The 115908-nt window shown below is 40.8% G+C and overlaps 3 protein-coding genes across 5 annotated transcripts; all 3 read left to right on the plus strand.

Moving 5' to 3' along the window:
• The first annotated feature begins 1262 nt into the window (after positions 1–1262).
• Positions 1263–65719, plus strand: LOC149324090 (disabled homolog 2-like). Of its 3 annotated transcripts, none has more exons than XM_089496254.1 (15): positions 1263–1277; positions 29188–29383; positions 31053–31192; positions 32801–32899; positions 33515–33646; positions 40626–40709; positions 41506–41529; positions 41999–42046; positions 42290–42352; positions 44923–45549; positions 47782–47938; positions 55367–55900; positions 57850–57962; positions 62040–62114; positions 64310–65719. In XM_089496254.1, the coding sequence occupies exons 2-14, from the start codon at positions 29287–29289 to the stop codon at positions 62103–62105; spliced, it is 2184 nt and encodes a 727-aa protein (XP_089352380.1). In that variant the 5' UTR covers positions 1263–1277; positions 29188–29286; the 3' UTR covers positions 62106–62114; positions 64310–65719. The 3 variants fall into 3 exon arrangements, with proteins under 3 accessions (XP_089352380.1, XP_089352370.1, XP_089352377.1); XM_089496244.1 differs by having other exon boundaries at positions 64214–65718; XM_089496251.1 differs by lacking the exon at positions 1263–1277 and adding an exon at positions 26850–26896 and having other exon boundaries at positions 64214–65718.
• LOC149324091 (uncharacterized) lies at positions 34975–36264 on the plus strand. The gene has a single exon (XM_089496231.1). The coding sequence runs from the start codon at positions 35245–35247 to the stop codon at positions 36256–36258; it is 1014 nt and encodes a 337-aa protein (XP_089352357.1). The 5' UTR covers positions 34975–35244; the 3' UTR covers positions 36259–36264.
• Positions 65720–74277: 8558 nt separating the features above from the next.
• LOC149324092 (complement component C9-like) lies at positions 74278–107961 on the plus strand. Its single transcript, XM_089496266.1, has 12 exons — positions 74278–74386; positions 78348–78441; positions 82211–82355; positions 83486–83633; positions 85310–85448; positions 86614–86841; positions 93560–93800; positions 96425–96550; positions 101593–101774; positions 103536–103764; positions 106851–107037; positions 107809–107961. Exons 1-11 carry the CDS (start codon positions 74310–74312, stop codon positions 107015–107017), a joined length of 1776 nt encoding a protein of 591 aa, XP_089352392.1. The 5' UTR covers positions 74278–74309; the 3' UTR covers positions 107018–107037; positions 107809–107961.
• Positions 107962–115908: the final 7947 nt, after the last annotated feature.

Below are 115908 nucleotides of genomic sequence, written 5' to 3' on the forward strand. Positions count from 1 at the left end.
AATGTAGGCCTTCTTCTTCTTCTGTATCATTTTTCACACATTTCCTTGGTGAAGAAAGCAGCAGAAATTCAAATGCTTGCATGATGGGTTTTGTGTATTTTTGGTTGACCCCATAAAAGTGCCACTGCTTTGTGGAGTGGAGATGGTCTTGTCCTGCTGGGTTCTTCTTGTAAGCATCTGGAATGTAAAAACTGAAAATCCCCCTTTCCTCCCAAATTCTGGGCTTTTGGTATCATATTGTGGATGTTCATGTCTCAAGTCCTGATGGCTTCATCTTTGAAGGGGCTGGGATGTAAAAACCCAAAGTCCCCCTTTTCTCCCAAAATCTGAGCCTTGATTCTAACCTTCTCCTGTTGTTCTGAGTATTATACTGTCTCATCTTCCTCCTCTCCCTGTTCCTCCTCTCCTCCTCTTCTTCTTCTCTTCCTCTTCTTCTTCTTTTTCATCCACTTCTTCCTCTTCTTTTATCTTCTCCTTGTTTTCCTGCTCTTCTTTTTCCTCCTCTTCCTCAACATCCTTCTCCTCTTCTTTCTCTTTCTCTTCCTCCTCTCCTCGCCTTCCTCCTCCTTCTCCTCCTCTTTCTCCTCGTCCTATTCTTTCTCTTACTCTTCATCTTCTTTCTCCTCTTCCTCCTTTTCCTGCTCCTCCTCCTTTTCTTCCTCCTCCTTCTATTCCTCCTCTTCTTCCTCCCTTCTTATTCTTGGTTTTCTTCCTCTTCCTCCCCTCCTCCTCCTCCTCTTTTTCCTTCTCTTGTTCTTCGTCTTCTTTTTCCTCCTCTTCCTCCCCCTCCTCTTCCTGCTGCGCTTCCTGCCTTCTTCTTCCTCTTCTTCTTCTTTCTCATCTTCTTCCTCCCTTGTTATTCTTTGTCTTCCCCTTCCTCTCCTCCTCCTCCTCTTCTTCCTCCTTTCTTCTCTTCTTCTTCCTCTCTCTCCATTCTCCTTCTCCTTCCTCCTCCTTTCCCTCCCTTCTTCTTCCTCCTCTTCTTCCCCCTCCCTCCTTCCTCCTCCTGGGGCTGGAAAGGGTTAAGGGAGGGAGGCAGCCCCCTCCGTCCTCCGCCTGGAAGAGAAGGAGGAGGAGGAGGAGGAGGAGGAGGAGGCGGAGGCCAACCAACCGGGAGCGCCCAGGGGCTGGCCTCCGCTGCCTGCCTGCCCGATTAAAACCATCGGCGGGGCTCCGAGGGGCTGACTCCGGCGGAGGACGCAGGAGGGCTGCAGCGGACGCCGCCGCCGCCGCCTGGGGACCCTTGGCTGCCTCCCTCCCTCCCTCCCTCCCTCCGCGTAAGTACCCGGGTCCTGGCTCTTTGCAACGAGGGTCCGAGGCGCAGAGAGAGATTGCAGGAGGAGAAGACCCTCCCTGGAGCTCTTTGCAGAGTGGAAGCCTTGCTCTGGGGGGCTCATAGCTTGGAGGGGATCTGCCTCTTTAAGAGACACACACACACACACACACACTCACATACATATATATATATATACATATATAAACATATACACATACACACATGTAGATACATAAACACACGCACACGTATATATACAGACACAGAGATGTAAATACATATATATACATATACATATATACACACATATACATATGTACACACATCATATATATATATATATACACATATATATGTTTGTGTGTGTGTATATATATATATATATATATATATATATATACACACAAACACACACATATATATGCACACATGTACACACACACACCCATCTCCTATCTACCGGCCCATGGTCCTCCTCCTCCTCCTCCTCCCTCTGTCTCTTGCTCTGATCTATTCTCCAGGCGATGCATTTTTCCAGTTTCCTGCTTTTCTAGTCGAACTCCGCCAAAGGAGAGGGAAGTCCTAACCCTCTTCCCCATGGACTGGTCCCAAGGATCTGGCAAAGGCTGGCTTTCATGCTCAGATCCTGAACAAACCTTCTTGAACAGATTATGCCAGCCTTGAAAGAATTATACCCCCCAGGCCCTCTCCCCTCCCTCCCTGCCTTGCCCCCCTTAAACATGCATTTTTTTAAAAAAAGTATTCTCCTAAACCAGAAAATTGCAGAGAGAGAGAGAGAGAGAGAGAAAGATCTTTTTTTTGGTCTACAGTATTTTAAAGGACTCAAGCCCTCTTGGCAAACTTGGATGGTGAGGGAGGAGGAGGAGGAACAGAGAATGAAAGGGGGCTGAGAGAGAGACTTGAAGATGGTGTTTGCCTGTTTAGTGGCAGCCTAGGAAACTTGGCTTGAGAGTAAATGGCCTGGGGGAAAAATGCATGGAAAGTGCCACCCTAAAAGACCAAGATTTTGACAGTTTGGGGAGGGAGGGCAGCAAGAATATATATACACACACAAATGGAGGCTAGTGAAATAAAACCAAGGTAGCAGAAGGAAAGAGGATCAAGAAGTCCGTCAAGCTAGGGATGTTGTGGTTGTGTGCCTTTAAGTCATTTCCAACTTACGGCAACCCTATCCTGAGGTTTGCTTGGCTAGCTTCTTCAAAGGATGCTTACCAAAACCCTCCTCTGAGGCTGAGAGAGTGTGATTTGCCCAAAGTCACCCAGTGGGTTTGCATGGCCAAGCCACAATTTGAACTGCAGTCTCCAGAGTCCTAGTCCAGTGCTCAAGCCAGTACACCACACTGGCTCTTGTACTCCTGCAGTACTACAAGTTTAAAGCCAGCATGGTGTAGTAGTGGTTTGAGCATAGGACTCTGGAGAGCAAGGTTTGAATTCCTACTTGGACACATAAACCCACTGGATGACCTTGGGCAAGTCACACTCTCTCAGCCTCAGAGGTTGACAATGGCAAACCTCCTCTGAAGGAACACACCAAGAAAACCCCGATAGGATCGCCTTTGGGTTGCCATAAGTTGGAAGTGACTTGAAGACACACACCAGCCAATGACAGCAAGTTTACATCTGGATCTGAGGAAGTAGACCCAAGTCTGCGAAAGCTCAGGCCACAAACTACTAGCTTTCTCTTAGTCTCAGAGGTGCTGCAAGATCCCTTTGCCTAGTGATTTTCCAGACTAACACAGCTATGTCTTTGAAACCTACAGAAAGAGTTACAGCCCCATTAAACCTTATGGCACAACCCTCAAGGTGCCTTGGGGCTCGCTAGGCTGATGAGGCTTAAATCTGGCCCCCTGATAAGCATCAAGGTTTATGGTCCTGTCCTCCCAAACTAATGCCCTGCTGAGGCCAGTTGTTTTGCCTGGAGCAGAGTTTCCTCCTAGGTGTAAAATCATTCCTCTGAACTTCTCTTCCTTGCCCAAGTGAAAACAAACAGTAGCTCACTAAAGAGAGCCAGGAGACAATAGTAAATTGTCCCTCCAATAACACAGGCTGGCTGAAAGAAGTTTCAGTCTAAGAAGTTTATCACACTGGGGCTAATTTCGGCATTAAAGAGAGATTAAAGCACATTTAAAGCATCCCACAAATAAAGCGAAAATGGCAAGTAATTGCACGAATGATTATCACACATAGTTGCGCAAATAAAGTGATATCAGAAATAATTGTCACTGAAATCCTGAAATAAAAATGTGTGTTAATGTTTCTTTGTGACCACTTTAATGGCAGATTTTGTGTGACGTGTGAAATCATTTTGTGTAATTACACGATTTTTCCAGGATATTCCCAGGATAAATTCTAGATCTCCTTCATGTGATAAACTCCTATGATTTGGAACAATTAGCCAGGAAGGCTTGGGAGTTTGCTCCTGGTGATGGGTGGCTTGGGAGGCCTTTTAAAAAGCCCCTGGAGTCCTCCTGAGATTTGTTTTCTTCCTGTTTTGCCTACCCCCACACTAGTCGAGGAAGGGGGGCAAAGTATTTCTTACTGGGGATAAAAATGTCAGATTTAGTACTCATGCATCTGGGAGTGAACATTTTATAGCAATAAATAAATAAATGTACAGCACTCTGATAAGTTGCATTATGGTCTGCTTGAATATCACTAGTTTTGTGGAAGGTAGTGGCCTTAAGAAGTGTCAGCGTGGCACAGTGGTTTGAGCATTTGACTAGGACTCTGGAGACCCAGGTTTGAATTGCAGCTTGGCCATGTAAACCTACTGGGTGACCTTGGGCAAGTCACACTCTCTCAGCCTCAGAATGGCAGTGGCAAACCACCTCTGAAGAAACCTGCCAAGAAAACCCCATGATAGGATCACAATAAGTTGGAAACTACTTCAAGGGATACAACAACAACAAAGTTGTCTTAATTATTATTAATATTATTATTATTATTATTATTAAACTTTATTTCTAAAGCGCTGTAATTATACACAGCGCTGTACAAAGTCAGTAAAATTAAGGAATATATAAAAGCCTGCCCGAGGCATACACTCTAAAAGTAATAACAATTAGATAGAGGAATAGATAAAATTACAATGTAGGAAGAAAAGACAAATTAAAAAACATCAGATATAAAAGCAAATCTTAAGAGGGTGTTTGGGGAATGCAAGATTAATATAGTCAACAAGGACTTGTCTATAGGGTGGAAGAGCATAGTTGTTGGCAAGCTTTGCTCCTGGGCTTGTGGCACAGAGTTTGGAAACCGTAGCCCTATACTAAGAAAATCTTATTACTTGGTGGGGAAATTCTCACCCAACTTGTTGGTTAGCAGGTGGTCGAGGCTCAAAAGCCTGACCTGAACCCCAGAAGCTTAAATCTTAAATTCCTATTGATGGTAGCCACAGTGGAATCCAGCCAGTTAATAGGTTTTGGAAGGTCTTCTGTATGGGTGTGTAATCTCAGAATGCATCTCTTAAATTCTGGTTGCAGCCAGGAAGTAGGAGAGGGAGCCAAACCATGCTGGCCCTAAAATAGAATTGTGTTTCTGCAGCAGTGTGAAAGAGGAGAACTAGGAGAGGAGGGGCAGGTGACCTCTATCTCACAGGTGTAGTAAGGAGAGCTGAAGGTGTTATAAGGATTGCTAACAGCCCAGGAACTAAGCTGTTAACAGAATAAACTGGGACTTAGAAGAAGATAAGGTTTGTGTTTGTTCATGATGTGTTAGGTTTACAGTTTGCTTTTCCTTCATTTAATTTTAGGTAGCATATGTGCCTTTCTTTCTTTTTCACTTTGTATACTATATTCACAATAGCCAGGTACCAAAAGAGAGTCTGGTCCAGTGGAGTTCATAGCTCAGTAGAGAATATAACCTCAATTTTAAAGTCCCAGGGCAACATTCAAACCACCACATCTCTTTCTGTTGGTTGACAAGTCTCTTCCTCTCTGTGTTTCTGGGTGAGCATCTTGTCATTCTCCAGATTTCTTTATTGATTACAACTCCCATCATCCCTACCATTGGCCATGCTGGATAGTACTGATAGGAGTTGTACTCCAACAACTTCTAAAGGACCACACGTTTCTATCCCTGCTTGACTAACTTTATTTGGCTGAACAGTTCTTTGCTTACCGTAAGTTTATTGAATGTTAAAACTTGAGGTGACAAATTGCTATAGCACTGGGAGAATTTAGAGCAAAGCATACCTGTCTTTTTGTGAAATGGGTAGAGTTCTGTTTTGGGACACTGCATGCAAAGGCCTATAAATAGCCTTGAAAGCAGTTACTGGCTACAATTTTTCTCTTTGCAGATGTAATGCCTAACTATGGTTAAGCATTACTTCCTAACAGAGCCATAGAATTTGGGAGCAGGTCTAAGATTTAGTTGACCAACTCAAATATGAAACTTTATGGAGCAACTTTATTAGTTACTTATGAGTAGGTTTATCTACGACAGCATTTTAAGCACAGTTCTTGTAAATCAGTTGGTCCTTCAGAGAAGGAACAAGATCCTGACGTAGTCACAACATGAATCCTCAAGTCATATAAATGCCAGGTCATACTTTTAGTTATACCAAAAAGCTAAAACGGTGAATATGGGCTTAAAATAACTATCTCATCCAGCTCTGTGCTGCCCACATGCACCAAGCACAGAAGAGATTGTGGTAAAGTTACTCTGTCTTGGATGCATTTATGGTTGGAATGTATTAATCACCAGTTGCCTCTTTAAGCACTGAGATGTATGTCTAACAGTACACATGCCACTTGATTCCAATTATAGTGGTATATTCTTCTCATCTGCTGGGATATTGTTCCAAGATGCCCCATGCATACCAAAATCCATGGATGCTCAAGCTCCATCAAATACAGTGGCATAGTAAAATGGTCTTCCTTATATAAAATGACAAAATCAAGGTTTGTCTTAATTTGATTTCTTTTGAATATTTTCAAGCCGTGGATGGTTAGCAATAATAATAGCAAGTACATTTCTATACTGCTTATCAGTACACTTAAACACTCCCTAAGTGGTTTACAAAGTTTTTTGGTGAGTTTTACAGCCTATGTAGCCATGTTCTAGAAGAGTTTATTCCTGACGTTCCACCAGCATCTGTGGCTGGCATCTTCAGATAAAGTGTAAGCTAACTGCCCCCAACAATCTGGGTACTCATTTTAGCGACCTCAGAAGGATGCAGTCCTGAGTAGAGCTTGAGCCCTTTTGCTGGTATTGAACTCATAACCTTATGGTTTTGAGTGAGTGGCTGTAGTACAGGCATTTAACCACTGCTCCACCAGGGCTCTTATGATAGTTGAATCTGTGGCTAAAGAATCCCTGGATACAGAGACCAACTGCATTGTACTATATTCATTTGACACAATTATTATTGTATTCATTTGGAAGTCATCTCCGCTACATCATGCTCATGCATGACGCTCAGAGAGGCTCAACGATGTCATTTTGCTGCCTGAGGTGAAAAACAAGATGGCATGCCCTCTCCGCATAAATATATATTCCAAATAATAATAATAATAATAATAATAATAATAATAATAATACATTTTGTTTGTATTTCCCGCCTCTCCCTGCAGATCGTGGCGGGATTACAGCAAAGAATAAAAACCACAATACAATACAAAATACAATATTATCTAAAAATACAGTTAGTAAAACAACAGCAATATTACTACCAATCGCTAAACAGGCCAAATCATCGTCAATTTTCTGTGCTATCAAGTCAGAGTAGAAAAATTAACTGGAATGCTTTATTTTCCCCCAGCAATGACAATGGGAGAGCATCCCATCCCATACTGGAACACAGCAGGCTAACTTAAAGACTGTGGGGCTCTAGCACCTTGCTGCCACCTCCCAATATCTGCTTCCTGAAGTGACCATTCCACTGCACTAAATGATAGGCCTGGTGATGGCCTTTGCTTGAGGGTTGTTCACCACTTGCAGGCCATTTTACTCCAACAGTGCTACCTCCCAGAATAAGTCACACAGTTCCACAGTATTAAATGTGCAATACAGACATGTGAACTTCAGTGACTTTATTGCAGTGGTAATATTTGGTTGGAGCAGGGGAGGAAGCCAGTCCAGCTTACAACCTTTTTCTGACATCTTTGGTGCTAAGGAAACCTGAACTAACCCACACAGTAGGGCCAGCTGAGGACAATGTATTGGCACTGAACTTTAATTTCCTGCTAGCTCAGCAGTTCAGATTATAATTGAGTAATAAATTGAAAAAGTGGTGAGTATCCTGCCTATTGCAGTGTGCATGCATGTTTAGCTTTATGCTGTAGGATACACCAGCTGATAACCTCAGATGTTCTGAGTTCAGCAGAGGAAGCAGCCAGGGGAAACAACATTGTGTGAGGGAGTGCCAAGTAGATCAGCTCTCTTGTAGATGGCCCCTTGGCCAGTTATTCTCATTGAATACACTGCAAATTCAGTTATGGATTTATATGGATCTCTCCCCAAGTCCCTACAGTAGGCCCTTGGTATCTGCTGGGGTTTGGTTCCAGGACACCCCATGGATACCAAAATCCATGGATGCTCCAATCCCATTAAAGACAGTGCCATAGTAAAATGGTGTCCCTTATTAAAAAATGGTAAAATGAATATTTGCTTTTTGGAATTTATACATTTTTAAAAATATTTTCCAACCGTGGATGCTTGAATCCATGGATAAAAAATCAGTGGATACAAAGGGCTGACTATATGTTTTCTACAGCATTGGGTCAGAGCAAAAGTCTTACCTAGTTCAACTTTCTGTGCCCACAGTAATCATTCTAGATATTTCTGGGAAGCCTACAAGCAGCATATAAGTTAATGGCATGCTTCTATTCATGCTCGCCAACAACTGGTGTCATAAAATATGGGTTAAAGATACAATGCCTCTTTAAATAGAAAAAATACATTGTTACATAGAACCAAGAATTATTACAGCCATAACTAAACATTTACATAAACCACAATATACTTAGCAGACAAAACTTGTATGTATTATTACTATATGTGTGTTGATACCTGGGTTATTCCTAGTATGATGAACACAAGATGGGAAGTTCTTTATAACTGAGTATAGTGCATCAGTTGCTCTAAACTTGTATCACACAACAGAGTATCTCAATTTTGGGAGCCCACAGACTGGAATGGGGGGGGGGGGGGACTTTGCATGACTCATTCAAGGGAAAAGCCAAGAATTTTATGGCATCAGTAGGCCTTGTGACAGATACATAGCAATGTACTGATAAAGGCAACTGCAGATTTTAAACTTAAAGATTGTTTCTTCCCATCCCGATGTAGGAACCTCCAGGGTGTATTCCTTTGCCTTCTATAATTAGGGTAGTTATCTGTCCTACTTTACAGAGAACTGTCTTCTGTTTGAAGTCAACTTCTATTTGAAGAGTTGTCCAGACCAAGTCCAGTTGCAAGGTAAAAGGACCACAAGAGGGAGATAGTATGGGTTTTGAAGTTGCCCACCAATATTTTGTATCTGGAGAGAAGACAGGCAAATGGGTCACTACAGCAAGATGTGTTATGTTTCTACTGGAAATTTGCATCTCTATATAAAAATTATATGGTTTATGCAGACCTGTCCCATTGTTGTGTGTTTGGTGATCTATTGCCTCTCTTTTGCGTTGTTGTTGTGTGCCTTCAAAGCATTTCTGACCTAAGGCAAACCTATCACATGGTGTTCTTGGTAATATTTATCCAGAAAATTCGACCTTGCCTTCCTCTGTGAAGCTGAGAGAGTGTGACTTGCCCATGACTTGCCCTTAGCTGAGCGGGTTTCCATAGCTGAGCAGAGATTCTAACTCTGGTCTCCAGAATCAGAGTGCAATGCTCATCCAGGGATAGGCAACCCTTTTGAGCCGGGGGCCGGGTTGCTGTCCCTCAGACAACTGGGGGGGGGGGGGGGGAAGCCAAAAAATAAATAATTAAATACTTTTTTTACAAATTAAATAAATAAATAAACCAGGACAAATGTAAGACAAAATTTTCAAATGGAGGGCACTTTTTAAATAAAAAATGGAGGACAAGTGAAAAAAATTGCTGATTTTTAAAAAAATGTTAAGATAAATGCATGTTTCTGAGGCTTCTATAGACAATTGACCCACCATGCCCCTCGCACGAGACGCCAAAGGCCCCGGCGGCAATCGGCGGCAGGACCGGGCTGGGGCCAGTCCCAAGGCCTCACCGGGCTGCATCCGGCCCGCGGGCCGCAGGTTGCCTACCCCTGGCTCAAACCATTACACCATGCTGGCCCTCTTTTGCATATCTTCCAGGAAACATGTAGCCAAGCAGTATTCTAATGTGAGTTATTAATGAGGAGAGGCTATAGCAATTTATCCGAGGAGAGGCTGCAGCAATTGCTTTTGCCTAAACTTACTGGGAAGGCTAAGATTCTGCTCCCTCTTCTCCCTACTGAGTGAATTGAGTGCAAACTAATTTTGCCCTTTGAACTCAGTTTGCAACAATTTAAGTAAGGTGAGGACAAAAGAGAACAATAAGCATGACTATAATAAACCATGATTGTTTTGCATGTGTAGACTTGCAGGTGTAAGGACAAGGGTAGTCCTTTTCTACTTGGAAATGCTGTGGATGATATTGTGGTGCTATACTGCATATACAGAACAAAATATATATAACTCAGATAGGGGCTTCCTTTGATGATGGGAAGATAAAATCCTTGATGGCAGTCATGTCACAGTAAGTTCTAAAGTTGAGGTACTCATGGTGACAGTCACTACAGTCTGATTGAACCCACCCCTCCACCCCCCAAATGCTCACCCTGTGCTGATCCATTTCAACAAATAGTTTTTATCTCCACTAGGTGCAGAAATCTGGTAAGGCTAATGGGTCTTAATTGCCACAAAATACTGTGCATAGGCAGTATAGCTCATAATATTGATGGGAAAAACATCATTAGTTACTGTAAAACTTGTAGCTAAATTCAGAGAATAGGGAAACTAGGTTCGTGTCATCATGGTTCTAACTAATCAAAAGCCCAAATGATTCAAGTCTCCAGGCCCTGGCTTGGTTATACTGCTGCTTGAAGGGAAATGAGAGGGGCATAGGAGGTATAACTTTGGGGTTCAATTCTCAAGAAACACACTTTTTGTCCCCTTCCTAAATTAGTCAGTGTTGAACACACAACATTCTTCTTTCCTCTTCTCCCATGCTTCCCAATTCCTCAAAGTGTACTTTATTATTCTCCTCCCCAGAAGATATGAATAGTTGAAACAGAGTAGAATTCTGTATCTTTTATAAAAACACCTATTCAGATATGACTTCTAACAAAGACAATTGCTGGCTTGCTAAATGCTAATAGTTGGATTTGAAAGTCATTGAAGCTATAATTTGTCCAGTTCCCATCCCCCAGAAAAAAAGAAAAAAAATTAAATCCCATTAATCCTGCCCCCCTTCTTCGCACTTCTTCAGCCTGAGGCTGAGAGCATGTGACTTGGCCAAGGTTATCCAATGGGTTTCATGGCCAAGATGGGAATCTAACCCTGGTCTCCAGTCATAGTCCAACACTCAAACTACTACACCATGCTTGCTGTCTAAATTATGTTACCAGTTGTTACTGAGGACTGCATAGTGTTATCTCTGCAATATTCCTTCCACAAGACCTATACTGTTATGGATGGGAAAATGGTAAACAAGATTTGTTTATGTTTGAGAAGATATGGCTGTAATTGTAGATTCTTCGTTGTCTTCGAAGAAAGTTTGAATGGAGTTTACGAGGCTATCGGATTAATAACTATTTTACTCGCTATGTGAAAAACTGGGTAGGAAGCCCAGATGTTTCTCGTGTCCCTAAAAAAGCAGGAAATGGAAGATGACATTAATGGAGTCCATCAGTGTAGCTGGCCAGGTCCTCTTGCTTTTTGTAATAAAGGAAAGGTCTCTTAATGTCAGGACACTTCTGCTGCCAAAACTGCCACAAATGTTCAGCTTTCTCTTGTGAAACAAGATTCCTGTAAAATGAATCAACTTTTTCCCCCACAATGGTATTCATTATTGGTAAAAACTGTCAGCTCTAATTCCAGGAATGTCTGTGTCCTTTAATTCCTCCTTGTCCTTGATGTTCAGGTGCCTATGCAATAGCTGGGGGTGGGGGTGGGGGGGGAGCTAACAGATCCACTGCTTTCAACTGGGGAGATCTTTTAGTCACTTCTAGGTTGGTCGGACAGTGTCTGCTGTGTTTAGCTACCTAGAAGTGGCCATTGGGTCCGTCTTGCACAGGTTTGTTTATCTAATTCATTTTTCAGTATTTAGGCAAACCTCTGTCACCTTGTAAGAAACTAATTTTCTGTCTGTGCCATTGTTGATCATAGACTCATAAAGTGAGAAGAGACCCCAAGGATTGTCCAGTCTAACCCTTTGCCATGCAGAAATACACCATCAAATCACTCCTGATCGATGGTCATCCATCCTCTGTTTGAAAATTTCCAAATGAGGAGACTCCACCACACTGTGAGGCAGAATATTCCCCTGTCAAACAGCTATTACCATTGGGAGGTTCTTCCCAATGTTCAGGTGGAATTGCTTTTCCTGTAATTTGGATCCATTGCTCTCTGTTCTAGTCTCTGGAGCAGCAGCAAACACCCTCCATCCTCCCACGCATATGATAAGCCCATGGGTAATACTATTGCTCCACCCTTAATACTTGCTCCAGTCTCAATATGACATCCTTTCAAATATTTGAACATAATTTCACCTCTTGACCTTCTCTGCCCCAGGCTAAACATAGCCAGCTGCCTAAGCCACTCCTCATAGGTCCTAGTTTCCAGATGAAACAGTGCAGTTGTGATCAATAAAGGATGCAACTACTACTTCCAAGAGACTGATGGGCTGTCCAACCTTTGCTTAAATATTTCTATTAATAATGTTTTACAAGTGACTAAGGGGGAGGGGGAATTAATGTGGCAAAAATGTTAGTAGACTATTCTATGTTGGTTGTCAGAACATGGAATATGGAAACACATAGCACAATGTGCTTCACAGTACATCTGGAGAGAGTTGCTGAATTTGGCCGGACAGTTGGATGAGACGAAATATATTTGCTTTGGTGCATATGAATATAATGGTAGCCACAGTTGTCCATGTTCTGATACATTCCCAATTGGACTATTATAATGTGATTGAAATGGGGCTTTTCTTGAAGACGGGATGGAGGTTGCAGCTAATGCAGAATGCCACTGCATTACACCTGTTCTTAAATCTCTGCGTAATTGACTGCTGTTGATGCCAATTCAGGGTGCTGGTAATGGTGTACAAAGCCCTAAATGGCTCAGGATCCATGTACTTGGTGCACTTTGCCAATCCTACAATAACTACCAGAATTTAAGATTGGCCCAGGAATAAGGACTGTGGTGCTCTGGAATAGTATGACCCATGGGTTTATATGTGGCAGAATCTTCTTGGTGGTGGTACCAGAGATTCATTTCTCCTTCATACTCTTTATCAGCAGGGGTAGGCAACCTGCGGCCCACGGGCCGGATGCAGCCCGGCGAGGCCTTGGGACCGGCCCCAGCCCGGTCCTGCCACCGATTGCCTCCGGGGCCTTTGGGGGGCAATTGTCTATTGAAGTCTCAGAAACATGCATTTATATTAACATTTTTTTAAAAAATCAGCAAATTTTTTCGCGTGTCTTCCATTTTTTTTAAAAAAGTGTCTTCCCTTTGAAAATGTTGTCCTACATTTGTTCTGGTTTATTTATATATTTAATTTTTTAAAATATTTATTTATTTATTTATTTATTTATTGGCTTCGCCCCCCCCCCCCCCAAGTTCTCTGAGGGACAGCAACCCGGCCCCCGGCTCAAAAAGGTTGCCTACCCCTGCTTTATCAGTTTATGGCACATGAAACATGTTTATTTGTATAGGATTTCAGGTGTTTTATATTTCTTGCTGCTTGTTTTAATCTAATGGTAGAGAGCATGGTGTAGTGGTTTGAGTGTTGGGCTAGGACTCTGAGGGCCAACTTGGAATCCCTGTTCAGCCATAGAAACCCTCTCAGAGGAAGGCAAAGGCTAACCGCTTCTGAACAAATCATGCCAAGAAAATCCTGTGACAGGTTCACCTTAGGGTTGCCATGAGCTGGAAATTACTTGAAGGCACACCACTACCATATACTTGTGTGATTCAAATGTTGTGATTTTAAATTGCATAATTTAATGTAGATTGCTAGCTGCCCTGTGCTCCAATGTGGATGATGAGATTCAATAGGTGCATCACTGAGATACAAACTACAGAAAATATAAATCTTTCATCACGACATCTTGAAGAACTTAACTATATCTAACATCTCAAAACAATGTTACATATAAATCTTTCTCTATGGGGAACCCTATGAAGCACAGATCCATTACAAGGGAGGGACTAGGATTCTCTCATTAGCATTTGGTGTTATAATTTGGTGAAGTAATGATGATTCTTTAGAAGTTATAGTAATGAAATTAGATTAATACCAAAGAAACTTATTATTTATGTCCTACTGTTTGACTCACAACATCTTGAAGCACTTAACTGTATTTAATATCTCAAAACACTTTTACAATCTGCAACTCATACACATACAGTGATACAAAGAAGTTAGTTGTGTGCAGGAGCATAACTATTAATCCAAACCAAAAACCTCCTTAGAAAAGCCTCATCTCTACTGGAAAAAGTAGAGCGTTCCTGGGCAAAATTCTGAGTTGCAGAAAAGGAAGACATTTTTAGAAACAGAGTGACAGATGTTTCAACAGTACACAGGATCCACTTAATCTTTAAAATATGTTAAGAAAAATGTATTTATCTTGTATGTTGGCATGGCATGAAATAACCTTAGCGTATGTCTGATCCTCCTGAAGCAGATGTGGAGATGTTGTAGACTACCACTCCCAACATTCTAGGTCACTTGGGAGAAATGCTGGTTGGGGCTTATGAATATTGCTATATAACTGTGTTTGGGGGACTATAGATTTCCCCATCTCTAGTAAAGTGGCTGAGATTCAATTGATAGACATGTGGCTAAAGTGGAGTACAGAAAAACATGGTTTGAATCTTCCCTGTTGACATATGACTAACATATTAGTCTTCAGAAAGTCTCTTACTCCCTCATAATATTGGGCTCTGCCATATAAGGGTAACACTGATGTATGGTACAGCTGCACTGTAGAAATAAAATAATGCAATTTGATACACTGCTGTGGCTTCATCATACAAAATCCTGAGATTTGTAGTTTTAGGAGGCACTGTCAGTCTTCGGCAAAGAAGGCCAACAACCATGCCAAGCTACACATTTCAAGATTCTATAGGAAGGAGCTATAGCACTTAAAGTGTTGTCAAACTGCATTATTTCTTTAGTGTAGCTGCACCCTTGGTAGCATTGTTGTGAGAATTACAGCAGGGCCATACATGTAGTGCTTTCAGTACTGTGGAAAGGACTAAATTCAAATTCAGTCTGAACTAGATTAGAATAATCTGGATTAAAATAACCAGTACTGGTGAGTTACACTTATGCAAATCCCATTGTTTTCAGTGGGTCTACTCTAGCTGAGACTAATATGAATTTAGCATTAGAAATATTGGACATCCAATATAAAAAGGCTAAAATTATCTTGGAACTGAAAGAAGGTTAAACAGGTATTACACACACACCAGTAATGCTGACTCTCTTAATGCTTAAATTTTAGTTTTGTTCATTACTAATATGGGGAAGTACTTTACTCTTCAAAGGAAGTATACTCAGTGACAGCTAAGGTACCAAAATGTGCTGTAGGAGCACATGTGCTAGACTAGAGCTTTTGAGATAGGATGTCCTAGTTCATGAACTTCACAACTTCCCCCTCCCCCCTATGAAGCAGATAATGCTTTGTGAGCAATTATCTTCTTTGACTTGCCCTGGAACCTATATGTGCTACTACACACAATAGATATGCTGGTCTTGCACATTCTTCACATAATTGCTAGTAGTATATTACTATTTCTACTCTAGTGGAATGCAATCAAGTATAATGCTTCATTCATGTGCATGGCTGAGCAAATGAGGGGAAACTGTCCATCTCTTTCCAAGATAAATTTGTTCCTCCCTTGCAATTTCCAGATTCCTACAGGCTGAGCAAAGGTTTCTCTCTTTCATACTGCGGGGAATAAACATACCTATGAATACTGAAGGAAGTCTCATGAAGGCAAATAGAGTCACTCATAGGATGAAATTCTGTTAGGGACATATTAAGTCATGATAGGCATGTGGGGCCAAAAAGTCACTATTCCATAAGAGATACATTCTGCTAATAGCTGCAGAAGTGGAGTTGTATACACATAGGTTTGCCATAAGTCAGGACCTCCAAACCGGGACAAATGTAGGACAAATATAGGGCAACATTTTCAAATATAGGACACATTGTTAAAAAATGGAGGACATGCAAAAAAATTGAGGGTTTTTTAAAAATGTTAATATAAATGCATGTTTTTTAGGCATGATCAAAATGGAGGACATTTTGGCATCATTCCAAGACAGATGGCAGAAATGTACGTGCCCCCTGGTTCAACTGTACTTCTCAGAAGTGTGTACTTGGTCAAGGGACTGTGGTTTTTCTTCACTGCGCATGAGTTTGTAAAAATCACAGCAAGTTACATTGGTCATGCCTCAGAGGCTTGTTGATATCAATATTGCCATCATCATCATAATCACTATAATTGTCCAAGAAAGGCAGACTTGTTAGCATTCCAAGTGTCATAAATACACAGAAAATGCACTTGCATATATTTAATAATAAAAATTAATGTAATAAAATAAAAAAACAAGCAATAATAAAAATAAATGAAATAAAATAAAAAAGCAATAATAAAAATTAATAAAATAAAAAACAAAAAATAAATATTTTATATTTTTAAAAATTAATTTAAAAAAACCCCCAAGGCAGACCTGAAATGGCCACTGACTCACCTTTCCACCTCCTCCTCCTCTTCATCCTCCTCCTCCCTCCCCTCCTCCTCAGCGCAAGGGAAGCCCCGCGTGAGGGCACGCATGTGGAGGATGCGTGCGCACTGCCGCTGGCCCATGCTGCGGCCGGGGCGGCGCGTGCAAGGGAAGAGGAGCCTGTCCCCTTTGGCCAGCTGGCCAATGGCCGGCTGGCCCAAAGGGACGAGCTCCTCCGTCATAGCCCCACGTGCGGGCGGGGGAGCCCCGCCGCGGGTGGCGCAGTGGCAGCGGTGGCGAGGAGGAGGAAGGCGGCACTGCCCAGGAGCAGGAGGACGGTGCTGCCCAAGAAGAGGAGGAGGTGGGTTGGCGGCCAGCCGCATTAGCGGCCATGGCAATGGCTGCATGAGCAGGGCCGGCCCGGAGGCGGGACAAAGGCCGGGGTTGGGGGGGACTGGACTGGGGCAGGCAGGGGGGCCCCAAAAGCGGAATTGTCCCAGGGGGCCACTGGGATATGGCATCCCTATATACACAGCATGTTCACCTGTGCCTTGTCTTTGCAAGTTGTGCATTACCTGTCACGATTGTGCATCCTACACTTTGCAAGTATTGGTTGTGCATCCTATATTTTGTGTTGCGATTATGCATCATGTATTGTGCATTGCACAATGGCACACAGTCATTGACAGTGTTGATACAATGTTGCTGGTCTGTATGGGGGTTGTGTAGTGTTCGTGTAGCGTATTGCCACATGCAGGTATTTACACTATACTAAGGTGATGTTAGAATGAGGCAATTGCTTGATACACAAATTGCTTTAGACTTAAGGGGGAGAGGAGGAATGACCCAAGCAGACTTTCAAATGGGTAGTCCAAGCAGTAGTGTGTCCACTTCTTCATGGACTCCTACACTAGGAATAAGTAACCACTGCCCACTGAATAATATGTAAAATACTTGCCAAATTATACATTGTATCTTATTCAGAGTGGCCATGTGTCCTCCTGCAGAGAAGACAATCATCCATATGAAGTACAGTGGTCCCTCCACATTCTCTGGGTTTAGGTGTGAAGGACCCTTGTAAATGTGGAAAAACTGCAATTAAAAACAACTATTCTTTTTTTACCTAAGAGGAGAACACTCTAGGAATCTCCAGGTCCTCCATCTGCCAGACGTTGAACACAGAATCATGCTGAAGGACCTACAGATGCCTAAGGGAGTGTTTTCTCTAGGAACCTTTAGGTTCTCCAGCACAACTCCATGGTCAATGTCTGGCAGAGTTGTGCTGGAGTACCTAGAGATTCCTAGAGAGAACATATTAAACAAACCCGCAGATAATCAAAAGTCAGCAAAAGTCAAAACTGCAAATGTGCAGGGCCAACTGTATAATAACATATGAAATATGTTTTTAATTGTACTATTCTTTTAAATTCTAAGACGCTCTGAGTCCCAATTTTTTTTTTTGGGGGGGGGAGGGGATGGGATATATATTCTACTACAACAGCAGCATCCAAAATCCAAAACATTAGTATCTTTATTGGGCCAACCAAAGGGCTTAAAATATACGTCACAAGCTTTTGAAGCTCCACTGGCTTCTTCATCAGGCAAAGGTGGTAAAAATAATACAGGAAGAAAAATTGATTATGTTAGTCACATATGAAATGTTACCCATTCCAGTGTTACCCATTCCAGTCCATGTGTAAAAAACTCTTAAGAAGGGAGAAGTTGCCCTCCCTTTCAATTAGCCCCTGGGCAATAAACACAGTGACTACCTAGTCATGGTCTTTCCTATCATAATTGTATACCTACTGAAATTTCAGCAGTTCTTTCTAAATGACAAAGATTTGTTGGTACAACATCACCATAAGTGTGTCCAAATGGGGCATGCATTCCCTGCATATAGGAAAATGCATGTACGGAATGATTTCTTCTCTAAACCCTCTCCAATGGGTTATATCAGGGATGGAAATTATATTGCCCTCCAGATTGTTATTGAATAGCAGTTCCCAACATTATTCATTATTGCCTATGCAGGCTAGGGTTTCTGGGGCTTGCAGTCCAATAATATCTAAAGGGCTGCCTGATTCCCAATCCTATGTTAGTTGTAGCTGTGCTTTGATTTTAACTAATCCTAGAGAAATTATATGGGAATTCCATGTAATCACCAAATTCCAGTAACCAAATAACAAATGTATGCTCCTGCTATCAAGTTGTTCTTGTGTGTCTTCAAGTTGTTCTGACTTATGGCAACCCTAAGGTCGACCTATCATGGGGTTTACATGGCTGAGCCAGGATTCAAACCGTGTTCTCCAGAGTCATTGTTCAACACTCAAACCAGGACAACAAACTGGCTCTCCTATCAAGTACTATCAAATATTTTGTCAATTATTAGTGAGGTCCAAGAGAAGTGTAACTATATTGAAGTTTCTTCTGTTTCTGAAAGCAAGTTGAAAGGTGCCTGCTGGACTATGTCGAGATCACAAGGGAGAAGGACAATCTGCAAAATAAGGAGTTTTACCATCAAGCTGGCTACATATTAATAGAACTCACAGCAGTAAATACCAAGGGCCCAGACTAAATCAGTGGCCAGAGATTCATAGATTGTTCACAAGGCTGTTATCCATTTAAATTGCCAGATAACTGATGATGATGATGAGGAGGAGGAGGAGGAGGAGGAGGAGGAGGAGGAGGAGGAGGATAATTTTTATTTATATGTCCCACCTCTTCCAAGGGTCAAAGCAGGATTACATCATTATTTTATATTCTGTTGGAATCCCGCTTCGATCTTGGGAGAAGCGGGAAATATAAATAAAATGTTTATTATTATTATTATTATTATTATTATTAAAATAATACAATGCAATTGAACAGTCAATAAATACTGAATTATACATCCCTATTAGTTCCTTAAAATCTCCAAACATCCATTCATATACCATCATACTTAGAGAGGGTGGTCTTAATCATCTTCTCTATACCAAATCCAGTGGGAAAGCCCGCTGGAAGAGATCCGTCTTTAGTGTCTTCTTAAAGGTATCTAAGGTAGTGATAAGACGGATCGCCTCCGGCAGACTATTCCATAATTTAGGGGCTGCAGCAGTGAATGCTCTGTGGGAAGTTGTGGTTAATCGAGTATTACAATGTTCCAACAAATTCTTCCCCGATGTTCTGAGTGTGCGGGGCAGATTATGTAGGGAAAGGCGTTCCCACAGGTAACTCGTGCTCAAGTCATGTAGGGCTTTAAAGGTAACGACTGACACCTTGTATTGCGCCTGGAAGCTAATTGGCAGCCAGTATAGAGATATTAACACTGGTGTTATATGGTCAAACCTAGAAGTACACTTTGTATGACTAATACATTCTTTTTGAGATGGTGGGGCATCAGAGGGCTGCTGGTATGGGGTGGCATTGCTGGGAACCTGCTTAAGCCCACCACCTCTAGGGTTCACAGTGGCTGTGTCTCCAGCAGCCTGACCCTGCTGAAACCTGTTGATGTTGGTGCCTTCCCACCATCCACACAAGCAGAAATGAGAGTGAAAAGGCAGAGTAACATCTTGTTTTATGCCAGGGCTAGGGAGCCTTTGCCCTTCTGGATATTAATGAACAACTATCATCATGCCGCCTCCTTGGTCAGTTGGCTACTGCTGACCTAGGCTAGCTGAAATTCAACAGAATCTGGAGGGCCATAGATTTCCCAGCCATACTTTACACTGAATAAATAAAGCCTATATGGAGGACAAGTAAGAGGGAAGGAAGGAGAGAGAGACCTGTTGTGAAGATACATGTGTTGTTATTTTGTGCCTTCAAGTTGTTATTTTGTGACTCATGACTACCCTATCATGGGATTTTCTTGGCAAGATTTGTTCAGGGGAGGTTTGCTATTGCCTTCCCCTGAGGCTGAGAGCATGTGACTTGCCTAAAGTCACACAGTGGGTTTCATGGCCAAGCTCAGAATCAGACCCTGATCTCCAGAGTCATAGTGCAGTATGCATACCATTACACCCATTATACTATTGCCTCCCTCCAAACCTGAAACTAGCACTAGGAGGCACTCAATTCTGAAAGTGAAAAAGGAATTAAGTTTCTAAGAGGTGGTACTGTCCTTCCCTGTAGTATCAGTCAAAAGTGAAGAGCTGCAGCCTCTCCTAGCTTGTTCTTTCTCATCAATAACCTTTCAGCCTTGACAGCACTCTGATGTTGCTTGGCCACCCATGTCCCAGTTACATCTGTGACTTGCTGGAAGGTATGCAGTTATGGCATTTAAAAAGTGGAATCATACTGTTGCCTTCTGTGTAGTGTGAAAGGAACCCAGTTTGAAAATGCTGAATGCTATTAGTGCATTATGAGTTAACTATATCAGTGTAGGTGGTGAAAGCAGGGGGAAAGAAGGAAGCAGTAGAGATATAGACCGTTCAGAGTTTGTCTGCCTTTTTTGCCACCACAGTGAAATCCTACAAAACAGTGCAGCTGCTACCTTAATGAACCCACAGGATTCTGGCTTACCAACAGAAACTGTGCCATACCACACAGCTCATGAGTCTGTATCTACTTTTTGCTTTCCAGTTGCACAAATGACCCATTTGCTATTCAGTCATATGCAACTTTTACCCTCCCCTCCCTTAATGCTTGCACAATGCCCTACAAAGCCTTGGAAAGCATTGCAAGTACAAGACCATATCTCAATGTTGAGCAGGGCTTGTATGAGATTTATGTGCATAAACGTCACAGTAGGTCAAGGCTCACTGGCATACATGAATATGCCATTGTGTTATGCACAAGTAAGGGAGATTAAATGTACAAATGGGCAGCTGTTTAGGCCTTGCTTGGGACAAGGTGGGGTGTTCAGTGTCTGATCTGACGTAGTATAGAGTTCGTCTCATGCAAGCTTAATAGTGTTCTCAGTGGGAGGATGTCTGATTGTGAGATGAGTTTAGAAGCAGTGGAGCTAGCCATCCTTATGGGCTTCACTGGAACCATCAAGATGTTTTTTTAGGATTCATGAGGACTAGTAGGTTCCAGGTATTAGCATACAAATGTAATTTTTCTCATGCTACACCATCACCTAGCAATCAGGCAGGGTGGGCAATGTGTGGCACTCTAGATATTGATGGATTAAAACTCCTAGCACCACCAAACAGCATAGCTAATGGTGATGGATTCTGCAAGTTGCAGTTCAGCGGCATCTGGAGGGCCACACATATCCCCTTCCCTTGCTGAAAAGCTTGTAAGTCTGACAAGTGAGCAACTGAAAAGGGATCAAAGGACTGTGGAAGTGGGTGAGTTCCTCCAGAAAATTCCCTAGAGTGAGGGAAAGATTTATGATGGGGTTGGGACCCTAGTATTATGAATAAATGAATGGAAACAATCTAATAAGCTTTTTCCAAGCCTGCTGCCTTGCAGATGTGCTGGCCTACAAGTCCTTTTAACTTACAATCACTGGATAATAGTGCTTGTAGTCCAAAGCACTTGAACAACACCAGGCTGAGCAAAGGCCCATCTAGATCTGCAAGGCAACACAGAGGAGGTAGAGAAGAGCCTGTGAATTTTCTGAAGGTGTGTGGAAAGAAGAGACTTTAGCCCACCAAGGTGCTAACTTGCTCTGGCAAGGCCCTGCATCAAACTTGGACAGCTTTACACTTGGCAGTTGAGCTGAACACCCAAGGAGTGGGTAGAATATTAACACTGCAGCTAATGTTCCAAATTGTGAGTGTAAAGCTGCTTTCAGAGATCCTAAAAAACAAGTCCTTGCTATTTCAGCGTCCTGCACGTATTCCAGGAATAAGTCCCCTTCCAAGAGTTACATCATGGCTGGGGAAGGTAGAAAAAGAGCTTGACTTGCCAAAGGAACCTTCCCAAAGAGGAGTCTAGCCAGATGCTTCCCAGCAGTCAAATCTATCCCAGCATTGACCGCGTTGGCTGTGTTGCTGGGTGGGTAGCAAAACAGGATAAATATCCATGGGTGGGGTTCTCTTTAAGCATCTTGCTCCAGGGAGCTCCTCTGCTCCAGCAAGACATAGGCTGTCCTGTTCTTCCTTCTCACTGATGACAAGGAGTGTGGAATGGCTTATAATTCAACGTGTTGGTTCTTTGCAAGAATTTCATAGCTATAGATAAAGTTATATTTCCCATAGTACCATACCAAGGGAGAAGTGAGCTTCCAAAGGGGGGGTGGGTGGTGGGAAACAGTCTTGGAAGTCATAGTTTCTTAGGGATGGCTCAACTTGTTCTGTTGTTTGAGGCAAAGGAGAAGATGGTCAATCCCCCATACAAAAGCCAAGACGTCAGGCAGTTGAATCTTAGCCTACTGTTTTGTTGGCAGGACTGAAGTAACTTAGGAGGTACAGGCCAAGACTCATGGTTTTATCTTCAGCACCTCACAGGCTCTTGCTTCTCCCCAGCATCTAATGCCTGAGGCAGCTGCCACTTTTTTTCCAAGATGCTGAGTAGTGAGGGAGAATTAGAATTACCTCCCTGAGGTTCAGCTGTTCAGTTATGTCCATAGACTGAATTATGCATAGTTTGCAGGGGTCATGGAGTCTTTTTGTTCTTGGTAAATAATTTAGAGTCAAAACTTGGCTGTTCTATTTCAGTTGCTTACAGATCAACCAACAGATAACAATCTTCCATCTGCCCACCCCTGGCAGGAGTCCTTCAAGGTTTCAGATGGGAGGTTTTCCCAGCCCTTTCAAAATATGAGAGACTAGTTGTGGCTATTTATTGGGACAGGCCATGGATTCTTCTGTACTAGGATTGGCTGAGTATCTTTCTTTAGTCATATACAGTATATTGAAATATACAGTATATTGAAAGACCCTATATCTGAAGGACGGTCCTTGGTTTGAATGGCTGTCTAATCCAAATCTATTTTAAAGCTAGAGAAGCATTTGAAGGAAGATTTGAAGCCTTGGGAATTCTCTTCAACAGTAAGTGTCTGAACAGAAGATGAGAGCCATACCAGTAATATGCTTCCCTTATTATGCTGCGATGCATTGTAGTTATATTTGAATTATGTCATTTCTAAAACTGCATCTATGCATGTACATTAGCATAAGCAATCTATATCCTCACATATTCTGTGATGCATTCATGCTTACTCTTCCCTTTGTCAAATGTTGAAGTTGTCCTGAAGTTAACCTCAGATGGAAGACAGTAGGCATTGGCAACCTGGTCCCAGTCCTACCAACTATGATGAGAATTGTATTTGTGAACATGTATCTGTACATTGGTAGAGACAAATTTTCTGCAAACCCATGCCCAGGTTTTTATAGCTAAAGGGTCATGAATTTTGTGGGATTTTCTTAGGCAGGAAATACTGAGATGTGGTTTTGCCAGTTCCTTCCTCTGAAATATATCCTACACCTGGTATCTGCAGATGCCTAAGAAGTCTCTCATCCATGCACTAACCAGGGCTGGCCCTGCTTAGCTTCTAAGATCAGGCAGGAGCTGGTGCCTTTAGGGTATTTAGGTCTTACCATGTTGAAATACCCCCCCCCAAAAAAAAAAAAACCCACATAGCATCAGTCTGAAATCATACCTAACTTGCATCATAGAAGCTACAAATATGCACAGGATGTCTAGTAGTGGTAACAGCCATTGTACAGACTTAGGCAACTACATATTTAAGAGGCCCTATAGAGATGTTTTTCTGGAAAAATGTCCCTTACCTGACTGGTATATGCTTAGGAACCTGCCATTCTGGCAAGAGGAGCAAATAGAAATCAGAGAATGGCAGTAATTTTCAAACAGAAAATCTGTGTGGGCATCTTAAGCCATAACTGCCTAGGCCTACGCTGGGACCTAATCAGGGCAAACAGACATCCTCTTTTTCCAGGGCAAAATGTCCTCCATTTTAAGTATGACGAAGAAGCATGAATTTATATTTACATGAGTGTTTTTAGCTTTTATCTTGTAATGTCCTATATTTTTCTTGAATGCTCTGCCTTTTGCGGTGTCTTGTCCTCTTTTGCAGTTACGACATCTGGACATCATGGACCTAAATCCACATTAGGAGCATGTTCTGAGTTTGGCTACCAGAGCTGCTATTTACTGAAAAATAAAAGTAGGCATCTAAAGGGTGCTTGTTTACACCATTGGGGGCAGTTTGGCTCTGACTCAGTAACATGAGAGTCTACCTCTAGGTTGATAACTGAGCTTCATGACTTGTGCTTGATAAGGAATGGAGAGCAACAGGATTGAGAACTTGCTGAGTTACATCTACATTTGGCAGAACTATCAGACAGTTTTTTGTATATCCTGCTCTACACATGCCATGTGTTTCCAGACAGCACAAAGCAGAAAATAACAGCTTTGCAGCTAGATTACAAACACAGGCACTATGCAAAGGGATTTTGTAGCAACTTTGAGAGTAAGGACTTGTCACACAACCCCTGTTCTTTCTGCGATCATGTTAATGAAGGACAATGGATACATAGCAGATAGGGATCAGTCCTTGCCACATATCCCTTCATTAGTATGACCAGACATTTGCTGGTTCCGCATGCTGTCTTCAGCCCCCATCCTTAACTCTGCCTCTGTGCCATACACCCTACCCAATGTACCTTTTGTGTGTGCACTTGCATTTGTTTGTTTTTAAACATAATTTCAAAGTTGTGCCAGTGTGGATTAACCAAAAAGAAAAAACAAAACAAAACAAAAGGTGTCATGCAATAGGTATTACTGAAGGCACTACTATCAAACGTTTTGTGGCATTTTAAGTCCTAATTTTGCAAAAGAAATTGTAGCATAAGCTTTTGTAAGCTTGGTCTACTTCCTACGAAAGCCTATGCCACAACATTTTTCACAGAGTTAGTCTCAAGAGTGCCACAAAATCACTTTGTATATTGATATTCAAGAGTAACACGGCTATTATGTCTTTGAACCATTAAGCAATACTTATGGAGTCCCACAACAGCCTAAAAACCATGTTTTGGATGTTGTAGCATTGGATGAATGCTTGATAAAGATGTCAGAACTTCCTTGAAGAGCTTCAGTTTACAAGGATAAATGAGCAAGCGGAAACCACCTAAATATGAGGGGATGAACCTCATGTTTGAGCCCTCTCTGGTGGTTTTGAAGTTACCCGTGTTTTCAGTGCGCCATCTCAGACCAGCTCCTGTAGTAGTGAATTGGCTCACTGAAATGGAGATGGAGCTACAGTTCATGAAAATGTGTCTCCTGGCCTCCAGGCTTGCTGAAGAAGAGCTTAGAAGGATCAAAGGAATCTAAGTCACTAAAATATTAACTGGCTTACAGTGCAACCTTTGTACCTTGAATGCCCTGATCAGCATTCCAGGAGGTTCAGTTGAATGATAAGATGTAAGTAGAAAGATAAACATGATTTAGTGGTGGTGGTGGGACTCTAGAATGAGGGCTATGGATCCTGCTATCATCCAGATGTTGTTGAACTGCAAGACTCAGCATTATTTATTACAAGCATAGTAGCTAGGGCTTCTGGGAGCTGCAGTTGAACAAAACCTGGAGGCTGCAGAATTCACGTTTAATCTCTAGGAAAACAGATGCAGCCATGTTCCTAGCAAGACTAAAAGTACACTGTGAAGGAAATAATGTGAAGATATCACTAGTGAGACATGCTTGCTATGTACATGTGCTAAACTCCTCTATCTCAGGGTGCATCCTATATGGGAATTTAAAAGTGACAATCACTTAAATCATGGGTGGGCCCAAGGTGAGAACTTTTGGTCTCTCCTAGCTACACTGCCTATTGGACGGGATAGGAAGTACAATTTTGTCACTTTTTAATGTGATTTTGGGCTGTTTCAGGCTTTGTTATATGCCTTCAAATTGGCTCCAGTGTCTGACGAGGGTTTCTTGGCAAGTTTTATTCAGCAGAATTTTGCTATTGCCTTTGTCTGAAGCTAAGAGAAAATGATTTGCCCCAGGGCCACCCAGTGAGTTTCCATGGGTAAGCAGGGATTCAAAGCCTGGTCTTCCAGAGTTCTAGTCCAACGCTCAAACTAGTACACTGGTTCTTTGTTTCAAGTGGAGCACCTAAAATAATGGTTAGATCTAAAACTGTACTCCCAGAGACAATTTGTCACTGATTTTTTTTTCTTTTTGGGGGTAGGGGGTTCATTTTTGTAATGTTTTCTTCGGGTCAGTAGAGGTGTAGGAGAACCGAGTAGTGCACAGATCCTTGCCCCAGGCAACATGTACACTGAGGACCACATCATTCCAATCCCTAGTGTAAATATACTAGTATCACTATAGGGAACATATAGGTGATCTGTTCAGTCTGTTATCCAAGTCATAATTGTTGATAGGCGATTTGTGGATTTTAGCAATCTTTTCTAGCTAGATTTGGACTTAACAGTCCTTCAGACAGATGAGTGTGTTATGTAACGGACACATGGCCATTCTTAGAAAAAAGGAGTGGGCTAGAATTCCCAAACTCCTTGAATTTGAAAGAAATCCTTCTATATCTGTGAGAAGGCTCTGGGTCTGGAAAGATCTACTTTTGTTTATTGAAGATGGAGGCATACCATGGAGCATACCATGACCAAAAGCTGGGTCTCCTTCCCATTCAAGGCCTACAAAAATGATAAATGTATGTTGGTCAGGGAAAACATCTCTTGATATATTCGTGCTCATTGAATTGTGGCATGTATTTGTAGTGAGTTCAGTGCAAGCAAAAAGAAGATGCCAACTGGTTCATCCATTTCAGAAGCCCATATTTCAACCTAAGTGAGTACATTTTACCTGGCCTCATTTCGTTTGGAGAAGACCCATTTAAATCCAATGGAGTAGAGTTTATCCGTGAGGCAGAATGTATGCTTTTTATGCAGAAGGTTCAGATCCTACTAGGTCAGACTTTAAAAGTTGGGGTTAGTATTCCTCAATATATAACCCAGAACATCCACAGCCAGTAATTTAAGCTTTGATTCACTTTGAAAGCTGGTATTCTCAAGGTACTGTTCTGAAGCTGCTTTACATGCAAATAAATAAATACAGGCAAACACTAGATACGTGGAGGGTTAGGTTTCCTCTGCTGATGGAGGGAGTGTGGGTTGGTATGGACATAATCACTAATTTTACAAAATCAAGAGACTGGCAACTGCCGCAGTACATGTGTCAGTTTAATATAAGCAAAGGCTCAGAGACCACTGATACTGAAGCTGAGGTGACCCTTAAGCATCAGGGTCAGTACCAACATAAAAGCTACAGAATACCTATTCCATGTGATGCTTACTACATTGTACAAAAACAACAGCTTGCCTGGGAACACGTATTCCACTCAAGTCTTAAAGGCAGAGGGCTTGATGTAAGGTAGATATGCATCCCAGCAGATGTGAATTACTGAGTTGTACAGAGCCGTGTCTTAATGGTGAATTTCACTGATTGAATGGGATAGCTGAACTGTATTGTAGCTTCAAGACTGTCATGCAAGACTGGTCAAAAGCAAAATCCTCAAATACTGATAAACTATGAAGCCTGTTTTCCCATGTCCTAAATAGGTTGAAATCCAACCTTACCTCAACTAGAATTTCCAGAACAAACTCAGGAAAGGCAACCCTGGTAACAAAATTAGACAATTGCTTTTAAGGAGCTAACACATAAAACAGAAAAGAGGATTACCATGGTTATAGTGTTGCAGAGCTTGTGGTGAGTGCCCTGTCCTTCATGGAAGCAATTGTGTTTCAAACACTTGCAGATGGTCAGTCCCTTTTTGGGACTGTACGATATTGAGTCCAAATTTCTAATGCAGTCTTATAGTGTCATCAAATACACATGGTCTATGGGGGGAGCCTTGGGAGAAGAATGCTGACTCCATAGAGGAATAGTTAATACCTGACCTTTCAAATTTTATTTTTATTTTTATTTTTTTGCGGGTAAAGAGAGTCCATTCCCAGAAGCCCCAGTCAGTAATGGGGCTTAAAGCCCAAAACCAAAGGTCTCCCATCATTTTATTATTTTATATTTTTTGGGTAGATTTAGAAAGATATTTGTAAGGAGAACTAGCAAAACCACCACTGTGTATTCCTTGCTTTAAAAAACCTATGAAATTCATGGGGTAGTCATAAGTCAACAGGCAACTTGAAGGCACATATGTATATACATACATTTAATTGTAGGTTTTGCATTCATAAATCTAATGTATTGATGCGTTTCTCATTTTTTGGCAGTTTTATAAATGGCCATGGTATTGGGAGGAACCATAGCTGAAAACTCTTCCACACTGCAAAAATAAAGCAGTTTGGCACCACTTTAATTGTAATGGCACCGTCTTGTGGGATCTTGGGATTTATAGTTTGGTGGGGGTATTCATCCTGGTCTGTCAGAGAGCTTTGATACCTCACAAAAGTATATTTCCCAGGATTCTGTAGGATAGAGTTATGCCACTTAACGTGGTGTGGGCAGTGAATGGGCAACCCATCAAACTGCTGCTAGCTCAGGAGACCAGCACTTGCTTTGTATTCTTAAGATTATACAATCAATCTTCATTTTCAAAGTTGTAATTACACTGCACCAACTGGTCAGGGACAGCCCTAATTCATCCTACGTCATCCCCCTTTTCCTTATTTTCTCTTTTCCTCTCACACTTTCCATCTTTGTCTTGGCTTACTTCATCTGATTCAGGGTTCAAAGTGCAAAAGTTAACTCTGCAAGGGGGAGAGGAGGGGAGAGGCAGAGTAGAATCTTGCCTTTCCCTGTAAATTCAGGGAAAAGCAAACTGCTGCAGTCTCTCATAGTTCATGTGCTCTTCCTCATTAATAACTTTTAGTATCTTGACAATACTCTCAGGTTGCATGGTCTCATCTGTGCAATGTTTGAGGGTATGTAATATGAGATGCCAAGAAGGATTCCCTTCTGCCTGAGATCCTGGCGAGCTAATGCTGGTTAGATTAAGACAGATGTCTTACCTAATATAAAATAGCTTTCTGTGCTCCTGTTTCTTGAACCTGTGTATTTTTTAATGCTTACACAACATGAATAGAATTGGAAACATTGATTATTCTAATTCTTTTTTTCTCTAGGTCAGAATAGTATGCTTGTCCACTGAGGATCACTAACTGGATTCCAATTGCACTATCACAAACAAGGTTTGCTCCTGGAGCTGAGGCTGGCCTCTCACCATGTCAAGCGACACGGAAGCAACGAGTGTAAATAATCCACCTGCTCAGCAACAGACACCAGTAAAACCACAACCTTCCAAAAAGGAGAAAAAGAAAGGTACATTGAAGGAGGGGGCAGATCACTCCTTACATATCCCGAGGTGTAGGGCCATGCAAGAGCATCTTGATTTGGTTCCCAGTCTAATTCCGATTGGACCCAACTTCAATTTGGACTTTCTTAGTATACCAGATCCAAACAATGATTGACACAATTGAATCTTTAGGGCTTCTAATGACCTGCATTGGAAAACCAACACACACACACACACACACACACACACACACACACACAAAACAAATGCATGCAATTTGAAGAGATGGTACCTCTTTTAGGGCTAATAACTCTTGCCAAATTGCAGACAGGCAGCTCTAAGGTTTTTTGTGCTATAGCCAGATTCAAATTTGCTTTAATAAAACATATTTCAAAGCATGTGCAGTGCTCAGTCCTGCCAGTCCAGTCCATACTGTCATCTGAACCATAGTGTCTATATTGTGTGTGTACTTCTTGAAACTGTGTGTGTAGCTTTCCCACACATGCTCACATGCAAATAAACATACAAGTGTGGTACTGTAGTGAGAGGCAGTGTGGTGGTCAGTTGGGGGTTGTGAGGGAAAGAAGGGTAGGGACCTACTACTGCCTAAATCTAGAAAAAGAGCACAAGCATTCAGGAAAAAAGTGAATGTACACAAATGAGCGACCTCATGCCATTCCCCTCCTCCCATCCCCAACACTGTGACTGCAGAGAGTCTTGTCCCAGATTGGAAACTAGAGCTGTCATAGAGTGAAGTGGTTGTACAGCCCTATGAGGAGTTGTTACACAGTCTTAAAAAGGTTTGATAAAATGAATAGAACAGTATTTCCCAAACTTTGGTCCTTGAGGTGTTTGGGACTTCAACTCCCAGAGACCCTAGCTAGTCTAGCCAACTGTAAGGAATTCTGGGAGCTAAAGTCCAAAACATCGGGAGATCAAAGTTTGGGAAACACTGATCTAGAATATAGGTCCAGTGAGTCATCTGTAGGGGACAGCTTATCCAGACACTACAGAGTTCTTGACCAGAAACCTGTTACTTGGAAGCCTCCCCATTCTTTAGTTCTTTTTTGATGGGATACTAAAGTGAGTCACACAGGGCATGTTGTTGTAGAACTATAACTAACACCAGCCTTAGCCAGCATAATAAATTGTTGAAATATCATGGGAGTTTCAGTCAAGCAACATCTGGAGGGTCACACATACATAAAATAGGACGATGGGCCTAGATAACCATCTGGTGTTCTCAGAATGTAAAAGTGACATAAATTGGAGCCTTGAGCAAAGCAGGTCAACTGAAACTATGTAATAAGATGCCACATTAGGGACTCACCATAGATTTTATGATCATCAGTATATGCCACCAAGCAAATACAGGACAGGGATCTGCAGAGAATCCTGGCTCTGCTGCCCTTTTAAAGTGTGTCCCTAAAACCTCCTTGAGTGAATTTGATTCTTTTATGTTTATCCATACACTACTTAAGTCTTTTCCACTGCCCATACAAACAGAAAACAGGTGCTACTCATTGAATGCTTGTTTACTATATCTGATGAAAAACATGCTTGTGTATATTAAATGTACAGATGTGAAAAGCTTGCTGGCCCTTATAAAATGCATCATTAAGAAAGAACAGACACAGATATTTATGGCTGTAACATAGCACAGATAAATTTGCATGGCTAAAACTGGATTTTCAGGAACAGAGAAGACCGAAGAATTCCTTTTGGCCAGATTTCAAGGTGATGGTGTACGATACAAGGCCAAACTGATTGGTATTGATGATGTTCCAGAAGCAAGGGGAGACAAGATGAGCCAAGATTCAATGATGAAACTAAAGGTGAGTCTCCCATACTTCTTGCTGTTTTAAGGCACTAGATAAGAAATGGCTTTCCTCCAAAGAACTCTAGCTCTATGTGGCTTCTATAAGGTCCTTTCAAAACTATAACTCTCAGATTCCTTGAGGCAGTGAACATTACATTACCTGTAAAATGACATACAGGCCATATTGAGAAAGCTGGAGGCCGCTTACAGTGCTAAGTGAAATTATAGGAAACCACCAAGAAGTTGCATGATGTTTTGTTTTGTTTTTGTTTGTTTGTTTTGTTTTTTAAAATACAGTTAAAAGAGAGGCACTGCTAGAACACACTGGCTAAACATACCTGTACATTTTGAGGTTCAAGTATGTTGCATATAAATTCTATTTATCTTTGTAATGATATTGCCACTTTTCTTGTGCCTGAATACATTACTACACTAGAAGGGTAGAGAAAATATGATTTTAAAAAAGTACTTGCTGATGTAAGGAATTCATTGGTCAATTCCTATCCGTGAGAGCTGACGCTTCTCCAGCATCAAAATTCAACAACTGAGTTTGGTTCCTGGTCACAACATATGACTTCGCAAATTGGGGATGGGAATTAGGAGGCCTATGGGCTACATATGTCCCCCAGAGCTGTTTGGGGACCCTTCTGGATCTCCCAACAGGTTTCCTCTGCTGACTCAAAATTGGCAAAAAAGAGGTAAATGTCACTGTGGCGATTCTCATTCAAATAAGTTGCAGGCCTTCCCTCATCTCTTTAAAAAACTTAGCCCGGTTTTACTAACCCAGAAGTGGACTTCTAACCACTTACAGATGAACTTTTCCTAATGTAGGGGACTTTGTGAGTCCTGTTGTGGTAGTGGTTGTCATTTCCAACTTACGGAAACGGTACAGTGAATCTATCACAGGGTTTTCATGGCAAGAATTGTGCACAGGAGATTTGTCATTTATGTATTTGCTTTTTTATTTAATATGCCACCTTTCTCTTTGAGTGAGATCCAAGGTGACTCACAGAAGGAAATCAAACAAAATCTGCCAGTACGATTTTATAAACAATTAAAATTGTCACAATTAAAACAATATAAAAATACAGATGTTAAAAAAGAACAAAACACACACACCAATAAAAAGTGTCCTCTGAGGCTGAGGGAGTGTGGCTCACCCAAGGTGTAGATTTCTATGACGGAGTAGAGATTCAAACTCCGGTCTTCCAGAATCATAATCCCACACGCAATCCAGTACACCACACTTCATCTCTAAATTCTGAGGCATAATGAGCCCTGGGAGGTAGGAAATCCTCCCCTGGAGCTTGCCCACCTTGGTCTAAATGGCCTTCCAAGTGTAATAAATGTTCTGGATACTTGCCAAAGCTTTCTTGAGTTTCTGCAAGTGTTTGAGCCTCTCTGACTGCCCCTAGGGTGGAATTGCCAATGAACTCTTTTAGAAACAATCAACCTAATTATGCAGTCTATCTTAACTGAGTAATCTGGAAGGCAGCACCTGGCTGTCATTGGGTTTGGAGTATAACTGATTGATGATCCAGAATTGAACAAGCAAAACTAGCTGTAAGTATAGCACATTTCAACTACTGACGCACTTCTATTCATGTTGGCTTTCTGTTCCTAGGGAATGGCAGTAGCAGCCCGTTCTCAAGGACAACACAAGCAGAAAGTATGGGTGAACATCTCCCTTGGTGGGATCAAGATCATAGATGAAAAGACAGGGGTAAGCTTTGCAGTCAAACTGACCTTGCTTAGGAAACTGTTTGCTTTCTGATTATGTGAAGCATCAATCTAAGTTTAAATTGCTGAACTTCTAAAAATGTGATTAACAAAATAGATGTTCTTCTTCTGGAAACATTTTAAAGAAATACAATAATCTTATTAGTCAAGATCAATTGATTATTCATCAAGGTAAAGTAACCTTTAAATGGGGGACAAATGTTTCTCATGGATCATTTCAACCCTATGGAGGAGCACATTAACAATGTCATATAAACAATGAATGAGAATTTAATCTTGACACTCTTCATGTTGCTGAGTCAAAGGCCAAGGAACTGACACACAGCCTTACCATCAAAGTTAGATTTTTGGGTGTGTATATATATTTCCCTTCTCAGCTACCACAAAATTTCCTTGGTGGAAGGCTTCTCATCACTACCTCAGTTCTGATATCAGCATGAGCTACATGTGATCAGTATGAGCTTAAACTTTTATCCTTTCACACCAATGACCCTTGTGTAGTGTGCTGTAGTGTCTCCATTTTCTTGTAACTTAATGAATCAGAGAACACTTTCCAGGAATTAAAAAGTTGGTTCTGTGTCATCCACTCTGATTCTAGGTGATAGAGCATGAGCACCCAGTCAACAAAATCTCCTTTATTGCTCGAGATGTGACTGACAACCGCGCCTTTGGCTACGTTTGTGGAGGAGAAGGGCAGCACCAGTTCTTTGCCATAAAAACATCACAACAGGTAAACTTGATTGCACATTAGACTTCATGGATACAACTGCACTGCAGGGTGAGTTGTTGATGACATGTTCCATTTTGATTTAAGAGGAAAATGTAGGAGAAGATACAAATACAAAATGTACACCTCTGCAGCACATTGGTTTGAACATTAGACTATGACTCTGGGGGCCAGGGTTCAAAACCTGCTTAGCCATGGGCAAGTTACATTCTCAGAGGAAGGCAAAGACAAACTCCTTCTGAACAAATCTTACCAAGAAAACCCTATGATAGGGTTATCATAGGGTTGCCATCCGTCAGAAGCAACTTGATGGCACATAACAACAACAACAACATGTATTATGAAGAAATGTGCAGTGTTGCAACATGATCTCACTTATCTTCACAGTAGCCTATCCAGATGTGAAATAGTTCACAGTTGATATATGCTCTATCCCATATGAATACAGTAGGGTGGATTCAGAGATACCAATGAGTGACCAAAGTCCCATTTGATTTTAGTCAGGCATTAATGCCAGTTAATTTGGTTTGGTCCAACTCACTGTGATGGTGACTAGCAACATCAACTACCCTACTTACTGGCTTTTGGGGGCTACTAGCAACAATACTGAATTTAATGGACTATTACTGAGAATTTTTCTGACGTGACTAACTTTTTTTTCTTTTTGGACAAAACAACTGTGAAGCAACATTGTAGCTGCTTTTATGTACTTTTTTTCTCTCTCTCTACCTTTCTCTCTGCTACATTTACCTACATCTACTGCAACAATAAGAGAGAAAATTTAAGAGGGCTTGGACCTTTTTCACATTGGATATCCCTTTGGCATAACAAACTTACCATAACAAAAAGCCTGGGCTGGCTGTCTCTTTGATTTTCACTGACTGAAAACAAAAGGAATTAATGCTGCTGTTCTGCAGCCCCTCAGCTGTTAGAACTCTAGAAGAGATAATTGCCTTCACTCAAAGCCTAAGCAGCTGAACTCACTGAAGGAGCTGGACTAATTTAACCCTTTATTAACAACTGAGGGATAGTATGCTGACTGTGGGAAGAGAGTTTTGTAATATCCTTCTCCTCTCACTTGCAATTAAGGACTAGAACTCTCAGTTAGCTTTCTGGAAGAAGTATATATTATATAAATTTACTGTATACACAACTGAATGTAATATAGCTCAATTATATATTTACAGTTTGCAATTTGATAACCTGAAAAAAGATCAGAGCTAATAGAAAACTTTAGGTATACACAGAGGTGGCATAGTAATATTATGTTTATGTCTGTCTAAGTGAAACTTAACCAGATTAACTATCTCTGTCTAGGTTACTTAATTACTATATGTAAAGTAAATAACAACATATAAGGCAGTAATTTTGTGTTGAAGAGGTTAAGACTGGCAATCACCTTATAAATTTTGATAGCATTGTTCAATCTGCATATACTGAAGAGTGTGAAGAGATCTAGCTATATGATAATTTAGGGAACTGTGGGATTTGGTTTGAAACATTGATTGCTGATCTTTGCTATATAACTCACATATATACATAGGAATATAAATTGGCATTGTAAATAAGAATATTGTAAACAAAAAGCTTGACCTTAGGTTATGACCTCAGCTAAGAAACCGCAACAGACTAGACCACAAATACCAGTGCAAAACAGAAGAGGTTCTACAGACATGGCTAACAAACAGTCGGATGTAATCCAGATGCTAGTGGATGAAATGCGAAATTTTAAAGCAGAAATAAGACAGGAACTACAGGACAACAGGAAAGAACTGAATGAAAATCTGAACACAGGATTAGAGAAATTTGAGAAAAAATTAGACTCTGTAGTCAATGAGTTTACTGTTTTGAAAGAAGACGTTAATTTACTTAAGACTAAAACAACGACACTGGAGGAGGAAATGAAACATATATCAGAGAAACAGAGAACAGAAGAAAACCTCGCTCTGCTGCAAGAATTAAGATACCGCGAAAGATGCCTAAAACTCCGTGGGGTGCCAGAAGTGGCACAAGAAAACATCTTCAAAATAATAGTTAAACATGTAGCAGATTTCATAGGAGTAACAGAGGCAGAACTAGAATATGACGTCGACAAGATCTTCCGCGTGAACTCAACCCTAGCAAAAGAGAAACATCTTTCTAGAGACATTGTATTATGCTTAACAAGGACAAGAATTCGCGAAGAAATCTTACAAAAAAGCTATACGGAAAAATTGATAATTGATGGTAAACCTATTGGGATTTTTAAAGACATTCCGATGATAATATTGAAAAGGCGTCAGGAATATAGGAATTTGACACAAATGCTTTCTAAATATAACATAAACTATGCTTGGGACAGATTAGAGGGAGTGTCGTTTATGTATAGACAGAGAAGATATAAGATAAATACAAAAGAAAAAGCAGAAGACTTCTGTAAGAAACTGCAAAAGCAAGATCAAGAAAGAAAAGGGAATATAGAAACAAGATCGCAAGCGAGGCAAAAAGAAGCCGGCTTAAGTAAAGAGGAAGAGGACAAATTAAATAGACAAAGGGAAGAAGTCCTGAAAAAGACAGAGTCAGAATTAGAGAATAACCCTGATATAGGGGACAGTACGGGAATAGGACTGAGTTAATACATTATTTTGGGGGGGGACATCTGTTTCTAAAAAACTTTATTTTATTACTGTAGTGTAAAAGGTTGAATTTATTTGATAATGTCTATTAAAATCTGCTCTTGGAATATTAAAGGCGTAAATGCCATTCATAAAAGAAGACGTATATTTCATTATTTGGAGAAAAAACGTTTTGATATATTATGTCTGCAGGAAACCAAAATAAAGCAGAAGGATGTGAAATACCTAAGAAATTGGAAGTTAGGACAATTATTCAGCTCAAATAATGAGAAGAAAAAAGGTGGAATCTCCCTATATGTTCAAAGTAAAATACTGGCCAAAGAGTGCTTTAAAGATCCAAAAGGTCATTATGTTGGGGGTAAAAATCAAAATACAAGAAAAGGAAATCCTGATAGTCGGTGTTTATTCTCCCACAAAAAATCAAACGGCATTTTACAAAAAACTAAAAAAGAAAGTAGAAGATCAACAAATCGCCAATGTCTTGATGGCAGGAGACTGGAACGGTGTAATTAAACCAATTCGAGATAGGAAATCTCACAAAAAAATTAAAAAAAACCAAGGGAAACTTCCGAACTCCTTTTTTAGTTTATATGAACAATTGGATTTGGAAGATGTGTGGACTAAACTATATGATCAAGCACCAGGGTACACATTCTTTTCGGCGCAATACAACTCCGCATCTCGTATTGACATGTTTCTAATCACTAACAATTTAGAGAAAATGCTGGATAACATGAGCATACTTCCGAAAACAGAATTGGATCATAAACCAATACTACTAGAACTAAAAACAAAAAGAAACGAATACAATTGGAGATTAAACGATAACACTTTAACAGATGATACTTTCTTAGAAGAGTTAAAGGCTCAAATAAAATTATTTTTTCAAGACAATTATAATTTGGAGACAAAAAGTAAAGTGATATGGGATACTTCTAAAGCTTTCGTACGGGGGCTTTTAATAAAACATGGAGCTTATCTGAAGAAATTAAGGAACGAAAAACAACTAAAAATAGAGGAGAAAATACAGCAAAAAGAACAAGAACTAATGCAAAATCCAACTTCAAAGAAAATAATGACACAACTGGAAGTTTTACGAAAACAACTAAAAATTGATCTAACTAGAGAAGTGGGGAAAAACATGAAAATAGCTAAACAAAAAAGGTTTGAGAACGCTAACAAAAACGGAAAATGGTTGGCGCAGAAACTGAAGCAAAATCGGAGAAGAAATCAAATAGAAAAGATATGTGTAAATAAGGAAATTATAACAACACAAGAAGATATAAAACAAGAATTCGTACGCTTTTATGCTAATCTATACGGGAAAACCCCAACCTCAGAAGGAAGGGAAAATCTTATAAGAGAAAACATTAGCATACAAAAATGGAAGGAAATACCGAAACAAGTTCAGGATAGACTAAATGAAGAATTTACAGAAGATGAGATAAGAAAAGCAATAAGAAATCTGAAGTTGAATAAATCACCGGGTCCAGATGGGTTTACTGCAATTTATTATAAAAAATTAGTAGATGTATTAATAATACCTTTAAAGGACATGTTGAATAAGATTGAGATGGAGGGCATCCCTGACTCCTGGACAATAAATGATATAATACTTATCCCAAAAGAAGACAAAGACTGTACTTCGGTAGAGAACTACAGACCAATCTCTCTACTTAACATAGATTATAAAATCTATGCGTATATTCTGGCAGAGCGACTGAAGAAAGTGTTAATAAACCAAATAGATCAAGATCAATCCGGTTTTCTGCCCGCAAGACATCTAAAGCAGAACATCAGAACTGTACTAAATCTAGTTGAATTCTTTGAAAAAAAACATTCAAAGGAAGCTCGGAATGTTCTTCATTGATGCATACAAGGCTTTTGACAGCCTAAACTGGGACTACATGCTGAGGACTCTACAAAACCTCGGAGTGGGAGAGAGATATTTAAGTTGGATAAAAAGCATATATACCAGCCAAACTGCGAGACTAATAATTAACGGAGAGCGAACGCAACAATTTAACATTCGAAGGGGAACAAGACAGGGATGTCCGCTGTCTCCTTTATTGTTTATAACTGTAATGGAAGATTTAAACAACAGGATTAGGAAAGACCCAGAAATCCTCGGTGTGAAAATTAAGAAATTTGAGTTCAAACTAAAAACATACGCAGACGACCTAGTGGTATTTTTAGAAAACCCAAACTCGTGCATACATAAAGTAATAGAGGTCATTGAGAATTTCGGATTAGTTTCCGGACTCAAAATAAACGTGCAAAAATCTGTTATAATAACAAAAAATCTATCACCCAAAGAGGAGAGTGAATTACAGATCATTACAAATTGTAAGGTCGTAAAAAAACCTAAATACTTAGGTATCTGGATATCAAACAGAAATATTGATTTATTTGAAAATAATTACAATCATATTTGGAAGAAAATAAGACAGGACCTTCAGAAATGGTCAAAACTAAACCTCTCCTTCTCTGGAAGAATTGCCGCCATCAAAATGACTGTTCTACCCAGGCTTAACTATCTGTTTACCAATATCCCAATAATCTCTAATTTGAAAAAACCTGAAGAGTGGAACAAGGAAATAAGGAAATTCATATGGGCAGGAAAAAAACCTCGGGTTAAATGGAAAACATTAATTGATCTCAACATGAATGGAGGATTTGACCTGCCAGACTTACAAATATATTTCGAAGCAAATTGCCTTACTTGGGCAAGGGAATGGGTAAACTTGACAGATGAAAAACTGCTTGCTTTAGAAGGCTTTAATAACCGCTATGGCTGGCATGCCTATTTATGGTACAACAAACATAAAGTTAACAGGGAGTTTGAACATCATTTTGTGCGAAAAGCAATTCTTAATGTTTGGCTCAAGGTAAAACATCTCTTTTATGTTAAAATACCAGGATGGGTTTCACCCCACGAGGCGTTTTGTAATAGAACTCAGATCTCCAGTTGGCTGAGGTATGAAGATCTACTCTCAAAAGATAACTTGAATAACTTCATGTTTAAGAAACTAGAGAACATTAAGAACATGGATATCCAAAAGCATTGGTTTCTCTATCAACAATTAGCAGAAAGATTTAAAAATGACTCTCTAATGGAAAAATTTGAAATTAAAAATACTGAATTGGATATTGTGCTACGAAAAGAACAAAAGAAATTAACATCTAAATTTTATAAAGTTTTGCTACAAAGGAAAATGGAAGAAAATGTGATAAAGGACTCGATGATACAGTGGGCCAGAGATCTAGGGAAGACAATTGAACTGAAAAGCTGGCACTACGCCAGAGAAAAAACACGAAAGTTCACTGCTTGTCAAAATTTACAAGAAAACTACAAAAAAATGGAGTCAAGATGGTACCTGATGCCTGTCAGACTTGCTAAAATTCATAGGGACAGCAGTAGTCAATGTTGGAAGTGTGCAAATACAAAAGGTCCTGGTTCCATGTATGGTGGGAATGCCCCAAGGTAAAGAAATACTGGAGCCAAATTCATGCATGCATAACTAAAAGTCTTGGGATAAATTTCGATTTGACTCCTGAAATTTATTTGCTTAACATGACTAATAGAATCCCTTGGGAAACAGAGAAAAAACATTGGTGTAAAATCCTATACATGGTCTCAGCAGGGAGGTTATTGCTGGCACAATATTGGAAAAGCAATGAAATACCATCAATAGACGAGTGGCTACTGAAGATATATGACATGATGGAAATGGACAGATTAACTAGAATTATTCAGGGAATAGATGAGGAAGAAGTGGAAAGGGAATGGGAGTCACTAAAAAACTGTTGTGATGACAGATGGAAAGGCATGTAAATCATCGCGTATTTAATTGATATTATTAAGCAACCTCATTTAACACATAGAAAATAGGGTGTTATAATATAAGTAAGCAAATGTATAGACTGGAGTAATAGAAGAAACATGAAGTGCTATAAGGTAACTATTATATGGAGAGTAATAAACACAGAGGCAAATGTTGTACAACAGGAAGTTTATTTGTCATCAAGATTTTTGAAGATACAGGACCATTATATGTAATAGTTCTGAGTTGAGATGCTTCTGATTAATTTATGTTGATCATGTTGAATGTTGTATATCTTCATATTTTATGCAATAAAATTATATTTTAAAAAAAACAATTCTAATAGATTGCTTATATTAGCAGGAATTAAGTCCTTCTCCTGGGAGACTATGTAACATGGTGGACTCCACTCCTTGGAAATGATTGAGACTCTTATTTTCAATTGTAGCAAGCAATTTCAGTTCAGTTCCGTCTAGTGTTTAAAGCATTAGAATCATTCTATTTTTTAAAGCCCCCCCAACATGTCTTCTTCTGTGTCCCCAGGCTGAACCTCTAGTTGTAGATCTCAAGGATCTTTTCCAAGTAATTTATAACATCAAGAGAAAAGAAGAAGATGACAAGAAAAAGGTAATGTGGCATAATGGGTTATTTTAAGTTCCAGATTTTAGGATCATAATACCTTGCCCCCCCCCCCCCCCCAATTTGGGACCCAAGGCAGCCTACAGCTATTAAAAACAAACACAGATAAATTATCAAATGATAATTGTTCATATCAAATTAACGAGAAGATTTTCCCCTGCCTGTTCAAAATAAGGAGGGTGCCAATCTAACCTCTCTAGCAAGAGAGTTCCAGAGCCTAGGAGCAGCAAACAAAGCCCTTTCCCATGTCCCCACCAGATGTGGCTGCAAAAGTTGATGGGACAGAGAGAAGGACCTCCCCAAAGTCTCAACGCACGCCTAAATTTGTATGGGAGAATACAGTCCTTCAAATACTATTTCAGTAGCATTAATAATTAATACAGTGGTACCCCGGGATACGAATGCGCCGCCTTACGAAATTTCCGGGTTACGAAAAAAATCCATTGAAAAAAACATTTCTGGGTTACGAAGGTTATTTCGGGTTACGAAGAAAAATTTGGTGCTTTTCGGCGCGATTTCACACGGAATCGCGGCTTTCGCTATTAGCGCCTATGGGCTTTTCGGCTAGCGAAAGTTTCCGGGTTACGAAAGCGGCGGCGGAACGAATTAATTTCGTAACCCGGGGTACCACTGTACTGCAGTCTATCCCCTACATTTGTGATAGGTTTGCATTAGGGTTACCATGAGTCTACCTAAGACATTGTGGCAGTCAAAGCAGACAATAGCCTAATTTGATATAAATCAACTTCCCATGAGTTCTAAAATTATAACTTCTCTTTTACAGAATGAAGAGGTCAATAAATCTGAGGTAAGAAACAAGTTAACTGTCCTCAGGCATGGAAAACCTGCTAAATGAATAATAATAATAACAGTAATATAAAGCCTATCATCTAATAGACCTTAGTACAAAGGCTACTTCCAAACAATGTTATGAAGGGAAAGTTTTCTTGTTACATGTTTTATATATCAAAGAACATATGTTTGTATGTAGAATACAGCGTTCCAATCACAGCTTGCTCTGATATCATAGATATGATTGTAAAACCGTATAAGAATGCTGTTCTCACCAGTAATGAGAGGACGCGTAACTTGTTGCCAAGCCACACATACTCAATCTTGCAAGATTCAATGAAGTGCCATAAATAATCTTTCTCTCAGCATGTGAATTGGGACCTTTGTATGCTGGGCCTGAGTCCTCACTCTGAACAGCTTGTCTGAAGTTTTAGGTGACAATAGTAACTGAGTGTCAAACGTAACTTCACTTTGCTTTGTTTCAGAATGGTAGCGACGAAACAACTTCTGATCAAACGGGCAAAATTAAGCTGGTACGTAGACGTTTCTGATCTGGCTAGCCAGTTGGCAGATTAACTGTCAGTTAACAAGTGGCAGTTAACCAGAAGAAATTGTATTAGTTGAGCAAATGCAGGCTGAACTAATACAACAAGATAAACTAGAAGAGACAAAAGGCTGCAGATAATCAAGTTTTTCAAGAGCTCATGTTCATGCTGTTGCTTACATGCAAGTGACTTTGTAGGTGTAATCATTTCTTGCACATCTTCCTCTTAAAGGGTGTTGACCAGATGGATCTCTTTGGAGATATGTCTACTCCTCCTGACCTGAACAGTCCCACAGTGAGTAGTAAAAGATGTGGCTTTCAGCCTTCAGATTTGGAGAACACTTTAGGTGACTTGGGCAGCAAGAATCCTTAATGATGTGGTTGTGCCAGATGGATTCAGATAGACAGTTGAACATTTATATGGTTGAATCTCCCATGGTTACATTTTGAAGCCAGTATTATCCCTGTCCTCTTAAGGTGTATGACAGTCAAGACCAGATTTTCCCAGTCAGGAAATAATAGCCATTGTTTAGTGGTTTAGTAGCTTATTTGGCCTAAATCCAACTGCTAGTCCCAACTTGAGTAGATTCAATTAATTAATTGTTGAATTAATCAATGTAAATTCCAATGGGTCTCTAGCTGGGATTAAGTAATTGGATGTAGGACACTATATGCATAGGAGTTGATTCTGAGATCTTAATTGGCCATGTTGAAAAGCTGCAGGAAGAGTATCCAGTATTGATATACTTCAGATCAGGATGAATTCCAAATCCAGAAAAAAATGAGGCTCATTCTGGAGACACTGAAATGGAAGCAGGATTTCTCTGAAGGATAACTATTATCTCCTTGCCAAAAATTCATTTGCAATTTGCGTTTGGAGGGATGTAAACATAAGGCAACATAACTCCATTTCAAAAATTTGATAGATTTTCCCTGAGCTCCCTCTCCCCAGTTAAAGTGAGTACTGGGTTTGAGAAGAGGAAATGGAGTGTAGTTTGTGACTGGCAGCTGTAGCTTTTAATCACAGGGAATGGTTTTAGGCAGGCTGTTGTCCAATGTTCAGTGCTTTTTGTCTGTCTCGCTCAAAGATGTTGCATCTGTCCATGTAGAGTCTGAAAGAACTGGGGGTATGTGACATTAGGCCTTTGCTTAGAAAATGATGATGTCCAAATTGTGCTGCTTCTGCCATTGAATGTTCCACATTTGCCATCCTTCCCTGTCCTGTCACATTTCCTTTAAGCAGAAACATTAAACCATTTTTCATTCATCATTACTCCATGGCCTCTGCACCCATCCTTTTGAAATGTTGCAGGTTTCCTGTAATTTGCATTTAAAATGCCTCCCAAAACACATCTAGGGAAGGTAAATTATCCCTCTCCCAAATGTGAACACTTCCATTTTCATCCAGAGTTTTGGACCCATCCTTCTGAAATTTTACAGGTTGCTTTACTTAGCTCTCCTCCGTTCCACATACCATTTTCACAACAGTTGTTCCCTAAATTTTGGGATAAGCACATTATTTTGGGGGTGGCACTTTTATCTGTCCAGCAGAGTTGAACTGCTGTACTGAGTCCCAGTAGCAGTTTCCCCTGTCTTTCACTATCTGGATACTGTACAGTCTGTCAATTATTTTTTATTTAAAAAATTGTCTTGAAGTAGCCAGAAGTCTACTTCTAATTTCAAAGAAGTAGTATTTTTGAAGCTGAACAGTGCAGGAGTCTCTTGGAACCTGTTAAAAAGGCAGATTGCCACTCCTAGAGGCTTCCAAGAGAAGTGTTTTACTTTTTTCTTTTTGGCCAGAAAAAGTACATTCTGGAGAGTGTAGAAGGCTGAAAGAAGAATGAACAGCCCTTGATGGGGCCATATGCCATCTCAGGGCCACATTTTCCCCACCCATGCTATATAGGCTGCTCTAGTATAAAGTGTGGCACCTGTTCTTCAGAAATTTATTGGGCTTGGTTCCTTCATGGTAACTGCTCCTGTGAATTTAATCCAATTCTGCTAAGATTTTTTTCAGAGTTTTAGGCCACTCCACACCTTTTTCAAATGGATCATAAACTCTCCTCCACCTTATAGCCCCTTTGCCTGCAAACTGGCAGGCATAGTCCTCTCCTAAGATGCTACTATGCAAATTTCATCAAATTTTCACAAGCAAAAAAATAAAATGTTAATAGCTGATGTTGGCTTATGGGAGGCATGAAGATCTGAATTTCTATATCAGGATTTGAATTTGGACCTATTTGAAATTGGGGTGTTTTCCTAACTGGGATGTTAATCAATTCTTGTACTTTTGCGCTCACCCCTAGTATTCAGTGTAGGTTGATCACCAAAGTCTGGGTTGGCATCTTCATACACTTGTGGCTGGATCAAACAGTAATCGAATTGGGAGCATAAGCAAAAGTATAGTGTCCTTTTAGTGAACGTTGTAAGATTAGGATCAGGAAAAAATCTTGGAATAAGAAGCATGAAGAACCCCAGTCAGACTCATAGGAACAATTTGCTTCCATGGTCTGGCTTGCCAGTCAGATGACTCTGAGAAGTTTGCAACTCTTCAAGCAAACATTGTGGCCCACATGGCTCCTTAGATATTGGTAGACTGCATCCCATAGCATTCGTCATCATTGACTATGTTGGCTTATGGGAGTTGCAAACCAGCAAGATCCTGGAGGGCTGCAGTTTGCTCACCCCTACCATAGGGTAACTGTCAAATAGCAAAATGGATTTAGGTCATGGGTAGCCTACTTTTAAAAGCCATGTTTCCTCACAAGTCTGCTTGCTTATCGTGTTTTAATCAATGAGCACATGAAACTACTTGCACATGTCTAAATAACTCTTCTGCCAATCTGTCTTTTCCAAACTTAACAGGAGGAGGATAAAGAGGTCCTCTTAGTGGATTTAAACTCTGAAATTGAGGTCCCTCCAGCTTCTCTCAAAGGGGAGGATCTTTTCTTGAATGACATCACACCTTCCTTACCACTGCCAAAGCCACAGCCACCTTTCTTGCCCGAAAATGCTTTCTCTGCAAACCTCAGCTTCTTTCCTACACCCAATCCTGACCCTTTCAGCGATGATCCTTTCACGCAACCTGACCAATTGGCATGCCCCCCACTTGATTCACCTCTCAAATCTCCCAGTCAGAAGATGGGGAACAGTTATGTAAATGGGGATGTAGATTACTTTGGGAAACAGTTTGACCAGATCTCTAACCGGACTGGGAAGCATGACATTCAGGCCAGCCAGTGGCCTCTTGAGACGAAGCCCACCCAACTAGCAGCAAAGATTCCAAATGGGATACCAGAGAGAGAACAGAATGGTTTCACTGCCAAGTCCCCACTAAATGTCTTCGTGGAGAGCTCTTCCAAAGGATTACCTGTGCAAAATGGATTACGGCTAGACTCTGATAGCACCATCCAAGTGACGGCGCATGACTCTATAACGATTAGCCCACCTCCACAGAGTTCCAAACCAGGAAGAGGAAGGAGGACTGTTAAGGTGAACGTTGATGCACGCACTCAATGGTGACATGCATGCTTTGTTCTTGGACTAGGTGATGGACTTTCCCAGCCCCTTCTCAATTAAATCTTTGCTTGCAGTTGTAAAGCTGGAGGCTATGACTTGCTGTAAACTCTTCTCTGTGGCTTAGCTGTCTGTGTACATCAATTGTCATTCTTTCTAAACCTAACCTTCTCTCTCCTAATGCTGCCATGTTTCTGTTGTTTGGTAAGTAAGATACTCAGCTCATAATGCTTCTAGTTGACTATAGCTTTGCAAGGAAAAACAGTCTTGGCATAACTTATTAGAAGTAATAGAATGAGAAATTATTAACTTGTGCACTTCATATATACCCAGGGGAACAGAACCCCTTAATGGTGAAGCATTTCGCAATGCAATAGATATATGAAGCTCCAAACTAAGATAAAATAGAGGTTTTCAAGCTGTCATAGCATAATAATTTGAATTTTTGTGTAAGCCTGTGCTAATATTCCTAGAAGTAACATCACATCTCAGCCAGCTCTCTACTCAGTTGACAAGAATATAATATTTAGAGATTGGCTCAACAACCATGTTTTGGTACAGTCAAAAGGATTTTTAAAAAATATATTATTCAGGCAAAAATTCATATAATGCTTATGAACCCCTCAGAGTAGCTAAGAACAATTCAGACTAACCACAAACTGCAACATTATTCTAAATTACTGCATAATAACGATTCAACAGAATAAACATAGGTGTCAGATAAAGTTATATTAAAAACAAAATTCTGCCTAAATATTCTTGCTGTACCTCAGAATGCTGTAACATAACACAGATGAGTCTAGGACAAAGTTACACAAGGAGAAAGTTCCTTGTGTCACCAGCTGAGCTTCCACCATAGTTAAGGACTTAGGAAGGCCTCACCAACAGATCTTGGGCATAAGTAGTTTGGAATGAGAAAAGACAGCCCCTTGGCTTATTTTGGACCTCATCCCTTTAAGCCTCCAAAGTTTTTCAATCAACACGTTGAACTATGCACAAAAACAAACTGGTAAGCAGTATAGCTCTTGTAGGACAAGTGTATGCAAATGAATCATAGAGTTGGAAGATACCACAAGGGCCATCCAGCCATGCAGGAAGACACAAAGCACTCCTGACAGATAACCATTTTAAAAATCTCCAGAGAAGGACACTCCACCACACTCCGGGGGATAACTCTTACCATGAAGAGGTTCTTCCTAATGTTCAGGTGGAATCTTTTCCTCTAGCTTGAATCCATTGCTTCATGTTTATGGATCAGCAGAAAACAGGCTTGCTCCATTTTCAATATGACATCCTTTAAAATATTTAAACATGGCTATCATGTCACTTCTTAATGTTCTCTTCTCCATGCTAAACATATACAGCTCCCTAAGCCACTTCTCATAGGGAATGGTTTCCAGACTTATTTACCATTTTGGTCACCCTCCTCTGGACACATTCCAGCTTGTTAATATTCTTCTTGTACTATGGTGCCCAAAATGGACACAGTATTCCAAGTGAGGTCTGACCAAAGCAGAATTGAGTGGTGATACTACTTCCCTTGATACATTGGCTTTTAAAACTGCCACACCACACTACTGACTCATATTCAACTTGTGGTCCACTAAGACCCCTTTCACATGTACTGTTGTCAAACCAAGTGTCACCCATCCTGTATCTGTGCATTTCATTTTTTTCTGCCCAGGTGTAGTACCTTACATTTCTTCCTGCTGAAATTATTGTAAGCAGTCTCACTACTGCATTTTGGGCAAGCTGGAAGCCTGTTCAGAGTTAGGCTTGATATTACTAGCTCTTGTACCACTATGGGCAGGTCTGACTGCCATTGGGAACACAAGTAGTTGTTGTACCCCATAAACTAGACAAAACAATTCTGCCTACAGCTGCCACTTTGAGCATTTAAATACAAATCTGAGTCCAGAAACATTCCTATCCTCAATCCCTGCATAGCTGATTTTTCATGGACAGTACTGCCCCATACAAAATGAGTTAGATTCCTATTCCAGAACTTGTCTCCTGGTCAATAGTATCTTTGTCACTCAATATATTTTTCTTAGATTCCATGTCAAAATGCTAGAGAACTGATTGAGAGTGGTAGTCGCTTAGAAAAGGCATGAAGTAGCTTAGTCTCAGTAAAGTTTAAACTTTCTGTGAAAAAATTGTCATTCTGATATAGTTGTTCTAATCGTCTCCTTTTCTTTGTCTTTCCAGAATGCAGCCAATGACTTGTTTGGCTCTAACATCTTTGCTCCTGGACCATCCACAACAAGCACTCTGACCTCAGCAGCACAGCCTGTGCCTGTACAAACTAATCCTCTAGACCTCTTCAAAACAAGTGCTCCTGCAGCAGCTCCCATGCCTGTACTAGGTTAGTAGAGACTGTCAACAGCTGTGAAATGTTTGCACTGGTTGAGCACCTTTATAAACCTGGATTATTTTGTAAATATGTACAGGTTACAGTCTATTTCTTCCACACATTTTGAGGTGTATGATTGCACCTGCTAGAAGACTGTCCAAGCAATCATTGCTGCTTGTTGTGCCATCCATTCCAGTATCAGTGTAGCATAACTTGTGTATAACTATTTTATTTATTTATTTAGGTATTTATACCCCGCCCTTTAGCCCTAATGGCTCTCAGGGAGGCTTACAATTATTATTATTAATCAGACAGTTCCCTGACCTCAGGCTTACAATCTAAAAGACATGAAACAAAAGGAGAAGGGAATGGTGGTGGGAAAGGGGATGAGGCTCAGTGGTTCTTCTCTCCCTCTGCGGCCTGGACCAAGGCAGATGGATTGGAGGGAGGGCTCTTCCTTCTTCCAGGCTAGTCCTGATGGAGCTGGACCTGCCTGGTGAACTCCCTCTCAGGCCGGCGGATGGCAGTTATGGAGGGCGGAGTCTCCTTGTTCTCAGGCCAGTGGATGGCAGTTATGGAGGGTGGAGTCTGGTATGAATTTATACTATGCAACCACTAAATGGAATCTCTGCCATGGACTGCATATTCCCCTCCTCTCTGGCTTTGGGCTGCCTGTTGTATTGCCCTTTTCATTTCTGTTCCACTGCATTCATTTTCTTCCTTGCCCTTCTAACTGTCTTTTCCTTGGCTTTATTTCTGTGAAGCAACTGCTAGGAAGAGTAGTATAGTGCAGGAGTTACTATCAAGAGGATTCTCTACATCATCTATTGCAACTTCACTGTGGAGCCCAAGACAGCTTTTCTGAGTGGTGATGGAATTGTTGCCATCTGGGAGTAAAGAGTTGATTGTGCCATGCTGTGACAAGTTAGTGAGAAATCAGAAGATAAAATTACTTGCCTCAACCACAACTTAGACTCCACAATTAGTGCAGGTTTAATAGGAGTGGTGTCTAGAACATCTGGTTTAGTTGTGCTGGATGGGTTTCAGTTGCTGACAAAGGAGAACAAGGTGCTTGATCACCTTTAATTGACCTTTCTGGTTTATTTAATCTAATGGAGTTGAAACATTTGGCTGGATCCAAGAGGTTTTAAAGTCTTCTTTACTGGAGGTCTACCTTCCTCCCAAAAAGAGGCAGGGTTTCCCTAAAGAAGCCAAGCTGAAAATTCTATACAAGTTGCCAATGTCCCCTTCTTGGACAAGGTGCTGGAGTCAGTAGCTGCTGATCAACTTGAAGCATTTTAGGTTAAAATTGATTTTCCTGTATAAAATTCAATCCAGCTTCAAGTCTTGCTTTGAAACAAGTTGCCTTGACCAAACCTGAGAGATAATCTTTGCTAGGAGTTGGACAGGGTTTCTCTGTGTGTGTAACTGTGGAATGTCAAACACATTCAAATTACATCCAATTCTACCTCTCATTTGGACTTGAGGCTTTGTGATAACCTGAATCACTGTTTTGATGAGGTAGGTTAGTCCAAACCAGGACAGCTTGATTGTGAAGTGGCTGATTGTATCATACCATGCCAGTACCTTTCCATCTATGCTGACCTCCAGTCCATTTCCAGGCACAGTACTTGTGTATAAGTTAAGAAATTTAGGTCAAAAAATTGACCCAAAAAACCTAGTTCAACTTATACATGGGTCATATATCTATCCTGAGCCTCTTCCCAGCTGGACTGCCCTCCACAAGGACAGCCCAGCTAGGAAGAGGCTGGGAAGTCAATTGATTGCCCTGCAACGTGTCCCCAGCTAACCTTCAACTTATCCACAGGTTATATAAAAATCCACACTTTTGGTCTCAGTTTGACCTATGCATGAGGTTGACTTGTTTCATGTATCGTATATACTTGACTATAAGTATCAGAAAACAAGTGTCACTGTCTCAACCATCCATGAAAAAAGTTTCAGTTTTTGGAGCATTTCAGATTTTTGAATAAGGGAAACTCAATATGTATGAGCATACCTTTACATCACTTATAACACCTATGGTTACTATCTGGGGGAAAAGTGTAATAAAACTTTTTTAAAATGTAGCCTATTCCTGGCAGCCCTTTGTAAATAACTGGAATGGGACATCTGCCCATGGATTGAATAGACCTGGCAGGCTCTTAAAGAGACATTTAAAACTTGGCTTCATCATTTTGGCCTCTGTCTCGGGTGAGGCCGCAGCTGTCAACTTTCTACTCTAGGGGTGGTCAACTTCTGGAAAGATATGGGCCACTTTTCCTCCCTCATGACCCACTGCAGTTTGCACAACCCCCCCATGGGTTTTCTGCATAAAAAATCTGGGGGGGGGGGGGCACATGTAGTGAACCTGCTGCACTTTGCTTTCTTCTAATTGGTATTATTTATGCATGGATTTATGCCCAGAAGACCTCTCTTGCAACACTGCCTTGATTCTTTCACATCACAGCAATACCCAGTTAGTTGTGGAAGGCTCAAGTGATTGTGCCTTAGCATGTAACTGAGCCAGTATGCCTTGTATAGCTTTATCCAGGGTGAGACAGCTAAGCTCTTGACACTGAGGGATAAAGTTCCGTGTCATCAAGTGGCTAGAACAGTAAATAGTGATCAGTGCTGTCCTGAGTCTTGGAAGGCTCTCAGAAAATGCCTCTAGAAAGAAATCTAAGAACTTGAGTACACTGTCTTCAATGGCAAGCATATTACACACAGATGACTCCAGAGATTAGGACAGCTGCTTATAAACCTCTCAGCAATAAATGAATGGGGATGAAGTAGACATTTCCTGGAAGCTATAGGGTTTAGAGAAGTTGTTGCAACTAGGAAATTAAATTTCCTGCTTAGAAAAGATTTGTAAGATACATTCCTGGTATACTAGAAAACAGTAAGAGGACTGAGTTGGCACGATTTGGGCCAAGCTGTTAGATTACCAATTACCAGTTTGAGGGGGTTCAAACAAGATTATAACATAATAACATAATTTAAGGCCAGGAAGGAATAAAAAGATGCTGGAGAAAATACACAGAAGAGCTATATAAAAGAGATGAAAAAATGAAGGACACATGAACCATATGAATATGAGCTCCAAATTCTAAAAAGCGAGGCACAAGGTGAAATAAGAGAAATCAGAAAAATAAATCACCAGGAACAGGTGATATTCCATTTGAACTGCTGCAATCCACACTGACAGAGTCAACTCTACTGCAAACCAAACATATGTCAGATACCAGGGAGTGGGGGAGCAGTAGCCAACAGCTTGGAAATGTTGAGTATACATTCCTATCCATAAAAAAAGAGACACAAACAACTGCAGCAACTATAGGGCCATTGCATTAATCTCCTGTGCAAGCAAAATTATGTTCAAAATTATAGACCCCAACCATACATGGAAAGAAAAATCCCAGAAGTATAAGTGGTATTCAGAAAAGGGAGAGGCACTAGGGACCACACTGCAAACATATGATGGCTAATGGAGTGCACCAAGAAATTCCAAAATAAAACCAGCATTTGTATTATAGACTACAGCAAAGCCTTTGACTGCATAGATCATGAAAACCTATGGAATACTCTTAAAGACATATGAGTGCCACCACATCTCATAGTCCTGATGAGAAATCTGTACTCAGGACAAGAGGCTAGTCAGAACAGAACATGGAGAAACAGAATGGTTCCCAGTTAGCAAAGGAATCAGACAAGGCTGCATCCTTTCATCCTATTGGTTGAACCTATATGCAAAAAATACTGGATAATGAGCAGGCTTGGACACAGAAGAATGAGGAGTGAAAATAGGAGGAAGGAAAATCAACAAATTAACATATGCAGATGACATCATACTACTAGCAGAAAACATCACAGATTTACAGCAGCTACTAAGGAAGGTCAAGGAAGAAAGTGCAAAGGCAGGTTTACTGTCTAACATAAAGAAAGCAAAAATAATGATCATGGAAGATCTACATCTATTCAACCAGACAATGAGGAAATAGAAATAGTAAAAGAATTCATATGCCTGGGATCAAACAGATCAGAATGGGGACTGCAGTCAGGAAATCAGAAGAAGATTAAGAAGGGAGAGAGCAGCTATGAAAGAACTAGAACAGATGCTAAGGAGCAAAAATATACAACTGAACACAAAAGTAAAAATGTGCAAGACGTTGTATTCCCTATTACCATGTACAAATGTGAAAGCTGGATAGTGAGAAAAGCAGATAGGAGGAAAATCAATTCTTTTGAAAAGCAGTGCTGAAGGACACAGTGGACAGCCAAAAAGACAAACGAATGGGTCCTAGAACAGATCAAACTGGAAATCTTCCTGGAAGCCAAGATAATTACACTGAGACTGTTGTACTTTGGCCACGTCATGAGAAGGCATGATTCATTAGAAAGGCTAATAACACTAGGAAAGGTGGAGGGAAGTAGAAAGAGAGGAAAACTGCATGCTAAATGGATGGACTTGATTAAGGAAGTCACATGCATAAATCTGCAGGAACTAAGCAGAGTAGTGGAGGATAAGGGAATCTTGGAGATATCTCACCCACAGATATCCACAGGGTCACAATGAGTTGAGTTCAAATTGAATGCAAGATTAGGGTCCCAGCAGATTCTAATGGAGTACAGTACTTTATTGTCATGATTGTGTCTGGGTTCAGATGGCAGATCCCAGCATGAACCCTACATACAACATAATTTCAAAAGCACTAAATGAAGAAAAGGAAAAGAGGAATGTCCATCTTTGCAAGAGTGCTTAGAAAGTTCTGTTTAAGAAAAATGACTATGATAACATACAGAAGATATCCAGAATTAGAGTATAGGTAGGATGATGCTTTGGGCCCTAGAGCATTAATCTTTTGCAAAGGCATTAAGCATGTCACGTACATTCTTCTTAAAGGTAATTTTGCAAATTCTGATCCTGATTGGAGATTGTTCTAGAAATTGTTGTACTTCTGCTTGATCAAGTCTTCAGAACATTTTTAGGAAATACACAACTTTTGAAACTGTCCTGGTATGAAATCAGTTCAGGAAGTATTTAGATGTACTGTAAATAATAATAATGATGATGATGATGATGATGTCTCACTAGTGGAGATATTTGAGGCTTTTGGCCTGCTTTGTGAAAGTGAATAATCCTGATCTGCACCTCCCAGATGTGGATCAGAACAGTATTATTCTTTATATTCTGTACTTTTTCTGGACTTTGAAAGAGTAGTTCTCTGCCTGAAACATACAACAATGTATATATATTAGAATGAAATAAACTTAAAATTTGTGTTTTGTAAAATGTACATCTGTGAATACAGTGGGCCCTTGGTATCCGCTAGTGTTTGGTTTTGCGACCCCCATGGATACTAAAATCCATGGCTGCTCATGTCCCATTATATGCAGTGGTACAGTAAAATGGTGTCCCTTATATAAAATGGCAATATCAAGGTAAGTCATAGATGTTTGAATCTGTGGGTGCAGGCTCCATGGATACAGAGGGCCAGTTGTATTTAAATGCAGATTTCTACTTTGAAAATGTCCAACTCAGATTAATGTAGAAATGGCATAAGACTGTATAATATAGAAAGTATACAGATGAACATATGCAAAAACTGACCCAGATTGGGAACATGCTGATCTCCACCCATCCTTACCCACTAAATGGCATGAGAGTGCCCTCAGGAGGCTTAACAATATAAAACAGTTTGTTGTTATCCTAAAATCTAACTGGGTCAAAGTTGATAATATGATACATATTTCCAGTAAACCTTTTGGAAAGCTTTGGAGTGAACGCCACAAAGATTGCCCTGCTACTAAGAAAGCAGTATTCTGTGTCTTGTACTAAGGCTAGCAAAAGTGCCTTTTTCCTTAGCAGCTCTTGTGCAAGGTCTCAGGAACAGTTGCAGGTTGGTATCATCATCATCATCATCATCATCATCATTTTATTTTCATCTATCCTGCCTTTCTCTCAACATAGGGACTCAAAATGGCTAACAGCAAATTAAAAACAGTACATTAAAATGTATAAATATAAAATTAAAAAACCCAATTAAACAATTTTAAAAGATAAAACAGTAATGAATTAAAATGTAACATGTTAAAATGCAAATTTTAAGGTTTGCATTTTAACATGTTACATTTTAAATGTGAGCTTGAAACATGTGGGTGGGAGCAAACTTGGACCTGGGGACATAAATTCAGATATAAATTTATTTCACTTTTAAGATACAGAGTCTCCTTTATCCAGAATTCCAAAATATGAAATATTGCAAAAAAATAAAAGAAACCTTTTTCATGAAGGGCTGAGATAGTAGTACCTTTGCTTTCCCATGGTTCAGTGCATACAAACTTTGTTTCATACACAAAATTATTAACAATATTGTATAAAACTACCTTCAGGCTATGTGTATAAAGTGTTCATGAAACATAAACAAATTTTGACTTGGGTTCCTTGTCCGTGATATCTCTTTATGTGTATGATGCAATCATTCTAAAATCATAGGGGGAAATAATCCAAACACTTCCAATTCCAAACAGTGTGGATAGGAGGTACTCAAACTTATTAATGTATATGCAAATATTCTGAAATCCAAGAAAGGTTTTCCAATATCCAAAAAAAAAAAAAAAAAAAAAAAGTCCAAAATTCAAAACAGTCCTAGTCCCAGGCATTTCAGATAACGGAGACTCAGCCTGTATATTACCATTTTCTGCAATGGATATGATGCTCGTTCACAAGTAAATACAAAAAAGTAATTTGCATTTTTTCCAGTAAATATGATGGTGATGTGATTTTAGATTCAATTGCTAAGCTGCAAGTCATCATAGTAGTTTTTTTATTGGGGGTTAGCAAATTGTCAGTTTCCTCTAATATATAATGATGTAGAAATAATTGCACAGTATTCAGTTTTGGGTGGGGGATATGTCAAATGCTTCATAACTAAAATAAAACACATAGCTCTCCCACTACTCGTCGCCACATTGTTAAGTCCAGGGTCTAAAAATACCTGACAAGAACCACAGCAAGAACCAATTTATAATCTGATTTCAGTTGATAATCAGAAGAGGAAGAAGAAGCACTATGTTGGTAAAATGGAAGCATTTTAGTCTTTTTAGTGTTTAGAATAAGAGTAATAATAGAATTGTGGAATAGTGCTTATAATATATGTCTTGTTTTACTGATAAAAGCAAAATGACCTTGCTATCTCTTGAGCATTTAACCAGAATAATTTTTTTTAAAAAAAAAACATTATGTCTCTTGTGTGCAACAATATTGGGCCTGCCCAAAACCTGTGCATTTGTTTAACTAGAGGTCCTGTTTAAAATGCAGGAAGATGGTATACTATGTACAACCCTCTATCAGTTTCCGCAAGGGATTGATTTGCTGAGACTTCAGAGTTCTTTGGTGATACATTTAACACAATACTTAAAGATATTTTTTCTCCTCAGGTGGCTTGCCTACTGTAACTTCCCCTGCACCAGCATGGGGTCCTCAATCTGCAGCTTTCACCCAGCAGCCTCCGGTCTTTCCTGGATCTGTTTTAGGTTCTCAGCCTGCAAGTTTTTCTCCACCAGTTGGTTTTGGTGCTCCTCCACAGGTTCATACCTGGAACCATACAACATCTTTGGGAGGCCCAATCCAGCCTCCAGATTTCTGGGGTCAGTCTACACATGTGTCTCCTCCTAATGTTTGGGTGCAGCCATCCAGCACCGGAAACCCTTTCCAAGCCAATTTGTTCCCTTCCACATTGGCAGCCCAGCCCCCATCACTGTTGTCTTCCATGTCATCTGCTAGTCCTCCTCCTCAGCTGCCTCCCAGAACTGCGCCTCAGAAAGAGCAAGTCAAGAAGGAGAGTGATGCCTTCACTGCTCTGGATCCACTTGGTGATAAAGAAATAAAGGATGTAAAAGAGATGTTCAAAGACTTCCAGCTGACAAAACCACCAGCTGTGCCAGCAAGGAGGGCAGAGCAGCCGCAGCAAGGTCTGTTGGAGACTTCTGGAGCCTTTGCGAGTTAATTCAGTAGTACAGTTGACCATGATGATTTCAGGTCTACTTGGTCATCTGGTAAAACTGGGAGCAAATCGCTGTGTTCCTTGAGTAATTTTGATGTGGTGACCTCTAACATTTTAGTGCATGTATGGCAAGTATCTTTATGTGGTCTTTGGGTGAGAGAATATTCTTTAAATCTTAACCTATAGAAATGTTTGCACTTCATTGGTACAGTAAAATGACAACAATCCCCAGCTGAACTTTAGCTTATTCACAAACCCATTGGATGGATGAGAATATCATCTCATAACCTGCTTCTTCCCCAAAATGTGTGAAATGAAGATAACTTTTTCAGTATTTAGAGTACTGGAAATTGCTGGGAATCATGATAAATCCTAAAATGTTCGAGGTCTTTTCATTTGCTCCCATATTCATATCAGAATGACCTGAATGCCATTGGTTAATCCCAACTGGAGTAGACCCATTGAATCAATTGTTGAATGATAAATCAGTACATAAATCCCAATGGGCTCATTCTAGCTAGGAATAACAAAATTTAGGCAAAGATCTAACTGTGGCCCACATGCATGGTAAAGATAGAAGGGACAGTCTTGAAGGCACATACCTGCCTTCCTGAAGCTTGGTTAAACAAAGTTTTGTTAGGCAAGGTCTTTCATTCCATTGCAGAAATGGGATTCACACAGCCTTTACTGAGTCTGCAGTTTAGCTCTACAGGTAGTACCAATTACTTAGTTACAAGTAAAAGTTAAAATCAAAAGGGATCCTGCCTTTAAGTGTGGCATTGTGTTTAAGGAAATGGCTGCATATTTGAAACAGGTGGGTGTGGAAACACTGTAACAAAATGTGTTTGAAGGAAAGACTAAAATTGCACATTCTTAGGAATTTGCAGTAACAGCAAAGCCAGTTAAAGCCAGGCATGCCTAAATAGGAAACAATGGTGAGGCTTTTGTTCTTTTGATTTAAAAACCAAGTGTGCTGAACTGAATCAACCATAATACACCTGGCCAGTTTGTGTGTAGAGCACACTGTGTCTGTCTGCTTGATCAGCTTTTAAACTCTGGGTATACAAAGAACTGTATTTCTCAAATATAATAAGGATAATATCCATATAAACCAAGGGTGGGCAAAAGGCAGCCTTCTGGGTTTGAGTCCCCCTCAAACCCATGACTTTAAAAGCCCTTCAACTCCTCCAAAGGCTTCAGGAGGACATATTGTCATATTTCTGGCCTCTGAGAATTGGGAAAAGAACGCTATACCTAAAATAGGGGCAACTTGCAAGTTCAGAAAAGATAAGAAAGGATGATGCTAGGTAAGGAGAACCAAACATGAGGAAAGGTCAAAGGAGCTGGCGTGTTCAAAGAATGGGTGTGTGTGACTTAACTTTACTCTTTTACATACTTGAAGAGCCATCAGAGAGAGGAGGAAGCAGACCTGCTTCTGCTGCCTCAAAAGGTAGGATCAGGTGCAGTGGTTTTAAGTTCAGAAGAGGAGATTTTGATTGAACATTAGAAGGAGCTTCTGAACAGTAAGAATTGTTTGGCAATGGAACCAATTTGCTAGAGAGGTGGTGGGGTTTCCTAATATGTATGTCTTCACAAAGAAGCTAGTTGGTTACCTGCTTGAGATGCTTTACTTGAACATACTGCATTAAGCAAGGGGTTGAACTGAGTGGCCCATGAGGTACCTTCCAACTCTGTGATTCTCCCCACACCCCCTAGATCACTGTTACTCAGATTGGTGGTCACTGGACTGCTGATGGACCCTGGCAAGTTTTTACAAAAGAAACAAACACTTTTACCTAGTGGGTACAAATCTAGTTTGTGAAGGGGTTTTGGTTTGCAGTGTAATGTGAAATGAGCTGCTTATAATGTCTTCTTAAAAGGATTGCTTGATAAAAATTGTCTTCTTCTACAATACAGTTCCACCAAATCCTGTTCCCAGGCAAAATGCTGTGTCACCAACCAAGCCTGCTGAAGTCTCATTTGAAAATCCTTTTAAGATGGATCCTTTTGCTGCTCCCGCACAAAATTCAGTAAGTATTTGAGTAAGCAATGTTTTTTATGTCATGCCCAAATTGGTAAGGGCAACCTGTTTAACCTGAGAGCATGTAATGAAAATTTCTCCTTCTGTGGGATTTTTCAAAGCAGGGCTGATACAGATAATTGAGATACCAAATTTGGTTTTAGACACTATGCATGTAGCATTTATTACGACATTAAAACAGTACAAACATTAAGTATCAAGAGAGCTCTCTCTCTCTCTCACACACACACACACACGCACACAAGTGGCCTTTACTGAAGTCAGTGATCAGTTGTCCTCACAAGACCGTGGGAGTCCCTGCAGGAGACACCATGGGTTTGGAAAAGTCTCTCTTTTAAGGCTTCACCATGTCCTCCCCGTCCTTCTGTCTTTACTTTAGGACCCCTTCCTTTGGCGCTGACCAACACCCTTAGATCGAACAGTTCTTTGCATTCTTTTTCTTATCAGTCTTTTCCTAAGCATTCTGTTATCTATCCAGGCTGGACATCTTCTTTGCCGATAAGCAGCTGTATCCAAGGTTTTGGATACGCCATCTGTCACCACATCAATAGTTTTCAAAAATCTTCACCTCGCTTTCCAGGCAACTTCCCCCATCATGCATTGCGTTTCTCCATCTTGTTTCAGCTCATTGCCACTAGAATTGCATCCTCACATATTACTCACATTTGCACACTATGTAATGCTGCCAATAAGCCATATGCTAAAGATTTTTCTCAAGTCGGGGTCTTAGTGCTCCAATGCTGTGAATCAGTTTCCGTGAAAACATATTGCATAAGTTAATCATCTTTGTAGGCACAATGTTTGAATAAATGTAAATTATTATAAGGCTCAAGTCGTCCTTATACAAACGTCACCTCTAAAGAGTATTGATAGTTTGTTCAACACAGCTAAATTGTGGGGATATAAATCAAAGGATGTGGATGCTAACTGTTTTGACTGTTTCAGAGAAGGCTTCAGACCCCCTTTCTCAAGATTTAGTTCTAGAGCTTTGAATAATAGTAACAGTGTAACAGTTCCTGGAAATTTAGCCACCCAGTAATTCTTCATCTCTTTATTCCAGCTCACTGAGCAATCTATGTTTGCTGACATCATCCCTTCAGGGATGATAGCGAAATGTCTCCTTGCTCAGCATTGTCCAATAAGCAGTTTAGGTTATTCAAATGGCATAATTTATGAGAGCCTCATATCTGAGCCTGTGATGCAGTGGTTCTCAACCTTCCTAATACTGTGATCCTTTAATACAGTTGCTCATGTTGTGGTGACATCCAACCACAAAAATTGTGGTGTCTCAGTTCCTATGACCATAGGAAATATGTGTTTTCCCATGGTCTTAGGCAACTCCTGTGAAAGGGTCGTTTGACCCCCAATGGGCTGAGAAATGCTGCTGTGATGTAAAAGAAGTGCATGTCCAAAAAGTGCATTACTGACAATTCATGTAACAACACTGATGCTTATCCAAATGAGTTAGCAGGGGATGCATGCCTGAATAGCAATCACTGATAGGACCAAGCCACCATAGGAGATGATGCCACCTCAGAAGACATTACTCCATATGCATCAGTGAAACAGAATTGTACCTGTTAGTATAATAGCCATTATCACATGTCTTTGCAATCAGATGACTGGGGCTGCTGCCACTGTTTTACTCTTTTCCAGATTCCTTCTTAACCCATCTCCCTGTCTTATGCCCAATCTAGCATGCTGTGGTCTACAGCCCCCCTCCACTCCTGCTGAGCTGGATGGGGCCCCTTGAGACCACATTTTTATCTAAAATAGACCATTCCACCACCACCCAATGAATTATCTTCCCCCACATCAGGACTTTGCTGGGGGGTTTCACATATACTTTCCCTTGCCAACTTGGGAAAGAACCAGCCAAGCCAAGGCATGTGAAAAAGGAATGCAAGGAGGCAGCGTATTTTAAAGAAAAGCCTTATTCTAACTAAAGGAGTTCTAGAGCAAAGAAGATATCACTACATGAAGGACCAACCTGTCCTGCAGACTCAAAAAGAATATGTAAGTCACAGAGTACAGTCATTTAATAATAATAATAACAACAACAAAAACAACAACGATTTATTTATAGCCTGCCCAATCACGAAGAATCAGGGAGGGTTACAACAGTAAAGAAATTTCATAACATTTAACAATAGCAATAATAATAACATAACAAATCACAATAACAATAAATAGAAAAAAATACATGGCAAATAAAAACAACAATACAAAGAACAATGAAAAATATATGGCAATTAACATAGCAAATCAAAAATACAAAATAAATCCCCTTCTCGGCCCCTCCATCCCAATCCTAAAAATAAAACAGTATTCAACAATGCCCAGGAGAAAAAAGAAAAGGGAGGGGACTAGGAGCAGGTGCCAAGATAGCGGTCTCCATGCTAAATACCCCTAAATGATCACTAAAGCCCAGGTGGAAAAGGGGGCAGAAGCTGCCTCTCGGCCTGGCATTCATCAGCAGGTAGTAAAAAAGGGAAGGGGCAGTGGCTTAAGACCTGCCGTCACTCTGCCCTCCATAGTCCAGGGGCTGAAGCAAGGCTGGCACCCAGGTGGAGAAGGGTGCAGAAACGGTCTCTGAGACCGGCCCTTGGTCTTCTAGGGGGGCCTTTGGAGCCAACATTTAAAGGTGCCGCTCTCCAGACATGCCCACCACACACACAGCAGAGTCCTTGGGCTGTTTTTGGTCTTCCAGGGGGCCCTTGGAGCCAGCATTTAAAGGTTCCGCTTTACAAGAGTCAGAGACACCCCCCCCTCCACTGGCCAACAGGTAGGCAGACCCACACAGACTAGTCCCAGCTTCTGCCAACCTAGCAGTTTGAAAAAAATGCAAATGCAAGTAAATAAATAGGCATCACTCTGGTGGGCATGTAAAAAGCATTCTGTGTAGTCATGCTGGCTACATAATCACAGAGTAGTCTCTGACAACACTGACTCTTTGCCTTGGTAATGGAGATGAGCACGGCCCTCTGTGGTCGGACATGACTTGACAACTTTGTCAATGGCGAATACCTTTGCCTTTAATCACAATTTTAAAACCACGTGTAGTAATCTCCAGATATATTCTTCTGCTTCCCTTTTCCCTACAGACCCTTTATCTTGCAGGGAATGTTGGAATACCTATCAAAACTGATCTTAGGAATTTAATCATTAAGCCATTGCTTGCCTCCCTCCTGCCTGTTAAGAGATCAGCATGCTAGATAATACAATTGGTGATGGCAGTTGATACCATACATCTCACACAAGATGTATAAACTGCAGCTACTCTGCTTTAGCTGTCAAAATGTCATGATATAACATATGAATCTTTCAACTCCATCCCTTCCCCCCAAAAAATCTTCTTTTTCCCCACCTCTCAGTCCAAGCCATGTTGTTTCCATACTGATTTTTAAAATAGTTTTATTAAAACATTGGCATTTTTCAAAATGTACACATTGTTTTCAAGCGTTTGTCCACTGAGGGAAGCATGTTTGTATGTATCTTTGAAATGCAGACATTTTCCATGCACAATTTATGAACATGTGGTTTTATTGGTTGTGTTTTTCAAGGATTTTTGAAGGAAAAGCACATCCAATCCAAATCCGCCTATGTGGTGCAGACCACGCAAATCTGCAGGGAAAAAACTGGTATAGATTCCTCATATATACCTACTGGAGGAGTTTGGTTCAGTTCAGATTCTCTAGTCTACAGAATATCTTGTAAACTTGTAGACTAGTCTTGAAGTGTTGATGCATTGCTAATTAGCATCCATTTGTAACATTTGCAACATATCTGCAAAAACATTTCAACACAAATTTGACACTAAGGCTGATATCCTTGATAGGCATTTTTATGGGCATTTCATGGGGGACTTTTAAGGAGAAAGTCTAGAAAGCTGGTACATATATATATATATATATATATATGAGAGAATATGGATAGTGATAGTTGATGCAGTGACCTGCAACATCTGTGGCATGTTTGTTTGTTTTTTTGACAGAGGAAATCTTCCAGTCCCTTCCCAAATATAAGATTTGATGATTCTATGACCTCCTCTCTTCTGCTTTTTTAGATTACAGTTCAGCAGCCATTGTCTTCTGCCCCATTTGGTGACCCTTTTGGAAATCCCTTTGCATAGCCTTGATAGGTAAGTGGCTTTTTATATTGTGGAAGTCCATCATGATTTTATTCATCTTAACCTTGAAAATTCACTGTCATATAGGCTAATCTTAGTACTTGCATTCAGCCAGTGTTAAGAAGACAGTAGTTTAACATTTTTGAGCCTAAATTAAGAATGGATAAAGTTCACCTTGATATCCAGTGTGGCATAGTGGTTTGAGTCTTGGACTACAGCTCTGGAGACCAGGGTTCGATTTCCTGCTTGGTCATGGAAACCCATTGGGTGACCTTAGGTAAGTCACATACTCTCAGCCCCAGAAAACCCTGTGATACATTTGCCTTAGGGTCACCATAAATTGGAAACAACTTGTAGACACAACAACAACAAAGTTCACTCTGCTGACTACATTCAGCTGTAACCCCCTCCCCCCATCTATATGTAATTTTCTTTTTTAAAAAATGACACCCACACCCTAGTATACTAGGAGACAGTGGCTGGCATCTTGTCAGTGGAATGTTGTTCTTACTGTTTTGTGCCTTCAAGTCAGTTCAAACTTAGATTCGCCTAAAGATCACCATGTCACAGGGTCTCCCGGCAAGATTTGTCCAGAGAGGATTTACCATTGTCTTCCTCTAAGGCGGAGAGAATGTGACTTGCCCAAGAGCACCCAGTGGATTTCTATGAGTGAGTGAGGATTATTATTATTATTATTATTATTATTGTTATTATTACATTTATTTATATCCCACTTTCCTCCCAGTACATGGACTCAAGACAGCTTACAAATCTAAAAGAAGTCCAAGTTAAAAACACTATAAAACATGCAAAATACAAGTTTAAAAAACAATTAAACAATTCAAACAATTTAAAACATTACATTATTAAAATTTAAAGTTTAAAATTCTTTAAAACAAAAACAAAACAGCATCCATGTCATGAGAAATCCTGGTGGCATAAAAACATCTTTACTTGTCCAGAGACTGGGACCCGGAGCAATGTATGCAAGCTGCAGGAAAAGAGATTCCACCTCAACATTAGGAGGAACTTCCTGACAGTAAGGGCTGTTCGACAGTGGAACACACTTCCTCAAAGTATAGTGGAGTCTCCCTCCTTGGAGGTCTTCAAACAGAGGCTGGATGGCCATCTATCGGGGATGCTTTGATTTGGATTTCCTGCACGGCAGGGGGTTGGACTGGATGGCCCTTGCTGTCTCTTCCAACTATGATTCTGTGGAAGGACAACAGGGATGGAGCCATCCTGGCCTCCCTAGAGAGGGATTCAAACCCTGCTCTCCCAGAGTCCTAAGCCAATACTCAAACCACTATACCACACTGGCTCTTGAGTCAGTGGGATACATTATGCCTATGTATGTCTTTTTTAGTAGTTGTATTAATATTCTCTTCCTCCCTCCACAACGGCCAACCTACCGTCCTCAGAATCCATTCCATGCCTGATGGAAAGTGGAAGGGGGAATAGGAGAGGCACTTGTTTGTGTCCCCACATCACTTATCTATGTCCCTGAAGTATGCCCGTGGACCTCAGCAGATGTCATCATGAGGCATCTGGCTATAGGGACATAGCCAGATGTTTCTCACTCCCCACCCCAGTCTCTACCAGGCATGGAATGGCTGGGAGGGAGTAGTAAGTTCACGGAGGGATGAATAGCCAGCTGTAGTGTAGTCTCCATGTGGAACTCTTACATTATTCTGAGCTATAAAGGATTCCAGTGACAGAGAGGCAAATCTGTATTTTTGTGTGGGTCCAGACCTGTTTAAGGTTATTTCCCAAAACAAAACTAGCTTCCAGTCACTTCTTAGTAACAAAGAAAATGCCTCTCTTGGACTTGCACATCTGGAGTACGATATGGGCCCTCTTGAAATGGTACAGATGATTAAAGGTTTCAGAATGCGAGTGAAGAATCATATAAATACTTTTTGCAACCTGAAAGTGTTATCTAGCAAAAGAAGCACAAGCTGGTTCTGACATGATACTGCATCAGATTTCCTGTACACAATTCACATCATTTTATACTCTGTCTCAACAGTTTGCACAGTGAATCTGAAGAGAAGTATTGTCTGTCCTAGCCCTGGAGTGCATTGGTAACATTCTCATTTTTTCCCCACCAGAATGGAGTGCAAATTGAATGCTATGGCAAAAAGGATGCAAGGAATAACTGGACACCCCCATTATTGTCTTTGCTTTGTTCTTCATTCTTCCTCCAGATTCATTCTACTGAATCCTTCAATCATAATCATCTAAGGCTAAGGAGAGGATCTTCTAGAGACCAAACTGGAACTGATGGTGAACATCAGCCTGTGTGGATTTATGTAACTGAGCACACTGTGTGTCTCCTAGTGCTTCACTTTCACTTCCGTCAAGGCTCAGAAAGATTTAACTATAAATGAATGTGAATCTGAATATCCTCCTAGGATGGACCCACCCCAGTTTGAATCACCTTCACACAAGGGAGAGAGCCATGATCTGAACTTGTAGCACTCAGTCACTTAAAACATAAAATGATCAAATACTATTGTAGGTTCCTTTTGGTTGTTCAGCAAGACTTTAAAGCTCCCAACACTCCATTTCACATCCACCCAATTGGTAAAGGTGAAAGCATGTCTGCGTTATTATGAAAGAGGCAACTATTGTGTGTGGCTTCCAACTGTTGGGCTTCTACATGTGTAAATTATTGGCTCTAATGCTGATACAGTCCAGTGGAAGTTCAGACACTCCTGCCAATCTCTTGTGGTGATTGAAATGACTTTTCAGTTTGTTTTCTTAACACAGCTAGTGTTACAAAGTTGGCCTCTAGCAAATCTTATTCTATAAGCAAATCAGTGCTGATCAGTGGATGGATAACAAAATAGGCAGGCCTTCTTTTTACAAACTCAATGGACACAATGTTAGCAACCTGAAAGTGACTGTTACTCCATTTAGTCTGTTAAATAAAATTGTAATCTTGGCAATCAAGGTATGGTATGATTGGAATTACCTTCAGAGTGAAAATGAACAAGACAAAGGTGATGCCAGGAGCTGAGTGTCTCTCCATAATGGCACTTATCACAACAAACTTGAAACAGTATCCCTGTTTAAATGTTTAGGTAAATGCAAATTTGGAGATCTGCTTACTAGGCAAACCTTAAATCTCAAGCAATCTGTTATACCAGACAGTTATGCAATCTGTTCTGTACATACTGTGCTGCACTTTCATATAATGCAAAAAAAAAATATATGTAGAAACTTGTGGATTGTGTTACACTGTAAAAAGTAGTTGTCAAGTGTTCTGACGATTAAATGTAACTTCATTTCAAAAGTGATATGTGCCCTTAAAAATGAAAACAGCTTTATTAAACGAGTCTTTATTTGCATATGAAAGCACAGCTTCTATCCTAGATCCAGTTTACTGAGGGAAGAGATAGACCCATGTGACTAGAATGTGATCTTATAATCAAGCCAGGACCACTGAATCATCTGACATGCAGATAGGGCTATGTGGTATTTATGGCCTACTTCTCCTAGTGACTTATTATGTGACGTTAGCATGTGAAGGGTCAAAGCATCAACAATACAAGAAATGACAAAACATATCAATATAATAGCAGAAAACAGCAATAATGGGGTTCTTTCCCTTCCATACAGCCTGCTTCTTGTTGTTGTGTGCCTTCAAGTCATCTTTGACTTATGGCAACCCAAAGGTGAACCTTATTACAGTGTTTTCTTGGCAAGTTTCTTCTCAAGGGGTTTGCTGTCTTCATCCTCTGAGGCTGAGAGCATGTGATTTACCTAAGGTCACCCAATAGGTTTCATGGCTGAGCCAGAATTCAAACCCTGATCTCCAGAATCATAGTCCAATGCTCAAACCACTACACCATGCTGGCTTAGTAGCATCTTAGTAGCATCTCTTCCCCAGTGGTGCAACTGTAGAAGAGCAGGATGGGCAAAATGCAGTTGTCCAGGTGTTGGACTACATCTGGATCTCTGATGTACTCTACACTGAAAATATATATAAGCTAGTTGTAATTTTTTTTTGAAGGAAATTAATGTTGAAATAACGTGGTAGGAAAACACATTAGGTTTGGCCAAAGCCTGAAATACGTTTGGCCTCTCTGAGGTAGGCACTTTATGAAATGAAGGAGGCCGGCATCTGGAACAGTGAGAACCAAATCTGAATTCCACATTAGCAATTCAGACTTCATAACAGGGACGAGAAAGGAGGGGTTCTCCAGATGCTGTTGGGACTGCAAAATCCCAATATAATCCTAGCTAGCTTGCTCAGTGGTGAAGAATGCTAGGAGCTGCAGTCTAACATCTATAAGGCAATATGTTTCCTACTTCTGTCTTAGAGTGTCACTTTTTAAAATCAACAAAAGTCTCTTCATTAAAACCTAGCAAAAACAACAGCCACAAAGATTAAGAAGTCCGTTTTACAGCATCCCAGTTAACTGCCAATGGGTTGCCTGAATAAAAAGGATTTGTGCCTGCTGGCAGAAGGATAACACAGAGAATCGTCCTCTTGGAGCTCCTCTTGGTAGGGAGTTCTAATCTGGGAGTGGTCATCAAGATTACCCTCTTGGATTCATATCCCTGAAAAAGTTGAGTGTACAAGAGTTAAGTAACATTTAGGTCCACCTTCTAATTATACGGCATGTTTTTAAAAGGGTGGGTTCAGTTAATATAGGGCATGTTTTATTAGTTTACACATTTTACCAAATGCAGTATTGTGGGGGACAATGACTATGCAAATGTATATACTTTGGGGAATAGTAAATAAGGTAAAACTTCATCTTTGCACTGTAACATCCCAGAGAGAGGGAGCAAACAAGACCCCCTTCACAAACTTCAGGCATGCAAGGATGGATATTTTTCATGGTTTTCTTTCACAGTTCAGGTATTTGCATTTTGCAAAATTTCTCAGGGAGTTACACTTGGTTTTCTGCAAAAGGCCTTGTGAAAAGAATGAATACCCATGCAAAGTGACAGCTGAATAAGGTATTGTGTTTTCAAACCTCCCCAGGCTAAAGCCTCCTCAAATAATAAGAATAGCAACAAAAACAAAAAGGAGCGATTTCTATCACTACCCTTGTAAGCAAGAAATGTCACTGAATGTGGCAATGAATTTTCACTTCTAATACAGTACTTCTGATCCATTTCTTCCAAGCAAGGCATTCTCCTTTCCCATCCTATTCTTCTTTTCCAAGTGGCACCTAACATTCCTAGCTATCAAGCACAATCACCCTTTATTCTCCTGTTTGTTGAATGCTACATGACCCACTTAGAATTTTTAAAAAAGATTTTATGCATTTCTGAACTGCTCAAGATTCACCTGCCCCAAATATGTTTTATACCTTGTTTCTCTCATAGCTGTTTTCTTTGTGTGTCTTTCGACAGGTGTCTGATGGGAAAGTAACACAGCCCCAATGGCCTTCAGATCTAACTATTTATATTTCCTTTTTTCAAAGTGAGTTTTAAAAATATGCCAGATGAATGCTGAATCTCAGAAGTTAACAGGATGCAGCAATACATCTCTTTCCATCTCCCTGAGGTAGAATTGGAAGACACTATTGTGCTGTATGTGTAAATCCAAGGAACCTGTTTTAGTTGTAAAATCATGATTGATGTCAGTAATGAACTGAATGAGGATGAGTACATTGCAACTCAGTATGGACAAGACAGAGGCTCTCCTGGTCAGTCAGAAGGGATTCAGTCTGAGTGGAAGTGATAATATTATTCAAGAAAACATAGCTTTGGATGACCTATGAGCCCCCAGAGATGGCCATCCTTTCTTCTGAGTCTAGTGGACAGCACCAGAAAAGCTCCTATTCAGATTGGAGCAACTGCAGGAGGAGGTTGGTCAAATCCCAAATGGATTCACTGATCCCTCAGGGGTAGATCTACCAGGCCCTGAGGCTAGATGTCCAGATTTCTGTGATGGCCAGGAATGCATTTGTATATTAGGTTTACCAGATCTCCAATTTTCATAGGTCAGCTCCAGTTTCCATGGAGTAACAAGGCAAGAAACCAGGACTGTATGCAAATCTCTGGTTAGGAAAGTATACTGCCACCCATGTGTCTGTCTATGTGTTTCTTTTTACTGTACTAAATGTTTTTTTAAAAAATAAAATTCTGGCTGGCAATGCAGTTTGGTGCAATTTGAAAATTTTAATTGGCATTTGTAAATGTCAGAGTCTTAATTTCTTGCAATATATATGGTTGCTCAGCAGTTAAGATGCTGACTCAGACGATTGCAAGGTCAGCAGATTGAGACCCAAGCACTGTGTGACTGAGTGAGCTCCCATCACTCATCCCAGCTTCTGCCAACCTGGCAATTTGAAAGCATGCGGAAGTGCAAGCAGATGAATAGGTGGCACTTTGGTGGAAAGGTAACAGCATACAGTCATACTGGCCACATGACCAAAGAGTCATGTTTGACAAAGCTGGTTCCCTCAGCTAAGTAATGGAGATGAGCATCGTCCCTTACTGTCGGAAATGACTTGACAGTCATTTTCAAAGGGGGAACTCTTTATATGTGTTTGCGCACACACACACACACACACACACACACACACATCCTATTTTACTTTTGCTATTAAACTATATGTTCATTATCCAATCTCCCTATGAAGCTTAGAAGGTACTGTAGAATGCCATCATTTGATCTAAGGCTAGCCTGTGTGGCACCATGAGGGCCCACAAGGATACCACCAAAGGACCATCTTTCACTCTCAGGTTTTGTCCCAGAAATCTTAGGGATGTTTCTGAACTGGTAACTAGAAATCCAGAATGCAGTCAAATCAAAGTTTATTCTAACCTCCCCTCCATACTGCATAAAAAGCAAGAGGGCCATATCGACGAGACACTTCTCACCAACCCACTCAGGAACATTTGTTATAATAGAAAGGGAATCATAGAAAGGGCAGAGACAGCCTCTTGGAGACATTGACTGAAAATACATTGCCGCTGTCCCTGAGAGGTGGTGGCATTGCAAAGCAAACCAGAACTATCAAGATGTATGCAATGATGAAAGTCATTACAAAAACGAAAAACAAAAATAGATCCTGTCACATGTGCAGGTTCAAAAATAATAACATGGTAAGAGCTTTGTAAGGCCACTAAAATATAAATTTAAAAAGTGACATTTCAAGTTTGTTTGAACTCTCTATCAAGCTGGGTGTTAAAAGTAACAGATTGTCATCCCCTGTCAGGGGAATGCCACGGTTTTCAGCCACAAGTGCAATACTTATTTGTCATTGGATTTTTTACTGTTTTTCGGTCGCCCTTGTTTTGGATTATGCCTGTTTGCCATTTGGCTTTATGTACAATGTTCTACAGTCTTTTCTTTTACTTTTGATATAGGGCCCCTACAAACAGGCCAAAATAAAGCTGCTTGGGTCACCTTGGAGGTATGCTGTTTAAATGATGCATGAGTCCTAAGAGTCCGGAAGCCGCACCAAAGCCACGCTCCAGCCCCCCAACATTTCACAGAGGAAAACCAGGGCATATGTGCCCATGCAACACCAGAGGGTGGTTAAGAGGAAGAACACAAGCTAGGAGAGTTTTCAGTAGTTTGCTTTTGTTTGAATCTACAGGGAAGATTCTCCTCATTGCTGAGTTAATTTTTATTTTATTTTTTTCATTTTAAACTCAGTTTTCAGCAAGTAAAGTAAGTAGAGGATAAAAGGATGGAAATGGAAGGTGGGAGAACATAGGGCATTTTAAAAGCAGCTGAAAATGTGGGATTAATCCAGACTGTCCCTGCCAAATCAGGACAGTTGGAGGGCATGTAATTACCTCTTCACCTCACATTTGCAGAATTGCATTTATGTTAGTTACACCTTCAGTTTAAGATCCCACTTGAAGACTTTATATTTGTACATATTAATTAAATCGTATTTTCTTTCCTTTTATTACCTTTGGCTCACTCCCTCCTCGGTTCCATCGTGTCCTCCTATGCAAAGCAGAACTTAGTGGTCTGTGGGCTCTTGCACTTACTAAATACTTTGCCATAGTCCTTACTTTAAAAAATGTTAAAATGCATTTAAACATGCATATATTTAGAAATGCACATTCAGAGGCAAAATGGGGTTAGACTCAAAGGTAACCATGTTCAGAGCAGAACCACTGAAATCAATGAGATTTAATCATGAGTTTACTCTAGGCATGACTAAATATGGTTCCAACATAATGCATTTAGCAGTACCATTAAGACAAGGTCTATCCCACTGGTCTAGTACAGTGGTCCCTCCACATTGGCTGGGATTAGGGGTGAAGGGTCTCCGCGAATGTGGAAAAAACGCAAATAAAAAAACACTATTCTTTTTACCTGAGACAACACCTCTCTCAGAATTTCCAGGTCCTCCAGCGCAACTCTACAGTCAACATCTGCCAGAGGTTGATCATAGAATCATGCTGGAGGACCTACAAATGCCTAGAGAAGGGTTTTCTCTAGGAATTTCTACTTTTTGTGGTCAGCTTCTGGCAGAGTTCTGCTGAAAGACCTAACGATTCCCAGAGAGAACATATTAATAAAATAAGTTGCAAATATAATCAAATCTGCAAAGGTCAAAGCCACAAATGTGGAGGACCAACTGTAATTCTATACTTTTCATTTTAAACATGATTCCATAAATATCATGAAAGTCTTTCAGTGAGTGAATTCTCTGTATTCTGTTCTTGTCTATGATGAAATTAATCTGAAGTTGCTTCATCCTGAATTTGCCAAGTAAACATTAAAAATAAACTGCTAGTAAATGTTCAATTTCTTTTATCAGATAGTCCTGCTAAAGAGCAAAACATCCCTTTTGCTGTCTCTCAAAATAAATAACCTGTTCTTTGTTACAAAGTGCTTCATCAAAGTTGGTGTGCAACCAGCTCACATTCAAATCACACAGGCAGAATCTAGACTAGACAGTAGCAGTTGCAAACAAGCTTATCTATAAAGCTGTTTGTAAGCCTGCCTCTCAACAAAGCACTCAAGAATCACCCACTTCAAGAAAGAACTTGGATCTTTCAAGGCTTTGAGCTACTCATAAAATCTAAGCGCTCCTGACCAATTATGATATGAACAACATGCCAGCAAACATTTCACAAATGGAAACTGGAACATGTGTGGCCAAGCAACATCAGAATATGACAAAGATGGCAAAAGTTATGGATGAGGAGAAACATAAGCTAGGAGAAGCTTTTGCTTGAATCTGCAGAGTCTGCAGAGAAGACTCCCCTGCTAACTGAGTGCACACTCCTTATCCACTTTGATCTCAGTTTGCAGCAACTGAAGTAAATGGAAAACAAAGGGGGGGAGTAGGAGAAACTGGGACATTTTAAAACCAGTTGAAAAGGTGGGACAACACAACATATATGGGAACTGTCCCTGACAAATTGGGACATTTGGGAGACATGGAACAAGGCCAGATTAAAGCAGTTAGTATGTAGAACAGTTCCCAAACAGAATCCCTGTGTGTATATGTGTGAGCTATTCAAAGGGTAGTAAAAGAATGCAGACTGCAATAGACAACAGTACAACAATATTCATTTGCTAATCCAGTTTCAGCCCTGCAACATCAAGCAGACAAATAAACTGCCTGCCTGCATTTTTATTCAGTAATTCAAGTATCACACATACAAATATTGAAAACAAAACAAAACAAAAAATTGGAAGGGTCAAAAGGTAACAGGGGGGAGATCTATTGTTGAAATTCTACATAGGCTACCTAGATACATCTGTGTAACTAAGGGGCTGTCTACATGAGCAAAAAGAAGTGGTCTATTTAAACAACACATGTGCCCAAAATGGGAGTAAACTGGAATGACGCCATGTTACAAGGCAAAACATTAAAGCAAAATAATCCCTGGTTTGCTCCAGTTCAAGACATACAGTGTGAAATATTGTAACAGTGTGTGGAATGTGCCAGTGAGGAGGAGCTAAGCATCTGGTGGAAGCAGTCAAGAGCAAGTTTCCTAGGCCAGGGTAGCCATGGATGCCATTGCTGGCCATAATTTTTTGTCACCTGCCTGCAAATCGATTGCCCAAATGCACAGTTGGTCAGCTGCACCATCAACTAATTGCATGCCTCATGAAACAAAATGATGACAATGCAATACCAAAAAATACAATGATTTAATAAAAACATTAGCAAACTGGTCAATCTAATAGGGGGTGTGGGAGAAAGGGGGAGAAATAGGATATGTACAGGGAGGCCTCCATGATGGTGCTGTGCCATGATGGTGCTGGGAGCACAGATGTGCAAACAAACAGCTAATTAATCATGCAGTCGATCGCATGGTATGTCCAATGGGCTGATGGCTGGGTGGGATGAGGGAAGTGATTGGTGGCTACTGGTGGCATGCTCATGCTCTCATGCACACCAGTTTGGGGTGGAACAGAAAAAAATAATTGCACAGTGTGACTTGTAATCATGATTGCTCTATCTTGGTAGATCCATCCATGCAGCAGTGTAGACTGATCTTATGTATTTGGCCTGTTGTAGGAGCCAGGAGTATGGTCAGCAGGTTTTCCCCACAAATCAGGAAACCACTGAGGTAAGCCAGCTTTTGTATTCTATCTGCTGGCCACCTGAGTGACTTCTCCTGGCACAACCTTTTCCCTGCCCACTTAAAAAGCCAGTAGCTGGACTAAGCAAAGGAGGCCTGTTCAGCTTCCAATCAGGGCTTGCTCTTGTTTTGTGCCTTCAAGTTGTGTCTGGCTTATGGCAACCCTAAGGCAGTGGCATCACTAGAGGGGTGTGGGGGTTGCAGACCGTACCAGGTGGCATCTTAAGAAGGGGGGTGACACCACTGCTCCCCAAGCATCTACCTTTGGGCAGAAGTGGGCTGTGATAATTTTAAAAGTTTAATTTTTTTTTAAATTTTAAACATTTTTATTCTTTTTACATTTTCTTTTTTTTAAATCACATTTTAACCAAATCTTCACTATGTATATGTAAATACATTTAGTGTGTGCATATCATATTGTAATTTGAAGGTATAATTTTAATTTTGCTAGTTATTTATGTCACAACTATTAGCATGACATTCAGTGGTATATGGGAATTATGATTGACAAGGGACATTATTGAAAAAAAGCATTACTAAGGATTCTGTATGGTGTGAAATGGGAGGAGGAGGTCAATGGGGGGGGGGATAACACCATGAGTTACCACACTGGCTGACACCACCCCTAGTGACTCCAGAGTACATTTGCCATTGCCTTCACTTGAGGCTGGGAACATGTAACTTACCCAAGGTCACCCAGTGGGTGAATGGGAAATCGAACTCTAGTCTCCAGAATCACTGTCCAACACTCAAACCACTACACCACACTGGCTCTCTTCCAACAGGGCATAAGGAGGATGTGACAATCAGAAGCAGGACCCACACCTCAAATCTTGTCACAGCTTCACTCACTGGTGGGAGGGCACAGAAACATTATCTCCCTTGTATCCAAACAGGGCACATGGAGGATAATGTTCCTACACCCTTCCACCTATGAGTAAGGCTGTGGTAAAACTTGAAGTGGGTGCCCTGCTTCTGATTGTCACAGCATCATTCACTGGTGGAAGGGGCTGGAGGCATCATTCAGTATTGCAGTTACAGATCTGTAACCTAGAGTTAAGGATCCAGAAACTACCCTGTATTCACTAAGACTACAAAATGCAAAGAGGCAGATGTTTTTACATTCTATGTACCAAAGAGCCTATGGTTTCCTAGGAACACAGTTTGAAACCATTTGCCAGACATACTCCTAAAGGTGAATACTAATGCTGATGCAGTACTGGTGTTTGGAAAAAGTGATTGTGGATATGCGGTCTAGCTTGCTTTTGGGTGTGCCACCCACATTCCTGTCTTCATATTTTTTTAAGTAAAAGTTCCTGTTGCTGGGCCTTATTTGTTTGGTTTTTCTGTTTTTCACAGTGAAACACAAAATGACTATTGTTCGTTCCTTGGCTGCTCATTATTTGCAGAAGTTTCAAAAGCTTGGCTTTCCCTCCTTCCGTTTATCTCGGTTTGGGGGATGCCCCAGTAAATGGACTTCCCAAATTCAACGTAAGTCAACAAACTTCAGAGCACTTCCCGAAACTTAGGACAGCTGGCTTGGTCTACCTCTGGCATTTTTTCTTTATTTATTGTTCTAGTAATAAATAACAAAAGGAAGGGAGTAAAAGCCTTCAGTTTCAGTATCCCTGCCGTCTCTACTCTGACACAGACATTATTAACAAGAACAGTGCCATGTCTACTTTCTTGCCTCTCATAGGGGCACTCTTCATTTTAGGAATAAATAGCTTTACCTCAGCAGAGAAGATAAGGTAAGTTAATTTAAAAAATAAAATTTAAGTCAGCCATCCTTTGTATGAAAACTTTTTTGCATTTTTCAGCCTTCTGTTTACTTGATATTAGAATCTAAGGGAGGAATGCAAGGCTCCAGGATTTGTGCCATTGAATCTGGTCAGATTTGCTGAACAAACCTCGGTTGGATAGGCTAGCCACTGGTTGTCCTCTCTGCCTTCAAGAAACCAAGAAAGCCATGGTGATGATGAAGACAACCCAAAACCCTGCTTTTCAGCACCATTTTGGCTATAGAGAAGACAACAGTTGACCAGGGTTTGATTCTGAGTGGGTGCTGACTTTGCCTGTATTATGTCAACTTGCTCGAGAAAAATGAGGCAATTTCCCTTGCCCACCACAATCTGTTAGGTTATCCTACAGTGTAGCTGCCTAGGTCTGGGGTTCAAGGAAGCAGAGTGACTTCTTATTTGTTATTATGTTACTTCAAACTGATTGCAACTTATGGCAACTCTTTGATAGGATTTTCTTGACAGGATTAATTCAGAGGAGGTTTGCCATTGCCTTCCTCTTACGCTGGGACAGTGTGACTTTCCCAGACCACACCACTGCACCACAATAGTTCTCACAAGTGAAGAGTGGCCACAGTCCATAAAAGTGGCTGCAATCTATAAAACCTCTCTCTCACTAATCAGGTGATCCATCCAATAGTCTGCTATTTATGTTGCTGTTGTTGGTTAGAATCATAGAATCAACCCCATTCTACCATGCAGGAAATCTAAATCATAGCATCCCCGACAGATGGCCATCCAACCTCTGTTTAAAGATATCTAAGGAAGAAGACTCCACTACACTCCGAGGGAGTTTGTTCCACTGTCGAACAGCCCTTACTGTCAGGAAGTTCCTCCTAATGTTGAGGTGGAATCTCTTTTCCTGGAGCTTGCATCCATTGCTCCAGGTCCTAGTCTCCGGAGCAGCAGAAAACAAATTTGCTCTTTCCTCAATATGACATCCCTTCAAGTATTTAAACAGGGCTATCATATTATCCCTTAACCTTCTCTTCTCCAGGATTCCATAAGATGGTGCCATGGCAGTTAAAGCAGTATCGAATGGCATTATTTCTATAGTGCATATTCAGCCATAGTAACCAGAGTCCCTGCACTCACAACATAATGACCAGGGCAGTCTATATGGGAAAAGATGATGTCTCAGATATCATGAACTATATAATGCCTTACAAGTAAAAAAAAAAAAAAAGTAACACCTTAAATATGTGGCTTCATAACTAAATGGCAACCAGTATCTTATCTATCTTTCAAGAGAGCCACATTGGTATAACCGTTTGAATGTTGGACTATAACAAGCCACTACCTATGCAATATTTATCCTTCTCTAGAGTTTTTTTCTGCTTTGCCCAGTCTTTTAAAACCAGGAATTTTGAAATTAAAATATTAGTGTACATATTTTTACATAACAGATTTGCTAAAGCAAAATATTGGAGCTGGTCTACATAATTTTCCCCCACCAGTACAACAACCATATGAGACAAATAATGCTATATTTCCCTCCCCATTTCTCTACACTATTTTATGGGACACAAATCTGGTAGGCCCAGTGGTCCAATGCACTACCTCTTTGGCACTGGATGGTAAGAAGGATTTTTAGAAAGGCAATCTGTGGTTGTCCTCCATTTACTCACCTTCACTGGGGATAATGGGTTGACAATTCTTCCTCTTCTTCTTCCTCTTTTTCATCATCCTTATCATCATCAGGCTAATGATCAATGCATCAGCTACATACCTGCACAGTGGTGAATAAACACACAATCTATTTTAAAATGGGTGGGAAACCTTGTTGGAGCGTGAAGTGGGTAGTGGCAGAGACTACCCATACCCCTGCAAACATTAAATTCTCCAGCTGAAGCACTGGGTGTTCCTTAGAATTTTAAAATGTTTTATTTTACATAGCAGTTCCAAGAGGGCTACAATCCCATCAGTCTCCCCTCTCAGAACTACTGTTTATGTCAACAAGAGTACTGACGTAGGTTCCAATGTGGGCATACATGCTTAAAAACTAAACCAAATTCTGACACAGGTACTGGGGTGCCATCTTAATCTCCTTCAGTCCCTATGGCAACTATTTAAAGGAAAAAGAAAATGCAAATTGCATCCATGCATGGAATACAGGGCAGCCTTTTGCCACATAGCGCTCTCCAAATGTCTTGTAATATAAGTCCCATAATGCTACCAACTAGAGATATTGCAGATTATGGAGTTTGTAGTTCAGCAGTGGGAAACTATGTCAAGTCTATAAAATATATTACACGTTATTAAATACTAGAAATGATCAGATGTCCACTTCTGGCGTAGAAAAAGATATATATCTTTTTCAAGGAACCTTCTTTACATAGATAGATAGACAGACAAACAGACAAACAGACAGATAGATAGATAGATAGATAGATAGATAGATAGATAGATAGATAGATAGATATCTGTGAAGAAGGTTTCTGCAGCCAGTCTAAAGGGTGAATTGCCTCATGACAATTTCCACGAGGGACAGCTTTCAGGGGGAGGGGCAGGAAAAAAGGAATGTTAGGGGAATCTGGATGGGTTAAGAGCTATAAAACCACCCTTGATGAGGCAAGCTCAAGGCTGCATTTCCTTTACCCCAACAAATATCAATATTTGTTGTTATTCCAACAAATCTAGACTCAGGGGTTTATCACAAATCATTTAAAGTGACTTACCCCATTTGCATTTAATTTTGAAGCCAGTTCTTATCGCACACACCAGGGAGTTGGATGAGTGCAACCCTGCTGCATCCAGGACCCCAGCCGCGCTTATCTGGCCTCTTTTCAAAAACAGCAGACTCCCAGTTTTGAAAAGATGCTGGATAAGTGTGGCTGAGACCCGAGCTGCAGCCGGGTTGCACTTGCCTGGCCCCCAGCACTTGGGATAAGATCCTGCTTCAAAATTAAATGCAAATGGGGTACATCACTTTAACCGGCATGCGATAAACTCCTAAGTTAGGTGGTCTGGGATTGTATCCATTTATTTTCCATCCACTAGTGAAAGCTGTTTAGTCAGCTTTGATCAGAAGAAGAGGAAATGGGGTAATTTTCAGTGATTTCCCTCTAGTAAGAATGAAAAAAAAAAATTGAAAATATTTTTTTAAAATTTCAACAACAAGAAAGTGTTCCCAAATGTAAGAATTCTCTGCTGGGGAGAATCCTAGCTGGGTGAGAATATTCACAGGAGGGGACTTATTCTGAGTGGAAAAATGCATGTGGGTTTTTTTTTTTGGGGGGGGGGGGGTTGCACAAAAAATATTTTCTGCAGAGAAGGTGACATTTTGTTTCTATGGAGAAAATATTGTGTTGTGCATTCTTTGCATGGAATAAATCCTAAACTGCAAATAGTCTTTTAAAAAACTGTGCAGTTTTCAACAACTTTCTTGTGGTGATGAAAATGATGGTACTATTATTTATTATTGCCTGTGTGAACAAAATTTGTGAAGGTGTACATCCCTGTCCCAGCCCCCTATGCCACCCCACCCCCCAAAAAAAGAATCCCTCACATGCCTAGAACAGATCTAGGATGACATGGAGGTTACAAGGATAGGAGAATTCCCCCAAAATGATCTCTATCATTTCATTGATGAAATGCACAAAAAGAAGCCAGAAACATTTACTGATATACCTTACCATGATTCATCGACATAATTCCCATTTCCTCATCCCTTGTTAGCAGCAATGGCTCCCTGCCCAGAGGAAGAGGCATGGAGATAGTTTTCCCCATATGATTAGCCTCACATATAGGATAATTCTGTTTAACACATGCACTACTGAAACCACACTGAACAGTATCCTGTCTTTTTCCATGTGTGCATGCACCAAAGAACAGCTGTGCCCAAAGATTTCTCTTGATTTCAATTTTCTAATGTAATGCTCTATAAGACTATTTTGTGTTTATCCAACACAAGGTTGCCAAGAGAACCCAATGAGCCACCACCCATTGATTGCTTGCTGAGTGACTGGAGTGAGTGGGGGCCATGCCATCCCTGTGCAAACGAAAGAGTAAGTGATAAATAGGTAGCATAACCTCTAGCTGATATCTGTACTTTACAGAAACTGATACAATTTGTGATGGATAGGCTTGGCCTTATGATAAGCCATAAGAAATTTTACATGGTTCAAGCTATAATTGACTAGAGCTGTCAGGTTGGATAGGGAATGGTAGAGCAGGAAATGGTGCCATAAAGTGCCATCCATAGGACAATGTTACCTGTTCTCCTTTACCTTCCATAACCCAACTTTCAGGTTCAGGCATCCCCTCCCAACTCAGTTGTTTCTTCATGGTGGAGGTGGGGTGATGGAATGAAGCACCAGTCATAAGAATATTGCTGAGTATTCCTCTGTGCTCCTTCCTCCTGCTCTCTACCAGAAAGACAACAACAGTTTTGGGAGGGGGTTGGTGAAGCTGAAAGTTGGAATTTGGAAGGTATAGGAGGACAACTACCTTTGCTCCCCTTGACGGACTTTTCTAATATTTCTGCCTGCTCTACTATTCATTTGGGATTAAAGGTACAAGAACTTCTCCCTGTATCCAACCTGGCAGCTCTAAGTGGAAATTATGAGCTTTCTTGGCAAATGTTCAGGAGGGGGAAAGTCAGTAATATCTGAGGGTCTGTGACTCCATCAGCAAATTATGAACTTTGGTGGCCTTAGTGATCTAAGGGTTTGTAAGGAGAAAAGTACATTATGATTGTTGGGTGCTTAGAAAATTGACTTGTGCTGGACATCCAGTAGGCATGCACATCTTCAAGCCCTACATCAGGAACCCACCTAATGTGTGCACTGTATTTGGTCAATGGAAGCAGAAAGAGTGACACCTGCTAGTAAAGTGTAGTGTAGTTTCAAGAAGGTTTCTACAATAGTGGCTGCATTCACACTGCAGAATTAATCCGTTTTGACACTGCTTTAACTGACACAGGCTCAATGCTATAGAATTCTGGGAACTGTAGGTTGTTGTGGCACCAGAGCTGCTCTCTGGTGCAACAACAAACCACCATTCCCCGAATTCCGTAGCATTGAGCCCATGGCAGTTCAAGCAGTATCAAACCAGATTAATTCTGTAGTGCTGATGCAGCCAGTATTTCCAAACCTGGTGCCCTTTATTGTCCATGCTGCTTGTGGTTGATGGGAGATGTAGGCCAATGTATCCAAAGGGCACCAGGTTGGGAGACATTGATATACAGCATCTACAAATGGTTTAATGAGAGGTAGATTTAAAACAAAAACAAAACCTGCCTTTTGCTCTTTCTAATATTAAAATAATATATGTGGCAGGGTCAACCTGAAGAGCATGAGAATTGTAAGATATGTCTTTTATTGCTTATTAGAAATCTGAAAGACAGACTAACAACACATGATATAAGAGCCTTATCAGATCATTAAAGCCTAAAACAAAGACATATATCCAGAGACAATCTTATTTTTTTAATTTTCTGGATGTTCTTTGGATCAGAATTTCTTTTCTCTTTTGAAGATGTAGGCCTCATATAGTGAGCTTCATATTCAGTTATGGATATGAACAACTATAGGGCATTCTCTTTGTTGCCATTCTTGAGCAAGGTAATCGAGAGGGCAGTTACTGTTCAACTCCAAGCTCTCTTGGATGAAACCGATTATCTTGACCCATTTCAAACTGGCTTCAGGACAGGGTTTGGGGTTGAGACTGCCATGGTTGCCTTGACCGACGATCTGCGTCTGAGCATCGACAGGGGCAGTGTGACCCTGTTGGTGCTTTTAGACCTCTCAGCAGCTTTTGACACAATAGATCATGGCATCCTCTTGGATCGCCTGAGGGGATTGGGAATTGGAGGCACTGCATTGCAGTGGTTCCATTCCTTCCTCTTGGGCAGATCCCAGAGGGTAATGCTCAGGGACAGTGGCTCCAGTAAAAGGGAACTCACCTGTGGAGTCCCACAGGGTGCTATCCTGTCCCCAATGTTGTTCAACATCTATAGGAAGCCACTGGGTGAGATCATTCGGAGTCATGGAGCTGGGTGTTATCAGTAAGCTGATGACACCCAAATCTATTTCTCTATGTCGCGTTCGTTGGCCTCGAATTCTGATGGCATCTCCTCTCTCAATGAATGTCTTCGGGCAGTAATGGGCTGGATGAGGAAAAACAGATTGAGACTGAATCCAGAAAAACCCCAGGTGCTCACGGTAGCAACCCCGAAACCAGGAATCGGGTTGCAACCTCCAGTCCTGGATGGGGTCACACTCTCCGTCAAGGACTGCGTTCGCAGTCTGGGGGTGCTCCTTGATTCGTCGCTCCTGATATCGAATCAGGTAAATGCGACAGTCAAGAGCGCTTGTTATCAGCTTCGGCCGATATGCCAGCCGTGCCTTTTCCTGGAAGTAAGGAATCTTGTCCACGTGCTGGTAACCTGACGTCTAGATTTCTGTAATGCGCTCTACATGGGGCTACCCTCGTACTTGATCTGGAAACTGCAACTAGTACAGAATATGGCAGCCAGAGTAATTTCCGGAACATCTAGGAGAGACCGTATTACCCCGGTTCTAAAGTCCCTCCACTGGATGTTTATTAGTTTCTGGGCCCAGTACAAGGTGTTGGTTATTACCTTTAAAGCCCTAAATGGCTTGGGTCCAAACTATCTTCGGGACCGCCTTCTCCCCTATAATCCTCCCCGCGCACTCCGGTCCTCTGGGAGAGGCCTACTTCAGCCACAAACATCTAGGCTTTCAGCTATCTCCCAGAGGGCATTTTCCATTGTCACCCCCAGACTGTGGAACAGCCTGCCAGATGAGATCCATCTGTTTACATCCTTAGCCAGCTTTAAAAAGGCTTTTAAGACGAATCTCTTTCGGCAGGCATTTCCAGAATAGAGAACCCGGCCTCAGGAAACTCCTATGAATAAATAGATACCGCCTCTCCCATTGATTATTGTTATATTGATCATTGTTATGTTGTTTGACCTTTGGGTCAGTTTTAACTTGTATGGTTTTAATTCTCTATCAGATTTAATACCTTTTTAAGGGGGGGGAGGGTACTAGGGATTTGATATGTTTTGTATTTTTAACTTGTTAGCCGCCCCGATTGTTCTCAGAGGGGCGGGATACAAATAAATTATTATTATTATTATTATTATTATTATTATTTATCAAAGCAGCCAATATAGGAGTAAAGAGCAGGAAAAGTGGAATAACATCTATAGAACTTACTGTGGAGCACAGCCAGGTCTGCCATTCAACAGGGTGAAGTAACCTGCTTCAGCAGCACTCTGAAGAGAAATAATCCAGTTTGACACCACTTTATCTGCAATGGCTCAGCCTTATGGAATCCTGAGAATTGTATTTTGTTGTGTGACACCAGAGCTCTCTGACAGAGAAGCCTGTAAATGTCTGACAAAACAATAATTCCCAGAATTCCATAGCACTGAGCCATATCAGTTAAAGTGGTGTCAAAATGGATTATTTCTGCAATGTGGAAGCAGTCTGAAAGAGAGTGAAGGAAACTGGTGTCAAAATGATGCAGCAAGACTTGGCCTAAGCTGGGTTCCACGTTATACACTTGATTTGGTCGCTTGTTCCAGTTTTCAACTGTAAGTCAGCTTATACCTGTAATACAATGTATTTTTATCCCATTGTGTAAACAGCACAGTTTAACATTTCTATTATATTATATTATATTATATTATATTATATTATATTATATTATATTATATTATATTTGTGCTCATGTTTTTACGGTTGTTCTTCCCACCCCATCCCACTGATTTTATGCACTTTAAAAAAAAAACTTTCCCTCCCAAAGTATCGCTCCAGGAGTGTCTTGAAGTATGGGCAGTTTGGAGGAAAGGCATGCATGGAACCCCTGGGACACAGAGAAAACTGTCAGCCTGACACCCCCTGCATTGAGGAAGAAGTGGAATGTGGCAAAGACTTCAAGTGTGAAAATGGTAGACTCTACTACTTCCATATTCTTTAAAATGATGATGATGTTTTTAAAACTGTATTTAACTGACTGAAGCCTACATTCTGTCATTGACAAGAATGAATCCATTGAACCAATGAGTTTAACCTACGTATCGACTCACCATTCAGCAGCTGATTGAATAGGTCTGCTGTAGGGTGCATCTACACAGTAGAACTAATGCAGTTTGGCACCACTGTAACTGCCATGGCTCCATCCTGCAGAATCCTGGCATTTGTAGTTTTGTGAGATGTCAGCACTTTAAATTAAAATTTAAAATTTTGAAATTAGAAATTTTAATTTTTAAAAATTATGGGGTCCCTTCTTTTTTGTCCCACTGAGCTTCACCTCATTCCCACCATCTCGTAAAGCATTTTAAAGAGATACAGGCAAATGCCACAATGTTTCTGCCAAAATACAGGTGTTTGAGCAGCAGTGGTGTCACCCCCCCCCCCTTAGGGTGTCACCTTGTGTGGTCTGCCACCTCCCAGTGATGGCACTGTTCTCGGGTGCCAAAAAATGTCCTGCAATAACCCAAAGAAAAGAACTAAACAAACAAAAATGGAAGTGGCAAAAAGTCACTGTCTTGTTTTGAAAGGGAAGGGTTTTTTCTACCCCCCCCCCCCCTTTAATGCTGAATCTTGCAAAAGGGCCCCCTGCAACCTTCTGGAGGCTTCCAGGGCTGCTGCCACACTGCAGAAATAATGCAGTCTGACACCACTTTGGCTGCCATGGCTCCAGGCTATGACATACTGGGGTGTGTAGTTTGTTGTGTTGTCTCACAGAGAAGAATGTCTCACAAAACGACACATCCAGAATTCCATGGCTCTGAGCCACTCAGAGCCAGTGCAGTCAAAGTGGTGTCAAACTACAATAATTCTGCAGTGCAGCTATAACCTAGGAGAGGGAATTCACTTTTGGAAGGGACCAGAAATAGGGTGGTTCAGGAAATCTTAGAGCCACAAAAACAGCATTTGGAGGACACATGAGGCCCCAAGGGCTCACCTTCCTATCCCCGCTGTAAACCAAGCAATATTAAGATATATGGGGTGGTTGTGGTAAGGACAGTGCTTACAAGTTAGAAATCTTTTCTTTTGTTCTCTTTGTTGTACTTAGGACACTGTATAAAGACAAGGTTGGTTTGTAATACAGAGGATGACTGTGGAGACATGTCCGATGAAGCAGATTGTGATACTTACCGCACTGAACCCTGTCGTGATCGTATTCTTGATGTATCCGAGCTTGGACTAATTGCTGGCTGGGGGTAAGGCCTGGGAAGTGTGTCCATGAGAATAATCAGAAACAGAATCTTGTGGGTCTCTTTTTCTAACACTAGATTGCTTACAATTTTAAAAAGGTGTAAAGGATGGCTCCCTCAGATGACAAGAGACAAAAAAGATGGGTTTCTTTATAATAATGGAAGGACCATGCAGATGAGATATGCACCTTGTGTTGTTCATGAGACTTTTGTCTGGATGTGCAGATATTTCATGCTCTCCGCTTGCAATTTCATGTCATGAAAACACTAGAAATCACCACCTGCTAATCTTCATATTATTGGCAATAGGTCCGTCCTGTTTCCTGGCATTATTTGGAACATGTAGGTTCCTCATTCAGAATACCCTTGGCCTCTTTTTCTTTTTCTCGCATTAATGGCATTTATATTCCACTTTTCTTCATGAAACACGAGACAGCATACATAGGCTGCATTTGCACATATTGATAACTCAACTTTCCTGGCTTCGTCTGGTAATTCTGAATAAATATTATGGTAATATACACTGTCTGTTTTGCTCCTGCCTTTGTTCAGGTGGGTAAAATGAACAAGATGACACCTTATATGCAAGATCCTGATTTATTGCTCCTCAACAAACTTTATAATCCTAGCAACAACCATATTGCTAGCTTACAATTCTGGTTTATTTGGGGGCAAACAAAGCAGCATCCCATGTTTAGACATTACTATAAGTTATGCTTCCTCAATAATTTTTCTGTTCACAAGAAAACTGAAGCAAAGTTGGACTGCATAGGCTGTACTCACTCCCAGTAAGCCTTGATAAACTAGGAATCTTGACTAATGTGCAAATATAGCCATGGAGTACATTGATCATTCCCTACCAGGCACTATTTGTATGTTTGTGCACTGTTTCTATGTTGTCTTGTATATGATTGCCACAGAATTCATTGCCTTTCATTATTGAAATGTATGTGTGAACCAAAGATATGTGTGAGTATGTATGTATGGACAGATGAATGCATGACATTTGAATGGTGTAATTAGCATAGCAGTCTTGAATACAAACATTCCTGCAAGGTGTTGGAAATGCAACAATGCTCAGCATTTATGGAGTGAAACAGACTCTTAGGCTGCATCCACACTTCAGAAGTAATGGTTTTTCATCACTTTAACTGCCATGGCTCAATACATATAGTCTGGGAGTTGTAGTTTTGTGAGATATTTTACTTTCTCTGTCAGAGAGTTCTGCTGCCACAACAAATTACAGATCCTAGTATTCCATAAGATGGAGCCATGGCAATTAAAGAAGTGTCAAACTGCATTATTTCTGCAGTGCAGATACAGCTTTTGAAACAACAGCAATGGTAGGGATAAGTAATTTTCAGTGACCCACAGTTTCCTCATCTCTTGTCTATCCATCCTAACCACTCTGAGATGCAAACAGACACTCTTAGGGATCTTTCCTTCCCTACCTTTATTTTTTCACCTACCAAAAGAGAAATTAGCTTAGTTCAAGCTACCATTAGAAAGCTTTCCTATATTTAATGGAACTCTTACAACAAAGCATTAGTTTGATGGTGTTAATTTTTGTTTTGTTTTTTGGTGGTCTTTTAGCCATTGATGTCTTTACCCTTAATCAGAATTGCTGACCTCTGCACACTTGCACTTTCCATCAAAAATTAAGTTACAATTTGTTCTCTCAGTATTAACATTCTAGGAATGAAACCACAGGCAAGCCCATTTAACAACGAGCTTTTCAATGGAATGTGTAACAGAGTCCGCGATGGTAATAGTGGCACATATTATCGCATACCTTGGAATGTTGCTGGGCTACATTATGAGGTAGGCCCCTGCTTTTTCCTCTAGAATTAAGATTACTTTTTGTACTGGGTCCAGACACTATAAATTCTGCCTTTTATCTTCTCATGCCAATGCTCTTTTGATTGTTGAACTCCTTCCAATTAGCTGTAAGGTAATTTTTTCTTTAGTCTTCAGCTTGATGTCAAACATACAGTATGATTCTAGATTTTTTAAAACAACAACAGAATCTGGTTTTGCATTGAGGTGATTTTATTAAGCACCAAAAGCAGTACAAATGTTATGAACACTTAAAGCATCACACCAGATTTGGCCCACTGTGTACAGTCACCATTGTAGTTGGTCCAAGGTAAAATGTTCTGGGTTGGCCCCAGATTAAGCAGCCAATGTAGACGTGCCTGAAATCATGCAGCCTTCCACGTGTTGTTGGACTGCAAATCCCAGCAGCCATAGTTAGCATAGCCAATGGTGAGACATGCTGAGAGCTGCAACAACTTCTGGAGGGATTCATGATTCCCACCAATATTGTAATCAATATTGTAAAATATTGTAAAAAGAAGAGAATGGAACACAATGATGGGACATCATGGGATACTGAAGTCACTTCACACTCAGGTTGCTATCCTTGGCCCATCCTTTTGTTATCTCTTCCCCCTCCATAATTCCTAATTCATTTTATTCTTCTGTTGTTAAGATTATAGTCAGAATCATGACAGTGTCTTACATAAAAGTAAATTTCCCTATGGAGGCTCTTGGCTGTTTTTGTCTCATGCAGAATGTCCCTATTCAGTTTAAGGTTGTGGAAACAGAGTTGTGCATCTGGTGTCATTGTGCAAAATTCTCATGTGGTGCTTTTGAACAGCATTTCTGCACGTTCCCATTATATACAATGGCATAGTAAAATGGTGTTCCTTCAATAAAATGGCAAAATGGAAGGGAAAATATGGATTTAGGTAGTAGCACCTGTAAAGGAAGAATTTGTTGCTATAGTGGCTTGTTCCAAATACCCTGTATTTACTGACACTATGTGGGACGGCCTTGAATATGTTACATGTCAAACTGAGTGTTTTATAAGATTTTTTAAAGATGATCTAAGCCATGCTATCTGTCATTGGCCAGCAGAGGTGAGATTGCTTTACCCATCTATTAAACACCATTTTAATTATAACTTTCTGTTTGTCCCTCCAAGACACGAGGAGATAAACGCATCAGAGCTGCGTTCTACGAGGACCAGGTGACTTCCCTGAAAGAAATGCTAAGTGAAACACAGCAAAATTTTCAGATATCTTTATCTCTGAAAATGAATCCTACTGAGACAGAAGAAACAAACAGTTCACTCTCATTAGATCACAAGATGGAATTTACATCTTCTAAAACCAGTAGCATCAGTGACTTCTTAAATGAGTCCAAAGGAAAGGTAAGTTATCAAAAATAGAATTATCAATGAGTCCAGGAATCTGACATTAGCATAAGGTTATAAATGCAGATTTATTAAGACTGTATTCTCTGTACACTTACGTAGGAATAATCTGCATTCACTACATGGGCTTGAGGGGTGCATCTACACTGCAGAAATAAACATTTGACACCACTTTAACTGCCATGACTCCATCCTATAGAACCCTTGGATTTGTAGTTTTGTGATGCACCAGCATTCTTTGAGTCAGCATGGCATAATGGTTTTGATTTGGACTATGGCTCTGGAGTTCAGGGTTCAAATTCTCACTGAGCCATGAAACCCACTGGGGGACCTTAGGAAATTCACATTCTCTCAGCCTCAGAGGATGACAATGGCAAACCCTATCTGAACAAATCTTGCCAGGAATCCACTATGATAGGTTTGCTTTCGGGTTGCTATAAGTTGGAAATGACCTGAAGGCAAACAACAACAAACAACAAAGCACTCTTTGACAGAGAAGGCTAAATACCTTGTAAAAATACAAATCCAAAGATTCCACAGCACTTACAGTTGTGTCAAACTATATTATTTCTATAGTGTATATGCGCCCTGCAACATCCTAGTAAGAGCGTATGGGAACAAACTGTAATCCTGTAAACCTTTTTCTCCTGAGAGTTCAGTGGCAGAAGACAAGGAGTTCAAAGGTTTCATGAAAGAGGTCTATACACGATTTCTTTCTGAGAGAGCTTTGATTTTTTTAAATTTTATAATTATATATTTTAATATTGTTGTATTGTTTTTAAATGGTATTGTTTTATACTTGTTCACTATCTTGAGTCCCTATATTGGGAGAAAGGGGGGATATAAGAAGATAATAATAATAATAATAATAATAATAATAATAATAATAGATACCACCAGCGGGTATAATTATCCCTTCTGTGGTGATAAAGCTTGCAAAATTTCAGAAAGGCATAGGGCTTTTTTTGCAAAGAAATTCTTGGAAGTCTTGGATGCTGCAAAACGAAACAAAACAGACACCAAACTTTAAGTAATCCTCCTTGTATGTTGTTGATCATATTCACTACGGGATATGTTCATACTGTGAAGTCGAAGGCTTTCATGGCTGGCATCAATAGTTTTTTGTGGGTTTTTCAGGCTAAGTGTCCATGTTCTAGCAGAGTTTCTTCCTGACGTTTCGCCAGCATCTGTGCCAGAAAAATCAGCAGTAGCAGAATATGCTACAAACCACCCTGGGCATAAAATACTGTTAGAAAACACTGAAATTCTGGACCATGCCAACCACTACCATGTCAGGATGCACAGGGAAGCCATTGAAATCCACAAACACCTGGACAATTTCAACAGGAAAGAAGAAACCCTTAAAGTAAACAAGGTTTGGCTACCAGTCCTGAAAGATAGCAAGATAAAGACTCAACAAATGCAAATGAGAACTCTCCCAGCAGACAATGAGCACTATCAAGCAGACATTAATCCTCTTGTGCAGACCCTCACACCCTGAGGCCTGCCATTAGCAACAGACAATATACATGCAAATCACTCCTGCCTTTCCAGGTAACACAATATATATAGCCATAGAATCATAGAATCATGGAATCATAGAGTTGGAAGAGACCACAAAGGCCATCCAGTCCAACACCCTGCCATGCAGGAAACCTAAATCAAAGCATTCCTGATAGATGGCCATCCAGTCTCTGCTTAAAGACCTCCAAAGAAGGAGACTCCACTACACTTCAAGGGAGTTTGTTCCACTGTCAAACAGCCCTTACTGTCAGGAAGTTCCTCCTAATATTGAGGTGGAATCTCTTTTCCTGCAGCTTGGATCCATTGTTCCTGGTCCTGTTCTCTGGAGCAGCAGAAAACAAGCTTGTTCCTCCTCAATGTGACACCCCTTCAAATATTTAAACAGGGCTATCATATCACCTCTTAATCTTCTTTTCTCCAGGCTAAACATCCCCAGCTCCCTAAGTCTTTCCTCATAGGGCATGGTTTCCAGACCCTTCACCATTTTAGTCACCCTCCTTTGGACACGCTCCAGTTTCTCAACATCCTTTTTAAATTGTGGTGCCCAGAACTGGGCACAATATTCCAGGTGGGGCATGAGCAAAGCAGAATACAGTGGCACTGTTACTTCTCTTGAGCTAGACATTATACTTTTATTGATGCAGCCTAAAAATGCTTTGGCCTTTTTAGCTGCTGCATCACACTGTTGACTCATGTTCAACTTGTGGTCTACTTGGACTCCTAGATCCCTTTCACTTGTAGTCTCATTCAGCCAGGTGTCCCCCATCCTATATCTGTGCATTTTATTTTTCTGTCCTAAGTGCAGTACTTTACATTTCTCCGTGTTGAATTTAATTTTGTTAGTTTTGGCCCAGCTTTCTAGTCTATTAAGGTCATTTTGAATTTTGATCCTGTTCTCAGGGGTATTAGCTACTCCTCCTAATTTGGTGTCATCTGCAAATTTGATGAGTATGCCCCCAATTCTGTCATCCAGGTCATTGATAAAGATGTTGAACAGCACTGGCCCCAGGACAGACCTCTGTGGGACCCCACTGGTCACTTCTCTCCAGGATGAAAAGGAGCCATTGTTGAGCACCCTTTAGGTTCGGCCAGTCAACCAATTACAAATCCATGTAACAGTTACCTTGTCTAGTCCACTTTTTACAAGCTTGTTTGCAAGAATGTCATGGGGAACCCTGTCAAAGGCCTTACTGAAATCAAGATATACTATATCCCTTCATCTACCAAGATGGTTATTTTATCAAAGAAAGATATCAGATTTGTCTGGCATGACTTCTTTCTCTGAAACCCACATTGACTTTTTGTGATTATGGCATTGCTTTCTAGATGTTCACAGACTCTCTGTTTAACGATGTGCTCTAGAATCTTTCCTGGTATTGAGGTAAGACTATCTGGATGATAATTGCTGGGATCCTCTTTTTTCCCCTTTTTGAGGATGGGGACAACGTTTGCCCTCCTCCAGTCTGCTGGGATTTCTCCTGTTCTCCAGTTTTCAAATATGATCGCCAATGGCTCCGATATTACGTTTGCCAGTTCTTTTAATACCCTTGGATGTAGTTCATCTGGTCCTGGAGATTAGATTAGATTAACAAGATATTCCTGTACTATCTCTTTACTTATTCTGTGCTGAAATTCCCCTATTCTGTCCTCTGCTCCATTATCCTCAGGTTGAGCTCCCTTTTCCTTTTCTGAGAAGACTGAGGCAAAGAAGATGTTGAGTAATTCTGCCTTTTCTCTGTCCCCTGTTAGCATTCTGCCATCTTCTCCACGCAGTGGCCCTACCGTTTCCTTTTTCCTTTTGCTGCGGACATATCGAAAAAAGCCCTTTTTATTGTTTTTAACCTCTTTTAGCTTTTCTGACTTTACCCCTACACATGCCTTTGAATTCCATTTTTGTGATTTCCCCCTTTTTCCATTTCTTATACATGTTACGTTTAAAACTTAGCTCAGTTGTAAGTTCCTTAGTTATCCATCCCATTTCCTTAGTCATCCATCCCATTTCTTGAGACATCTCCCTTTTTTCTTTCTCACTGGAACTGTTTGAAATTGTGCCTTCAGTATCTCCCTTTTGAGAAACTCCCATCTGTCCTGAACTCCCTTCTCTTTTAGTATTTCTCACTACAGGATCACCCTCAGTATTTCTCTACGTTTACTGAAATCCGCTCTCCTAATGTCTAGGATGTGTGTCTGACTATGCCTGGCTTCTCCTTTCCATTGTATAACAAACTCCAGGAGAACATGGTCACTTCCACCTAATGATCCCATCACTTGCACCCCATTAACCAAGTCATCCTTGTTGGTTAGGATCCAGTGTTGCCAACAAGCCTCGAAGATAATTCCCGAAAATGTTTGTCCAAAACACGCTGAATCCCCCCAGATCACATGGAATATTCAGTCACAATTCCTGGAAAATTCCCATAATGTTAAAATGGCGGATGTTTTGCAAATAAACGTAAACATAATTGAATAAAAATAATTGTAACTTATTTCAACCCTCAAAATCACCATTGAACCAAACAAAGAATCTTTCAGTCCTTTTAAGATATTTATTTTGACATGAAGGGGGTTCAGGAAGCTTTGTGCCAAATAGAAATGTGTTAGGCTGCAACCGCACTGCAGAAATAAATCCAGTTTGACACCCTTTTAATTGCCATGGCTCAGTGCTATGGAATCCTGGGAATTCTAGTTTTTGGAGACATTTAACCTTCTCTCTCAGCAAACTCTGGTGTGACAACAAACTACAATTCCCAGGATTTCATAGCACTGGGTCATGGCAGTAAAAACGGTATGAAATTGGATTGTCTCTGGAGTCTGGAGTGAAGATGCAGCCTGAGTTGGGTCCAAGACACACTGCAGAAATAAACCAGTTTGAGACTGCTTTAACTGCCCTGGCTCAGTGCTAGAGAATCCTGGGAATTGTAGTTTTGTGAGAAAGAGCTCTGGTGCCACAATGAACTACAATTCCCATGCATCTGAGGAAATACGCTTAAGTCTAGGAAAGCTCATGCTGCCAACTTTTCTTTCAGTGAGACTCAAAGGTGCTACAAGATCTCTCTATCATCATCACCATTATTATCGTTATTAAATCCAAATGCAGCTGAAGAACTGGACTTAAATTGGCAACACTGACATCCTGTAGACTCATTCTCTGGGGCTGTGATCTGGAAGCGTGCAGGCAATTCCTTTGTTCAACCAGGGAATCCTGGGAATTGTAGTTTGTTGTGACATGTTGAGACACTGCTTTTACCAGCCAGGGCTCCATGCATGAAATTCTGGGCTTGGTGGTTTGTTGTGCCCAGAATCACATCATTGCAGGGAGCCTTGCAGTTAGAAGCAGTGCCAAACTGGATTATTTCTGCAGTATGGATGGCAATGGAAAAGAGAACAAAAAAGAGAGCCACAAAACAAAATTCTGGGAAGACAGGGCAGGGATGCCAATTTACCAGGTGCTCTGCCCATGCTCAGAGGCATATTTAATCACTAACACACACACACACACACACACACACACACTCAGGGACATCACATTCACATCACACAACCCAAATGGTCTTCACAGTACAACAATGACCCTGAGAGGTAGGCTTGGGACACTCTGCCCAAGCTCAGGAATTCAGAAATTCAAATGTCACTCTCAGGCACACACAGAAGTCCACAACATCAAGCCATGATACCATGATCAAGTATTGCCTTTGTGTGCCTTAAAACTTATTTCTTACTTGGAAATCCAAGGCAATTGGGAAACCAGCCAAGATCCCTCACTCCCTGCCTCTCTCCAGCACTGCAGCCACTTTGCTTTCCCCTGGAGCCTGAGAATGCCTGGGGGGGGGGCAATCACTGTCCTCTCTCTGATTGGCTGAACTGTTAGTGTGAATGTGATTCCTCCAAACAGTTGGGGTTGGTTGGGGGGCTTGCTCCGTCCTGGCTCTCAGAGGGAGTCATTAGAGAGAGAGTTTTTTCTCCAGCCCTCTTGGCTGAAAACTGTTACACTCCAAAGGGTTGGTTGCTCTGCAGCAGTCTGGAGCTGAAATGGGCCAAAGTCGCGAAAAAGGCACTGAAATAGAGCCAGGCGCGAAAATCACACGAAAAGCTCTGAAAAGTCCCCGTTTTCACGTGAAAGTCACGAAATTGGCAACACTGTTAGGATCAGATCTAAAATAGCTGACCCCCTTGTTGTGTCTTCCACCTTTTGGACAATGAAATTATCTTTGAGGCAAGTGAGGAATTTGCTAGACCTTGAGGATTTGGCTGAGTTTGACTTCCAGCAAATATCAGGATAGTTGAAGTCACCCATCACTACTACATCTCTCCTTTCTGAGTGTATGGTGAGTGTATCTGGAGTGTTTCTGGGTGAAAGAAAGAGCTTTAGCAAATATCATACACAGTCTTTCATGCAAGGGTTGACAATATTGTCCCCTCTAGCCATTGTTGGACTTTAACTCCCATCAGCTGAAAATAGGAGAGTGCAACTCACTGTCATTCTATGGGGGTGAAAATTTGTCCCTTCTGCATCTACCCACTTCTTCTTTAAAACAGTCGACCAGAAAAGGGAAAGTTGGTAGCTGGGCTTCTAATACCAGGTGTTGCTCATGTAAACAGTTGGCCTTTATCTATTGGGGTTTGGTTCCAGGACCCCCCATGGATACCAAAATTTGTGGATGCTCAAGTCCCATTATAAACAGTGACATGGAAAAATGGTGTTCCTTATCTAAAATGGATATAGAGGGCTGACTGTACATCTGTACTAAGCTTAGCTAGAGTGGCTTTTCCTCAGGAAAGTTTGGATTTTAATTTTGACAAACACCTAAGTCTCCAACATGGTAATATATGTGTCATATAGAACTGCAGTTCTCCAAACCCCTTCCTAGCAAAATTAACTGTTTAACCAGCTTAAGTCTGTCACATATTTAATACCATTTTATACATATATTTGATGCCACTTTAACAGCTATGGTATCCTATGGAATGGGTTTTATAATTTGGTGAAGCGCTAGAGCTTTCTGCTTGTGAATTTTAAGTGCCCCTACAAATTGCAGAGTTCCATGACAGTATCAAATGCTATATTAGTAGTGGGAAAACTCCTAATTTTCTTGGCAGGATAACAGTTATTAATATAAGAAGTACATGGAATTCTATCTTCTGTTTTCCTGCAAGCAGACCCATCAGCACACTAACATCTTTTGCCTTACAGAAACAAGCTTTTTTACATGTGAAATCAAACATTGAACTAGGATCGTTCATCATGCGATCACGCGATCTTCGTCTGACTGACTTGTTCCTTGATGATTTAAAATATCTGCCCACTACATATGACAAAGGAGAATATTATAAATTTCTGGAAACATATGGAACTCATTATGCACGGAGGGGAACTTTTGGAGGAAAATATGAATTACTATATGTGTTGGACAGTGAAAAAATGACACAGGAAGGTAGGGACTCAAAATCTAAGATTCTTGTGTACATTGGTTCAATTCTGGGGCAGCAGTATGGCAAGGAATAAAACTGGAACCTAACTATGAACTTGTTAATTTGAAAACTGTCCCTCAAAAACCTCACCTGGCCTTGATCAATATTGAGGTTGCTTTACATTTTATATGTTCTTCTTTCATTCCATTTTAATCTTTACTAAAGAAATGTATTCATTTCCTACCTGGACTTCAGCACAGTATGTATGGCCTCCTTCATCATTTTTAATCTCACAACAATCTTGTGAAGTTGGTTAGGCAGAGATAGTGACTGGCTCAACAACAGCTACTACAAGTTCATTGCTGGGCTTAAGATTTTGAGTCCTTTCCCAGTCTGACATTCTAATTATTGCACCATGCTGATCTCCCATCTCCAGCATCCCTTTCTTGGGCAAACTTCCACAGAATCTTCTATTTAAATCTAATTTCCAATCTGATTATGGGACAGAGGCCTTGTCTGCACCAGCCAAAAAGCCCTTTTGCTTTCTGCCCCCCATTTGAATGACACACAACCCAAATCCTGGTACTGGTGTGGGCAGTCTAGACAATGTCTGGCATATCCTGGACCAGAATCAGGACATAACAAAGTTCAAATAAATTTTAAAAACTTACTTGTTGCTCTGGATCTTCTCTGGAAGATCCAGAGCCCTCCATTCCCATGGTGTGGCCTCTGTCTATACAGGCATCCTGCTGGGCCAATCAATGCATCCACTGCTGCTGTAGGTCACTAATTTTGAGGTCAGAACAAGATGCCCAGCATGTGGCTATCACTGGGCTCTTGATCTCAGAAGCAAGCAACCTGCAGCAAGGATATGTGTTGGGCAGTCCAGTGGGACGCCTGTGCAAACAGCCACCACTGTGCAGGAATGCATGCCAAGGTAATGGGGGCAGGTCAGAGCAGATGTGGGGCCAAGATAGTCAAAGCTACCCCTGGAATGTCCTGGCCAGTGCAGATGGAGACAAATCTTTGATCACCTTGTCAGATAACCTATACTGGGAAATGGAGAATGTATTAATGTTGATTCTGCTGGACCTCCAAGCAGCTTTTAGTACTATCAACCATGGTACTCTTCTATGCTTCCTCTCTAGGACTGGACTTGAGGGCACTGTTTTACAGTAGGTCCAATCTTTCTTAGAGGGGAAGACACAGAAGGTAGTGCTGGAAATTCCTATTTGATGTCATGGCTGCTGGACTGTGGGGTTCCTCAGGGCTCAGTTCTGTCCACCATGCTGTTCTATGTACTCTTTACATGAAACTGCTGGGAATGTTTATCTGGAGTCTGGTGATTGAATGTCACCAATATGCTGATGACACTTGATTCTCCCACCTTTTCATCTAATTCCAAGGCTATTTTGGCACTAAACCAATAATACACTCCAGCGTACCAGTTCATAAATATGTCAGATCTGGCTACAGTAACACATGTCTTGGTTACATCTTGTTGGGACTACTTCAACACATTCTATGTGGGACTACCTTTGGAAACCTCTTAGCAATTTTAGTGGGTCCAACATGATGTGGTCATAGAGCTAACTGGGACCAGTTACAAGGAGCATACAATTCTCTTGTTGAAAGAGCCTCACTGGATACTGATCCATTTCTCCATAGTTCAAAGTGCTGGTTATACATGGGTCCAGACTCTTTGAAAAACCGTACCTCCCTATATGAACCCACCTGAATGTTAAGAACGTCACTTTACAGCAATTGAAGGAAGCTGAGGGCAAAGGGAGAAACTGGGGCATTTTAAAAACACTTGAAAAATCAGGATGGCAGAGGATTAACTGGGATTGTCCCTGTCACATTAAGAAAGTTGGAGGTGCACACCCATGGTTGTAAAATTGTAAATCATGAGAGGGATATGAGCTGTGCAGCATAAAAACAAACAGGTGAAACTGTGACTACATTAGTGATGTATGCAGGCTGAAGTCCAAAGTATGTCTGTGTAAATAAACGTCTTTTGTAATTGCACAAGATCTGAAATCTCTGCTGACCTTCTACAATGACCAAATGCTTTACCCAAATCCACATTTTACCTACCTCAATCCCCCATCACCATTTATTGAGCAATAGGGAGCATGGGGGTATGCAGAGAAGCAATTCAGCTATATTCCCACAGGTTGATCTCCAGTAGATATTGAAGGATTTGTTGTCACTTTGTGTCCAGCTATAGAAACATAGGTCCTGCAGTCCCCATGGTCATTTTCTAGCCTATGCAATTTGGAAGAGAGGGAGGAATGGAAGCATCCAGCTATATTTCTATGTTTCTTTTATCTGCATCCTTCCCACTGCCCACAGTCCAGTAAATGGCCATTTAGATGGGGTGGAGTGAGATGAGGCTTCAGCACCTTAAAAGTGTGGTTTGGCAGGGTGATGAAGGAGATGTGACTTGGTTCTGCCTGGTGAACCATCTTACATCTCACTGATCTAGAACTTTAGTGCATATATATCTTTCTAACTAGATTGTCATCCTAAATATAATTGCTTTGTGAATTTGTTAGGATGTATTTCCAGATTCCGGATGCAAGTACTGCATAGCTCCACCCTTCCCTCCTTATAATAATAATGTTGTTGTTAATTCCATTTTCAGGAATTACCATATCAGATGTAGAGAGATGTCTGGGTTTTAATATGGATTTGGATTTAGCAACTGCTGGTTTGGAATCCAAGCATTCTCTTTCCAATCGTGACTGCAAAACTGACAAAATTAAAAAAGGTACTCTCCCCACCTTGCATTTTCCCCTTTTTTCTTCTGAAGAATGTAGTACAAGGATTAAGAGGTGTGTTTTCAGGAAAGGAAATTTTCTACTTACCTACCCTCCATCCTATACATACACATATCCATTTGAACATAAATTAATGTAGAAAAAGGTGTATTTAGATTCCCAACCATTGATACATAGTCGAAGGCTTTCATGGCCAGCATCCATAGATTTTTGTAGGGTTTTTGGGCTATGTGGCCATGTTCTAGAAGAGTTTATTCCTGATGTTTTGCCAATATCTGTGGCTCGCATCTTCAGAGAAAGATGCCAGCCACAGATGCTGGCAAAACATCAGGCATAAACTCTTCTAGAACATGGCCACATAGCCCGAAAAACCCACAAAAATCCATTGATACATACTTGTGTGTTCCACAGTTCAGTGATACTCTGACTTTTAAAAAAAATTGTGTGATGCCAAAAGTTTGCAAAAGATGTGATTTGCTTGTCCCTAAGTATATCCTTTCTGTCTATCAATAAGATTTTTTCATGTCTCCCTTGGGAAAAATATTAGCCATGTTCATCTGCGTAGAGGGCTGAAGACATCTATATCATTTTAGATGTGGATGAAGTAGGCCTAAACACATGCTTCTGTTGTTGTTGTTAACTGCCTTCAAATTGACTGACTCATGGTGATATTTTGAGTAAGACACCTCCAAGCTCCTCTGTCTTTAACTGCTTTGCTTATATCTTGCAGGCTCAGGGCTGTGGTCTCCAGCATCTAACCATCTGGCATGTGGTCTTGCTCTCTTTCTGCTGCCCCCCCTCTTTGTTAGCATTATTGTCTTTTCTAGTGAGTTATGCCTTCTGATGATATGTCTGATGTATGATAACTTCAATTTAAATATCTTCGCTTCCAGGGGGTGTTGAGGCTTGATCTGGTCTAGGACCCATTTGTTTGTCTTTTTGGCCACCTGTAACCTTAGCACTCTTCTACAGCATCTCATCTTAAAGGACTTGATTTTCTTCACTGCCAAGCTCTTACATCCATACATGATGATGGGAAATACAATGTCTTCAGAGATCCTAACTTTGGTGTCCAATTTTATACATTTTTGCACTTCAATATCTTGTCTAGTGAAAACTCAGGCTACAATAGGATAAATACTCCTTAATATAAAAACAAGGAAGAGCCATACAGATATATTACATTATAGCCTCCCAAAAACCTGTATTGAATGCTATAAATAAATTGATACAGATGATACCACTGAAGAGATAAAACAAACAATGACATAACACAAATTATCCATTAAAAAGCCATATGGAATGAATAATTCTACAAAATTTCCATGTATGATAAAATGGAAAAATCACTCCAAAGTTTACAGTTCCTCCAAGAAGCCATTGTATGATAAAATCCACTAGACAAATGCCATTAAAAATGCTATGTTAAAGAATATCCTTGAAGTTCTGCAACCAAAGATATAATACCAGGCTCCATAGAGGATTTATAGGCAATTTCCACAAGAAGGTTGTGATGAACCTGGAATGCTGTAGTGATAAATCACTACAATGGCAGAGGATTTATTTCCACAGGAATGCTGTGATGGTCCAACCAGCCCCAAGAAGAATTTCAGGATGTTTCAAAATGGACCTGCCTCGGTCATTCAATATGTATCGGTAATTCATACAACAAAGAAAGCTATTCCTACATAACATCAATATGCATAACATCCACAAATTGATCACTGTCTCCTAATTGACATACTCTCTGACCTTGGGTTCTCAGACTCTGTTCTTGACTGGTTTAGATCTTATTTGTCAGACAGATCTTTTGCCGTGGTTGCAGGTGGTCAAACTTCATCTCCTGTTCCCTTATCTGTTGGAGTTCCCCAGGGCTCTGTTCTGGGTCCCCTTCTGTTTTCTCTCTACTAACTGTCCTTAGGTAAACTCATTAGCTCTTTTGGCTTTTCCTACCATCTGTATGCCGATGACACCCAGCTGTATCTTTCCGCCCCTGACCTTTCTCCAAGGCTTGAACAGCAAGTTTCGTCTTGCCTCACAGCTGTATCGCAGTGGATGCGCCATCGGTGTTTGAAGCTCAACATGTCCAAGACGGAGCTTCTTGTCTTTCCTCCTAAGCCCACCCTTCAACTCTCCTTTTCTGTCTCTATGGACAACATTTCTATTCAACCAGTCCAGCAAGCCCGCAGTCTTGGTTTTATCTTTGACTCTTCTCTGTCGTGTATTCCTCAGATCCAGACCACAGCCAAGGCTTGTAGATTCTTTTTGTACAATATTGCCAAAATCCGACCATATCTCTCTGCCTCTACTGCCAAGATCCTGGTCCATGCCCTAGTGATCTCACGACTTGATTACTGTAACGTCCTCCTGGCTGGGCTTCCTCTTTCTCACCTCCGTCCTTTAATCTCTGTCCAGCATTCAGCTGCACGCATTATCACTTCCACCCACTGCTCTGACCACATCTCTCCTGTGTTGGCATCCCTTCACTGGCTCCCCCTCCCTTTCTGCATTCAGTATAAGCTCCTGCTGTCGACGTTTAAAGCCCTCCATGGACTGGCCCCTCCTTACTTATCAGACCTTCTCTCTCCTCACCTTCCCACTAGGGCTCTCCGTTCTGGTAGTCAAGGTCTGATGTCTCAGCCCAGGATTTCCTCTGCCCCATCCCGGATTCGCCCCTTTTCCCTTGCTGCCCCTCACTCCTGGAACCTTCTTCCCCCACAAGCAAGAGCCATCACTTCTTTAACTAGCTTCAAAACGGAGTTGAAGACCATCCTGTTCAGAGAAGCCTTCCCAGGCATTGCATAATTGTCACTTGCTATTTGATGTTCTTTTGTTGTTTGTTTTATTGAATCATTTCCTGTATTGCTATGTATTTTATATGTATTATCCTACTAGAGAGGCCCCTTCCCCACCACCACTCCCTTCTCCTTTTGTGTCGTGTCTTTTAGATTGTAAGCCCGAGGGCAGGGAACCGTCCAATTATAAAGATTGTATGTACAGCGCTGTGTAAATTTACAGCGCTTTATAAATAAAGGTTAATAATAATAATAATAATAATAATAATAATAATAATAATAAATATATACAATATACAGTGCTTACATATATACAGTATCATGTTCAACCAGTGGTTATGCAGATGACATGATGTCAGAGTAACTTTCAAAGAACTCCATCAGCCCTATTTATAATGGAGTGGTAGATAAAGTGGATTACGGGGGGGGGGGGGGTGTAATGTATTTTGTCATTAAGAACTGCAGGAGCAGCTGTATTAAGTTTCCATTCTTATAAGGGCAGCACTGACATTCTGATTCGAATGAATGATTAGAACGCAAAAACTAGTTGAGTTGACATTATGATTTTTATTCAAGAAATGCTCATACAAGAGGGTATCTCTAGCTCTATTCCTAATTCTGCTTCTATGCTCAATTGAACAAGATTTAAGACACTTCCCAGTTTGTTCAACATAAAGCAGATTGCATGGACAAATCAAAATATAAATCACTTAGGAGCTTTGACAAGCAGGAAAAGAATTTAACCTGAATTTTTTATTTGTTATAGGGTATATGTTATAAATTTATCAGTAAGTTGTGGAATGGATCCTGTTTTTGTTTTCTTTCTATCGGCTTTCTTCACTGTCCAGCTCTCACATCTGTACACGGTGATGGGAAATACAATAGCTTGAATGTTCCTACCTTTGGTGTTCAGTTTTATATCTTTGCACTTAAAGATCTTGTCTATAGTGCCCTACATTAGTGCCCTTCCCAATCCTAGTCTTCTTCTGATTTCTGATCCCTGTTCTGATCAATGATTGATCCAAGGTATGGGAAGCCTTTATTTAAATTTCCTTATCTAGATTTAATTTCTGTAACTCCTCTGTGGTCATTATTTTTGTTTCCTTACTGTTCAGCAATAAGCTTGCATTGGCATTTCCCTCTCTAACTTTGTTTGGTAATTGTTTCAAGTCTTTGATGTCTTCTGATAGTAGTATGGTGTTGTCTGTATATCTTACATTGTGGATATTCCTTCCTCTAATCATCACTCCTCCTCTGTGTCTAATCCTGTTATGCATGTGATCTTTTCTGCATACAAGTTGAATAAAAACACATGCTTAGTTTCCCCAAAATGGCGTGCAGCATATGTGTGTTTTCTTTTTCAGAATGCCAGAATGATTGAATAATTGCATTATTTTTGTAGTATTTATATTTCAGCCTGCAATATAGCTGTCATCAGTGCTTCTTACCAAGAAAGGAGGAATGATATTGAAAGGACTCCTAGGAATTAGTTACCATATTTTGAAAAGCAAAAAAGGGGGTACACTTATCAAATGAATACCACCAATTGCTATGATGACTCTCACTTTAAATATCTCTGCTATGTCAGCTGTGATTCTAAAAGTTGGCCTAGAAAGCAATTTTAGCTCTGATAAAGAGGATGTGTCTGGGAAAAGGAGGATATACGGTAACTCTGCCTAGGAATACAACATAGTTTTGGTCCCAGAAACTCTTTCTGGCCTTTTTGCAGAACAGGACCCAACCAACTTTTGGTGCCGCTCAAATCAGAAACCCTGTCAATTGCACACTGGCTTTTGGGCTGTTGATTGAATGTGGGAACTACATCTAATTCTAACTGGAATATTGTCAGTAGCCAACAAATCTTCTGACTAGGGAAATCATCAAGTAGTGCCAAAGAACCAGTTACCTTATCACTAACAAGCCTGCTGAATTCTCTTACTGTACAATGTTTCAGAAAACAGCTTCCTGGTTGTACGCAAACTTCCAGCTAGCCTATCTCCAGCCTGTGTATCTGTTGTTGCTGTTGCCGCTTGAAATCTTTCTCTAAAGAAATGGTGAAACAAGAAAATCAAATGACTTTTTGCTTGATCTACCACTCAATCCTTATCCACTCCCAAAAGATGCAAAATGGAAAGAGGGAAAAAAAGCAAAAAGAAATGCGGCTGTGGTAAGGCATAGCTGAACTCCCTAAGAATCCCACCCTGATCCACTCTTCTTCTGTTTTTCTCTTCTTATAGTTGACAACAGGCTTGAAAATTCAATTATTAATGATGTGGTCTCTATAGTTCAAGGAGGGAAGACTGCTGTTTTAGTTCGTCTAAAGGAACAGTTGTCAACAGGTAACCGGGTTATTGATATTGAGGACTATGTCCAGTGGGCTTCTACGCTTCCTGATGCTCCTGTTGTAATAGAACAAGAGGTAGGTGCAGTTTCCCCCTAAATGCATATATTGACAGTTTTTCCTGTAATTTGTTAACCTGAACATCAAATATTCCATATTGCATCTGAGGAAATGGGTTTAAATCCACAAAATTCATGCGAAAATGAAAACTAATTAGTCTTAAAAGTGCTGGCACATTTCCTTTCTTTTTCCTCCCCTTCCCTCCTTCCTTTTTATCTTCACCTATAAAATAATTCCGTGTACAACTCTCCTCACAGTCAATACCTAGTAGGCAGATAACTCAAGAAAGTGAAACAAACCACATAATGGGATCAAGTCACACACACAAAGGGTGTTGTTAAGGAACAAAGTATAGAGAAAACATTCTAGATTATATTTATCCACCACACAGACAGAGAACATGGGTTCAGAACACAGTCCCAAGAAAAACAGAACAGAAAAGGAAGTATGTCCACCCACAGATTACAGATCAAATTTTTCTTATATAAAGTTTGAGAAGAAAAATCCATAGTAGACCACTTACTTTTATTCAAAAACGATCTCAAACAAAGATTGGTCTAAAGAAGTGAGACTTTTCATGCTATAGCTTCTTGAGTTTTGTTGGTTGCTATCATTTCCATATCCACTTGTTTCATTCCATTTAATGCAATTTGGGGAGCTGAATTTTAAAAAAGCACAACAAAATGCCAAACCACAGTCCTTCCACAAATTCAGTGTTTTTATCCAGTTGTGATTCAGTTTTGATGTTCCAGATTGATTTCTTTTAGTGCTTTTGAGATGATTTTTGTTTCATATCAGTGAATTAAATGTCTTTTGAAAGTCTGTTACAAGACTTTAACCCCATTCTTACTCTTTGCAGGATAATTATTTGTGGGATTAGTTCATTCAGTCACATATCACAACGTTAAAACATCAAAGCAAAACTGTATGAGATGGAGCAAATCTGAAGTCATTTCTGAATTTAGAATGCCAAATTCCTTTAAAGCATCATTTTAAAAAAAAGTTTTTATGACCCTCAGTTTTGCAGGCCTGTATTTCTTGGATCTGCATGAGGACTCTTCCAATGGTGGTGTTGTTTTTTTAAAGGGGGGTGTCGTGGTTTTCTGAAATCCTCTGTTTTGAAAGGCAAATTTTCTCTGAATTTATTTCTTTAAAATTCTTAGTGAAATAATATAATAGTGCAAAAGTGCCATTTCACTGGTGTACTATAGTACTAGAATTTTAAGGGGGAAATTACAGAGAAGAAAGAAAGAGAAAAGGAGACTTTTTTCATTCTGTTTTGTCTCAGAAGTAAATGCAGGAATAAAATGTTATAGCTGATGTGAGGAACTGCCAGTATAATTAGGTGATTTTAGATGCTAGACGTAATGAACTTAAGTAGTCTTCCTCTTTAGATGAGACTGTATGCCACTTCACTTTTTTGTGGTATATGATATGCAAGATTAGTTTTATTTGGAGATTCTCCTGCTCATTTTGCTCATTTGATTTCTCCATCAGCCTTACCATAGAAAAAAACTCACATACTAATACCATGCAAGAACTATTGGACCTCAGAGTAAATCAGTTTATCACCACTAATATGGTAAACTAATATGGCTATAGCCAAGTTTTAGATTTTCAAAGTAAACAGAGGCAATGTATAAAGAAAGGAAATGGTTATGTGCTTTCCATGCTAAAGAAGCACTGGTCACATCTTTATGCAGAAATATATATAGCAATAGTAATAAAGTGCTTAATTTAAAGATGTGCATACATTAATGTGTTCAAAATTCTCTTCAGACAAATCCAATCTCTGAGCTTATACCACTGAAGATGCCTGACTCCAGGATAAAAAAACGAAATCTTGACAGAGCAGTAGAAGACTATATTGCTGAATATAGTGTATGCAAATGTCAGCCCTGCCAAAATGGTGGAACTGTACTGCTCCTGAATGGAAAGTGTGAATGTGGATGTACAGCTTATTTCAAAGGAAAAGCCTGCCAGATACCCACAACAACATTTGTCTCAGGTTAGAAGTTGCACAAACATTTGCTTAGGGATTCTATCCAGCCAGCGTGGGTTGTGATAACGCCTTTGCCTTTTGGTAGAATGACAGTAGAGAGGAAGCCACCCCAGCCTCACTTGGAAGTCTCCACTAAGAGACTGAGTGCAACTACTTAGGGGCTATACAAACAGCCCCAAAGGGGCAGCTTCCAGCCTCCCCTTTTTCAGCCAGATTGGGGCCACGGCAACCACAGGCTACGACCCTGATCTTACCTTTCCAGAGCATGAGAAGGAATCGCAAAAAGCAGCTCCTTTTTGCACCCTGGAAAAGTCACGAGAGCTATGGCGCCACAGCTATACAGCACTCCTTTGGTGCTGCATCGTGTGGATGCAGTGCTGGAGGAACACCGTGATGGTGTGGTGTGCAGTGTCATGGCACTCTGGGGGCAGAGCTGGGCATGTGTCATGGAGACACCACACCCTGACTCCACCCTTAGGCCAGCCCAAAGTGCTGGTGTGCACAGGGCTTCAAGCTACATCTGGACTACAGAAATAATTCAGGTTGACACCACTTTAACTGCCATGGCTCAATAATATGGAATTCTGGGAACTGTCATTTGTTGTGGCACTAGAGCTCTCTGACAGAGAAGACTAAGAAGTTTATCGCACCGGGTTGTCGGCCCGGCCTGGCAGGAAACGGAAATGAGTGGGGGACGGATTTTACCGCACACACCCGTCCCTCACTCGTTCCGTTCCCCCTCTCTTCCCTGCCCATTCCGTTCCAGAGGGGACGCTTTTTGAGAACTGTTCAGAACAGTTCTCAAAAATTTCCCCCTCTGGAACGGATTAAGAACGGAAGAGAGGGGGAACGGAACAAATGAGGGACGGATGCGTGCGGTAAAATCCGTCCCCCACTCGTTCCGCACTCATCCCTACTCCTTCCGTTCCATTCTCAGAACGCGTGGAAGGAACGCAGTGCGATAAAGTTCTTTGTATCTCACAAAACTACAGTTCTCAGAATTCCCTAGCATTGAGCCATGACAGTTAAAGTGATGCCAGCTTGGATTATTTCTGCAGTGTGGATGCAACCTACAGCTGCTTCATCCTGAACATATAGATATACATCAATCTTTTAATCACTTGAAAAATATATTTATTACAATCATTAAGTAACAAAACTATTTAATGTTGTGGCAAGATGATTCAGCTTTTGTCTTCTTCAGTTCCTCAAAGTAACAGTGAGTTGTGTGGCATTTAAGAAGGAAGAGGATGATGTGTTCCAGAGTGGAGGTTGATTGATGATGATCATGATCATGAGCTCTCCAAGGCAGGGTACAACATAGATTAAAATACAATAAAAAATTGATCACATAAAACCACTTAAACACATAGATTAAAACACATAAACATAAGATTAGGGTAACCATTACACATTAAATCATCAAGACTTACATTTAAAATATACTTATTCAATATTCATAGTTTAAGGTTGACAATTAGGCCTGCTGGAAGATATCAGTCTTTTATACCGTTTCCGATTCAGACAGCATATGTCGCTGCTGAATCTTTCCCAGATGGTTATTCCACAGTCTAGGGGCAGTTGATGAAAATGTCTTCTGGGTTGCCATACTAGTCCTATCTGGTTAAAGTAAATATCCCTCAGAGGACCTGAGTACATGGGGAGGATTGTATGGGAGGAGACATTCCTATAGGTAACCTGGACCTAAACCATGCAAGGCTTTAAATATTATTCTCCAGATTGAGACCATGTGATATTAAAAAAATTATGACTGTGAATCCAGACATTTCCTTTTGTTTCGTAAGTTCTTGTAATAGGTGGCATTTTGGATCCAGACAGACAAATTAGACAGATTGTGCTGCTCCACATTCATATGTCTAATTGTTTCTGGATCATACTGCCCAAGAGGGTTCCAAGTGTTAGAGAAAGACACTTTTAAAAATACAGTGACTGGCAGGATCCACTGTATTAAACAAAATACCACTTGCCAGTCCTACAATCTTATTCATGTGGTTAGTGGGGACATACAAGATGCCATCTGTAGCTTGTAGAAGAAATAAACATGCACCTGACAACATGTTCCAGAAATCACAACTCTGTAATTCTGAACTGGTAGCTGGAACAATATCATGAAGCTAATTAAGTATGATAAAGATTATGATTCCATACATCTGGATGGTGAAAGCTTGGGCAAAGCTACTTTAGAAAGTTCTGTTGATGTCTTTATGTCAAAGTTAAAGGAGCGGTTTAATACCTGGCACCGAAATGTTCTTAGGCTAAAGCATTTGCTTGATAAAACTGCAAGTGCTTTGGAAATGCACAGATTCTGAAGACAGAGCTAAACGATTGGTTGAAATGTACAACAGGAACCTGATTCTCCATCACATAGCTGCAAAACAAGATTGGGGTGATGAAGACACAATGTATAGTGGTGATTTTGTTGTAAAGCAACCTAATGGAGGAGTTTGTAGAAGAGGAACCACAGATGAGGAACGGGGTACGAATTCATCTCCTACCACACCTCCACACTGCAGATGTTTTCTGCATTGCAATGCTTAGCCCAGCCAAAGAAGTGGTGCCTTTGCATCTACTGTATTTCCCCGAAAATACGACACTGTCTTATATCTATTTTTCCTCAAGAAGACACACTATGGCTTATTTTCAGGGGATGTCTTATTTTTATTAAGTATGGTACAACAATCTACATTTATTCAAATATAGTTAAGTCTTCTTCTGGAACATCATCATAACTCTCCCAACCCGGAATTCCATCCTGAATTTCTTGCAACTCCATTTCCTTTAGAACCATTGGCCCCAATCTTTCCGCTCCCTTCCCACACCCTTCTATTCTATGCCAGGCCTATCACTATGTCTTATTTTTGGGGTATGGCTTATATTGTGCAAATGCTTAGAAATCCTGCTACAGCTTATTTTATGGATATGTCTTATTTTCGGGAAAATGGGGTACATTCCAGATTGCATCTTGGCTGGTCATTGGACTATCAGATATTAAGGCCTCTTGTAAGAACTGTGCTAGAAGTGTTCTTAATGTTCTTATATTAGACTAACAAGACATTTGCACCTTATTGCAGGTCAGGTAGCCATTGATGGAGGATGGAGCTGCTGGTCTGACTGGTCTGAATGTAAGGGAGAAAAGCGCACTCGGACCAGGCAGTGTAATAATCCTGCACCTGCATCTGGGGGAAAGCCATGTGCAGGATCAGATACACAAACAGGATATTGCTCAGATGAAGAGTAATAATAGGAAGTCCAAAGCAGGTTTGTGGCTACTTGGTGTACCTAAGGAATAGAATACAACCTTCCAGGACTGAAAGAAGCATGCCACTTTGATATGGATGAGTGAAATAATTCAGGTGGCAGGGTACTATGGGTCTCTTTCTCTCTCCATATATCCCTACTTTCATTATAAAGCCAGATCTCGGGCAAATCAAACTCTCTCAGCCTCATGGTGGCAACCCTCTTCTGCACAAATCTTGCCAAGAAAACCCCATGATAGATTCACCTTAGGGTCAACATAAATTGAAAATAATTTAAAGGTACAACAATTGACAAATGACTTTCACTATATTTGCCTCTATATCTCTTTGTCAACTTCTGAGTATGAATTTCTGCTGACAGCACTGAATAAAGTCTTGAGATATAAGGATGGCTAAAACCTTTCCAAGCAATATTTCAATATTATCCGAAACAAAAGGTATCACAAGCAAGACCTGCCGCAAAATGTTGTGGTGTTTCCCCACTTCCCACTCCTAGAAACAGTGCTGTTCATCGGATTTCCATTTGGCCATTTCCCCAAAGTACGACATTCCTTTTCTCCCTCCACCCTATTATTCTTTTCCAAGTCATGGCTTCTCAACCCTATCAATCCTCATTGTGCTGTTCTTTCCTGGGATGATGATGATGATGATGATGATGATGATGATGATGATGATGATGATGATGATATTTCTGAAAAGCCCACCTTTCCTCCAGCATGCTGATACTTCCATCCTGTTTCTCTTGCTGATTTCTCTATGGGTCTTCCCACAGGTGTTTGATGGGAAAGTAACACAGCCTGAATGACCCTCGGATCTACAAATTATGCTTTCTACTTTCAAAGAAATATAAAAGAAATGCCAAATGATCACTGGATCTCAGTTTGTTGTTATTTTTAAATAGTCTAAAATAAACTTGTTGATGGCATGATGGGTGTTGAAACATTGGTGCTACTGATTTGTCAAATGTACCCTGCCCTTCAGTACCCTGTCCTTCAGGGTTTGTGCCAGAGCTGGATGAACCCTTGGCATATGCCCAGTTATGCCCCATCCCTTGCCAACATCCCACACTACTATATTCTGTTCCCATTGCATAGTGATACTCCTGAATTCGTCACTTCATCCTCTGAAGAAGGGGCTGGTTTACCTGGGCCAAGGAAGCACTGACAGTATGATATAGAAAGTTACCCAATACAAGTACTGTATTTTCTGGCGTATAAGACTACTTTTTAACCCAGGAAAATCTTCTCAAAAGTCGGGGGTCGTCTTATACACCGGGTGTCATCTTATAGGGCAGGTGCTGAAACTTCCGAGCTGGACTGGAGAATCTGCGGTCGCCGCATATGGTGGGGGGAGATCAAAAACGGCCATGGCTGCATCCCTGCCATGAGATTGTATGAAAGCAGCTACCGCTCTGATAGTCTTGGAGACAGGGAGGGCTGGGCAGGCAGAAAGAGCTGACCAGTCCAAGCAGGCTTTGTATACAACAAGGTTTCCTGCTAAGGACCTGCATGTCATAAGTATTTGAATTTAAATTACCATATTGAAATCAAATCTGATGTTTTTTTAATTTTTATTTGGTGAGCGTTGGAAGAGAGGTAGTCTTATACGGTGAGTACATCCCAAACTCTATATTTTAACTGGAAAAGTTGGGGGGTCGTCTTATATGCCCAGTTGTCTTATACGCCAGAAAATACGGTAGTTGCCTTTAAAAAAAAGTTCCTTGTTGCAAAAGGAAATGACAGTCTGCAAGCTGGGAAAGAACCTTTTAACTTCTCTGAAAGAATCTAAACAAGGACCTTTTGGAGAGAAGCATTTTAGGATAACAAAGAGACATTCTAAATTCTTTAGGGATATACACCATTATATTTTCCCCATGATTAGGTTCTGCCAGTCTGGAGAAAGTTTTCTGCCCACTTCCTGGGACTGTTCAGGCTGCAGCCGACAAACTATTCACACCAGTGAAACCTCACATAGAAATCTCACTGAAAACTGCAGTATGGACAAGTCTGAGAATTCAGCTGAACAGTGCAGATGATAACCTTGGCGAGGAGCCAAGACAGCAATGCAGGGAAATAGCCCCATCCTCCAACAGAACTACTGCTCCTACAACAGCAAACACCCAGCAGTCTGGCCCACTGATTCATTTGCTGAACATCTGCCTTATTTTGTTTGGGTTTCTTTCTTTAACAGTCTTTGTGACTATTAAATGTGGGATTATTGCCTCGCTTGAAAAAAATCAGGTCAGTTTTTTTTTTGGGGGGGGGCATTTTGTTTTTCTAACAGAACGAGAATTGTCTTAGGACTAGTCAGTATGATGGAGGCTTTTGCAGGGCTGAAGCTTGAACCCAGAAAAAAAAAGTGCCATATTTATTAGTACTGCTGCATACTCACCATTTCCCAGAGGAGTGAGAAGCTAAGTTCTTTTTTTGGAGGACTGAGCCCTGAATAGAACTGTCTGGTGATAATGGAGGGCCAAATGAACCCACTACCTTATTCTGTCTACATACAAAAAACAGCTGAACTCTGATTCCATATTTACGGTACTCACCTTTTTCTGCACTCCTTTAGTTTTTCAGCACCCCTGAGAAGTAGGAATGGAAAGAACATGATTGACCCAATATCCCCCAGTGATCTTTATTGGTAAACAGGGATTTTAAGATGAAATTTCCCAGGCCTGTTTCTACACTATGCCTACTTGTACTGCATTGGCTTTATGGTATTCTTTCCTGAAATGGTCCTAAGAGGCCGGAAGTCGCACCAAAGCCACGCACCATTCCTAAGGACTGGAGCTTGGCTTTGGTGCAGCTTGGCGTGGCTTCCAGACTCTTAGGACGCATGCATCATTTAAACAGCATACCTCCAAAGTGACCCGAAGCAGCTTTATTTTGGCATGTCTGTACGGGCCCAGAGAGACTCAAACATTTTAGAATGATAGACTTGGAAGGCACTCCAAGGGCCAGCTAGTTTAATTCCTTGTCATGCAGAAATGGACAGTTAAAGCCTTCCTAAATGCAATGCACCCACTCCATATGCGGGTGCGCCATACATGGCTTCCCCTTTATGCAGAAGCTGTGCTGCAATACAGTGAATAGCATGTGTGCGCATGGTGCGTGTGTGCCATGCCGCCCCAAACACAAGCCCCATTATATTGAATGGGGCTTGGGTTTACACGGTATTTGTCTTACATGGGGGGGGGGGGGTCCGGAACGAATCCCCGTGTAAGACAAAGCTCCGTTGTATGCTTAAAGCTGTTCAATGAGGGAGAGTCCACCTTCATTGGAAAGCTTTATACAGAGGTTAGATGGCCATATCTTTGAAATGAGCATATGCAGTCGGCCCTATACTGTATATCCACGGATTCTATAGCAATGGATTCAACCATCCATGGCTTGAAAATAATAATAATAATAATAATAATAATAATAATAATAATAATAATAATAATAATTTATATCCTGCCTCTCCACAAAATGCAATCGAGGCAGCTTACAAGATTAAAAATATACAATCTGAACCCTAAACCCACCCACCCCTTAAAATACAATTAAACAATGTAGAATTTAAAACATAAGACATACTTAAAAACAATAAAATAACTGTGGTGAAGTCAGAGGTCAGCAATTAGATTTTCCTTTTGATAGCCGGAGAACTATTCAGGAAAGACCTGCTGGAAGAGATCCGTCTTTATAGCTCTTTTAAAGCTGTTTAGAGAGGTAATATGACGGATCTCGTCCAGCAGGCCATTCCACAATCTGGGAGCTACAGCTGAGAAGGTCCTCTGGGAGGTCGTAGACAGCCTTGTTTTACAAGGCTGTAACAGATTTTTCCCTGAGGATCTAAGTGTTTGGGGAGGATTATATGGAAGGAGGCGGTCTCTAAGATAGGTTGGACCCAAGCCATTTAGGGCTTTAAAGGTGATAACCAATACCTTGTACTGGGCCCGGAAACTGATGAGCAGCCAGTGGAGTGATCTTAAGATGGGTGTTATATGGTCTCTTCTGGATGTACCAGAGACCAATCTGGCTGCCATGTTCTGAGCTAATTAAAGTTTCTGGACCAAGCGCGAGAGTAGCCCCATGTAGAGTGCATTGCAGAAATCAAGGCACTAGCGCATGTACTACAGTCTCAAGGTCCCTGACTTCCAGGAAAGGGCGCAGCTGGCGTATCAGCCGAAGCTGATAACAGGCACTCCTGACCGTCGCATTCACCTGACTTGCCATGTGAAGCGACGAATCTAGGAGCACCCCCAGACTGCGAACACAGTCCTTTGAGGAGAGTGTGACCCCTTCTAGGACTGGAGGTTGTATCCCGATACCTGGGTTCGGAGCCGATACCGTAAGTACCTCCGTTTTGTCTGGATTCAGCTTCAATTTGTTTTCCCTCATCCAATCCATTACTGCCTTAAGACAGTCATTGAGAGGCAAAACGCCATCTGAAGTCAAAGCTGAAAACCAAGACACAGAGAAGTATATCTGGGTGTCATCGCTCCATGCCTCTGGATGATCTCTCCCAGTGGCTTCATGGAAATGTTGAAAAGCATCAGGGACAGGATGGCGCCTTGTGGGACGCCACAATTAAGCTCCTTTCTTCCTGAGCAACTGTCCCCAAGCACCACCCTCTGGAATCTGCCCGAGAGGAAGGAACAGAACCACTGAAGCGCAGTGCCTCCTATTCCTAACCCTCTCAGGCGATTCAAGAGGATGTCATGATCTATAGTGTCAAATGCCGCTGAGAGCTCCAGTAGCACCAGCAGGGTCACACTACCCCTGTTGATGCTCAGACAAAGGTCATCAGCTCAGGTGACCATGGCAGTCTCCACCACAAATCCCGTCCTAAAGCCAGTTTGAAATGGATCAAGATAATCGGTTTCCTCCAAGACAGCTTAGATTTGAAGAGTAACCTCCCTCTCGATCACCTTGTGTCCGGGAAAGCAGCCAAAGGGCTGATAAGGCTGCTAGTTCTCAAACAAACAAACCCCCTCCCAGCACAGCAAAGTCAGTGTAAGCTACACAGTCCTGGAGATTCACAGTAGTTCTACCAAAAGGGATTACCAAGAGAATTGTCAGACGGTCCGAGGTTCAGGGCAACAGATAGGCAGGTCGATAAAGCAGTCCAAGGTCAAGGTTTCCGGGTAGTCAAGACAAGAAGCCAAAGGAGCCAGAGACAGAGTCTTTCCTCTAAAAGAGTCAGATATCCACTGGCAAAGAACCACATATGCTCCAGGTGCTTAAGAAGGCAAGGAGCCGGCCTTCAGCTGTGTCTGATTACAAAGATGCTTCTGATAAAGCCTCCGAGATCTTCGAAGGCCCTCTCTTTCTGCTCGACGCTCATTGAAGGTAGGCACACTGCCCAGATCCTCCTCCATGTCCACAGCCTCGGCACCAGGCAAACTTGACTGCTGAACCTCTGGAGGGGCCATAGGCTCTGCTCCAGCAGAACTAGGGCCAGCCTCTGGCTCCTCCATTACAGGTTCAAGCCCCAGGGGCTCTGGCTCCTCCATTACAGGTTCAGGTCCCAGGGGCTCTAGCTCATCCTCTGAGTCCTCCAAGCCATCCTCCAGGCTGGGCATGACACCTTGCTCAAAAATGGTAGTAAAGAGACTGGCCTGTAGTTCTTCATATCCAGGGGGTCAAGGGAAGGTTTTTTCAGGAGTGGCCTAACCGCTGCTTCCTTCAAACAGAATAGAACATAACTCTCCCTAAGATGTCCCTTAAGATCACCCTCAAGGCATCTCCCCCTGGACAGCCAGCCACGAAGGGCAAGGGTCAAGAGGGCAAGTTGTTTTCCTCACTCTACCAAGGAGCTTGTCGATGTCATCAGTACTTACAGATTGAAATTGATCCAAAAGCAAACCTCAATTTGACATTTTATATAAAGAACACCATTTGACTACACCATTGTATAAAATAGGACGAGTATCCTCAAATTTTGGTGTCCACAGGGGATCCTGGAACCAAATTGCAGTGGATAGCAATGGTCCACTGTACATACACAAAAACAAACCAGCTTTTCTAATGCACACCCAGTACTAACAAAGCTGCACATGTAAGCTACCACATTTGCAGCAATAGGAGGCAACACAACTTAGGACAGCAGTCTTCAAGTGAACTGGCAATAGGCAGATTCATTTTAAGTAATATATTTTGCATCATTTTATGAATGCTTCCTCCTGCTAATCTGACATCCCCTAATAGTTATCTACTATATTACTGGATAAATGGAGCTGGACCCAATGAAACAGGTGTGAGAACCATGTGGACTCAAGAAGTTGTTGGTCTGCAGCGCCCAGCATTCCTCAGCAATGACTATGCTTTCTAGGAATGCTGTGAGGTGCTGTCCAATAACTTCTGGAGGACCACATGATCCCATTCCTAACCTTAATATAGTAAAGGTAAAGGTTTCCCCTTCAACAAGTTTAAGTCATATCCGACTGTGGGGGGAGGTGCTCATCTCCGTTACTAAGCCAAGGGAACCAACATTGTCAAAGATGACTCCGTGGTCATGTGACCAGCATGACTAAATGCTGAGGCACATGGAACACTGTTACTTTCCCACCAAAGAGGTACATATGTATCTATTTGCACTTTTTTGTACTTTCAAACTGCTAGATTGGCAGAAGCTGGGAGTAGTGATGGGGGCTCACTCCGTCACATGGCACTTGGGTCTTGAGGTTTCAATCTGCAGACCTTGTGGTCATCAGAGTCTGCATCTTAACCACTAAGCCAACACATCCCTAATGCTTATTGTAGGTCAGTTGAAATCAATGGGAGAGATCAGCTATGATTTGCTTAAGTTCCTTTGGCTTCAGTAACTAAATCTGGATCTGGCACATTCATTCAAAGATCTATGTTGCTTACTAGACAGCCAAATCTCCTGGGTCTTACTTAGAGTTTTACTATTTCAAGATTTGGGTTTTGAGAATGTAGGACATTCATTTTAGGCCTTGATCAAGCTATCTAAATATAAACCATTGTTCAAAAATATGCCTGTCACTCAGTTCCTAATGAGCTCTTCCTGGAGCTACTTGCAGTCTATGAACATGTTAATTTCAAACACCTTCCTCCGCTCTTTTTGATGTAAAAGAGAGCTGATGCCTTCCTCTCCCTCAGAACAAAGTCTGTCTACATTACCTAGCCCTGGAGCTCTCAGACATGCTGAACAACTGGAGGAGGAGAGTGCTGTCCTTACAACAAAGCCAAAAAAAAAAAAAACCCCTAAAAAAAAACCCCAACCAAATAATTCCACTTTCAAGACCAGCAATTTTTCTATTTTTTAAATGTAATACAGAAAGTAAACAACCAAACACATTCTATGTACAGGAGTAATGATAATTTTAAAAATCCTTACACTGGATATAATATAGCAAGACAGTTGGGGAACATTTTGTGCTGAAGACACCTCCCAAAGGTTTAGATGAGTTTACAATGGGTAAAGGAGGTCCCATCCAACCTTTGCTGTGGATGTAGTTAATGAAGGGAAACCATATTTCTGCGAAAGTCCTCACAATACTGACTACACTGATGCTACTCACATTGGTGCTGTATGGGTTTTTGTGAGCTATCAACTGCTGGTCTATGGTGGGTTTCCAAGAAACTCCACAAATATAACAAGATATGGCACAAACATGGTACCAGTACCTGACATGTGGTGGGTAGGGAATTGTTGGCTGGCCACATCATATAATTTGCAAATCTTGTACTACATGAAGTTAGTTTCAAAGTGCTGTAGGCAAAAGGGGATTTTGGGACTTCAGCAAAGGTTCCACAATGCTGATATTGTCTTTTTTGCTGATACTGCTTTTGTAGAAGGAAGTTAGCCTTACAGTGTCACTTCCTTACAGAGGAACTTGTTTCATTTTTAAAGTTTCATTTTTTGTAAATATTTGCTATTTACCATCAAATTGACTTAGATTTATGAATCAGAGACCTCCAAGAGCCCTCAGTCAGTGCTATGCTCAGGTCTTGCAAACTGAGGGCTGTGGCTTGCTTGCTTGAGTCAATCCACCTAAAATAGGGTTTCCTTCCTTTCCCACTGCCTTCCACTTTAAGAAGCATTATCATCTTTTCCAGTGAGTCACATCATCTCATAAGTCCAAAGTATGGCAGCCTAAGTTTAGTTACAGACACAGTTTTAATTGATGTGTTATTATATGTTGCTTTTAAAAAATGCTCTGTTTTATCAATTTCTTTCAGGTTTCTTTGGTAATGGAATGTAATATATAAGTAGCTTAAGCGCATTGCATGTGCATAAAATTGTACCATTATTTTGCCCTGTGGTTTGACTGATAGAAGGATGCCATATTTATAGAGTCAGATCACTGGTCTACCTAGCTGCGTTTTGTCTTCAGAAACAGATTGGGAACAGTTCCTTAGGGTTTCAAATAAGGATCTTTTCCAGAGCTCCCTGGAGAGATGCCATAGATTGACCCTAGGGATTTCTAAATGCAAAGCACTTCTTCTGCCCCTGAGCATCACTTTCTTTTATTATTCTGCATTGCTTTAATTTTGATTACAAGCCACTATTTGAGTATCCATACTGCATTACTATTTATTGAATCTGATATTAGTTTAACTCCCATGGCTCCATCTTATAGAATCCTGGAATTTGTAGTTTTGTGAATTCTCTGCCAGGAAGGTCTTATAGCGTAGTTCAAGGGATTGCCGTAAAGAATTCCAAGGAGCTCAACAAACTACAAATCCCTGGACACTACTGTATAAGATGGATCTATGACATATAAAGTGGTATTAATTGGCTATAAATGCAGAGTATAATTACATCCTATGTTTCAATTTTTGCTTTCAGAGGCATGGATCCTAGCACTAGGTTCAAAGGATACTATGCACATATTTGTCCTCTCCACATTTATGAGATT

This window comes from Sceloporus occidentalis, unplaced genomic scaffold (assembly GCF_023333645.1).
Source record: "Sceloporus occidentalis isolate IW3139 unplaced genomic scaffold, rSceOcc1.0.p SCAF_1, whole genome shotgun sequence".
Lineage (NCBI taxonomy): Eukaryota > Metazoa > Chordata > Lepidosauria > Squamata > Phrynosomatidae > Sceloporus > Sceloporus occidentalis.

Coding starts and splice junctions, on each gene's coding strand:
- LOC149324090 (XM_089496254.1), top strand. CDS start 29,287: ATGTCAAGCGACACGGAAGCAACGAGTGTAAATAATCCACCTGCTCAG. Junction 42,353..44,922: donor CTGACCTGAACAGTCCCACA/GTGAGTAGTAAA, acceptor CAAACTTAACAG/GAGGAGGATAAAGAGGTCCT. Junction 57,963..62,039: donor CTGCTCCCGCACAAAATTCA/GTAAGTATTTGA, acceptor CTGCTTTTTTAG/ATTACAGTTCAGCAGCCATT.
- LOC149324091 (XM_089496231.1), top strand. CDS start 35,245: ATGACCTCAGCTAAGAAACCGCAACAGACTAGACCACAAATACCAGTG.
- LOC149324092 (XM_089496266.1), top strand. CDS start 74,310: ATGTCTACTTTCTTGCCTCTCATAGGGGCACTCTTCATTTTAGGAATA. Junction 78,442..82,210: donor ATCCCTGTGCAAACGAAAGA/GTAAGTGATAAA, acceptor TCCCTCCCAAAG/TATCGCTCCAGGAGTGTCTT. Junction 101,775..103,535: donor CTGTTGTAATAGAACAAGAG/GTAGGTGCAGTT, acceptor AATTCTCTTCAG/ACAAATCCAATCTCTGAGCT.